The sequence below is a fragment of the Genypterus blacodes genome, unplaced genomic scaffold (genome assembly GCF_046128005.1).
Source record: "Genypterus blacodes isolate CSIRO-AG114 ecotype Tasmania unplaced genomic scaffold, CSIRO-AGI_Gbla_v1 ptg000040l_1, whole genome shotgun sequence".
NCBI lineage: Eukaryota > Metazoa > Chordata > Actinopteri > Ophidiiformes > Ophidiidae > Genypterus > Genypterus blacodes.
The window spans coordinates 122,501-224,366 of NW_027466853.1; the positions used below are offsets into that span (position 1 = coordinate 122,501).

Sequence of the window (101,866 nt, forward strand, 5' to 3'; positions counted from 1 at the left end):
TAACAAATGCTTTTGCGAAGAGATTTGGTCTCAAATCATCAACTTAAAGTAATGAAATTATTCTCTCTGCATGTATTATTAATCATGTTTCTGTTATTGTATCTCTATTCAGACTGTATGTAGTAAGTATGTATAAACTAGAACATACGGTAAATGAGTAAGCTGTTCAATCCATTTTAGGCTAAAATCAAAATTGCATCGATCACAGATAAAATACAAAACATTCGATCGTGTTAAGTTCTTATATTGACCGTCTCCTTTGTCAAAGCGTGCGTGTGCATTAGTCTTTATTATACAGAGAAACCAAAACAATACAACGAAACCTTCATCAAGACAAAACTCCAGAAAAGCAATAAAACTTTCATAAATGTTTCTCTGCGTCACAAAATTGGGAAAGTTGATAATTCACACTTTCAGTCTGAGACACAATCGCAAAAGGTCAAGTCAGTTACGTCATCACTTCAACGTACCAGGAGCGAGGTAATCCAGATACCAAACACACATTCATATTCACGCACACACACACACACACACACACACACACACTAATGTAACTGTTCATGATCTGAGGGAAGATAAAACTTTGCTTTGCCAGATCTCTTCACGCTGATCAGCACAGCAGGTTAAGTGAGATAATCCTCAACTAATCCAGCTATCGCTGTCCTTTATCTCTTAATCCAGTAGTTGTCAGGCTGCAGATTAGATCAGGTTTACCGACAGGTGTGAAACCCTCTTATTGTGGTTTTAAGAAGCACTCTGGGTTAGTAAATAAACAGATTAAACCTGATGAAAGGGATCAACGTTTGTAGCCTATGTGCCTCTTTCCATCCCATCGCGCCTTCTGTAGGCCAAAGTAAAGTACTACAATTCAAGTAACCCTCTGTCCTTACAGTACATGGATCTATAGAGAGCGTAGAAAGGATCAACAGCTCCATCTACAGGAGATAAAGTGTAAAGCTCGCCAACATTCTGTGGAAGATTTGTGGTATATGAAGCGATGGTTTGTTAGTAGCTCAGCATGCAACTTATTATTATTCATATTAGATGGTAGAGTTACAGGACACCCACCGCTCTCTTCTCCTCTAGTTGCTCTTGGTCATGCTCTTGGTCTTCAGGTCTGCCAACTTGCTGGTGACAAAGTTCCACTTGAAGGAGGTGTCGCTCTCCCCTCCCCCTCCCAGCGTGACGTATTTGGAGAAGCTGTGGTTGCCGCTCGGCCCCCCGCCTCCTTCGCTCTCTGCTCCCTCGTCGCTCTGCCCCTGCCCTATACCCGCCTCCATTGCGGCCTCGCTCGCCCCCTCCTCCTCCACCGTCTCGTTGGCGGCGGCGGCGGCTGCTGCTGCTTCCGCCTGCTTCTTGGCAAAGTTGTTTGCGAAGCTATCCCAGAATCCTGAGCGCCGGGAGGGTCGTGGAAACTCCTCAGGCTTTACTGCAAGTGGGCTGGGGGATTCAGAGAGATGAGTGGAATCGGATTAGCAACCTGATTGGTTTTGTGATCGATTAAGTCATCAACTGAGCAGAAAGCCCACTCACTGATCAGCCACAGGTGGGCTCTCGGTCTCCTCCAGAAGCTGGTGCTCATCCTCCTTGTTGAACAGAGCCGATAACCTGTTCCAGCTTTTAGTCCCGGCCCCTTGCATCTACACACACACACACACACACACACACACACACACACACACACACACACACACAGGCAGCCACAGACACACACAGGGGTCAAAGGTCAAAATAGGTATAGGTTTGGGGCTCTCTGAGGCTCATCCAACACACTTCTGTTTGATACTAGGTGTGATGATGAGTGTGTCACATACCTTCTTGGCCAGCTGGGACACCCCCGTTGGTCCCTCGTCCTCCTGCACCGGGCTCACATCGTTCTCCACCTCAGTGACCTGCAGCAGAAGAGGCGAAACCATGCGGATGTGCTTACTGCAGATAGTTTGATTTGATTATGTGATTTTGTGTGGATTCATCGCCACCTAGTGCATAACCTAGATACTGCATGAGCCAAAAAGCGTGTTGGATCCCAAATCTGTTTATTTTTCTGTATAATTTGATGCTCATGTGATGCAACAGCGGGAAGGAGCTGTTAGTGGTAAGTCCTGCCTGTGTCAGTGTGTGATATGACAGAAGCAAGGCGTGAGGAAAGGTTGTAGTAACACACTTGAGTTGTATCGAATTTCAAGGCGCAAGTATGCACTGAGCGACTCGGATAGCAGTGTTGACAACTTTGCACATTGGAAACTCTCTCTCTCTCTAGACACACAGTATTCCCTCGGTCCCCCGTCAAGTATTGCAAAGACCGCAGTTGGAAGCGGTTGCTGGTCTGAGTTGAGGCCCCGGGCCGTCTGTCTCATCCTCCTGTCACTCACTGGAATGCCAACTAATCCGTTTGCTCCGCTCGGGTGCGGGATCGAGTTTCTGGCCGCACAGATCTGGGTCAACGCGGCAACGTCCCCGTCGATGGTATCAAACCCCAGACTGAGCGCAGGTGTCACAAAGAGAACATTTGACAGAAGATCACAAAACATGACATGTAATATTATTTCCTTTACTGGTTCTGCATGGAAATACCACTACACACAGGTTAGATACTGGACACACAGATGTACACACACGGGTTCTACAGTATGTGCCCAGAAGAATGTTTGCAGCCTCAGCGCTCCACCGCACAGAGGAGGAACCACTGCACGGGGCCTAACTTCTGCCTTTAAGTTCCCTTTGTTTTGCTGGAAATGGAGCAAACTGCATCCACTCGCCTGATGAATAAGAAATGATCGACAAAGGCAACAACACAGATGACTTTGTACAGCCGACTGCATGAAGCCTCCAGCGATGCTTCATGTGTGTGAATTACTCAGCGGGTGGGAGAAGGTTGTGAGTAGCGTACCTCTTCAGCAGTATCTTCCTCATACTCGGGGTTCAGGGTCTTCAGCACTTTGCTCTTATACGTCTTCCACACGGGATTCATACTTGCACCAGCAGATAGTGGTTGCTCAGACCTGTGAGGACGTCTCTACGCTCTGTGCTCCACCCTCCACCAAGGCTCCACTTCCAGCTTCAGTTCTTCTCAGTTTGGTCCACCTTGATGATTTTCCATAGGTTATGTTCTGTGTAGAAGATCCGTGTCTGGGTGGGCGATCTGGTGGGTTTGGCGGGGCTCGTTCAGAAGCCGGGCCTGTGCTGTTTCATGCTGCGTCTCAGGCTCAGATTAGCTTCGTCTCCTCCAGCTAGCCTGGTGGACAGATGCGTTCGTCCCTGCAGGGTGTATGAGCAGGTAAAGCAAGGAAGCTGTGGTGTGTGCATGCGCCCACACAGACACACAGACGCACACACATTGAGCGTCACGGTCCAGAATCTCTACCTTGGTTACCTGGAGACAGGTGTGGATTTCCTCATGCATGTTTTAGAGGCTCTCTTTTCCAGAGCCAGAGGTCCATTGTCAGCCAGTGTTGGTAGACTGGTTCCTGTAACACACACACACACACACACACACACACACACACACACACACACACACACACACACACACACACACACACACACACACACACACACACACACACACACACACACACACACACACACACACACACACACACACACACACACACAGCTCTCCATTTAAATCTCCCAAAAACAAATAGTTTTTTTTCACTTTATTTAAATCCATCATAATTCAACTTCATGTTTGGCATAATTGAGAATAATTTGAAGATTTCAAAGGTTTATTCCAAACGTATTAGTTTTACATACATTCTCAAATCTGAACCACATATTTACCAACAGCTCTCTGGAGCCGCGCCCCCTTCAGTCATGCGCCAATCAGACGTCGGTAAACCACAAGGTGCACTGGGTTTTTTTCCTTTTTGTGACTGGTCGCCTGGCAACCTGAGAGGAGCAGCCAGTGCCGTGTTGATACAGACAGATGTATAAAGCTTTGATGACGGGTTTGGTTTCACTGGACACAAACAATTATACAAACAAACCAAACTATGTAATTAAATATACTATACTATACTATTTCTCACATTTAGTATTGATACATTCGGGAAATAAAAAACAGTATTGACTGGACGTGTTTGAATCGTCTATGTCCATAAAACCAGAAAGTTCTAAATCTGTTTCCAATAATAACAATAACAGAGATCGACCTCGTCTTCTGTTTATATTCACATTAATGTAAAGTTATCCACTGTGGCCTCGATGATACTCTTGATGATATACCTCAGACATGTAATCTGTCCTATGGCTCTCCTGTTTCAGGGTGTGATTAGCACACAGGGTTGGACAGTAATGAAGCTGTGGGGTCGGACAGATCCATAAGATCCAGCTGAATTATGAATGGACGTCTATGCACACAGACTGACGGCTGCTGGTCGGAGGAGCAGCCATTGTGCAGGTGACTGGTGTCAGACTGGGAGAGACACGCCAGAGGTTATACCGCACTAAATATACATCCAAAGCATTAGATCAATACAGAATATGAACTTTAAATTAATTTCAATGAGGACATGATGATTACCCAACTGAAACTAGTTTAAAGATGTTAAACTGACCTCTGAAAGTGTCAATGAGTTTTGGGGTCGTTCCTATCTGAGGCTGATGTGATGTGAGGTTCTATTCTCCTTAACTCAGGATTTAAAGTACATACTGTATGTGTGCTACATACACACACACAGGCTGTGATCTGTCTAAACAACATGCAACTTTTCAAGCATCATTTTAGACAATGCAACAATTCCTCACATGTCCCTTTGTCAGTATGTTATGTACATATTTACTCGTCTTTTAAAGTTTCCTTGCCCAACCAGCCTTCAGTCGTGTCGCAGCAACTGGAGCGGTGTTCCATTTCTGAACACGTTAAAGGCCACGTTGCATAATTCAGGAACTGTGGCAAGTACACAAGAGGAAGAAACAAACATTCCTCCTTCACTCTGGTGATTTTTAAAAAGTATTTCCCCTTCATGGTGATCAAGGTGAACACATCACATCAGGCCCATAGAGCGACAGCAACATGGGAGAAACCAGTTTGAATCTTTAAAATGAAGGTGTTTACTCTTCTCTTCTTCTTTTAACTGTCATTAACATTTCTGTTGTGTCTTTACTTATTGGCTATAGGACCTTGTTTGTATAGGAACTAGGAAAGGAAAGAATGGCATAGCAACGTAAATGAGACTGTGTTGTTGCTTCAAATCACCACCAGGTGACTCAACATTCCTTTACAAAGTTCAACATCTGTTTTGTTCATGGTGAAGAAGTCTCCTTGACTCAGTTCAAAGCAGAAGCTGAGGACAGAAGTACTTAGGGAACATTTTTATGATTTGAGTCATTAACGTTAAATATCATGATTTAAGAGCAAACTACGCTGTATGTGCACAAACACAGCTGTTCTTATGGACATTTTTAAGCCAAATAAGGACACTATGCTGTACTGCTTAGGTCATACAAGGTGTGGCCCTTGAGGGGGCGAGATTATGGAGTAGCAGCCACAAAACTGTCAGGATGGAGAGTGGCCTCCCTCCCCCTGATATCACCCTTACACACTGGGCACAGCTCGGACTCCTCTCAACTGACCTCCAGGTTTCCGATGATATCTGATCTCCACTGACATCAAATGAGACTTATCGTGCCTTTGCTCCTCTGCCAGTGCCTGAATCCATGTACAGGTCGTCTGTGCTGTAGGTGCCACATATGCACATAATGCATGTCTAATGTTTCCATTTTTGGCATTGTGTTATTTCACAGGTGGCCCCCTTTTTGAGCCACTAGAGGGCGACAAAACAATGTGCTCCATTCCCCTGCAATGAGAGATGGGACATTATGTACTGAACACAATGTACAACCCCCCTCCCCCGCCCCTTTCTTTTCTTACATCTCCACGTGTCACCGTGCCAACGTGCACGTCTATCCAAAGTCATCTCAGAGGTGGTGAACCTGAGTTAACACTCAAACACTGGTGAACCTGATGTGTTTGGGCTGAGACAACCTGCCTCACCCAAAACATACATGAGATCCTCCAAGAGCATAAACACACTGCGTTGTTTTCGATGGAGTCGCTGCAACAACTTAATATTTGATTTAACAAATTCAGCCTCTGTTAAACAAGCAGACGTCCCATCAAGAATCACATGATGTGTTCCTCTTTGTTGATCTATCACTGTGAGCTAAATGTAGAACCAGCAGAGGCTATAGGCAGAGGCATGTCATTAGATAAACCATGACATTATCACATGATAGCATGAACAGTTTATTATTCACTAAACACTGAACGAACTCGTGTTGGGGTAAAGAATCTCACTGATCCATCATCTGAATATATACAGGACAGGGACACCAGGACACCAAAGGTCAGTTCAAACTGGGTGATCCTCTGCCATAACTCATACTGCTATATTGGTGGAGAAGACCTTTGCAGCTCTGCTTGGCCTCTCCCACCTCCCCGTATATCTTGTCACTGCCTTCATGCTGGTGTTGGTGTCATCATGTCAGTTATGAGTCTGCTGGTCTCCCCCTGTCGCCATTTGGACCAGAGACTGAAATCCCACCTGAGCGTGTGGTCCTATTTTGATTGGAAAACTGGCTGAACCTCAAGCACAATGTGGGTCAAGGGTTAAGAATTTGGAATCTGACATTTACCCTCTTCGGTTTGTAATCGTGCTGGCAAGAAAATGTGACTGGAATGTTTTAGACTGAGGCAACTTTGACTTCCTTTTCTGTGACTTGCACACTGCAAGGAAAGGATTCAAAGTCCGTCACACAGCGTCTGACCTACATACTGTCTAACCTACATACTGTGTAGGTCATACATACTGTAGGTCAGACACTGTGTGACGGACTCTGAATCCTTTTCTTATGGATGTTCAAGTTGATCATTAATGAACTTAAATTGCTTTAAGTTCCACTTGACACCATATCATTGCAAACAAGGCTGTGGCTCAATGCTCCATTGACATAATTACTGTAGTTATCGCGCATTATCACACACACACACACACACACACACACACACACACACACACGCACGCACACACACACACCTAACGGACTTGGCGTCTATCCCTAATTGTATGTCAGAGTAATAATTTGTATGGTTGATCTAAAAATAGATCAGTTTAAATGAAAAGAAAAGAGGGGAATTGGTGGCAGGGGTGATAGGAGGAGGAATGTAAACTCAGCAGGGGGGCAACGGGTCCATAAACTGTGTAGACAAAACAGACGCCTCTGCATTTAAACAGGTTGGACAGAGTTTAGAGGGGTTTTACCAATCTGAGATGGTTTGGTCAAGGAGATCATTGGAGTTGATGAGAAGAAGCTTAGGGTTGAGACATGACCGCCTCAAAATACAATGGGAGGAGTTTTACCCATAATATAATTTCTTTCTGTATGCAAGTAAAAATGTAAATGTTGTGTGACATGTCTATTGTAATACTGTCATCAGTTCTGTCTGTGAACTCTCCTGCTCAAATACCAAACAAACAAACACACACTCTTGAAAACAGATTTAGAGGCATCGTGTGAAGATTTTGATTTGTTTGAATAATTCACAGGAACTAAACACAAGTGTGTTCAACTTAACAAAAGGGATTAGTGAAAAAAAAAGTGAATAACCTTTAGAGTCTGAAACAACCAGCAGCCTGTTTAGGAAGGAAACTGAATGCTGGGGGGTTGCTGTGCCAAAGCTGCACGTCTGCAGGGTCTCATGAAACATAGGAAGAACATGGGGGGGGGAGGGAGAGAGAGAGAGAGAAAGAGAGAGAGAGCAGTACAGTGTTATGCATACTAACTTGAGTGCATGTGTGCATGTATATGTGATCTCTCTCACGCTTACACCAGTATCCTGTTCTGACATTGCAGATAACTGATTATTGAAAAACTCAACCCACCTAACACACATGCACAAGCTGTGTGTGCATGCCACACAAAATACTCCAAATTCACCAGTTCCTTGCTAAACAAAGTCATGCTGCGGGGTTAAGCTTCAACAGGAGCTAATGAGTTCATGTTGCCTTAAGCAGACATAGAATCGTTACAGCAAAGCTCAAAACAGCAAAGATGTTACAGAACAGCTCCTACATGAGTAAACTTAACTAAATGAGAGACAAAGAGCTTCTTACTCTCTGTATCTTTGCTCTCTTTGGGCTTTGACACATTTCTACATTCATGTTGTCACATCAGCAACAGGTTGGCAGAGAAGCAGACGTGAAAGGTAAAGACTTGCCATTCTCCAAAGAATCCTGAAGCAAATGTATTGATCCTGCGCAGGTATGACACCATCGCCTGAGTCCAAATGAGTTGCAGCTGAAGCCTCTTTCATGTTTGTGATGAGGTGAAAGTCAAATCAGGTGAGCAGGGCGGGAACTGAACGCCTTGCAAGCAGCAATCACTCATAATTACACTTTATTGGCCTAGTTTGAGTCTGAGCACAAATTAAAGTGGTTGAAGTGAAGAACACTCCAGCGGTTATATTACTTCCACATCATTACAGCCGACGCTTAAAAGTGTTCTTAAAAGGGCTCAGAACTTATCAGTCAAACATTGTGATGTAATAATGTCACACTGCACATACATTAACTACTCTGTGTGTGTGTGTGTGTGTGTGTGTGTGTGTGTGTGTGTGTGTGTGTGTGTGTGTGTGTGTGTGTGTGTGTGCATGTGTGTGTGTGTGTAGGTCCCACAACAGTGCGGTAAAGGTGCAGCGGGCTCAGCCAGCATGTAGATGTGTGTTTGTGTATGCAAACACAGCCATGTCGCTGAGTTCATAACATTCTTTAGAAAGCAAATGTTGTGTGTCAAGTGACACACATGCCTGTTATATGAACTGACTGACTCAAAAGAATCCAACCCCTTTCAGGTGTTGACACAGAGCCATGGAAAACAATTAAAAGTGCTCAATACTAAAACACCTCATTTCCCTTAAAAGCTGGATATTTACTTCCAAATTCATCCGTGTAAATATATATAAATGTGAATAGAGAAGATAAAGTTCTGCAATCTTCATGCATCTTTGCGCCATCTGGCTCTGAGTCTTGCAGTGAAACCCTGACACATGAAATGTCTTCAATCTTACCGACACAATCTGTATATGTATATTTTCTCATGGTAATGGAGTTTACATTGCGAGCTTTAATGTGTTTCTGTAATGTGTGCATACAGAATCATAAGCATAAAACAAGACAAAAATACAGACGAGCCCCCACAACACTGCTCTATCAGGAGCAGTAAACAAACCTCGGTGTAAGACGGTGGGACGGTTCTGATGTTGTCTCAGCATGTTGGTTTATTTTCCTCAGGAGTATCTGGTTTATATGTAAGCAGAACATTTATGAACGTGTGTGTGTGCGCGCGTGTCAGAATGTTATGAAGTTATGAAATACCCTCAGGACTTCTTCCAAGGTGTCGCTTCGTTTTAGGAACCATTACATCGTACATGTGCACAGCTCAGTGCTCGCCTTTGGGCCTGTGTGTCGGTGTGTTAACCTGTTCAAACCGGCTGCAGAGCGGCTCAAACCAGACAGGGCTGGAGGAGGAGGAGGAGGAGGAGGCCCAATGCCTCCCTCAGAAGGAATTCATAGTAAGTTAAGTAAAAGTAATTTGATAGTTATCTGTGTGTGTGTGTGTGTGTGTGTGTGTGTGTGTGTGTGTGTGTGTGTGTGTGTATCACCTAACATACAGTATTAGCTGTCTATCTATGTTTGTCTACATTAACACTTGCACACAACACGCCCGGCCAATCACAGCTTTGCATCCGGCTTTATATCTTCCACTGGTGTTTTCACCTGAGCCAATCATAGAGCTTTGACCATAACATCTCAATTAAGTAACACCTCTTTTTGGGCCAATGGAAGGCCGTGTTGATCCAGCACAAACTTTACGAGCATGCCAGCAGCTATAGCACTAAATATTCTGGGCCTGATCCTCCCGCGCCTTTCCAGCTGGACGGGGCGCCGCATATTGATGACGACCACACTGCCAGAGGGATATGAGCTTTTGGATAAAGGTTGTAAAGAAGGAGGTTGTGTGTCTGAGTTAATGTTTTGTACTGGTCGACCTGATGGTGATGCTGTGATGCAGTAGCTCCTTTACTTCCTCCTTTACTTCCCCCTGACTCAGCACAGCCAGTCAGTCCATCCACATATGGAGAGAAAAAGCATTACGTGAGTCGGGAGCAATTTTAATTTAAAAAATGTGTGATGTCTCCACTTGTGTAAGATCGGCTCACTGCTCGGTCACTACTCAGCTCTGTCCCAAGGCCAGAATCCACGACCTCTGAGAGCCACAGTATGTCAGGACTTCACAATGACACGAGACCGGGAGAGGCAATGGGCTCTACTCATTCTCTCACGGCACAGTCATTATGGTGCACAGCTGTGGACTCACATAGATAAATAGCGTGAGGAGAGATGTTGAGTCTAATGGAAAGAGAAGAAAGACAAAAATGACTGAGAAAATCTGGATGGAGCCGGGAGAGATAAAACATTAAAACGACAGGAAATTAAACGAATAACTTGCCTGTGGGTGAGACGTTCTCAAACCCATCCCCCCCATCACCCGCCCCATAGTTTAGTCCAAGTAAAAACAAGCAAACTTCCTGAAGAGAACCAAGCGAATTTATGGCACAAAGTCTGAAACGGAACGTTGGTATGTAACTTGTTTGTTCGGAGAAATCGTTTCAGAAGGATCTTTGAATTCTCTCATGACAGAAATAAGTCAGAGGGCCACAATGACAGGACTGTTCAGCGCCTATCCAAGTTCAGACTGAGAAGTTTTCAAATCTGTAACTTCACAAACCACAACCTATCCCCGCCTCTGGCTTTGACCGCCACTGCTATTCTGATGAAGCATCGAAGCGTCCCCAGCTATGTGAGCTGGAAGTCTGTAGCTCAGCGTCCTTATTTCCTCTAAAGCAGTGAGCAAGATATGAGAAAACTAACATGAAAAATTTATGTGTTCCCTGTGTTCCCTCAAACCGTTTCTGGAACTCGATCCATTTCTATTTTGGTCTTTCTTCGAGCAGCGAGCTCATATCAAAATATCTTTCCCCACACAATTCAGGTCAATTGACCTCTCCTCTACTACCAAGGACAAACAACATTTTCCTACGAGGTGTAATAAACACTATCGTCTTTAGGTGCTCTGGGTTTTCCATCACTACCATTGCTGAGCCTTTACTTTGGCAATCTGACAGACACTGACACATGTGTGCCAAATAATGTGGCCCACTGAGTCCCTGGGTCCTCTATGTTTGGCCCCGCAGGTTTTGTTTCATGTCAGAACTCTGCCACAGCTGTGAAATGTCTAAGAGAGATAGACGAGGACATGAAAGCATTCACCTGCAGCTTAGTTTGTAAACAAAGGGTCGTTTTTAGGGTAAGGGTCAGGGTTAGGGTATTTTGAGTAGTTTGTGTGGCAGTAATGCTTGGAGGAGAAAAGACTCTTTTGTACACTAAAACTTTAACACAAATTTTGGATCTTCAATGTAGAAGGTCGTACGAACAATATCAGCATCAAAACTGAAACAATGATGATGTTCATTCACCAGTTTCACAGCTTTATCTATAACTATGGCATATATGCCCCACTTGACTTATCAGCAAGCAAAACGATCATAAACCTGATGGGAAAAAACCTTTGAAGCCATAACTAAATAACCCTAGAGTTCAGAGATAAGCAGCTTTTGAGTAAATCCTGATGAAAAGAGAGCAGATAGGGGACAAAAAACACAACGAGAGCGGGATTAGGAGGAAGAACATGACGGCCTTCATCACTGGCCTGACAGGCTGAAGGGCGGAGAGAGAAACAATGTCAAGTAAATCTGCTAGCCAATCACAGAAATATGTTCAGGATGAATGTTTTTGTTATGTTAATGAGCAAAGACATGCAACAGTCACAAACAGGAACCTCCCTGTGCTTTCAGATTTACCAGAGCAGCAGCAGCAAAGGACAGGCTGCTGTTGAAGCTTCAGGGTCAGTATGGGGGGATGGGCGTCACTGTGCTCTCTGTTGGCTGCACATTGGGTGCCAGTCACAACATCAGGCTAACCCACACTGAACCTCCATTGCAGAACATGCAGCCGGCACATGCACGCCTGTAACTGTTTCCATGCAGCTATTTTAATGGGAATGTTAACACATCGGATGGAAAATGCTTTAAGTGAAACGTGACAAATAAATTGTGAAGATGAAATAAAAATATCTACTGAATCTCACATGTAAGAAAAGCATTATTGTAATATTAGACAGAAAACAGCAGCAGAATGCATGAGTTTAAGACTTAAGTGCCGCTAAGTTGAGCAATACAACAAACTGTATTAACTATTTCAAGCACAATTGACAAGGGGTTTACGCAGCAAAAGCCACTCTCTTCATCAACATCATCTTTGACTCTCTGCTAATAATGCTGGATATGACACTGCACAGGTTCTGATTGTTGAAGACCTCAAAGATCATAATGTGCTATAAGTTAAGAGAAGAAAGATGATTCATAACAAATAATCACACAGCAAAGAATTTGGTTTAATGTCTTGTATTGAATATAAAGCAGCAACAAAACATTTTCACAAGGTGTACAAGGGGAATATCTTACATTTTTCATTCAAATAAGCTCATACAAAACACACAGAGTGCATACAAGCAACTACATCTCACATTGAAACACAGCATAGACCTGACAAGAGCAAACAGGTTTGATCTGAACAGCTTTTCTGGGAGAATGAGCAAAACAATTAGACACAACAGGCATCTCAGAATGGGCCTCATTCATTCAGCCTTATTTACACGTTTGCCTTTTTTGTCTTGTTCACACCTGCAGCCGAGTTCCTTCCATTACGACTTTTGCAACACAACCTCAAACACCTTCGGACATCCACAACTTTCTCATCTCTAAAACTCGTACATGTAAGTGTTAAGGCCACTTTTTTGAATATGTTATTCCGTGCCACCTCTTGAAATAGAAAAAGAAGACACCCCGCTCCGCCCCGCCCTGCCTGACACATCTACCACAAATGACCTGATCTCCATCCTTTCTTTCTACGGCTCAAAACTGGCCCGATTTGGGTGACGCGTCATGGGTCAGCCAATGGCTCTGCTTCGTTTAGGGTCGTGTCCTAGGCAGTTGGTTGCAACGTGACGAGTGAGGCAGAGTGAAGCGGAGGAGGGGGCGGCGCTTGCGCCGCAGGCATAAACTCACGTGGCAACAAACGAGGTCTGAGCCCGTCACATAGCATCACGTCAGCCAGAGAGCAGATGCGTTCAGCCTCCGCGCTGCACGGAATCACAAAGATGTGCAAAAAAACGCAGTCGTCCAGCCCGATGACCAACACATCAGGATCTGCCAACCTTACTCAGGTGCCTCACGTCTATAAAAATATGAATCCATACACCAAGTAGCATGTTTCCAATACATGCATTCCACCGCTATACATGAATCCATTTTCAAATCAAACATCTTATTCCTTTTTTACATTTTCAACACACAGACACACACACAGCTGTGCAAGTAACACCAACATGGTGCTTTACATGGTAGTTTCACTTTCTAGTCAAGACCGGTTGCCTGTGCCTGCTGTGCTCGCTCTCTTTGAACATTTTTATATATATATTTATATATATATTCTATACAACAATCGGCTCTCTGCGCCGTCTGTGCACACACAAGCTTCTCTCTCACACAAACACACAGTGTCCTGCAATCAGGAAGTTACGCATTCACACTTGGAAAGATTCTTTCCAGCTAATTCACTACAAATTCAGGGCCTCTAAGCGGCAAGAATACACAAAACTGACGCAGTAGCAGCAGGAGTGTGTAGTCTGCAAAAGGTGACGGTTGACTTGAGCAGATTGACACAAAGCTTCTGATGCAGGTCCCGGCTCCACCTTCCAGCGGTGACCAAGAGTCTTTCAAACAACTCTCGGCAAAGAAGCGTATTTGTAGATGTAGTGCTAAAACTATTATAGTTAGTTATCTTCGTCTGCCACTTCAGATGAGCGTTAAATAATTGTTTAATGTCCAATGTACATCTCATTGAAAAGATTCACAGCTTTATTAAATGATTACAAAACAAAGTAATACATTCATCGATAAAAACGAGACAGTTTCATGAATTTGTCCTCGGATTAAAAATCTGCACACCCATGCAATGTTCAGGAAAGTTAAAGGTTTGCATTGACAGGTTATGGAGGGCACTTATCAAGGTAGCAACAAGTCTATTAAGAGGACTTCATAGATTATGTTCAACAGTGTGAATGCACAGAAATAAGCCTATAAAAGAAAAAAAAAAGAAAAAAAATCATTCAACATCTCATCCCTCTGCAGATATATTGCCGTACATAAAATTGACTTTTGTGCAAATATGTCACCACATCCCTTGACATTTGAAAATGTCCATACAGTGTACGCTGTATATTGACAGTTCATGATACTTCATCTGTTCTCAAGGCTCTGCTGTGGTTCTTAAACAGAAAACAGATAAACAAACAAACCTAAAAACAGGAGGAGGATTGCGACTCTTTTCTGGGCCTGCCATCACTTCATTATAAAAGGTACATCTCAAATGCAGACCGCCTTCCCCTATATAGGCATTACTGTTCCTTATACCCGCCGTACTTGGACACACTTTAACGGCAAAATTCACAGTAGTTTCTGAGTTTTTCCCTTTTTCGTAGCGCAGAACAGTATTCAGGGCATCTTGCACGCATGTACCTTGCTAACGACTAATGGTCAGGCCCAGTTCCTACAGGAAAGCTGATTTTGTTCACACACCCCACCCCCCGCCCAGAACCAGTACATAAAACCAGCCTTATGACACCATGACCCCAAGTGAGGCATCCCCACAACCCTCAAGGTCCTGATAACAAATAGAGTAAGTAGTTAGCAGCCCCGAAACCTCTGCAGACGGTGGCTCGGGGGGGGAGGGTACCAAGAAGTTCAGTATCTGAATGTGAGAAGAGAAAAGTGTCAGTCAGTCCGAAGTCGCTGCATCTCCCGCCTCCGCTCTCCTCCCACTACCTCTTTCACTTCCCACTGACTCATCCATTTGTCTCCATGGTTAAAAGCTGACCGGAGGGACGGTTCTGTTCAGGGCTTAGGCTGGCCATGGACCTTCTCCGTCATCTGCTTGGCACTGTAGTAGGACAAACTTAGTCCCATGATGGCCAGCATCATGGCTATCTGGTTGACGGCACGGTCTTGTGGCTGGGTCTGCACCTCACCAGCCACTTGCCTCTGCAGAGAGAAAAAAGGTCAAACGTTTAGTTATTCAAAAGCTGCGACCAGAGGCTACAGCTGCAAAAAGCAAATATTTACAGGAAAGGACATCTAGGGGGAGAGATTTCAGCAAAGGAACATGCATCAGAACAGATCCACATCCTCCCTGCCCCGCCTGATTACTCTATGAGCCCTGTATGGTCCTGAGCAGTGAGGCATGCTGCCATGTTGTGCTCAGGCTTCTGAGATGGACCCTTCACCAAAATGCTCCACTACACTACAGACAACACCTAACTTTTGGCAGACACATCACATCCAAAGCCAAACTGCTCAATGTCATTTTGTGTTCAAGTGAAATTTGTTTGTTTTTTTTAGAATCCTCACGTTGCTATATTGCTGTCATGCCATTTTGCCAGAGCTTACATAACACCGTCACTTATCTCCGGTCTGTTGAGCTTTTGAGTCAACAGGAAGTTACGGGCAGAGAGCCTTTGTTTTCAAATTAGAGTACATATCTGAACATAAAAGCAGCAAAACGGACATGACATATGGACGCTTAAGAACAAAAGATTCTGAGGGGAAATCACCGCTATGATTAACGTCGGCCATACTCACATCACATCATAATCAAAAACCCCTACACACACCCCCAACTGAAAGCAGTTCAGATTAGAACTATTGTAGATGCTTAACTAAGCGAATGATGCCAATTACACAGACTGTTGCTGGGGAACATAAAAAATTCTAACTTTAGCGAGTGATTTTAAGAGAATATACTGTACGTCAAGTGAACAATGTCATATCGCTTTGTGGGTTGTGGAGGATAGATAAGTATGTGGTCATAATCCTAAAGCAGAAACACTTAGATTAACTAATTTCACACTTAATCAAGTTCTTGAGGAAGTAGTTAAAACAAATATTTCAGCTGCGTCAGAGACTGCACGTTCACGGCAGTCCCTTAACTGCGACACGCGGCTAACCAAGCTGCAGCGATACCAGTACAGTATGCAAAGATGCAACAGTGGTTAAAACAATGCGTCAACTGTATGTCACACATACCTGGAGGAGGCGGAAGTATCCTGGTGTCAGCCTGCCCAGTCTGATGATCATGTCTGCAAATGTGGTCCAAAGGCCAAGCAAAGGGACGATGGGGCGGCTCTATACACCTGGAAAGCAAAGGGGGGACATACGTTTAACTACTGCCTAGAAAGCTCGCAAAAACATTAAAGATGGTCTGAGGAACATTGAGGTCTTTACTTGAAGGCAAATCCAGACATGACGCCACATTAACGGAAACAACTCCTCAATTTATCCCAGTCAACCTTTGAAGCAGTCCTTTGAGATGGCTACAATAGACAAAACAGCCCAAACAGGGGGAGAATGTCACTTTTGAGCAAATAAACTAGAACCATCTGATCTCCACGCAAGCAGGGGAAAACCTCTTGCCTGAAGAGAGCAGAAAACTTGGCTGTGCAGCAGGTCAGACCCAAAATGATCTTGCAGACAAATATGGTACTAGTATGCCTATAGCAGGTGTTTCACATGTGGACAATATGACCTACTTGGCACCAGTTTCCTCCATTCTATAGTTTCTTCCTGGAATGCCCCCCAATGCGTCGTTATTAAATCATCATGTCTGAGCCACAGCAACAGTGGCTCCCATTCATATTGCATCAAGCGGGACATAAATGAAAACATTACAGGAATGTAGGGGAACAGAATGAGGTTCCCCAAAAAGCAGAACCCAACAGTCTTTCGGAGAAGATAAAGGGACAGATGAGCTCAACGCAGAAGGCATCTGATAACAAGGTGGAGCAAGAGAGCGTGGGAACTGCAATATTCACACCATCATAGTTAAGATCACGAACAAGGGAAGGGGAGGGAAATCATTCTGAAACATTGGAGGATTGAGGAGAAGTTAAGACAAATGTGAAGAATTAATCTGCCAACCTGGCTAGAATTTAAATCTGCTTGCTCAGGGAAAATGAAAAAAAATTACATGTGGTCCAACTTTCAAAGTTGCTCCAGGCTCGAGAGGTTCCTCGCTTCCCAGAAGCCCTCTGGTGGCAAAAAGCTTGAAAACACCCAGTTCATCCGTCCCATCAGAACCAGAACTACACAGCCAGACTGAAAATCCAAGACAAGATGCCCAGCGGAGTAATGAACTTCAACTTCTCTGAAAGCTTCTGTGCTGCCTCCGCCTTTTATACAGACCTGCTCTCACCCAACCAGATCCACAGGCTTACCCAAACCGCACACACCCCTCGCAAACACACACACACACACACACACACAGACACGCACGCACATCTGTCAAAATGCATTACTCTCAGTGGGTAGCGTTCCCAAACACACCCCCTCCATAACACGAAAACCCTTTGTGGACTGTCAAATACAATCGGCTCATCAGGTTCACACAAAGTAAAGAATAATACAAACAAGTGCAAACAGATTAACATCCGTAGAGGAACACACATGTCCGAGTGTATCATTACATAACCTGCATGTAGCGTGCAGTTAAGCTCACAATGCTGAAATTACATGTCAGACCTCATGACTGAATCGGACAAACGTCCTGTGTAGCAACACTGGATGACAAGTTCCCCTTTATTTTGCGTGTCTTGAGTTTCTCGCTGAATCAGCAGTTTTTCCTGTTACGCAACCCCTTTCTTGCCATGGATCGTTTGAGCGAGTGACATCACATTAAAATGTTGCATCATGCAGTCCGACTTTCTTAGCGTTGCTAAGTAGATCTTCAGCCCTTCTGAGTTCTATGATTTGATGTAGCGCATCACTCCACAACAGGTTTCTATTTTTTTCTCCCAAGAGAAGAGCAGCACACCTGAGGCAGGACACGCCTTAACCAAACATAGATTTGGCTCAAAGTCAAGAATTTTAGGGGTTGGCATTCAAAACACGCAACACCACATTATGGAAGGCTTCTACATTGAGCGGCAAGCACAAGATGAGCAACATCTACAAGAAGATCCAACTCAAACCCACAGCAGACTTTAACCTCATGCCAAGCAGCTTTCAACCGTTCAGACAATACTAATCAGTCTTTTAATGTGGTCAACTCAGGCACCGTCTTAACTGGTCAATGGAGAGTTGATCAAGCAGTGCATTTCCCAGAAGTCCCTTGGCAGATGGACCATGTCGTGCCATATTGTGAGAGACTGATCAGAGACAACTTCTCCGGTCCCGTTGTCCATTAGTTAACATGCGTCCACTGAATTCTTCGTCCTTGCCTTCAGGTTAGACCCAACACTGTGTGCGCTGGCTCAAGTATCCCCCACTGTGAATTTGTAATGGAAATAGTTCTTCCTGATTCCAAAACGCATGACTGTGTGGCAGGCAGTCGAACATCAGCCAAGCAGGTTTCCGTTGCTCCTACGCGTTTTTAGCTGCAATGACATCTCAAACTTGTTGAAAGACGCAAGAATCACCTTCAGACCATCAAATCCACTCAGACAGCTGAATCAGAGCCCTAGGAGTGGTTACCAGGTGAATCACCTATGAAATATGTGGGTTTATCTGAGGCAACATGCATAGAATCCACAGGGTGTGAACCTTTGTTTGCTTCAATAGTGACCATAATTCAAAATACCAGCTGCATACAGGCACAACACATGTGTGGGTTGGTCATGGTGAGACGGAATGAAATCCACCCTGTTCCACCTCCAACTTTTACTTCCCATATACTTCTCAAAACAGCTACAAAAACTACATTTCACTATTCAACAGACTCAACTCACATTTTTCTCTTTTTAAAATTGCATCACCACAATGCTTTGCCTTTAGATCATTTCAGGCTGAGCACAACGCCTGTGAAAACATGAGATTCAACTCAATCGCCTGCAGAGTTTCAAATAAAATAAACCAAGCACGTTGATCCACATGGGACAACATTTCTTCAGCAGAATGGCAACACCTATTGGGTACACAGTGTTCTTCTCTGTGAAAAGCCAATGAAAAAAATCATTCTCTCCTCCTCCTCATCCTCCTCCTCTTGGTCCCGCCTTCTTACGTCACTTTTACTCTTGGTGTAGTAGCGTGGGGGATCTCCTGTGGCTGAGCGCTCCGGTGGACAATCGCAGAGCCAAAAGGCACAGACATCAGCAGCAGAGCAGAGGGAGAACGACGTTACATTACATCATCCTCCTCACCATCTGTTTGATTGTACAATCCTGCCCCAGTGAGGGCATCCTTGAATCCCCGTGATATCCCTCTTGCATGACAGTAGCATGTAGCCATGACTGTTGCCATGGTTTCACTACTGATGCATTAAGCTGCATGCAGACATTTGCTGCGCTGCGGTTGCTGGAAACACTGGCGTGTCCATGCCCAGAGATTTACCCATTACTCCTAAAATCTATAATGCATTCCACAGTATAGAATGTAAAGCAATGCACAATACAGCAAATATTTTCCATATGAAGAAACATCAAGCATCAACATCAATCATGATAATGCATCAAGAATGGGTTGGAACAAGTAGAAACCGCAAAGTTCAAAAGGACTTTAAGGCTCCTTTAAGGGACCATTTATGGCACCGCTGAGAGTTCAGTGGGTTCAACAAGAAGCTGGGAAAGCAACATAATAGTATTATTCACTAAACAACCGACCTCAGTGGCCATTACTGTCTAAGAATAAGATTTCTGTGAGTGCATGCGTCTATTATAAACAATTGGGAATTCTATTTTGGACAAATGTACATAACGTGTACATGACAAGGAAATATGAGATATGGGCTCCATTTAGCGCTACAGCTGGGGAGAAGTCAACATGGCTCACACCAAATTCATCATCTGAACCACAATCTTACAAAACGACACCAAAGCTGTCATGCCAGAGAGTCTAATCAAAGGAACATCTAACAATGTTGCATTTCTGCATTATTTGAGGCACTTTTTGTGCATGTTCAAGCATAAAAATATTAAAAACAAAAGTACAGATTTGTGCTTCTTTTGAGCACTGGCCATACTGGTTTCATAATGAACGTTACAGAATAATAAGTGAGCTGTGTTCTGCTCTCCCAGCAGGTCTATGCTGCTGGGTACAGAATGTACAGATGACTCGACCCTGTGCACACAAGCACATACAGGGTCACAAAATACACAAACTGGCTACACAGACATAGAAATACAAACAGTAGGTTATATTTATGATTTACAAACATCTACCAAGTGTCTATATTGCCATTAAGGACACACAACCACAAGAAACAAAAGAAGTTCCATCAGGTTCAGTTCTCGTTTTCAATCACTACAAAACCCAACATTTACGATTTGAGGGTTACTTAGACGACATGAAGATGAATAACCATTTCAATATTATGTTAAATCAAGTTTTCTTCAGCCCTTATCAGAGGAGCCCCATCAGCACTCAGTGTTCCCTTACTGGCACAATCTCCCTACAGACTAGAAATGTACTCAAAATGCATCTCGATTTTAGATCAAATGTTCTTCTCAGGTGTGATTGGAAAGAAAAGAGGCACTAATCCAAAAAAAGGCGATAATTAACGATGCAATTATACTAAATTTCCCTTTTGCTGCAGCTGCTCCATTGTTGCGCTTAAATCCCTCCAGTTTCAACCCAAATGTGACTCCAGTTCCAACCCAAACGGGTTAAAACGCATTTTGTTTTAAGCTCAGGCCAACTGAACGCAACACTAAAGTCACATTTTGACCTCCAACACCAAAACGCCACATTTCTCTTACCTCAACAGCGACGCCTGAACGAATTCACAAAATGTTCTGTTTTGTTCCAACCCAGTGTAGCTTTCCCCACTTGGCAGAAAGTCTTCAACCAAAGAAAAAACGTAAATCTAAAGAGACAAAAGCTGCCAAATAAAAACCGCATTAGGACCCAAACTCCTACCAGCAGAACCAGCTGGCTCTTTTGATCCCAATGCTCCCAACCGTTGTAAGATCAGCTGTAGGCGCAGCTGAGCTTCTTCCTCACCGGCAAACTTGTTTAATTGTGCAAAAGTCTCATTAAAAGCGGAATTTGTCTTCTTACCTGCAACTGCGGTGGATGTGGGGTAAGTTTTGGGGTGATCAGTCTGTCGCGGTGTGGATGGACGGTACACAATGTTCACGTAAAGACCTTATAGCAAACCGGACCAGTCTATACGTTAGCATGTAAGGGGGTGGGACCGTCTGACGCGTGCGGCGCACCGCAGCCATGTGCGCGCTACGACCCCCGCATTTGTGGAGAAAGTGAGCTCGTCCACGTGGAATATTCGTGTTGTATGTGCCGCAACCATGTGTCTCATTTTGGTGCATTTTAGTTTATGTCAAATATAAACACCAACATGCGCCCAGGAATGTATAGAATAATTTGTGTGTGTGTGTTCTTTAAGGTGTGTCCATGTTTAAAATGAGGCCTGAAAAGATGGCCTGTCTGTCTGTCTGTCTGTCTGTCCGCCCATCCGTCTATCTATCTATCTATCCATCCATCCAGTCCAGTCAACATATAATTATAGTAGTTGCATCTTCACCAAGGTTCTACAAATAAAGTCTGAAACAAAAAGGTTCCCTTCCTCAAACAACTTCCTCAGAGCACAATCCATCATCCCGATGTAAACAAAAAAGTCACGCTACCTCCAAACCACTGATTTGGAACCTGCAGTTTTTCCAATATTACTTGACAGAATGATTAGAAATAAGCAGTCTTGCCAAGACAATCACATCAGATGTTTGAATGATTTCTGGCACTGTTTAAGCATGTACATCAGTATACATGCCTATACTTGGAGTTTAGGTCAGTTGAAGAAGTTCCCATACCGGGAGTTGAACCCGGGCCACCTGGGTGAAAACCAGGAATCCTGACCACTAGACCATATGGGATGATGCTATAGGTTTCATTATTTCTTTTTCTTAATGGATATTGTTCTACTGGAGTAGTAAGGCTTATCATTAAAGTGCAGTATTTCAGAACATCTCCCATCACTGTAGCAGTAACTTTTCCTTAATTCTTAACTGCTGAAGATGAAGATGGCCCCTTCACCTCTGCAGTTTATCTGACTTGACAGAATGAATGAATCTACTCAGTCACAACAACAAGCCTGTTGTTAAAGATTTGATTTCACGCGATTACATACAAACACACTTTCCCGTACACTCTGTAGCCTTTCCTAGCACAAAGCATTGCTTTCAGCTCAAAGTGACACCCCAGGGAAATATTTATAAAGACAGTAAAGCTACAAAGCAGCAAGAACACAAAACTGGTGACTAACTGAGCACACTGAGCAGCACTACAGCAAATCGTCCATTCTCCTGACTCTGACCTTTGTTAAGGGTTAATGCAAAAACCAACCTGACAGGAAACTGCAGACTGACAAAGGTGAAGGGAAGCTAAGCATTTTCTTCTTCTTCTTTCATTCTTCTTCTGATTGTTACCTGACGTTTGTGGAGATTTGTTCGCTGGAGCCAATCTCTGGCACTTTGCATTGCACTTGTTGACAGTGACAGTCGCTGCTTCTTCAGCATAATGCAAATGACTTATCAAATGCAAATGGTTTAGAGGAATGGGGCTTGTTTTTCACTTTAGAGACTAAGTTGACTGTGTACCAATGATGTTATTAACTTTGTCACCATTCATGATGTCATTAACAACTGATGTCATTCACTGAAACTAGATTAAGGCATCCCATACTGAAGAACTCTTACAATCCAAAAAACACAGGCATGAAATCAACGGTTTGGTACTCACTGGTAATTTTAGTCCAGATTTGGTCGTTCATGTTGCGAAATACAGAACTAAAAGAGAAGCTAAAGACGTGACGTAACCCCACCGCCAGCCAACTGGTCAAAACAGTCCGCATCATATTTGACCTACTTTCACACGCTGTAAAAATGGAGGGAGACACCTATCGGCTGAGCGGGATACTGCAACTTTCCGCTCGCCCTGTCGGATGTAATGGACACTTGCTGCCCTCTACTGGCGCTACTACGCAAAAACAGCCTTTCCTTAGAAGGTACCGTATAACAAACTAATAATCTCGACTTTTATTGAGCATTTATCTCCGACAATTACTTTCATGAAGCAAGTTTAAGTAACTTCTTACAGGAGCAAACCTCAACTACATGACCACTTACTGACAATAAAGTCACCCAGGTCAGTTCAATGCAACTGGACAATCGTGTTTCAAAGCACATTGAAGTACAATAACAGACATTTTAGAAAGAATTTTAATCAAGAACATTGAACATTTAGATTAAACCACTTAAGTCCAATAGGTTTCCTTTCACCTCTACAGAATATAACTTAAAAGATAAGTTTTCATAAGATGACCAAGTCCATTTCATACATGTTTTTGTGGTGTTTCAAACTTTTGATTTCATATCAGTTTTCTGAACAAAATATCTGCATTATTTTCTGTGGGGTTTCCACTGACTAGATTTTGATATACAGTGTTTCAAAACATTTGGTAAGCAATGACTTTATTAGTTAAACATTACAATACAAGGAGATACAGGCAAACCACCTGTTCTCCCTTCATTTTTTAAACAATATGCCTTAGCTGCCTTATGACATTTAAAATTAGACTCAAAATCTAACATGTTGGAAAATGTATGCATTACTCAGCAGTTAAAAAAAACCAAACAGGAATAGACGAGCAAAGAAATTCCAGGTCTATATGATATGAAGAATATTTGTTTTAAATGGATAGAAAATGGTTATGATCGTGAAAACAGCTTTTGTTACATCAAGTGCAAGCCCAAAACAAACCTATAAATGACATTTGTAATATAAAACTTGGTAAAAAATACTTATTTGAAACTGTACAATCACCAAGTACACAGAGTGAGCACATGAACCATTATTCATTTGGCTTCAGCGGCATCAACCTTTGAGTCCTGGGGAGACAAAGTCAAAAGAAAAGTAAAATCAGCAACTGGTAGCATGTATTTTATCCTACTGAGAAAACGTTCGGATGTAAAATGATGGTGTTCCCTATAAATTAAGGGCAGTCTGTTCAGAGGACAAATGGTTCAACACTCTAAACAGTTGTCATGTAATCGTAGTACCACAGGACACCTGGTTTTCTTCTGCAACCACATGACAAGTTTGTCTGTAAGTCTTCGGGTGGGAACATCTGCAAACCTACCTCAGTCTTGTTATTCCCGTTTTCAGCTAGAGCAGATTTCTTTCCTTTTGGTGGTGCCTTCTGCAAAATAAGATGACCATTGATTATGACACCATTAACAGTTTAGAATAAGTATACATGCGCTGGACCTCTGGAAATTTTCATTTCTCTTCTAATAAATTAAAGAGCAAATCAGTAAATATGACACAATGATGATGTCCTGTCGCAAAAGATCGTTCTCAAAATGTCCATCCTCTTACAGCATTTTTTTTGGGTTTAGCCTCCGGCGTTGCCTTTTTCAGTTTCTGCAAGACAAGAAAACATATTCCAAATTATTTTCCGCATCTTAAGTGACAATACTGCACAAAAAACACATGAGCACATTACACAGTAAAGGTGCACAAAGTAAAACATAAATTTATACAAAATATGGGACATCTCTCTACGAGGCACTTCTGATTATGAAAAAAAAAGTTAATATTACAAAGATTTCGAATAATTGTGCCATTTGTATGTTAATTAATCAAATTACATGGCTAGTCAGTGCTAAGGTTTAAGACATGTACAGAATGATGTACAGCATCCATAGAGCTCACCTGAGCCAGGCGGGGAGACCTTCTTGTTGACTATGGAGATAAAAAGGAGGAGACGCACCAGTGAAACACAGAAACAGAGGCTGAGCCTTTAAGACATAGGAGCATGGACTTAGTCTGTCAAAACAATACAGAACACATGAAATAAATAAATACATTTCAAATACATGAAATTATCTAGTATATTAGTCTAATATACACATACACACACACACACATATATACGTATATAGTAACAATACCACAGAATTAAATATCTGATGAAAAAGTAAGTATTATGGCAGAAGTGTGTTTTTAGAATACTTGTGAAGGATTCAACAATAACAGTATGGTGTTTTTGTAGTAATATGTGGAACATAAAGCACCTAATCTGAGTTAAATATAATATTTAATATAATTAACAAACCTCAGAGGCCCCGGTATTCTGTTTAAAACAGAGCAGAAAGACATGAGAACATGAGATTTCACTTTGGAATCAAATAGCAACAGACAAAAAACAAAAGAATATTTACTTAATATTTAAAAACTGTGAATAATTATGTGTACATCAGCAGTCGTATAGTGTAACAGTGGGCGGTAAGCACGCGCAGAATGCCGCTGCTTGTTTTCGAACAGAGAGAATCCGCGCGCATATTTGAATTCAAATCGGGACGCTCTGTCACGCGCTGTCACGATGACAGCGCCGCCTTGGCGCGCTGACGCTTCTCTTTGTTTGGTATCACTGCGCGCCGACACACAACTGTTCACAAGCAGATAAGATTACGCTCCACTAATCTGTACCGTCAGATCGCCAACGCAACGACACAAAACCTGCACAGGTGGCGGACCAATCACGATCACGTCAGAGTCCAGATTTAATCGATAAATTGCACATTTGTATATGTTATGTTAGTATCCTGACGTGTCAAACAGCGATTGTTTACTTACGCGACACCGTGCTATAGGAAAAGTGATATACGTCATAAAATAAACGTAACGTATAATCATAAACATGGTAGCAAATCTCTACATCCATTGAATGTATTTCCAGTTCTATAAACTGACACACACAAATGTGCAGGTTTGAACACGTTTGACGTTTTGTTTTCCAAAGCCAGGAGGATAAAAACATTACCATCCCCCCAAAAAACACTTCCTTAAATTTACAGAGATCTTATCAACTTTAATATCCAACTTTCCTTGATTATTTACATCCGCCGTAATCGGAACAAAATGACAGGGCGCGCATGTGAAGTTTTGTTGAATTTTTGCTGTCAAAATGTTTTCCCTCCCTCCCACCCAGGGACGTGACAGGCGCAGCCACGACGCCGCGCTGCACAATATGAAGGGCTGCACTTGTGACGCAGAAAAACAATCTGTAACATGGAATAATCATCGGATAACCAACGTTACTCCATTGCTTGTTTCTATGTATTGACCCATGGAGTCTGCACGGGCGGGTCTGGCTGCCTGACCGCGGTGGCAGTATCGTTTATGTGATGATGACGCTCCACTGATGCCGAAGTATCAAACGCAACCTAAGGTTACCCCTTGCGTTGACGACACAAAACTAACGCACTTGCTGCGATAAAATGAGAAATATATTCCTACCTTCTTTTTGGCCATGTTTGGGACAAGAATAAAGCAAAGGTTGTACAAGAATATAACCTTAAAGACAAGCTTTTCCGGCAAGGGTACACGCGAAGACCACAGGCTCAGTGTGTAAAATGGCGAATGTATAATGCTACCCAATGTTTTTATAGTTTATTCGCTGTAATATAAGTACGAAACTGGTTTGAACCAGTTTGTGTTTCGCAGACTCTGATTGGCTGTAAACGCGTCACATGGTTACAGGCACCTCCCACTTGTTAACGCGCCAGGAAGCAGCAGAGTTGTGAAAGTACAAGTCGGCTCCAGAGGGTGGCGCAGTATCGCACAATAGGCACTAGTTACTTCGTTGTACTGTACTTGGCTGCATTTCTGCTATATTTTGAAGTACTAAGTGGAATGAAAATGAGTTATTAACAATCTAAAATAGAATCTGTTCGCTTTTCATCTCAACAATCTGAACACATTACGCTATATTTACCACAGTAGACACTTTTATCCAAAGTGATGTTACTGTTACCAAACAAGATCTAAGAAATTTAAACATGCTGAAACATCAGATACATTAATAGAGAGCCTTTAGTCCAAAGCCCTTTAGTATCAGTTATAGGCCTCAAGAACTTTTCGGATTTTGTGAAGTTCTGTCGTTGCTCAATCACTATGGTTTCGATAGATTGGGAAAACAATTCTGATCTAAATTAACATGGATACCATATATCATCTTATCTTAAATCTCATTTTCTTATACTACTATGATTTGGAGAGCACATGTGCATCAATACAATTAGCCCCACTCCTCCAATCACCGCCAAACTTGCCTGAAACAATGGATGTTCAATGTTCCTTTTCATTTCAGTTTTATTTCTCCCACTTCTGTATCAATTACAGTAACGCTATTTCGGGGGGAGGAAGGATGTTCAGGGGAGGATGGGTTGACAGGTAACACAGCCTCGAAAACGTACGCAATCAATTTTTTAATTTGAAACTTAATGGTGTTATCTAGTAGCTCATTTTGTTCATTAGCCATTTAATCTGTTATTAGTATGTGAATCTGTTTGTCTGTTTATTGGTAGAACTCATCTTTCTGATTCATTAACAGTAAGGCCACCAAATGGTTATGACAAAGAACATTTTACTTTAACACAGGTTACTCTTCATCAACCAAAAGGCAGCAAGCGCAACATTGTATGGTTGAACTTTGACATGTGACATACAAAGGACTTATTTGCACATCTTTGAATGGCCTTTGACATACAGCCAATTGCTTCAGTCTGGCAAAGAATGCTGGTCAAAATATAGTTATGATAACATCAGTCAACAAACAACACTTTCTTTGGGCCTCAACAAACCACAAAACTGGACTAATTATATTTCCCCCTGGTAAGATACTGAAGACATTGGATCCATAGATTGCACCTCACAAATTCAACCATCCAATCAACGACATGCATTTGACACACAACCCTCGCAATTATTTAACTTCATCTTGACCAGAGATATCATTTAGTTTATTTTTCTATCTACAATTTTAAATATCAACACTATTGTACAGCCCCATAGGGGTAAAATTGCTCTCTAATCCTTGTACAATCAGTACGAACAAAAAAAATATCCATGATCATTTGTAATTTCTCTTCCCTGTTCTGCAGAAGCCTTTTTAGGAAGAGGGAAGGGGACATTACTTCCCCACTTCAACATGGGGTTTCCTCTCTGGAGCCTCTCTAGGCTGAGATGGCTTCGCTGCATAAGTCAGTAAAGAAAGAGTCTCTCTTGTGCTTCAATACTTCTATGAAATCTTGAACGCGTTCTTCCCGGCAGGCAGTGTAGTGCAGCAGCGCCTCCTGTCTTCTCTGAGCGTCGGCGGGCTTTCCATTCCCATGATGCTGCAGGAGCTCCGCAACACAGGTGCGGTCTTCCTCCAGCTGCTGCTGAGCCTCATGCTCTCGATGGAGATCTCTTGCTTTCTGAAACGCAAATGCAGACAAATGCAATCAAAAATCACTTAAATGAGCAATGACTGAAAATTTGTGTGTGTGTGGGGGGTCAAGCTGTTTTTGGTTGTGTTGTTTTGTTGTCGGTAGTTGTTGTTTTGCATCGGATGAAAGAAGTGGAGCCAGTATGCTTGAACATATGGCAGTGATAAATTGACCACAAAATACTTGCTTTACCAACTGATCTAAACATAGTGCTCAGGGCAGCGACACCTGCAGTCAAGTTTTATTTAGGATCTGGGACCCAACAACAAAAGCGTGACTCGCAATAAGCCAACACATTAACAACAACATCATGCAATACAGTCAAACTGTATTTGTGTCTATAGCCATTACACGAAAAGCTTGTAATCTCTGGTTATAATGTCCATTTAACTCTCCATATTAGAGATAAATGGTCTCAATATGCCTCACCTGAATGGATTTATGGTTTAACTGGTATTGTAGAATGGCGTCACACAAGTTCCAGAATGTATACTCTGGCCAGAGTACTGACTGGAACACCAGACACGAGTGAGAGGTCTGCAGGAAGGAAGGAAAAAAAATGTCTGAGGAGAAAGTGTCACGTATTTGACAAATACATACAGTATATAATTGGTGACATCACGAGCGGTAACAATGTGTCGTATGCATGGCATGCTTGGAAAAACAGAGGTCTGATTGCGTTGCTGTAGAAGAGACATCTGATGATTACTCTCTTGCAGATTACTCTCTCACAAAGATTCACCATGAAATCAAAGCCTTGTGTAAAATTAAGTTTGTGGGTGACGAATTTCAGCTGTACAACTCGAGTAAAATACAGTGCAGTTGCTATGGCTACAGCAAAGCAGAAGAAACAAACCGTTTCTCCTGATTTGCATTGAAAACCAACCGTGCAACCTTATGAGCTTCCAAATTCAAATCTTCTACAGCACCCTGCTTATCTGACAGCACAGAAAATGAGAAATAGTAGAGAAATAGCAGAGGACAGAAAATGCTGCTACTTCTCCTAGAATCAATAAGGACTTGTGTCACTTCCTCACCTGCCAAAGCAGGAAGTCGCTGAGGCGCACCTCCCCAGATGTGCGGATAAGGAGGTCCGGATTGGGAGAATTGTTACTGTAGAGACACTCGCTCAGTAGCACCTCAGACACATCGCTGAGCGCCGCCACAGGACACAAACACAAAAACACATTGCTGGTTAGAACAATGACTCCTCCAGCTTTCTTCTCATGTGGTACAGAACACACCGACAGGCTCAACTCATGTGGCCTTTACACTTGCTCACCTGGCTTTGATCAAACCTTGCTCCACTCCCCAGGCCATTTCCCTGACTGCATTGGTGATTTCATGTCTTGAGGTGTAGGCAAAGCACACGTTCAGAAAACATCTGCAGAAAAAGCAGCGAAAAGTCAGAGCGGAAGCAAACCACAGATGATGAAGCTAATTGTAGAACAAGCAGAAACTTTGGACGTGCATACTTATTGTGAGCCCGGGTTGTGACTACAGCTTTGGCAATAAGTTGCTGAATGTCCAACGGCAGCATATTCAAATCACCCAGTACCCGGATACACACACCGTGCTTCTCCAGATTTTCCCTATGGAAGGAGAGAAGTGGTGGTACTTAGACAAGGGGAGGAAACAAGGAATGACACGTGAAAGCAGGAGGGAGCAGAGGGACAACAAGAGCACTATTCTCCATCTGAAACATGTCCGACCGCATTTCACACACACACACACACAAAAGTCCTCCACAGTTAGTGGGCTGAAACCGGGTGCCTGAAGCTTTTTTGTAAGCGATCATACACAGTATCACCCCCCCCCCCCCCCCCCCCCCCCCCTTTTGTGCCGCTAGCTGGATGAGTAGGTTTGACTTTAGAAGTAAACAGATTCATAAAAGCTTCATAAAAATATCCTACTGGTTTTAAAACAGTCCAATGGGATGGTGCATGAGCCAACATCCAGTGGCCATTAAAAGGACTGAAACTTCAGGCACTTACATACTGTACATATAGTCAGTGTTATTTTACATGGATCACAGCTGTAATCAGGTAGAAGCCGCTGGTGGAAACTGGACACTGCGTTGACATGGAGAATATCAGCCAAAATACAAATATAATCTTACCATCGCTAAAAACTTGGAAAGGAAAACCATTAATACAATACAATGGCTCGATAATAAATCCTGCAATTGAGTCACAACTGAGGAGTCCACTTACAGAACAAACAACAGATCACATTTATCCACCTGACATGGCAGAGGAGTATTTGTTACCCTTGAGTTCCAAGTTAAGTTCTGCCTGTTTTAACTTTGAGGAAGCTGTGAATCACGTGAAATGCCACAGCAAAGCACAAACCTTAACAACTCCTCAGCTTAGACTCACCGCTCATCCAATAGCCTCTCGAATTTCTGCCTGGCCAGCTCCATCAGCCCATCCACCTCCTCTTTGGTGCGTTTGAAGTTCTCAATGCTGAAGGCGTAAACTGTCACCTCTGGGATGTTCAGATGTTTGCACCAGCGTAGTGTCTTGAGACGGGGCGGGTAAGAGGATGACAATTATCACAAATCACTGAAACAAGTCAGAGAACACAATCGTACGGAGAGAGACCAAGGGCACTACTCCAGAAGTTTACAGGGGAACCATGGAGGAAAATACGAGTCTTAAATTCACTCCTACATATTACTGGCACCCAAAATCCAATAAGTATCCAAAAGTATGCATGATAGATTTGAGGGATCAAAGGGAATCCGTCCCCCAAAGAAAGAACATTAGCAACCTCAGACATTTTTGAACAGGACCAACTGAGGGTAACAACAGGAGGCCTGATTTCCAATGCAGCCTCACCTCTGCCAACTTGTTGAATCCCTGCATGTGCCCCTCCTGGCGCTCCACGTTTTTCTTGCGTGCAAAGCGACGGTTGCCATCCATGATGAAGGCCACATGTTTAGGCATGGGACCTGCCTGGGGGGGCGAAACCAGATCAGGAAATTTAAAAAAAATAAATAAACGTGTACTTTGAAGGAAAAAATTAAGATGAACCAACCAAGCGCTAGCTTACACAGAGAGAGTGTAGTGTTAGACTTACCTTAAGGATATTGGCTGAAATCTTCTCAAGGAGGTTTAGTTCCCCTTCTCTTATCCACGACATGATCAGGTTGAGTGGTCAGAGAGGGGTTAATGACTGAGTTTAAAATAGACGTCGGGTCAATTCTCCAACCCAGGTTACGAGAGGTAGCGGAATGACTAAGTATGTTATCCGTTATTTAAAACGATAATAGAGTCTTATTCGTCATTTCATACTAATAATCTGACGTTCAGCCATCCAGTCACGGATCTCGCCGATTACAGTCAGCCTGCTTTACGAGACGTGCAGTGAAATCTGTGCTATGAGGCCAAAAGAAGCACAAACGCGGTCGCACAAGGTTCATAAAGCGCGTAAGTTTCACCGTAACTGCTTCATTCATTCAGACGATTCCGCCACACGGTGTCCATCTACAACATTACGAGTATTAGATCTAATTCTACGAACCTTCCAACTCACAGCTTTTATGATGACGACCTCTTCCGCATTCGAGTAAGTGACGTAATAGCACAGTTACTACTTCCTGTCATGTGATCGTAGATCTTTACAACATGTGGATGGACTAAATGCGGTGTAGTACGAAAGATTTGATACAATTATGGATAGACGACAGTATATAGTCTGTTATCATTAAACAGACGCACCCGGCTATTGCCGACACAAAAAAAGATTATTATTATAATAATTATTAAAGACTACAATCCGCGTTTTCCTCTCTTGATTTCTTATCTCAAATATAAAACACTAGATAAAATTCAATTTTCAACATAGATTATGTTGTTAATCAAGATATTGCGTACAAAGAAGTACAAAGATGGACTGAGAAACACGAAACATTCCCGAATCTAAAGAACGAATGCAAGATGTTTCGTCTCACATTTTTAGTTTCATTGACATTCCATACGTTACTTTAAAAGATATAACCATATATTCATCAGGAGACGTGTAGTTTATATTATCGTGGCAACATTTTAGTACAAAATGTTACAGAAGGTGCATCTTAATGGCGTTTTATGTATTTCGAATTACCCTAAAGTGGCTGTTTGTTGTGCATGCGCTGGCTTTTTGTGACGTTTTTGTGTCTGACGCTGTGATTCCCATGTGTGTCTCGACAGCACTCGCAGCGCTCCTGTCAGCGCTTTTGACCTGATAAGATAAACTCGGGTGAACCCAAATTTGCATATCTGCAGTGTAGTTCCACTATCAACCTCTGGGGTGTGACAGCAAGTTCAGCAACAGTTCCTCTGCAGTTTTATTGGTCCAGAAGAAATTTGGGTTTTTCGGGGGTGAGGGGCTGGCCCTTTTTGTTCCGCTGGAGGATCCTGCCTGTGCCTGAGCGCGGAGCAGAAGCGCAGCAGTCCGACGAGAAATCACATCACCGCGGACGATCGGCCAAATCAGGGCGCCACGGGGGACCACACGACCCGGCGACAGAAGACAGAACGGAGAGAAGACGGTATCGCCCTCCAGCTCTGCCGCTATAGCTCCGGGACCAATTGGACCAGACGGGCGACTGGCAGCTATCGCCGTTAGCCTTCAACTCCTCTGCGGGTCTGGGGGGTTCTGGAAGGGGCAGGGGGCGGGGGTACAGCCGAGCAGGGAGAAGACTGCACGCCGAGAGGAGGGGGCTGGAAGTCTGAGACGCTTCCAGCCTGAAGGGGCCGGCGGTTTGGCCACAGTACCCCGGACTAGCTAGCCTCTACCCGCGCGGCTAAGTGAATGGGATGGAGCCGGGACCGTCTGGCGCTGGTGGGTTCATTTTCTTCTTACTTTAGCGGTTAAACATGGATACCTGTGTTGTCTGGTTGCTGCTTAGATGAACTGGGTAACATGATGTTCACTGAGCTGGATGAGCCAAGCTGGGGGGGACAAACCCCGTGTGTTGCATTGCTGCATTCAGGGTAGAATGAGGCTCTCTGAGGTGCGCTACGCTTTGTATCAAGAGAGATAATTCATCTAGATTTATAGCGATAGACGGAGGCTTTCTGAGGGGCTGACAATGTCCTCGGCCCGGCGCAGGGCAGGGGCAGGGGCGGGGGGGTCGTGGGAATCTTGGTGAGGAGGGACGAGGTGAAGCCCGCCTTCAGCCTGCAGACCCTCACCCGCAGGAGAGCCGCTTTCCCTGACAGCTCATGGCTCCTCAGGTAGTCTAGACGGTATAACACAGATACTATACATGTAGACCTACATCTGGATGTATTACTCATGTAATTCCAAAGTCATGATAATGCTCAGATGTGAAAATGGCACATCTGGCCTTTCGGGGGTTGACAGGTGGTGGTCTTAGACTTGGAAAGACTGAGGGATCTGCATGTGACCATGTTAGAAGTTTCAAGTCTGCCAGTGATGATCTTGATTTGTCAGGTAACTTGGGTAGACATTTAGTCACACCTGCAACTAAGGAAACAAGTCCTAGATGGTGTTTGACTTTGACTGCACCCAAACGTTGAAGTCCACCAATTGTGGAAAATGTTGAACCTTTGCATTGAGAACCTTGACCCGGCCCAGGAGCGGCTGCTTTATATACAAAGAGTGTTGACAGCCTTTCTGTGGCAGAGGTACTTCTGACTTTCTGACTTATTCACAGACCATGTTAATTAGCTGCAAACTCTCTTTGTTACTCCTTCAGTCTTTCTGTATTTTACGCAAGACCTATAATTTGATATTAGTTGTCATCCTGGATACTGAACCTTGAGCTCCTCGTTCAATAGACCTATTTTTATTTCCTAGGAGGGGGAAGGGCTCCCGGGGGCCCCTCATCTCAACGTCTGCTTTTTGTGTTTGGAGTGTGACGATTCAATGCGCTACATTCAAAGATTGAGCCCGTTTTCATATTGTGTCACGGTCAACAGCCAATTATTTGGAGAGCCAATTAGTTAGTCTGAGACAATTGTGCATAATTGACGAGTCCTCATTCACTAATTGGGCTTATCTGTATTATAATGGATCATTTACGTGTGTCAGCATTGAGTTTGCATGTAAGTTCAGCAGCAGTCACTATTTGTCAACTACGTACACTGGAAATCTGCTGTCACTGCCAAATGTTAAGATCATTTACTAACGCTACACACAGACAAACAGATTCTTATAATTTCACCTTTCATTCAGGTCTCTGTTGAAAATATGCAGGTATGTACAAATAGGGCCAAATAAAATCTTTACATCTGGCCAAATAAGCCACTATACACAATAGTGCGTCAAAAAAAGCACCTTAGTATGTCTAAATAATCCTTCCTCTCTCAAAGGCATGGGACTTGCGATTGTCACTAGTTACGTCATTGTAAAAACAGTAGGTACTGAGTGTCCTCGTGTTGCGATGCGAGTGTCGGTCTGACTGGGCTCCCTCTGGTTTGAGTACCACTGCCAGGGAAAGACTGCTATTGTCTTGGGATATGCGAGAGCCCTGGCTTCACTTCTCACCATCTGCCTTTGCTGGCACAAGGTCGAAGCGTGCGTTATTGTGTGCGACGCGCTGTGTGTGTGTGCACGCGCATTTGTGTTTGTATGCGCAATTGCAGCGCCTTCAAGCTACATGCATGTTCACATGTATTGATGCACACATGTCTACATGTGGTCAACACATGGCAGACCTCTGTGTTTACCATGTCAGCTCAGGGGGCTGAAGTGGCTGAGCCGGGGGTCTTGCACATAGTATGATGAGAGTCTCAGTCTATTTTGTGGCTGATGCAACTCTTCCTGGCAGTTGTGCAGTTTATGAAGTCTGAAAATATGATAGAGGGGTGTGTTTGACCCCAGGAGTTCCATGGATGCTTTGTAGAGCGGGACTTTTCCTCTGTGGGATACATTGATAGCAGAAGCCTCAACCCAATGTGGGAACCCGGCCACTACAGAACCAAAAAGGCCAAGGTCTCTAGAGCAAGATCACAGTTACACCCTACCTCCTCCCCATCTCCTCCAAACCAACACACACAGGTCCCCTGATCTCCATGACAATGCTGTGTTGCCGTGGTGTCTCCATGGTGAGGCTGGGAATGTAAGAGGGGGGCCCCCTGTGTTTGTGTGTGTGTTCGGCGTAGCAAGGGCGCTCCCTCTGTCGTACACCCGTGTGTGTGTGTGTTTGTGTGTGTGAGAGATTGAGGAGCAGGGCAGCTGGGGTCTTTGTTGTGGTGGAGGGAGCTGTTCTCTGGGGACCCAGAGGTTAAGACACTGGGCCCCTCTCAGGCAGGAGTCACAGCCAGCCTCACATGGAGCACCCAGTCTAGGACCTCCTCTGTCTCAGGGCCCTTGACCGGCTCAGACTTGCTTTAACACACGATGCTGGTGTGGACAGCCGCTCATTAGGGAATGGAAGCTGCGTGCTGGTGGCTCCTTGTGTTTCTGTTGGATATTTAGTATTTCCACACTGTTGGTGTTGAGCATGTAGACAGACATTATATGAGGTTTCTTTAGATTCATTAAAGTATAAGAAATCGTCTGTGTTATGGCCAGAAGAATTATTCTAATATATTCTTTTTCTTCCCCCTCCCATTATCATTCAATGGTCCCCCTTCCCTCCCTCGTCCGTCTCCATTTGACCTCATCTCTTTGTTCCTCCTCTCCTTCTTTATGCCTTGTCAATATCCTCCTCTGTCACCCTCTCTCCCCACCTTTCACTCCCCCTATGACGCACCTCTCCCTTTCGGTGTCCCCACATCAACTTTTTCCCTCTCACCGATTCCCTCATTTCCTCTCTCTCTCTCTCTCTCTCTCTCTCTCTCTCTCTTCCTGTCTGCCGTTCCTGCCACTCGCCCTCGCGTCCGCCCACCGTGCCCCCTCGGCCCCTCTCCATGCTTCCTTCCCGACTTATGCCCACATTTTTGCCTTCTTCGCTCCGTCCTCTGCTGCTGCTTCCTCTGCTCTGCTCGCTCTGCCACCTCCCACTCTCAACTGAACCGTTTCATCTCTGCCGTGCCCGCTCTGTCACTGCCTCCCCTCCGCTTCCATTGGCTCTTTTCCCGCCCTCTCTGCTGCTGTGCAAATGTTTGTCCTTTTCTCTTCACATTTCTCCCCACCTTCCCTTGAACCCTTCCCCCCTTGTTACCCACCCCTGCCAATGCCTCCTCACACGCTGGCCCTCCAGTGCCCATGGGGGTCTTTCCCCCACCCCTGCAGCAGGTGTTCCATGCCCCCCGCCGGCCAGGCATGGGCACCGTGGGCAAGCCCATCAAGCTGCTGGCCAACTACTTTGAGGTGGAGATCCCAAAGATGGATGTGTACCACTATGAGGTGGACATCAAGCCTGACAAGTGCCCAAGACGAGTCAACAGGTAATGTAATGTGAAGATTATTGTGAATATTGTATTGTGTACTTGTCCTGAAAAGGGTGTTTGAAACATTTTTGGTATACTTCAAGCCACAAATTGACCGGAAACATCAGTTTTTGAGCCAATCAAGTATGAAACTTTACTGCATTTCAGCCGCCGTGTGTCATAAACATACACACTATTCGCTAACGTGACGAAGAAGCGTTAGCGAGTTAAGAAGTAAACTGCTAAAAATGTTTGAAACGTGTGAGGATTTTAAAAGGGAAAAAGGAAATGAAACAGCCCCTCGCAATCACTCAACTGTCCAAAACACGGCCAGGAAGAGACTTCTTCTGTTGGTTTTAGAGACACTTGGATGGCTGCACAGGAAGGCGTCGTCTCAGAGTGGAAAAAGTCGCCCGTTCAAATAAAGCTCATCTTGTTGGTTTATTATTTCCCACTTCTTCTTTTTTTTTCACTCCACTGCTTTTGATGAATCTTCAGCACTGACAGAATTTTTCCCCACGTGTCTATTTTTACCAGAACTCCAGAAAAACAATTATCTCTCTTAATGAGCGTCGTGCGATTACTGCACTGCACTTGCGCGGTGAAGGTGCCGGTATCCTAGAAACCGTCGGAGAGTAATCAACACCTCTTCCTTTTTCAAATGAAATTCTCAACTCGGATAGTGTTCCATGGATATTTACTTGATTAATGTGACTATTTTTGCTTTTCTTCCTCTTCTCAGACACAACATACAGGGTTCTTACTAATGTATTTGCCTGTACACAATCCACTTGATACATACATTGTATTAAACTTTTGCTTTCATCACAACCAGAACAATAAGGCACTACTTTTAAACAAGTTTAGACTATATTATGTTAAGGCTCATTGCTCAGTAGTAGCAGTGGTCTGGACAGAGGGTAGAGTGGCTACGCTGACCCGTTCACCTTGCCTGTCGTCGACCCTGCAGAGTGGGATTGGAGAGGCCTTATTCATCGAATTGGAACTTATGGCGAATTTGGTTGCGACCGGGTTTGCTGATGCGCTAATCGCGGGTAGGAACGCGGGCGAGGGAGGATGCAAAGCGTGTTATTGGACTGAAGTGGCTTCCCGGCTCATCTTGTGATAGAATGCAGCGCGGCTCAAAGGAGGAGAGACGGGACAGCTGACGCTTCAGGAGAGCGCGAGGTTCACCGGGTTCATCGCCTGTGACAGGTTTCTTCTGACTGGTGTCGGCTTATGAATCCTGCTGGAGGATTCACTGTGAACCTTTTCACCGCTCTTTGTTACATGTCTGTTTTATATGGGCTTCAGGGAAACCATGGTTATTGAACCTTGGTTTTTCTTCTCGTCAATGACTTATCAAACTTTTTGCCATTGTGAAAATAAAAGGCAATTTAAATTAATTTTTTAAGCATATCTCACTTGTAGAGAATAGTGTGTCAATCCTTTTCAACATCAAACACATCAATCACCGGGCGGACGCGTTCAGGGACAGGCTGGAAGAAGGAAACAGATAAGAGTGTGGTTTGATTTTGAAGATGTGAAACACAGCAATTCTTTTCATTTTACAAAACAGTATACAAGATACGAAACATGCACAACACCACAACGCAAGGAAGATATAACTGTCCAGCTACTGCCAGAAATCCATTTTGAATACTTGTTTGTTCTTCTTCCCTGCCTTCACAAATCGGTCTCTCAAATATTTCCACTTGTGCTGACACACACACACACACACACCTGTTTTCCTAAACTCTGGGCCATATCCCTCCATGAGTTATTACACATATGGATGCCTTTGTGCTGCTTTAATGAGGAATTATAAAGATGCAGGTAGCGCCAGACAACTTCACACAAACTTTCTTCAAAAATATCCTCCATGTTTGTTTTTCGGCGGCAGGCGGGCGGAGTCACGTGCACCCTGGCGGACGCGGAAAGTATAACACCGGGCTAATGAATCATGTCAGGTGTCTGGTGGTTTTAAAGCCTTATTGTTGACGAGCAAAGTGTCACACTCACAGTCAATCTATGTTGCTGTCCTGAAAAAGCGGGAGGAGTAACTCGATGTTTTCTGTCCTCAGCGTAAACAGCTCTGCCCCGTTATTATTGTCCTCAAATAGCACTCTTGCTTTTTATGAAGCAAACAAGCAGCCGTTCAGATCCTTGCAGCTCTCTTGAGACCAACAAGGTTTCCCAGAGTTGTCGAGCTTTGTTCTTTTCCTAATGAGCGGCAATGTGTTTAGAGAAGCCCAAAAGCTGCAAATGAGCAAACTTATCTGTTTGTAGTGTGAAGCGACTTTGCATTTTTCATCAAACCTGAAATTCTAAAAAGAGAATCCATGAAATCGCCGTCCTGTGTCACCATCAAAGGCGATCTGTCTCTCTCTCTCTGGACTCGGCTCGCTCCCTGTGAGGCAAACCTGGTGCCTTTTGAGGGGCTGAGACAAAAGAGTCCAAGCAGGCACGCAGAGGTCAAAGCCCCGGTGACCTCTCCCTTTCAAAATGACTCCTCATCCCCCCACACTTAGATGAAGGTCAAGGCACCCCGCATTAAAAGGAGCCCGCCCCTCCCTAGCTCTTTTTTGTTCTCGACACTCCCCCGTGAGATATTGTGTTCACCAGCTGTATCCTGCTTGATCGATACTCAGTCATCATGAGAATTGCTGAACCCCCCCTCCCTCCCCACAATCACAGTAGAGCATCCTGATTGGGCGGCACAGTGTCCTCCCCTTTGTCTAATTAGCAGCATATGTTAATTCCTAACGTGTGTTTCTGTGCGTGTTGCTTCCTGCAGGGAGGTGGTGGAATACATGGTGCAACACTTTAAGCCCCAGCTCTTTGGCGACAGGAAGCCAGTGTATGACGGCAAGAAGAACATCTACACGGTGCTAGCGCTTCCTATCGGCAGTGAGAAGGTAGATGTATGGAGTGTGTTTAACACAAAGTCAAGAAAAGTCACATTCAAACTACATTTATGTCACTTGAGGAGGTGTATTGATTTTTATAACAGCTAATAACTTGCCACTATTTAATGCTTCTAAACCTCTTACAACAAAGGCTTGCAATTGCTCACCCCTACCTCTGACACACCATTCACACACACTTCTTGTATTTTAAGGTGTGTGTGTATTTGAACAGAAAGAGCTATTTCAGTTTTGCACAGATTTAGACCTTTAAAAGGGTCTAATAGAGGTATTGGAAAGGTTTTTACAAGTTAATTGACAGAAGCTCATTTACTCTGATATTTTACTGCGCTGTAGTCGCACAAGAAACGAGGTTGGGATAGACAATGTGTGTTCATCACGCACGGAGGTAGTGCAGCTCTAGTTGGGCAGGATGTAAGCTGCCTTCCTTCAACTGATGTTTGTAATGAGCAGGGGAATGTGAAGTCTTACAAGCCACCATCTGTAATCTGGCATCAGCTGAAACACTGATGTGAAATGAATCTAGTTACACAGAACCTGGATTGTATTTTATCAACCACACACCCCTCTGGAGTAACAGTCCGGAGCGATCTGTGTTAACTCCGCCCCCTCTCACCCTTCTTACCTTTAACTCTCCTGGATGTCCTCTCCAGGTGGATTTTGAAGTAACCATCCCCGGTGAGGGTAAGGACCGAATATTCAAGGTGTCCATCCGTTGGCTGGCCAAGGTATCATGGCGCCTGCTGCAGGAGACTCTGGTCAGCGGTCGGCTGCAGGTCCCCCTGGACTCGGTCCAAGCCCTGGACGTGGCCATGCGCCACCTAGCCTCTATGAGGTTTGTACCCTACACACACACCCACACCCATATCATTACTCAGGTTCAGTGCACGCTCTCAAGAGACTGTCCTGCTAAAATAAGTTTCAGGTTAAGTAAAAGACAAATTCAAAAACAAAGCCCAATTCCCTCTTAATTACACCTACTCAATACTTAGAACAGTACCCACAGTTTGTACTTCACCCCTGTACAATCTAATGAAATCCAAGACAAAACAAGCATATAATGTTCAACTCAATGTGGTGAACAAAATATCACAGACACCTTAAATTGGTTAATAAACTGTTTAAATACATAAACTGCAGCACGCTCTCCCTGAAGTTGTAACACCCTGTACCATTGGATAACATTTTCAAACATCTATACAAAGCAGATATACTCACTTTTTGTTTATTTAATTAGGCAGGAAAAGCTTCACAAGGCTGCTCCCTTCGCTCTGGCATCAGGCTTTCATGGCTCCGGGGGGGTCAGAGTCACGAAACAAAACCATACTTGTTAGCTGAGACCTGTGTGAAAGTGTCCACTGAACAAAGCTAAGAGAGCGACTCATGATAACTGTATTGGAGGAGCTGACCTGGAAAGTGTCAAACAGGCCTCACGGCGCTGACATTTGACCAAAGGTCATTTCAGTGATTGCTTCTTTATTGTATCTGTATCAGAGGACGTTTCTAGGGAGCACAGTGGTTTGTTAGGTGTCAAATCTGCTTCTTTTTCACACCAACTCCCCTAAAAAACATTAAACTTGAAGGGTAAAACTCAAAATAAAATTCAACAGTCTTTATTCCCAATAGTTTAATACTTGGAACGTCAGCTTTTTGTCATTTACTGAATCTTCCCTGATGACTACAACTTTACTGGACATGAAGTCATGATGAGGTTATGCTTCAACTCAGTCAAGTCATTCTGCAGACTCATCATTTCCCTCCCCACACACACACACACATAGGTACACTCCCGTGGGCCGCTCGTTTTTCTCACCACCTGAAGGCTATTATCACCCCTTGGGTGGAGGGAGGGAAGTCTGGTTTGGCTTCCACCAGTCTGTGCGCCCCGCCATGTGGAAGATGATGCTCAACATTGATGGTGAGTCACTGGAGACCTGCTCACCAGAAGGCAAAGTGTGTGTCAGTCAGTAATCACAGTGTGTATGGCTATGCAGAGGCAGTTGCATAGTTACATAGAAAAGCAGCTTTACTGTAGGACAGGGATAATTACAACATAAGAAATCTAGAGTTTCTTTTGGTTGCTTGTAAGATTTAATAACTCCTTAAATGATGGTATTGCAAATGACCTTAGCCTGTAGATTTACTGTCTAATGGCGCTCTCAGCCTGTAGATGCTTCAGTTAAATGGGGCCCTCAACAGTCCATAAACTCCTTGCTTGCTGCTCTCTGTCGCCCTCTAGTGTCCGCCACGGCCTTCTACAAAGCCCAGCCTGTGATCGAGTTCATGTGTGAGGTATTGGACATCCGCAACATCGACGAGCAGCCGAAGACTCTCACCGACTCCCAGAGGGTCCGCTTCACCAAGGAGATTAAAGGTACCCGGGCCCATCTAGCCCCTGTGACGCAGCGTGGCTCAGGGAGTAGAGGGGTCGTCTAAGGATTGAAAGGTTCCCGGCTCTGTTCAGGGCTTTTCTAGAGAGCCTGCTGAAGTGTTGTAGAGCGTGACACTGAACCCCTAACTGCTCCTTAGGTTGCCCCACCCCCCCGCCATCAGATTTTAGATTTTGACGTGATTATCATTATCACAGCGTCAACAGTGTAAATATTCATGTGTAGATTATGCCTGCAGAACTTTATAAAAAAAGATGTTAATTGAAATGACTTTATTTGACTTTCTGTGCGAGTCTGTGTTTACGCTTGTATGACGTCACTGTCTTGTTGTGCGCTGCTAGGCCTGAAGGTGGAGGTGACCCACTGTGGCCAGATGAAGAGAAAGTACCGCGTATGCAATGTCACCCGACGTCCTGCCAGCCACCAGACGTAAGTGCTGCCGGCCCTAACCATGTGTATCACCCCCAAGTTTATCAGATCAAATACATCTTTCATATAGTAGACTTAATGTCTGCTAGTGTAAAGTTGTCCCCACTTCAGATATGTAGATTTTAGCACATAGGACCAGTTGGTTGATGCAATGTTATTCCCAATTCAAAAACTGCGACTGTTAAAGTGTGTGTTCACTGTTTCTCCTGTTTACTGCCAGGTTTCCCCTCCAGCTCGAGAGTGGGCAGACAGTAGAATGTACAGTGGCCCAGTACTTCAAGCAGAAGTACAACCTGCAGCTAAAATACCCCCACCTACCCTGCCTACAGGTGGGCCAGGAGCAGAAGCACACCTACCTGCCCCTGGAGGTAAGAACGGGATCATCCGTAGCCAAGAGTGAGGAAAGACGAAACAAATGACATCAGCCTAATGTCTGTTTGCCGTTTACTTCTTGCAGGTGTGCAATATTGTAGCAGGTCAACGGTGCATCAAGAAGCTGACAGATAATCAGACCTCCACGATGATCAAAGCCACAGCTCGCTCAGCCCCCGACAGGCAGGAGGAGATCAGCAGACTGGTGAGTTGTGGACGGACAGCGCAACATAGCGGCATCGGATAGCACGGTAAGACTCGGTGACAGTGAACGTCCCTCTCTTTCTGCAGATGAAGAATGCCAATTTCAACCTGGACCCATACATCCAAGAGTTTGGGATCAAGGTGAAAGATGACATGGCTGAGGTGACGGGGAGGGTCCTGCCAGCCCCCATCCTGCAGTATGGAGGACGGGTGAGAGGCGTTTTTGATTTATCACTCAGAGAAGACTTGAGATCACGTTGTCAAGCACGATGCTTTAAAGCCGAAAGGGTGACAATAAATGCCTCACCTTACATACCCGAGTCGTAGCGTAGACCCTTTATTGATTTCAAAACTTCTAAACGTCCTCCGACTCTCTCTTCCACAGAACCGTGCCATAGCCACCCCCAACCAGGGAGTGTGGGACATGAGGGGAAAACAGTTCTATAACGGCATTGAGATCAAAGTGTGGGCTATTGCCTGCTTTGCCCCCCAGAAACAGTGCAGAGAGGAGGTGCTGAAGTAAGTACTCACTTCCTCTTTCAGCACAATTCCGAGGCATTTCCTTTCCGAGGTATTTGATGTTGACGAGCATGCACGACAAATCTCCACTTAATTTTGCGTTAAATGAGTTGTACTGCAATAACACAGCCAGTGTTGCCAAACGCAGTATATCTGCAATGACCCGGTGTAATGATGTAGGTCATAGAACACGATTACACACATTATACAAGGACGCCAGTGCAAGAGAGGCAGTAAAAACCTCTTATTCTGCCAACTGTTTCGGTTTCCTCTCAGGAACTTTACAGATCAGCTGCGTAAGATCTCTAAGGACGCCGGGATGCCGATTCAGGGTCAGCCTTGCTTCTGTAAATACGCCCAGGGAGCTGACAGTGTAGAACCCATGTTCAGACACCTTAAAAACACCTACTCTGGACTGCAGCTCATCATCGTCATCCTGCCAGGAAAAACACCTGTGTACGGTAGGTCATGCTGTGTTTTCTGAAGAAAGACTTATTTTTAAAGCATTGTTGTCAACAACTTTGTCTCATTCCTTTAGCACTGTGCCTGATCTTCACGTCCCAATTGCAACTTTTCTCTTTTTTAGCGGAGGTGAAGCGTGTGGGAGACACCCTGCTGGGCATGGCCACGCAGTGTGTCCAGGTGAAGAATGTGGTGAAGACATCACCCCAGACACTGTCCAACCTCTGCCTCAAGATCAACGTGAAGCTGGGGGGCATCAACAACATCCTGGTCCCTCACCAGCGGTAAGCTTTCATCTGGGCCCGGGGCGATGCATCATATCGTTCGGTTACAGAGTCACGAAGCCGTTTCCTCTTGCAGGTCAGCGGTGTTTCAGCAGCCGGTTATCTTCCTGGGTGCTGATGTCACACACCCCCCTGCTGGAGATGGGAAGAAGCCCTCCATTACTGCTGTAAGTGTCAGAAATACGTCTTAAACTAAAGCACAAGTGAGCGCGAAAGGAATGAACGAGTGTGTGTCATACAAAGAACGCCTGTGTGAAGCTGAGGTGGCATAAGTAAGATGACACAACAGGACATCACTATTATAAGGTTCTATCTGGTATTTTGATCAAACTGAGTTAAAACACACAAGCTTAGCCAGTGAGATGCTTTAGGTTGTTGTGGGGCTATTCTTGTATTTTAAAAATGTTATGTCAAATTAAGTCAGAAGCTGTAAGATGGTGGCTATATGGAACCTTATAATGCTAAGGTCACCTTAGCAAACGCACCTTGAAAAAAATAGAACTAAAGACTTTTTACCTCAGTAGTGAAGGTGAGGTATGGCTTGGAGGTGACATCTAGTGGCCGTTACTGGAACAGCGTGAGGAACTGGCTCCGCCGCTGTAGATATACCTTCAGTGATAACACTATAAATGATAACGCTGCTCATTCAGAATCAGACAAAAAAATACATCACTTTCTGCAAAGCAAGGAACACAAATGAAGGAACCACACAGCACACTGACACCATCTTCACAAAATCCATCAACTTGTTTTTTCCTAAATACTACTACTGAATCATGCGAGGCGTATTAACATCATGACATTAACTGGAACACAATGTTCCTCCCTGTGCACATCTGAGTACTACGGCTCTTTTGACAGACTGCCATACTTTCAAGTCTTATTTGCTAATTAATCATCCTCTGGGTCAATGCAGCACCCGTGGCTGTACACCAGCACTCCAGATCATCCAGGTGCAAAGATAAAGACCTGTGTTGATCTAATTTTCACATCTCACATCTTCAGTCAGCACAAACAAAATGAAGCTATTAAATTAAGACATCACTCCAGTAAGTGGTTCAGTAATTTGAACTAAACATCTGTTGCAGGCCTGATTTATAGCTTTAATCATTTTTGTATACTTATAGTCGATCAAAGCACTCACCAAGCACTTTGGACTCTACAGCCTTGGCTTTTCTGGCTGTGAACCAAACATTTCAGAAAACCAACATTTTTTTCCGACGGCTAAAATGAGTAGTAATGGTCCAGACAGTTAAATGCGGTCAGGCGAAAGGACTCGGCCTGCCTTTAAGAAGCGGCTGCTGGGAGACGTCTGCAGTCAATTTGTTTTTGTTTTTTTTTCAGTTTTGGGCTGAGACGCACAATAAACGGGGCTGAACAAAACAAACAGAGTAGTAAGAGAGGCGGCGGCAGTGGAGAAAGAGCAACAAACAGCTGGGCACTGACTCATGTTCGGATGGGATGTGACATCCGCCCTTGAGCTCATCTCTGCTGTGGTTGGCTGCGTTGTTGCCTAGCAGTTATGACAAACGTTTGACTCACACACATAAAGGAAAAATGACAGAGGAGAGACAGCGTGTTTGCCCTCGCAGAGTAGCGATCTGGGGGGAAGGGAAATAGTAGGCCAGTGGTTAACTTTTCTCAAATATAGGTATCGGAACAAACAAACCATTCATGTGAGCAAACAAGAAGAGTTGCGTTGCCAGCTTTCTCTTATTCCTGCTCTATGATTCTCCGCAGCATTTTTTGTTTTGAGTCTTGCTTGTTTTGCATGTTGCTGCTTTTTTTTTGTCTGTGTAGGCAGTTTCTTCGGAAAATACTGACTCGGTATTATACAATAGAAACTTTATTCTGAGAATAGAACAAGATGATGAACAGATCATTTAGAGTCACGTGCTGCATTTTAGTGTAAACATCTCTTGAACATCAGTTTAGTTCCTTGCGTGCATTCACACTGCTTAGAATATTGTGATGGTGAGAATCTTACATCAAGTGATATCTAATGCAGCACGGCGCGTAGGACCTACACTGGTAAAAACAGTTCAGGAGATATAGTTAAGGTATCAAAATGGGTCCTGGTTGATTGGTTTGAAACAAAGGAGAGTTCCAGAAAGTTTCTTTGAGCCTCTGATAACGTTTATGTCGTGTAAAAGCCACATAGGTTCCTTTTTGTAGAGCGGAGATGTAGTAACATAGGCCACAGTTTCAAATACAGTATGTCACGTCCCAGTGAGGATCCATCGTGTTCAGCTCTGTTATTCGTGTCCTCCTCACCCCACCAGGTGGTTGGCAGTATGGACGCCCATCCCAGCAGATATTGTGCCACAGTGCGAGTCCAGAGGCCCAGGCAGGAGATCATTGAAGATTTGTCTTACATGGTGCGTGAACTGTTAATTCAGTTCTACAAGTCGACCCGCTTCAAGCCCACCAGGATCATCTTCTACAGAGATGGCGTTCCTGAGGGACAGCTGCCTCAGGTAACAAGGCAGTTTAACATCTAAACTTGTGCTCAAAATGTATTAAAAATGTGTGATTTCACAAGCATTTAAAGAGTTCACTGTGAATTAATGATTCCTCAACGATGTCTAGATCCTCCACTACGAGCTCCTGGCCATCAGAGACGCATGCATCAAGCTGGAGAAAGACTATCAGCCAGGCATCACCTACATCGTGGTGCAGAAACGCCACCACACACGCCTCTTCTGTGCTGACAAGTCTGAAAGAGTGAGCACGCCATGTTCTGTCTGTTTACTGACTGTGCTGTCACTGAAATGTTGCTGTGGCCCAGAATTGTGCTCATCTCAAATTTGCTTTAGACTTTATGTGTGTAATAATTCCCATCTTGTGTCTGTTGATAGATTGGGAAGAGTGGGAATATTCCAGCAGGGACAACAGTGGACACCAGCATCACTCATCCCTTTGAGTTTGACTTCTACCTGTGCAGCCATGCAGGCATACAGGTAGGAATGACTTAGAAATAGTTTCAGGGCACATTCTGATGTTGTTGTGGAAACTCAAGTTAGTGAATCGTCTGAAAACTACAGTAATTAAGACAGAATGCATTTCACCTCCAAATCCCAAGTGTGTAATTTGGCTCTTTTACCACAGTCACGTCATGTTTATTTATTTCATTGCCTCCTCTGCGTCTCCAGGGTACCAGTCGGCCCTCTCATTACTACGTCCTGTGGGACGACAATCGTTTCACTGCTGATGAGTTGCAGATTTTAACATACCAGTTGTGCCACACTTACGTGCGTTGTACCCGCTCCGTCTCCATCCCTGCACCAGCCTACTATGCTCGTCTTGTGGCCTTCCGTGCCCGCTATCACCTGGTGGACAAAGAACATGACAGGTTGGTGTACTTTTGGCAGAAACAAAGCGGCGTTTCAGGTTCATTTCATGGCTGTGACTCCTTTCGTGGACCTTTAAGTTGGAAATCTGACCACTCCTCTCCCCTTTGTGTCTCTGTGCAGTGGTGAAGGCAGCCATGTGTCTGGTCAGAGTAACGGTCGGGACCCCCAGGCGTTGGCCAAAGCTGTTCAGATTCACCACGACACCCTGAGGACCATGTACTTTGCCTGAGCGACACCAACCATCCTTCGTTCCCTCTCACCTCATTCCTACCTTAGTGGGCAGATGGCCCACAGTAAGCCACCTCCCACCACCACTACCACTACCACCACCTCATCCCCATCCCTTATTCCCAATGACTGCCCACTACACATATCCACAGACCTGCCAGTCAGTCATCCAAATCTAAGAACATATGTCCCCTTACCTGTACAACACGGGCAGACTCTACAGCCTCATGCACTCAACAGTTATGAATATTATTATTATTATTGTCTTTTTTTGGTGTTTTTTACATTACCAGGACTATTGCTCTTTTTATGTCGAATTTTTTAAATGTGGATATTATGTTATTGTATCATATGCTACCTTCACACTCCTACAGTATGTATGCCAGTATGCAATACGGATGGGAGGATAACAGGCGGTAAAAAAAAAGAGAAAGGAAAAAAAATCTGAAAACTTTTTGTAAGTGTCACCACAATGCTGCCTCTTTACCATCCGAATGTCGGATGCCAGTATTCCAAACCCCTTTGCATGGGGATCCTCCAGAGGGGCGGTACTGGGCACACACACACTTCCACTTATCGTTTTAAACATTGTCATGAACTGCATTTGTGTTTTAAAATATGTTTTTTTAAACTGCCTTGCGGAGTCTGAGGTATGGTACATTAGCACTTAGTGATAGCATGTAGATGCCGCCAGTCCTGCACATAAGAGTTTGTTAGTACATGTGAGGCTCGCCCTCCGGTCTTTCTGTGAGCAGAGACGGAGAGAGCAGGTGTAGCATATTGTAGACACAGCAGAGGAGTCCTGCCACACTCTCTGTGCTGGTTGGTCAGTCCCTTAGCGAATTAGCCTATAGAGGCAAACTTAGCATTACAATAGAGGGATCATTTGCATAGAGTGTATCAAATATACTTGCACCCCATGCACCTAAACCAGCATTAATAACCAGCCAAACATGATGCCAACCAATGGAAAAGAGTCACTTCAACAGGAAGATGATCTTTTATTTCTGTATGCATTGCTCTGTTAAGAATTACAAGGCACTTTTTATTTACTTTATGGTTTATTTTGCTTCAAAATGGGGAGATTTGTCTGCCTCAAGGCTCGACACAGATCATTTGAAGTTTCCACCCCCGCACTCATAGCTTTCTGAACAAAGAGTTCACTAAGGCAATGGGCAAGGTCAACACTCCTCGGTAGATTTGAATACAGGCAAATTTAAGTCTGTGAGCACTTAAGTGCTGCATCGCTGAACTTGGATTCAGCCTTTGACCTCGCTCTGATCATTCTGCACATTCCGACATGTATCAGTGGAGATGATGCCACATAGTGCACTCCTACTCCCATGCACTTCTTTGCAGCGTCCCCTTATTAAGCAAAGCATACTCACAGCCTGGAGAGCATAAGCACACTCACATCTCTGCCCTCATCCCTCAACACAAAGATCATTTTTACTCGTATGCACTTCCCTTCTTGTTTTCCTCTAGCCCAAACCATATGAACATTTGCCCGCCCACCCACCAACCATTTCAGCATCCCTTTCTCCATGCTGTCTGTTCCAACTTCTCACTTTTCAACGTATACCTGTAATCCCCCTAGTCTGTGTTAGCCAATACCCATTGGTGCTCTGTGTGCATGGGCTGCACAGATAGGGACTTGCTTCATTAGACAGGGTGGGCCGTTATTATTGCTACTTAATATGCCCCGAGTTTACATCTGGTCACTTAAGGATTTATTGGAAAGAAATGCATGTGATTACTTTCATGACTGGATATTCTGAGCCACCTTATTTGGTTTCCTTAGAGGTAGGAGCCTTGAGCTCACCACTGCCTGTCAGTCGACTTGCCTCGATTGTGTAATGGTCAAAGACTGCTTTCTTCCTGTATCATTATTATTATTGTGACTAGTGTCAGAGTGAATCCTCAAGAGGGCACTGTGGGGAAGGTCTTAAAATTCCACCTCAGTCGCCCCTTTAAGCGCCTCAAATCTTATCTGATGGTCGGAGCCCCTTTTGAGAAGAAAGGGATCAAAAGATGAAGATCAGATGAATTTGATTTTTAAAAATCATGTTTATGAACTTGCATAATCAAAATGCCTTTGTACACCGTTTTACTGATTCTTCATTGTGTCCAAGGTGATTTGTATATATAAATATATAATATTAACCTGTTATGTATTTCGGCTCACCAGTCGCCGGGCCTTTCACAGTTGGGGCCGGTGCTCCAGCCCACACTCTGTGTTCAAACAAATTCAGTCTGGGGGAATTTCCCAGCACCGCTGAATCCAGATGCAGTTCTTCACTCACTGAAGCCACAAAGCACCTTGCAAAGATGGGAGACGAATGGGCGTCACCCTGGAAATGCATCATGATGTGGACACTAGAGAGTCTGCTCCTCTCCACTCAGCCTCACTGACTAAGCAATATGAAGCCACTGATCAAGAACAGTCCTTATCATAGCACTTCCCAATAGATTTGAATGAAAGGACATGGAAGCAACTTATTTTGGCTCTGTGTATGTGATAGTATGGGAACTCTGTTGGGGAGGGTTATTTTTTAAAGAAAATAAATTTGTTTTTTATTACTCCTGTTGTCTTCTAATTTATTCCGGAGATGTTCGATGGAGCCAAACTCTGCAAATCATGCTTTACTGAATCCTGCTTTGTCATGATGACACAGAAAAGTGCCTTGACACAAAGTTGTAAGCACATCGTCTAAAATATTGTATGCCATACAACTGACACTGGACCTAAGCGCCCATGCTATACGCTCGTTAGCAATGGGAACCCACTGAGTAGAGACGGTGGCTCTGACAGGTTCTGTGTCACCAGGTGTAGAGTAATACTACACCTGCCGACACCCAACAGGCTAATGTCATTAGCATTAATAATGCTGCGGAGCTCACCTGGTGGTGGTTGGTAGCCTTCGGGAGCCAAGCTAACATTACAGCGAGGCCACAAGGGCAAACACGAGCAGATCTGGAGAAGATGATATAGTGCACCCTGGGAAATGTAGGACTTACAGCAGAAATACCCAATACTATAAATTGTAGTCAGACTATAACTATAAACGTATGTATCATCTATAAGCCGTTGATGTACGCCATTTCCCTGTATGGGATACATGAAGATCAAGGTTAGACTTTCGGAAATAGAGTAGCTGAGCTGGATTTGAACCTACCAGTCAAATGGGGACAGCCACCGCACTACATATCAGATTCTACTTGGTACATTCATTAAATCACATTATTATATAGTACATACTATATATGCACATATACTTACTTTATACACGTGTGTATATATATATATATATATATATATATATATATATATATATATATATGTATGATATGTAGGAATACAAAGAATATAACATATTCATAATGACATGTCATAAGATATATTAGATAAGATGTATATATGTATAACACATGATACATAATATGACCTATAGCAGTAGCAGAGTGCCTGGATAGAGGCCAAGGTTTGAATCCCTGTTCATCAATGGCATGCCCTCCAAGAATATGAGGATCAGCTCAGGTCAGCTGGAAAAGCTGGGGGTGCAAGATACTGGAGGAAGTTACAGGCAGTCTGAGTGACAGCTAAAGCTCAAATCCTTTGAAACTGTTGTTTGTTTATAACAACAGGTGCCACCAATTAAGCAGAGATCCAGCGCTGAGTCAGCCCTAAGGCAGAAGATCCCTGAAAACCACATGTGGAACAACTGACTCTCACGCACATGAGCACCAAAAGGTTCTGAGTAATCTTAACATTTTAATGTTGGAATGGTGTCTGTAGGTTCAAGTATGCTGGAAGCAATAATGGTGATTATATACATCAAAGGGGCGCTTCAAGCACGGATGTCACCGTTAGAGAACCCCTGCCTTACACAGTACAGAACAAACTTCCCCATATATTAAATATATATATCTATCTATAGATGCGTTCTCCAGTGAGCGGTGTGATGCACTTTGAGAGGCCGGGTTCCCTCCGGCTGAAGGCGGAGCTGCTCCCCCTGACGTCGCCCGCAGCTCCCACCTCTTCCTGTCGGTGTCAGAAAGAACTTCACCATATTTAGCTGCTCGCCGATGCCCCGTAGAGTTGATCTGTCAACCAGCCTGGAACCCTCTGACGCTCCTCGGCGGACACCATCCCGGGGTTGACAGCTGTATTTTCGGGCGTCGCGGCTGCAGCCACACAAGCCGCCGCCTTCGCCGCCACTGGGACGCGCTACCCGGGGAACAGGGCCGTGTCACCGTCCGGGTTTAACGAGATCAAAAGTAGTAGTCGTCTGTCAGAATTCCAACTATCCGACAGCGGAGCTAACCAGCGGAGCTATAACTGCAGCGGTAGTGGAAGCGGATCTGTGTTATCGTTAATGTTCAACAGTCGGTAGAGGTTGATCTGAACCCGGCGCCCCTGCCGTTATGACATCCTGACAGCTCCGGTCCGTCCGTTCGTTCGATCCCCTTTCCCGAGCCTGTTTAGCCAGCTAACGCGGCTAACTAGCAGGGTTTCGGGCACCACATCGTCGCATCGACCGACCCAGCAGCTCTCGCCGTGGCCGTGGGATCTGATTGGACACGTTGACAGCGTCGTGCGGACTCGAGCGGACACGGGGGACGCCGAGGACACCCCCGCCGGGGCGGCCGAGCAGTCGGATCAGAGTGGGGAAAGGGCCCCGCTTTGACAGACCGCGGGGAGGGGAGCTAGCAGTGGGGGGGGAGCGGCGCACTCGGCCACTCGGCGCCGCAGAGGCGGTGCACTGCCGGGAGACACCGGGCTGGACGGAGGGGAGAGTCCCACACGTTTGACAACTGTGATCCGGGAAGTGAACCGGACAGAGACCTCATGAATGGAAATCGGAACTACAGGTACATGATTCTGTGGGTCATCTTCTCCAAAATGCCGGTCTGTCTCACGTTACACGTTACAGTAGAAGTTACATTTACTCCAGTAGGCAACAGTGGAAATCTGAGCCGGCCTGGTGGACTCGAATCCCCGCCAGGTGATGGGTGGTTAATCTAGTTAGTGTTTCAGCTTTTTCCATTTAATTTAGCCGAATCGTGAGTCATGATTGAACCGGTGTCATTCTAATCCCAATGCAGTCTGATCATGTGTGACTGATTTCATGTCATTTCTATGCATCTGTTCTTGTGTGACTGTGTGAATCCGCGGGGGTCGTGACTCAGTGTGATCAGGTGTGTGAGGCCCGTCAGCCAGGTGTTGACTCCACTATGACTAACACTCCACACCACTGTTTCTTGGTGTTGGTTTCAGTCCTAATGGTGACCAATGAGATTTGACCGTTTTCGTTGTGTTAGGCGAGCACTTGTGATGGATTGATTGATCTTCAGTTCAAGGGCCGGAGGTCGTGGTCCCCCGCTGACCCTGCACTGACCTCAACATATATAGCCTTAGCTTTCTGCTGCAGACATTAGAGTGGGAATGCGAGTATGAACTATATACCATTATGTTATAAGCAAGCAGCCCTCAGGTAGGTGTTAATAATGTTGTTTATGGAATCCACTCATGTCACGCCACCCTTGGTTCAAACCAAACCGACTTATTTCACTTGTTTGCGTGCTGTAGTGACCTAAAGTAACCTTGCATGTCCCTGTCCATTCTTTGGTGATTATAAAACCCTGGACTGAGCTCACAGGCCCTGGCTCCTCTGGTCACAGTGGCAGTTAAACAGTCAGCGCTGCCTGGCTTTGTCTCGGCTGTAACGGAAGCTTCCCACCTGTGCAGCCATAAACTGAATGGCAGGTACTCCTGATCAGCCGCTGACACATGATACAGCAGTTGGTTCCTCACCCCAGTTCTCCTCTCTCTGTGTCATTGAACTCTCCTCTCTACTGGGACCCTTCCTGGTGGCGGCAGAATAAGGGACTAGTAGGTGTTTTCCATTAATGAGTAGTAACTTGATGTAAAGCCAAAGGGAAAAAAAGAAACGGTTGTGTGTGTTTAGCTGTGTGTAAGGCAGCAGGTGTGTAAGCCAGTAGTAACACAGTCAATCCTGCTGTGAACAGCCTTAGCTGGGCAACAAGCTGACTGCATTTTAAGACAATTGTGTTCCAGCTGATTGGACACTAAACAAGCAGATCTGGAGTTGCAATAAGTGCAACATCTGACAGTCTGAGACTACATCTACTGCTTTTACAGCTGGAGTGTCTTTGTCGTCCTTACATTGAAGTGTGTGGCTGATTGCTTTTGTCAAATTTTACTCGATTAATCCATCTGTTGTGCATGTAAGTCTCTGCAGGACCTTGATATTGGTGCACAATTGCCAACACATCTCCAACCGCCACAAGCCCGCCAGTGAGCCCTGTGCCTGGGTGAATGATTAAAAGGGGGCCCTCCATCAGTGAGCAGCTCAGAGCGGCGTGAGAAAATGCAAATCGATTGCACATTGCTTAGTAACTGACAGCCTCTCTTCACGGGCTGTAGTCTGAGCAGCAGCACATGCAGCACGGATACCACGGCTCTGCTGCGATTAGCACCGGGGATAAAAAAAGAGTGCAAGGCTTTGGAGCCTTAAGCAAATCAAATCCATTTAGATGTGCTAACTCAGTGGCATGAAGACATCATGCTGACAAGTAGCCTGATATCGATATTGAGAGGATTTTACCCCTCTTAATCGGTTCTTGAAGAGAACAACTTGCGAGAAATATACTTTGACAACCTCACTGTGCTCTAATAGGCAACCGTAACTTTAATGGAGGACATGTTGCTCCAGTGAGGTTGTTCATTTCCTCCAGGAGAGCAATATGCATAAATAACCCCGACACTCTGCCAGGCTGTAGAGGTTTCTTGTCATGGTAGTAGAAACCCTTTCTTGGAGTTGTTGTGTTAGAATTGTCGAGTTAGATGACTTGATAGCTTGATAGGCGATGTAGGAGAACAAGACGTCAAGAGAGATGCTTTTCATTTGAGTGAGAACTTGTTTGAAGATTTGAGATGAAGTCCCACATTTGCATAATTTGTGCTTGTTTGTCTCTCTTCATGTCTGACTCTCATTCTTCTGACTGTGTCTTTCTCACCCTCCCTCTTTCTCACACTGCTGTGCTTCCCGCTCTTTTTTTTCTGCTTCACAAACAGTCCCCCCCCACCCCCATGCCCATTCCTTAGTTACTACAAGTATTTCCCTCTCTGTGCCACAGTAGGAGACGTTGCCTTCCCTGTCATTCTCCTGATGGCCTCTGTGTAGATGTGGTCCAGGCGGCGGGTCTCAGGAATTGATTTGCAGTCTCTCCCCATAATAGTCACTTCATTCAAAAAGCCCACTGACAATAGACCTCCCCCCCGTCCACAACCCCTAGCCACCCATACGGCCGGCAACAGGCACATTGTGGCGGGTTTCTAAGGAGAATGCAGTTTGTTCTGTATGCTCATTGTGGCAGAAAGAGTTTGCTTTATAGTTCAGTTCTCAAACTTCTCTGACTAGAAAACTTTCCATCTTTCCTTTGCTAATATTGTCAAAAATATTTCACCAAGGACAAAATGGGAAGGAAAATTACAACAAATCACTATTTTTTTTCAGTTTGAATTTAGCTGTTTTGGGTGATATTTGGTGGTTTATTAACGCAAAAGCAAAGCAACAGGTTCCCTCATTTCTCCTTAAACCCCCTTTTTGTCATCAGCCAAACATGTCTGCGCGTCCACTTGTGTGGAATGTCGTTTATTCCCAACAGGTTTTTATTTGATGTGACTCACAGTTGATGTGGTTGAAACTCTGGTGGCTGACACATGCTGTCAGTGTGGGTCTGATGGCAAAACTGCTGCCAGTGGGTACGGCCAGAGCGAGGAAAAAGGCGTGTGTGTGGAAGAAAGGAAGGATACATAGGAGTGTGAGGAGGAGTGTGAGGAGGAGGAGGAGGAGGAGAAGAAGAAGAAGAAGAAAGGCTGGGGGTTGTGATGTATTGGAGAGATTAAAAAACAGACCAGGCTGCTGTGCGCCTCTTCTCCACCTCCACACTAAGCCCAGTTTACACGAGTCGTATGATCGCCACGTTTAATGGCCATGGGAACAAAATGACGGCACTGCAATGCTTTCTCTCCGCAACCACGAACACATCAGGTCAAGTAAACACGACAAACGATCACAGCGCTGTCTCCTCGTAAATGAAAGTCTTAAGTAATCTGCCCGTCAGCGTACTCTGCTCTGATTTATGGCAGCAGCAGTTCAATCATCTCAATGTAAAGTCTAAAAATCCTCCCCGCTTGGCCTCGCTCCCCTCTTTCACCGAGATTGGACTCGCAAAACTGAGCAGACAGAAGGCTCCATTTAAACTGGTCCAGCAGAACCTGCCAGCCAGTTTAACTTAAGACCCTCCATACTGCTGTTGACTCTCAGACTCTCTAAGTCTATAAGGTGAATTCCTGACCCCCGTCAAACCCCCCCCCCCCCCCCCCCACACCACCACCACCACCACCGCCGCTCCAGGGACCCGAGCAGAGCTACACTCTGTTCTCTGTTTCACACACATTCTTTCCCCGTCTTCATTCACACACTCGCACACGTTCTCACTGTGTGCCTCGGGTTTTCCCTGAGGGAGACTTAGACATTTTTGCATGTTGTTATGACTGACCGGCCTCCCTTGTCAGCGTGCGGCTGCCGGCTGGTGTTTATCTGTAGCGGCGAGAGTGGCAGTGGCTCCCTCGGGTGCCCAAGGCAACACTCTTGAGGCGAATGAGCCGAGTAGCAGGGAGGAGGTTGGCCGTATGTGCTGTGCATCAATCCCTCCTTGCCAGCCATCAGTATTTCTATGTGTGTGTGTGTGTGTGTGTGTGTGTGTGTGTGTGTGTGTGTGTGTGTGTGTGTGTGTGTGTGTGTGTGTGTGTGTGTGTTTAAATTCTGCATGCTGTGACTGACGCCATTGTGCCTCACCACCGAGCACTCGCCCTGTTCCCATAGCGCAGGCCTCACTGGATTAGAAGCACAACAGCTGTATTGTGTGTGTGTGTATGTGTGGACCCATTGGCAGTGTGGAGGTTTGTATATTAGGGGGTGTTGGCAGGGGGGTTTGCAGGGCCTGGATGTCAGCCTGGCTTCTTACTATCCAGTTATCCTGGCTTGCGGCCCAGTGTGTACAGTGTGGTTGTGTTGTGTTGCAAAGCTAAAAAAGTCAAACGAGTTCACATTGATGGAATACTTAGGCAGGCGAATCACACGCTACGAAAAGCAAAGCAGATTCTTGTGCGTTGTACAAAATTCCATTGTGACCTCGTATAAGTTGTTTACATGATGATTTGTTTTCTTTGATTGCGTAGATTCAGTTTGCTCTCCAATGACAGCACAGGTGCCAGCGTGTTTACCTGCATTCAAACCCCTCTGATATATGGGGTTTATGATGAATCGGCATATTGTGCAGCCTTTCATTATGTATTATGTAGGTATTTAATCTCATTCACCCTCTCGCTGTATGTCGGCTCTGGAAAGCAGCAGCAGCTCAGAGAGAAGAGAGACGCATTCTTCTCTCTTCTGTTTGCTGAAGCATATCCTTCCTGTAATCATCTGCACACACACACACACACACACACGTTTTGTACTTGGGTTTAGCTCAGCAAGGGGAGGTTTCCGTGAACCATAACACTTTCACTGATAGTCTTAAAGTCTTTGATGCGGCTCTGCAAAATTGCTGTTTGAGTTTTCATTATGTGTCATAAGCAGAAACCTGCCAACACCAGACGCGCCGTCTCCCTGATGAGACCGGCATCATACATACATACATACATACATTACAAGCCCTGCCGATGCCTTTTGAACATCATATACATACTATAGATTTAATCAGGCCACACATGCGCACTGATGGAGAAATTACATTGTAGACTGATCAGATCTAAGCAGTTGCCTCAGTATCTTTAAAGGGTTAAAAGCTGTGGGTTGGGCTGTCATGAGTAATCAACTCAAATCGATAAAACTTGCATGTAAACGATTGTTTGGCGATATGAGTCCAACCCACTTGGTGCTCATAAGGCGCTGTTAGACAACAAACAGGGATTGGTCCATTTTATTTTATTCTACTAAGAAACTAAGCGAGTGTGAAAGCTCGAGACTGGAGTGAGCTGTGAACTCTCCGAACTCCTCGTCCCTGTTCCTAAGGACAAGCACTTCTGTTATGTCTGCCTGCAGAGGGGACAGAGACAAACAGTTCCCAGGGAGGTGAGACGTACATGATGTGTTGCAGAATGATCAAGGACACGGTGGCTATATTCTGCTGCAAAAACATCTGTGTGCCGGGCTCGATACAGTTTCAAACATTACAACACGATGTCTGTTGGGTGCGTGATGAGAGCAGACAGCAGCCACTGTGGCTCCAAACTAAAGCCCAAGTGGAAGCGGCGGTAGTTGGAGTTTGCTCTAATGGCCACTTGATGCTTGATCAAAAAGATAGTGAACCCACAAACAAATAAATATGCTCCTTCTCAACCACCATTGCGGAGGAAATCTCAACTTAATAACTCCAACATTACAAAGGCCCAGAAGTCTCCCATCATGGCAGCAAGGTAAAGACCTCCAGGGGCCAATTTTAGTCAAGAGTCAAGTGCAATTTACCATATCACAAGAAGGTGCAATTTTATTAAAAAATATTGTAATAGCTTGAGGAACGCTCCTAAATGTTGTCATGGTAGCGTGCCTCTGGCCTGCCGGGGTAATTGGGATAATCTACGCAGGCGACCCAAGGGGGGTTTGCCAGGAAGTCGGTGTTTTGCTGGAAGAGATACGTAGATATGTTGTGCAGTGTAACCACAAGAAACACGCAGCTGTTTAAACCAGACGCACTGCAGCGAAGTTTGTTTCAGCTTGGACGGTCCCCGTATGCGATTAATCACTCTTGTTTTTCATCGTCTCTCCGCCGACATGCTACAATCCATCTTCACAGTTTTCTTTCATATATTTAAGAAGAACGCATAGTGAACTGGCATCACTGCAGCTTGGTAATCTGACCGTAGCAGTTAGGGACCGTGGTGAAAGTGCAGATCTTAACTCCTTAGGTATAATTCTGTTTTCAAAAAAAGTATAGCCGTGTGTACGTTTGCGTGCTCTTGAGCGCAACATGGCGGATAAATTGCAAACTATGCTTTCCTGTTTGATATAAGAAATGCAAATATGTGCTTGATGAGTGTGGTGGTCTAATACTGGAACTAAACCCACCGTCTGAGTCATACCAAAGTGTCTCTCCCCCCGCCTCTTCTGTCCCTGTTCGGCTATACGTTCACCACGGAAATGTCGCCTTTCCTGTGTAGCTGAGCCCAAAGGCAGGATGCTCTACTGTATTTCTCTGCCCGTAGTGGCTGTGTGACTCATGCCGACTCATGGACGCCAGCACTGAGAGGCAGATGAAAGCAAGGAAACACCAACCCTGCCCGCTCTCTTTCTGCCACTCCCTGCCATCTTCCCACTCCTCCCTCGCTGGCTACACCAGACCCTTGACCGTAGAGGAAAATTTCCCCTGAGTAGCGAGGACCCTCCACAGCCAGTTGGTCCGAATGACTTGTAGACTGTCATTTGTCTCAGACATAATAGAATCCCACATTTGGACACATTTCTGTCCATAGGAAGTAAGCCCGTCTCTGTAGCCTTAATAAAGGTTTACTGGGACTTAACATTATTAGGTCGCAGTTTACATTCTTCAGTGTGAGACTTTGGGGCTTACCGCACGAGTTTAACAGAGGGCCTCAAGGGAATTACCATTACAAAAGTCTGGGGGGGGGGGGTGCCCCGCATGGCACACCGCACCAAGAGAGACACACCAGGGGAAAAAAACAGAGCATGGCAGGAAGCACATACTTCCGTGGCTCAACCGTAAACAAACATGGTTGCTCATGGTGTCTGGCGTTACCGCACAGAAGGTTTCTGTTCAGTTACGGGGAGGCTTTTATTAACTTCCCCCCCTCTGCAGGGCCCTATGACCCAACGTCACCCACGCATGTGAACCAGTGAGTCAAGTCGGTGATGAATCATATTCGGCTTGGACTCATTCATCAATGACGCATTTTGGGTAGTTTTTGGTAAAGACATGGAGAGCGACTGCTTATGCGATGACAGAAAGAAGACGGTTGAATTGAGGAAAGGGGTTGTAGGGGAACACCAACAAAACAACACACACTGGACAGATGGCTTTGATTGGTTGTCGCATAGCGGTGCGATAAAATGTGACATCAGAAGTTGAATGGTAGTAGGTAGTATATTGTTACAACTATTTGTTTTCTCGATTGTGACATGAAAGGAAAGCAAAGGAAATAAATAACTGTGGTACTTAAAGAACAGAACTCTGATTCGAGAGACATCTCATGGTCTCTTCTAAGAACAATTGAGTTTCTTCTCATAACATGTAGCCTATCAAGCCCATTCACACGTTTCTCTTCCTCCTGGTAGGAGCCGTTGGGGCCCAGTCCCTGTTCGCCATGCCTCGGCGGCCTGGCTATGGCACCATGGGGAAGCCCATCAAGCTGCTGGCCAACTGCTTCCAGGTGGAGATCCCCAAGATGGATGTCTACCTCTACGAGGTGGACATCAAGCCTGACAAGTGCCCACGGCGAGTCAACAGGTAATATAATGTGAAGACCCAGTAATCTTCCTCTATTGTTTAAGATATTAACATTTAGCCAGCCAGAACTATGGAGGTTGGAGGTGATGGTGAGCACACAGGCTTTGTTGTCTTGCCAGGGGACATATTGCTTTTAAGGACGCTTGTTGTGGTGGTGATTTATTCCCTGACCTTCGAGTCGGACCGCATGCAATAAAAAATGTGTGTGTATTTTGTCTAGGGAGGTGGTGGACTCCATGGTGCAGCACTTCAAGGTGACAATCTTCGGGGATCGCAGGCCAGTGTACGATGGAAAGAGGAGCCTGTACACAGCCAACCCACTGCCTGTGGCGCCCGCAGGGGTGAGCCGGACAAATGCACAGATACTACTACATACTAGTTCTCCTCTGCAGACACACATGCATGCTGATGGTCATTAGATACCCAAATAATCCTTAGATGCATTCGCAAATGGACAAAAACCTCCTAACCATCCCTGAAAACATACATACTGCACTTGTCCCTAACGCAACCTTCTATGTCCTCCCCTCTTCATTTTCTCCCACAGGTTGACCTGGACGTCACTCTGCCGGGTGAGGGAGGGAAGGATCGTCCCTTTAAAGTTTCCATCAAGTTTGTGTCTCTGGTCAGCTGGCACATGCTGCACGAGGTGCTGACGGGCCGCAGCATGCCAGAGCCCCTGGAGCTGGACAAGCCCATCAGCACCAACCCTGTCCATGCAGTGGACGTGGTGCTGCGACACCTACCCTCCATGAAGTGAGTCTGTGGCCCAATTCTCTCATAAACACCTACGACTACAAACCATAATTATGTTCGGCATGATAGTTGACATCATCTTTTCTCTGAGGTTCATGCTGGGCAGGTTAAGAATGATGTGGGCTGGAGAGATCCTTAGAGATGCTGCGTTCAGTTGTACAAATAAGCCTTTAACATTACATGAGCTCATAAATGACCAGGGTAGAGAAAAGATTTGAAAAAGAGAACCAAATGCACATAATAGGCCTTCTGCTTTCCCTCTGTTTTTATCAGCTGCTACAATTCCCAATTAGGCAAGACGAAACAAGCCCTTCATCCAATTTTCCAAACTCCACGAACTCCAAAGCTTCACAATCAAACACCGTGAGAAATGATCCATCTGATCGCAGACTACATGTATTTGTTTTGTCACAGCGGCAGTAATATCAGCACTCTGATCCCACCCTAAATCAAATATGGTGTGTGTGTGTGTGTGTGTCAGATCTCTCTCGGTGCCAAACTTGACCTCATACCATCTTCCATTCCATATCAGTCAGATAATCCCCCAGCAAGAGCGCCGGTGAACACAATATCAGCGGTGCTTTGATGAAACTTCTCCTCCACAGCGTTATTAAAAAGCTTGTTTTGACACCTTTCATCTGGCTCCGTTCACATGCGCATTTCTACCACAGATTGTCAGATTCTCAGTGAAACACGTGTTCCATGTACAGTTAACACGCCTCCTATCGAGAGTAATACGAGTTTAATGGGGTCATGCCCTCTCCTTATATTGACGCATTCTAAGGCCACGTTGAAAAGCCGCCGAATGTGACACTGTATCAACGCATATTGACCTCCATTATCAGTTCAGGCTGTGTCAACTCATCCGTTTCCTGTCATCTCCTCCCTTTCCTGTCTCCATCTAGGTACACTCCAGTGGGCCGTTCCTTCTTCTCGGCGCCCGAGGGCTATGATCACCCCCTGGGTGGCGGGAGGGAGGTGTGGTTTGGCTTCCACCAATCTGTACGCCCTGCCATGTGGAAGATGATGCTCAACATTGATGGTGAGAATTATATTGCGATGTTTGTTTTGCGTCCCGTAAAACCGCCATCGCCCCCACAACTGCAACATTGTAGTAAAAAGATGTAAGAATCGAGGCAAAACAAACAGATATATCCAAACATTTAAACATGCACCAGTTTCAGTGTTCTTAATAGTTTTGAATCTGTGTGCTTTTCTGTGCAGACACATTGGAATTGTTTCCTCTTTCCCCTGGTTTAGAGGAGGGGGAATGAGATTTTGATAATTAAACAGATGGATTGGAATGCTGTGGATCCTCCATGAAAAACAACTTTTTACAGAATTGACTTTCTGTGATGCAAGCGTAATGTAAATGCAAATGTGATTCCTGAAATCAATGAGCATTGGCTGTGCATTGGAAGCGGAAAAGGTGACGTCTCTGCAGCACATTCCTGCTACGTTTCCATCAATATGAAAGCTGGAGTTAGTCATGTGCTGGAGACACGGCACACTTTTTTCTTCTTTAACAACACAGCCCACTTATCGGTAAACAATTACGTAACAACCAGATGTGCGAGCTCCCTAGCAACAGGCCCGTGACAACAACAACCGTAGCAGATCCTGTTGCGTCAAACACATAAGCAAGATGACAAAGTGAGACGACGGTGGAAGCTTTCTGAGCTTAAGCGCGATCACTCTGCTATGTCCAGATAGTATGATTTACTAGTAGGTCAAAGGTCGCGCCATTCTTTTCATTCTTCAACTCATTAAAAAGCCCGTTTACGATCTGCCCCGTTTCTCCTTTTTTCCATCTCCTATTTCAGCATTTACCTTAGCTCAACTTTGCGACCCTCTGGAAGTCGTCTTGTTTGAAAAGAACAGATGACAGAGTATCTTCCTCAAGTCAAAGCCCACGCCAGAGCTCTCCTCATTTCTCATGGCTCAGGGACGGGTTTAGGTTTACTCAGTGACGGTGTTGCGATTGTAGACCAGCAGATTTAATGAGCTGAAACAGTCACGTCTGCCAGGATCAAGATCTAACCTGGATATTGGCCCTGGCACTGGATCCCTGCTTCTGTAAAAGCCCTATTGGATGACACCAGTGTGCCACTTGTGCCGTCCGTTGTTCGTGGCTAAACGTGGCAGAGCGGGTGGCGGAGAATGTGTGTTGCCACATGCACACTGCAGGATGTTTTTGGATATCAACACTGCTTACGTGTGTGTGTGTGTGTGTGTGTGTGTGTGTGTGTGTGTGTGTGTTAGAGTGAGACAGAGAGGGAGAGTGTTTGTGTCTGAGGAACTCAGAGGAAGGTGGGTTCTTTGCTGTATGGGAACTGACTTGTCGGTTGCTGTGGAGACAGGGCAGCTTGTGTGTGTGTGTGTGTGTGTGTGTGTCTGTGCCTGCTTGAGAGAGACTGGTGGGTGTTGCTGGGGTCATGAGGGTAGGCTGTGTGGAGCATTTCCTTGAGCGAGCTTTTGTCTCGCTCTAAGTGCTTGAAGCCTCTTCCCCCCCGGCTTGAATTTCGATCTCCCTCTCTCCGTCCTTCGTTTTCCCGCCCTCAGACTTGGAAGTCATGTGACGCCACCCGCCCCCACCCCTTTCTCATGTTTGCTTACACTCATGTTTTGACATTTTCGTCTCTTTTGAAAACTCTACCTCCTCCATTTGCGGTCACAGGTGATGAAAATCATATATACCAAAAATAGCCACGATTACAGAGAAACGCAGCCTTTCAACTTGAGAGAAATGACTCACAGACTCTTCCAAACAGTACAAAGTCAAAAGAAAATGCAACGCGTGGGGACAAAATGATTTAAAATGACGCAATTTCTTCCCAGCGGTGAGCAGCTTTCATGACTCACGGGGCAAACCAGAGGTGTTGAGCTGTGGTGTGCTGGTACTTATCACTCGGGGACGTGTGGTTGCGGCGCTGGTGTCACCCACGCTGTTCTAATCACGTTTGAACAATTCCCCATCTGGTCAGCAATAACTTTCTATAATAACTAACCACTCAGAACCAGTAGATTGTAGATAATATAGGAAAGTTCCCAACTATAAAAGGTTCAAATGCTCAGTGCATAGGTCAAGTCCATGCAGATGTAGACATGTTTCAGTGCCGGTATTTATTTAGTTAGTCACTATATGGGATGCTGACCCAAGTGGAAAATGATCTCATCTTTATGCAGCCATTTATCAATTATTTAGAACCACAGAAGGCGATTTTGCTTTCGGCAGGTGTCGCATTAGACAAATCAGCTGTGTGCATGTGCAGTGCCCGAGGTTAGAATGTGTGTTTGCAGCCAGACATGTGCAGGTGGGGGGTTGGGTGGGGGGACTTAGCTCACACTCGTGACGGTTGAACAAGCGCTTTGTAGTCGCAGCCTTGCATCACGTTTGGCACCGGGAGCGATGTGCCAGTTTACTAAGTGAAAATGATGCAATTAAAAGCTTCTTGGCTGTTGCCTTTGAAGCATTTTGTGTCAGCCGTTACTGTGAATATATGGCCGCTTTATAATTCCTCCCCACAGATTCAGGTTTGCAAAATGACTTAACAAGTGCCCGATGTGTTTTTGATAACGGTTTTATGTTGCAGTGTCGGCCACTGCCTTCTACAAGGCCCAACCCGTCATCCAGTTCATGTGTGAAGTGTTGGACATCCACAACATAGACGAGCAGCCCCGCCCTCTCACAGACTCACACCGGGTCAAGTTCACCAAAGAAATAAAAGGTGAGGAGGTGGGAGGGGGGCAGGGTTAAGAATCGATATGTCAAAGAGAACAGCGAGGGCATGTCACGGCAACTTGCGCAGACTTATTAATGCCAATCCGAATTCACCAGGTCTGAAGGTGGAGGTGACGCACTGTGGAACCATGCGGAGGAAGTACCGCGTCTGCAACGTGACCCGCAGGCCTGCCAGCCATCAAACGTGAGTCAGCATCCGGGGCCAGGGAACGGGAGACTCTGGGGCGGAGTGCGTGGACGGACTGTAGGAGGGGTAGGGAGGAGGAGGGAAGACGGCCCACAGAGGATGCAATCACCAAATACACCACCTCACCAGATAATGGCTGACTCATCTGGCAGCCGCGCCGCCAACATGAGTCATCCAGTAGTAAAGTAGCCATTGTTATGTGGCTGCTGCTGATGTGCTAGAACAAGAACACCTTAGCTTTGGCGTCACAAATGTGCCACAACTATATCGGCAGGAAATGCTCAATATCCTAATGATACAGACTAAAGATACAAGAACTGAACTAACGGGTCCAAACTGTGAAACTGGGCTCCGATTCCCCCAAGTGGAGCCTGAGTCAGTCTGAGTCATTTAACATCTGCTGTTACAGTCCTACACTCGAGTTTGATTCATTAAATTATGCCCCGATCAGCACCGATACAGCATGTGGACCACCACTTACTGGTATCAGATCAGATTACAAAGGAAGCCGTTCTTAATCCAGTTGCCGTCAAGTTTGTGAATTTGTTTCTCCCCAGGTTCCCCCTGCAGCTGGAGAACGGTCAGACTGTAGAGCGCACCGTAGCCCAGTATTTCAGGGAGAAGTACAACTTGCAGCTGAAGTACCCACATTTACCCTGTCTACAGGTGGGCCAGGAGCAGAAGCACACCTACCTGCCCCTGGAGGTGAGTGACCAATATGATATGTGGGGAGAATCTCACATGCAGTAGTGTTTGTCATGCTGAACATCACGGAAACATAAACGGTTGAAGCATCTTTTGCTCACTGTTTTCTTGCAGGTGTGCAATATTGTAGCAGGTCAACGGTGCATCAAGAAGCTGACAGATAATCAGACCTCTACGATGATCAAAGCCACAGCTCGCTCAGCCCCCGACAGGCAGGAGGAGATCAGCAGACTGGTGAGTTGTGGAGAAGCTCGCTCTCAGACTTAAGAGTTCAGAATTTGTACTTAAGCCAAGGTGCCTGGAAATCTAAATTCAGGGCAGAAGGTCCACGTCTAGATCGTTAGTTCAGTTCTTAGAGTTTTTTATCCTGTAGAAGCTGACGATTAACAAGTCAGACATTGCAACCTTTGATTTGGGTCCCTAAAATTCTTGTTGTTAAGGTTCATATCACACAACCTCACGGCGTCGTAACAATTTGATTTGTTGTCGTCTCCCAGATTTTCATTTACATGGTTCCGCCGTGTGCCCGTCCCTCACGTTTGGCAATAACAAGTTAGGGTCATCCAGGGGGAACAACATGCCAGAGTCATAATGGCTGCAGCAGCGTGTCTGCAGTGTGTTGTTTGGGGAGCGGCTGCATTACCTCTGGCCGCCATCAGATTAGCGGTGCACATTTACTAGCCGTTCCCTAAAGCACGTCTCCCTATCTGCGCACTTAGGAGCGGAATGACTGGACCCGTTTACAGGAAATGACAGCAGACGACGCTGCGGTGTCGTTTTCATTTAGATGCCGAGCGTCTGCGAAAAAAAAAAAGACAGAGCAGCGTGGGTGGAATAAGCAGAGGTCGGGAGATTGAAAAGGAAGGAGAGAATCAGATAAGCATCGTCTGCTGGAACGACATCATATAAAAACATGTTTGGTGCTTTGTGCTAGCCGGCCTAGATTGTGCAGCTTTTGTTGTAATGTGTGCGGATTACGGTGACAAAAAGTTGCATGTCATCCAATTCCCTTCTAGCAAATCGGTCGGCGTCCTAAAAATGTAGGAAACTAGAAGAATTGTCAATATCGGAACTAAAAACGAGGCTGAAAAGACCAGGCAGGATGGCTTTAGTAGAACGCGATGCATTCTGTGACCGCGATCCTTTCTGTGCAGATCAACTCCCCTCACTTCATCCCCTTGCCTTCCCGTTTCAGGTGCGCAGTGCCAACTACGAGGCGGATCCCTTTGTGCAGGAATTCCAGTTCAGAGTGCGCGACGAGATGGCCCACGTGACGGGGCGTGTGCTACCCGCCCCCATGCTGCAATACGGCGGCAGGGTGAGCACAGAGCACTTTATGGTACCCTTCCTTTAAATCACACCCATTCTCTCTGTTTGTCTGCCACGCGTCCTCCCTCAGCCTGTGTTCCACCGTCTGAGGGGAACTAACTCACTGGCTTCTGTTCGTCCTTGATGTGTGTTTTGTTTTTGTCTTTTTTTTCTTTCTTCCCCCCCCCTCTGTGGTTGAGTCTCGATGCTGCATCCTTTGATTCCTGGTGCCCGTGTTATCCGATGCCTCTCAAGCAAATGCGCTGTTGAATCGTTCCTTTCAACGCGTTTCCATAGATGTCTTGCCAGTTTCACTCTTTTAATATTTGAGTCTTTGTAATGCCAATGTACTCAAATGATGATTGGACAATCGGCTTGTCTGGCACGCAAGAGGATTGAGAAGGATCCAGGAAATTGGGAGAAGCAGCTTATTGAGACTGAACCACTGTGTGGATTAACAATGTTGATCTCATCCGTCTTCAGATCCTTAAGTCATTAGTAGACACACCCATGCTATTGTACATTTGGGCGTGTGCGTCGTTGATAACCAAGAGGCCATTATGTACACTGCATGCCTGATACAACAGCTTTGCCTTTGCATCACACTGGCTCTGCAAAAATAATAATTTGGCTTTGATACCACTTCATACTGTTAGTGTATATAGTCTTAAGTGTTTCAGCTTATCAATGCATGCATACTTTCTGATTTTCGTCTTTTTTTCCCCCCCTGTCGTGTCAGTATGTGTGTTCATGTATTTTTGTGCGAATGAAGACGCTTCTTAGAACGTGTGTGTGTGTGTGTGTGTGTGTGTGTGTGTGTGTGTGTGTGTGTGTGTGTGTGTGTGTGTGTATAGAGCATGTTTTGCCAACATAATTTACGAGTACATGTGGTGAAACTGCGCTGTTGTTTCAGAACCGCACTGTGGCCACGCCCAGCCACGGTGTGTGGGACATGAGGGGGAAGCAGTTCCACACAGGGGTGGAGATCAAGATGTGGGCCATCGCATGCTTTGCCACGCAGCGGCAGTGTCGGGAAGAGATCCTCAAGTGAGACTGCTTTCATGTTTTTCGGTGTAACATTCTTTTTTGGTCAGATGGCATCAACTGACACCAAAATGCCGTAGCTGTGTCTCGGTTTTCTACAAATGTGGCCGTGTAGTTGCAAGTCCAGCCGTATTAACCCTAAACTTTAAGTGTTCGTAGGATTTCTTGGTCCTTCCGTGTTATTCCATTTTTGCTCCAGATTCCTGGACTGCCCGCCTTCTTGTCTGAACATAAGTGGGGAGGGGGGAATAACATGCATGCAGCAGTAATGTACAATAACAATGCCGGGGAAGCCCTTTCAGTTGTTGCAGTTCCGTGGGTTCCATGGATTGAAAGCTGTCATGACAGTATGGATGCAAACACTGACAATATTAAAACTGTAAAACACAACAACAATGCGCTTGATAAAGTTTGTGCTCCCTGTAAATGTGTAAACTCCACGGAGCTGCCCCTTGAAGTTCTTTTGACAGCAGCAGCATGTTTCCTTGTGTAGGGGTTTTACAGACCAGCTCCGTAAAATCTCCAAGGACGCTGGGATGCCCATCCAGGGCCAGCCATGTTTCTGTAAATACGCCCAGGGAGCAGACAGCGTGGAGCCCATGTTCAGACACCTGAAGAACACCTACGCCGGGCTGCAGCTCATCATCGTCATTTTGCCTGGAAAGACTCCCGTATATGGTTAGAATGACTCTTCATAGTTAAGAGTTAAATGATTTGTGGTTGTGGGGAAAACTGGAACCACAAGTGCTGGTGTGGTTTTCTCTTCATCTCAGCTTTACTGTATCGTCCATGAGCACCTGAATGAATCGCCACATGGTTGGCTGGATTTTCTTTGTCCCAGCTCACCTTTGCTCTCTCTTTCGCTTTCCACCCGTAGCGGAGGTGAAGCGTGTGGGAGACACCCTGCTGGGCATGGCAACACAGTGTGTTCAGGTGAAGAATGTGGTGAAGACGTCGCCGCAGACGCTCTCCAACCTCTGCCTCAAGATCAACGTGAAGCTGGGAGGCATCAACAACATCCTGGTCCCTCACCAACGGTCAGCTCCACTAAAATGCATCAGTGTTTTTTTAGTATAGCTGGTTTGATAATGAATTATTCATCAGTGATCAAGCTCTTATGAAGCCCTTGTGGTCAAAGCATTTTGTTTTGTCTTTGATCCAACAGACCATCAGTGTTTCAACAGCCGGTCATCTTCTTGGGGGCAGATGTCACGCATCCGCCTGCTGGAGATGGGAAGAAGCCCTCAATTGCAGCAGTGAGTCTGATTTTTACTAACGCAATTTGTTCTCTGGCCACCTCCTTGTCCGTCCTCATTAATCCTCCCTCCGTCTTGTTCCGCTCTCTTCTCTTAGGTGGTCGGCAGCATGGACGCCCACCCCAGCAGGTACTGTGCCACTGTGCGAGTGCAGAGGCCCAGGCAGGAGGTCATCCAGGACCTGGCCTCCATGGTGCGGGAGCTGCTCATCCAGTTCTACAAGTCCACCCGCTACAAGCCCACCAGGATCATCTTCTACAGGGATGGAGTTTCCGAAGGCCAGTTCAGACAGGTCAGCTCCAGCTCTCTTTTAATTCCTTCTCTCTTGTTTACCTGAACATGCATACAAGTGTCCTGTTCTCCCTCAGGTGCTGTATTATGAGCTGCTGGCCATCCGTGAGGCCTGTATCAGCCTGGAGAGAGAATACCAGCCAGGCATCACATACATCGTCGTGCAAAAACGCCACCATACTCGCCTCTTCTGTGCCGACCGCAACGAGAGAGTGAGTCCCCGCCACACACACACACACGCACGCATGCATCAACACTTATTAAACACGGCAGTACCCATTAAAGTCAGCGTGCTGCGTTATGCGTTAGTCCAGTTTCTTTTTTAACCCTCTGCCTGCACATTAAGTACAGGAAATGGGCCTTCCTTTAATTAACTTTGCTGTCAATTGGACTGTTCACTCACCTAACCCCTGTAATTACATTCGATTACAGCATTAGGCCCCCGTGCAAACCCAGAGCTCCGAAGTGGCACTCTAGGCCCCCAGAGTAAGACCGAGCCAGTAACAACCTTATTTGCAGTACAGCCACTTCCAATTAAAAACCTAATGCTGATTGCTGCTCTCCAATGTTGTATGGCTTCATTAGGAAATGCTCACTACGCCGCTGCCTGGGTCTGACGATCAACTCTTCTTTCTCTTCTTTGTAAAGTGAAAAGTGATTTGTTTCCATCCACAGAGGAGGGGGATGAAAAAACTGACATCCGCTCTGCTCTTTGCAGGTTGGACGTAGCGGAAACATTCCAGCTGGTACTACCGTAGATACGGACATCACACATCCCTACGAGTTTGATTTTTACCTCTGCAGTCACGCTGGAATACAGGTTGGACCAAACTCTTGTCTTCTATAACCTCCTGAGACCCTGGGTACTCATATGTGGACGTAATATTTTTCCTTCCCTACACCTTATACAGCATTGTGCTCAACATAAACCTGTTGTCCTCATATCTGGACATTTTCCATGTTTGCACCAGTTTGGGTCCCTAGAAAACATGTTATACCCTTTGTGTTCATATGTAGTACACATATGCTCACACTGTTTTATATGTTTCTTTATACTCAAATAGCAAGAAGAAATTTAAAATCCATGCAGATTTGTGTTATTTTCTACCTTGAACCCTTTGCAATGCTTTAATTCTACTCTCCTTCAAAAACAAAAGCTTGCTTGGTTCACTTGTTCACCAGCCTCTCGCGCTTCACAGGTATTTTCAACCACCAGTGTAAATTGCTGATGTGTTACAGAAATAACGGACTAATCAAAAATGAAACTTCTTTTTTTAGAGCAGCTTTGATTTACTGGATTCATTTCTTTTGGTGATGGGAAAACAAAAAGCATCATATGTAAGCTTCAAAGGCTCAGAGACTGCAGGCTGGGTTATTAATACTTTTTCATTTGTGTGTATTTTGCAGAAGAAGGGGGGGGGAGGAACATTCGTGCAATCTGGTAGCTTCTATGTTCTGTCAAACTTAACACGTCACTTCATTCCCCTCTCTCAGGGCACCAGTCGGCCCTCCCACTACCATGTGCTGTGGGACGACAATTGTTTCACCGCCGACGACTTCCAGCTGCTCACCTACCAGTTGTGCCACACGTACGTGCGCTGTACCCGCTCCGTCTCCATCCCCGCGCCAGCCTACTACGCCCACCTGGTGGCCTTCCGCGCCCGCTACCATCTCGTGGACAAAGAACATGACAGGTGAGCGGAAACTGGATTTCAACTCACAACTTGCAGTGCGTCACTAGTTTGCCTTGGCGTTGCCCGTCACACCCTCACCCTCCTCTTCCTCTTTCCTCTTCCTCTTTCCTCTCCACCCTGCAGTGCTGAGGGCAGCCATGTGTCTGGTCAGAGTAACGGTCGGGACCCCCAGGCGTTGGCCAAAGCTGTTCAGATTCACCACGACACCCTGAGGACCATGTACTTCGCCTGAGCTACACCAACCATTCCTAATCATTGCCACCCTTACACACACATACACACAGTCACAACCACGCACGCCTGGCTTGCCAGTCAAGTATCCACATAAGTGCGAGTCCTGTGCCGCCCCGCCCCGTCCTGTCGCCCCCCCCCCCCCCCCCCCGAGCCCCATACGCCTAGTCAATCCGGACCTGACACTGTGCAGAGGAAGGGAGGGAAGGAAGGAGGAGGCCCCCCCCCCCCCCCCCGAACCCCATAGTGGACTGAGGATGCAAACGCTTAAAAAAAAAACAGGAGGAGAAACTCAGCACTATTATGCAATATTAACCAGCCAACTCGTTTATTTTTGCCCTTATCAGACAGCTGTACTCAACGCCCCCTCCTCACCTTTGCTGTCAGTCTCATTTGCTTCTGGCTTATTGGATGTCTTTGTGTTTGTCCTCCCTCCCTCCATGTCAATGCTGCAGTTTCTTAAACGTCGACTGCCCCTTTGCTCTCACATCCTTGTCCAGTACCTCAAAGTCAGTTTGAGCAGCAGCACTTTTTACATTTTGTCAGTTTTACTGTTTTTTTTTGTTATTGTGGTGTTTGAGGAGGAGGAGGGGGGAGGGATGGGGGGGGGGGGTGCAGGCATATGGGGTGGGGCTCTGGAGTTGTTGTGGCGCTTGACTTATTTTGGAATGTAGGTTATGTCAGCGGACCACCGGGTCCTCCCAGTTGCCACTTTGTTCCAATTTCTTGTTCAGTCTCTTTTCCTGTGTGGTCACTTTTCACGAGTGTGTGATTCTGACAGCAGCCTGTTTGAGCACACTGCCACCTGTGGGCTACAAGCTATGACTTCCCCATTAAAGGCGCAACAAGGGACTTGTTGTCTTACAAGGTTTTCAGATCAATTTAGATTTACTTTTAGCGGTCAACTGACACATTTAAACAGGGGCACCATTTTTTTATTTTATCATTTTATCTTTTTTATTAATTCTTGCAAATATTTCTTAATTTAATCATGTGTATGCTATTTTAATATATTAATATCCATCCTGCATTCATTTTCCTCAGTGTTTTGTTTTATACTTCCTGTTCTTTAGTTTCAGATGGTGGCTAAATGATGGAACGTGTTGATGGTTTCCTCTAGTGCAATAATCAGTCAAACGAAGAGCAGAGAATTTTAGGGGACTTGAGCAGTGACAACTCAAATACAAACAGCTAAGCATTTCATGTAGAAATGAGTGTCCAGGGAAGAGAGGCACGTCTATGGCGCGCTCCTCTGAGAGGAGAGCGCTCAGTATGTAAGGAGTATTCCCCTGCTGTCAGGTAAAAACCTGGTAACTCCAGTTTTGGTGGCGTTTCATGTTTTTACTTGAAGGATCTGATAACACGGTTGTGGCAGATGACATTTCATTTCCTGCAAATGTCTCATCTGAGAGAAACAAGATTTTCACATGACAGCAGCAGAGTGTAAAGGCCATAAAGAGGTAGTATTTAAGTGCCTGGTGGGAAGAGTTTAGTGGTTAGGAGCTGCATGATTCATCCAATTTCAGTTGTGCAAAAAGATCGAAAAGCAAATTCCACCAAACAGACAGCATACGATGGCTCAAAGCAACAAACTTCACCCGATGCCTCTTATTCTTAAGAACCGTCTACTGACTTCTGTACATCTCATTTAAATCATCCCAAGATGAATATTTATCGTGTTTGCCTCTATGGCAGTTTAATTGTTTGCTTTGGTTTGGCAGCGGGAAATCTAGCAAAGCAGGCTGAGCCGTCTTCTGCTTGATCTTCAGACACAGATCCAGCTGCTATTTTACGTTTGTACTTGGCGGGCGAAGTTTGCGGGCATGAAGTCGGCCTCGCTGCGAATTAAAGCGTATAACAATAAATGTGTTGGTAGAGCCCGTCTAGCACCGGGCTCAACGCGTGTCCATGTGATCGGCCCAAAGTACAAAGAGAATAGCTTCAGAGCCGAGCCGGGGGAGTCGAGCGGTTGAAGTTCGTGTCAGACGTACGTCCAAGCGTTGATTATACTATGAAATGACAGCGAATGTGCTTGGATTGCAGTCGCCGCTTCCCTCCCCTGTGTTGTTCATGACCTGAAGCTCATCTGGGCGGGGCGGGGGGTGGTGGGGCGGGTTGTTTTTAAAATGTTATCTGCACTAAAAGTAAGCGTGTGTTTTGGGACTGAACACAGGCGTGGTGCTATTCTGTCTGAATCAGTGGAGACTCTGAATAGGTGGTTTGGGTAGAGAGATATGGTGAAGCCCACATACTGAGGGACACCAGAGGGTCCGACTGGCATTGTGTGTCCAGCGCTAGGATGTAGGACAGGTGTTCAGCAGTGAGAACTTGTATAACGGTACAATAGAGAAACGGTTTAAGGCAGGGACTCTATGGTGATTGAGGTAGAACGTAGGGTCCCGCGTCCGCTGTTGCATTTGACTGCCTTTCCCTTCCTATGAGGAAGCCAATGGGTTTGAGCCTTCATGAATTCACTCGTGTCTAACAGCCTTTTTAAAAGCCAGACGGAAAGTATATTTGTACATTTTAAATTATGTAATGCACACCACTTATTTTTGCTAACAGAAAAAAGTAGTCTAATTATTAATCGTAGTAATAATTGTATCATATGAGTAACGGTTAAAAAGGTATAATAACAAAGTTTTATTATTGCAATAGACTGTTGACTTGTTCCTGTGTCACTGTATAACGTATAGTGTGTGTGTGTGCAGTGGTGGGGTCGTTCAAACTAGTGACGTGTGTCTGGACTGTCATACTGTTATTGATGGAGATGAGGACTTGAACATCTCGCTTTGATTTGAAAACGTCGCAAGATGTTGAAAGCTTGTCTCTTTTTTTTTTTTTTTTTAATAAATCGGTGTTTATACAGAACGAGGTCGCGCACATTCACACACAGGAGCTAGACAAGTAGAATTCGAATGTTGTCGGGTTTTTCTTCTACTGGTGCTGACACCCGAAGAAGAGCGGGCGAGTGGGTTCTCAAAAGTGTTGCCGAGCCGTTTCAAAGACGTATTTCCGATCAAACGGCTGTGTTTAAGCCTTTGGGGGGCCGAGTCGCCTCAATACAAAGAGTCGGCCTCCTGGTAAGTCTGCGGCGTGACAAAGCCTGTAATCGTATTGTTGTTGCTCCCGACCGTTTACCTTCTGTGCCAGAGGACGACATTCCACGGCCTGTAGACTCCCATCCAATCCCCCAGGGGGGGCGCGAGAAAGATTAGGGAAGAAAGATGGTTTTTTTTAAAGAAGCAGGGGGTTTCGGTCAGTAAGTGTGACAATGTGCTGTCAAATTTTTTTGATTTGCCAGATCGTCGACGTGTATGTGTGCGTGTTGCTGGTAATGCGGTATGTGGAACAAGTCTGGTGCCAGAGCGTTTGAGGATCGATTGCAAGACACGGAATGTGTTCACATCCCAGCGTCCCTGCTGCTGCTGATGGATGTTGATGCGGTTGTGTATTAAACGACACTCTTGAGGGCAGTTGAACACATGTTTACATAGCAGATGTGTTTGCCTCGCTTACAACTGAAACGTCATCAGTGCTGCTTTGCAAATATTAGCTAGGAGGGACGCGGTCCAACAAGAGCAAGGTCATTTAGGGGGTCTGTCCAAGTGTTCGCTTGAAGGGAGGGATACCAAGACCCTTCGCAGTTTTCAATTGGCAGTTTTTCTTCAGCAGACACACACAGTTGTTTGTCCTCCAACCATAAAATCACTTGCTCCATTTTTAAACATTCCTAATGGAAACAGAAAGAAAGACACTGAGCTCACCAAGCTTGTGGCCTTTTAACACTCGATCAGTATTGAAAAAAAATGCAGACATTGCTTTTAGGTCAAGCTGAAGCACAAACATCTAAAGGCTTCACCGCAAAGTCACAGGTGTCAGCTGAAGAAAAAGAGCCAAATAAACCTCTAAAAAAAACAAGACAAAGGTCAATGTCTCTGTTTTGAGAAATCCACACACACCCCTGATTGCTAGCTATTTACAGTGGAAAGTAGCAATGGAGTAAGAAAAAAAAAAAAAAAGAAGTCCACAGAAAGTGCCTTTCCTTTTGATGGTGCTGTAAACTGAAAGATAAAACGTAAAAAATCAAAGAAAACAGAGTCTCCTTTATAAGAACATGTTGCAATGCAGCAATGGTTGCATTTTACACACCCACACATACACACACACACACACACTCTCACTGTACACGTTTGGGTTTGGTTTTTTGAAAGACGACAATGCAAACTTGTTACCCATGTATTAGAAATAGAATATATGCCAAGTATATGGTTGTGGTTGAGCTTTCGCTTACTAGTGCGTTTAGAGTCTTGGACCAATGGTGTTGTTGGTACAGTGGAATGTGCATATTTTGGCGGGGTTTGTTGGACGGGGGGGGTGGGGGGGGGGTCACAGTAGACACCGGCAGTGTGACACACAGCCCAGCCCACGAATGACAAACATAGCACAGCACTTTAGAGACTGCCACTCTCAGACACACAGCCAAGAGCGTTCCATTGTCTGTCCCTCCAAGATCAAAAACCTCACGTCTAAGTTGAGTCCCGGGGCTGTGTGTCGGCTCGCCACACGTGTGCCTCGTTGCCCTGGCGGCTTTGGTTCGGCGGTGGCTCGATGTCGGCCTGCTCGCAAAATTTAAACCCTACGGGTGACACATCACTGCTGCCGGGGCCAGCTGTCGAGAAGAGCCATCACCTGTCCGCACCTCAAGAGTTTTGGCTTCAAAAACCAGCAAGAAGATTGTTTTGAGTCGATTCTTTTTCTTGTTGAAGGGCATTTCTACTGAGAGGAAGCGACATCTGTGCAAGGAGACCGACAGAGCTGCTTGGTCTCCTAAATGAGCTTTTGCGTAATAAAACCGTGGGGAGAAAGCGCCGTTTGTGTTCCACTCGGTGTCGTTAACTGAGGGGTCGTCTGTGTTGTTTCTCGACGGCCTGCCCGTGGCGAGCAGCCCCGTGGCGTCCTTTCATCCTTGTGCGACGCGCTGCCATGTGTCCTGCGTGCCCACTAGTCTCCCTGTCTTGAGCCAGTAGGGTGTCGATTGAGAATCGAAGGGGTGGTCTGTAGTACTGCGGGTACCTTTTGAGTCCAGGGGGGTGAAACCTTTCTATTACATGAGATCTCAACGAAAAAAAACAAAAAACACTGCACCTCACTTACCTTGGTATGCTGCATATGTTATACTACATGAAAGAAAACTGCAAATTGCTTTTATTATGACATATAATGCTTGAGTAATGCCTGATTGCGATTATTCTTATACAGTAACTATTTTAGAGTCAAAATAAGTATAACTGTAAAATATTCTCTGTTTTGTCTTAACACTTATCCGATTTTGAAAGTTGTTCTTGAGCCGACTTTATTTTGTTGTCCTATTTAAATGTGTTGTTCTTTAAATATATATGAAAAATATATATATATGCCGAATATTTTATGGTGTATTTATTGAGAGTGCGTTTAAGCGGCTGGAGTCTCCGCATCGTATTTGCAGCATGGCAGGGGGTGGAGCCCGGCAGGATGAGGCCTTAGCCCCTCCCCTTCCATGTTGACGCCTTATTCTAGACACGCAAGCACAACAATATGGAGGGGAGTGCGAGGTGGAGGAGACAGAGGGAGAGAGAGAGAGAGGGAGGGCGGGACGCGCTGGGAGGTCTCGCTCACTATGTTATGGATGATTTCTTCATATTCTTTCCACCTCCGCTCTTTGCTGTCCCCGAGGAGGCCAAACGCCAACAGCCCCCACATTAAACAGCTCATCTCTTTACAAAAGGGAACCATTTCGGAACCACGCCGACTATTTCATCCCAAGCTGCTAGTTTGTATGTTAGCCATGTCGATTCCCTGGGCCAATGACAGGAGGGTGGGGGGAGCATAAAAGAATACAGCGGTGCGGGAAATGGAAGGAAAGGCAGATTTCTATGGTTGATGGTGGAACGTTGGTGTAAGCATTGCTTCTTTCCTGTTCAGTTGTCTTGTCCGGTTGTTGTTGTTTTTTTCCCTTGTGCCAGAACTTTTTACAGCAGGAACAGGTCTCATTCCACAAGAAAATACAGTACATGCCTCAGCCTTAAGTGCGTTCTTGCATAATTGTCAGATTTCTATGTGACTTTGCAATGCCTGTGTTGGGTAACTTACCAATAAAACAAGCCTACCTACTTGATCGCACCTGAATCCCTAACTGGCATCCTTCATCTCTTCTCATCTCTCACGTGACCACTAACTTTGCTACAGGACTTCCTGAACTCTGACGTACGAACAAGTGCAAACTTTGGAAAATTGTTGTATTCCGTTTGTGCAACTGTCCGAACAAGAACCAGGTCTGGATCAAATGGAACCTGGAAACATTTGTCGGCCTTTGTTTGAACCGTCATGGCAGACCAGATGAGCAGTGCTAACTGCCTCAGGACAATTCAGATATCAGTTACTCGCTTAATAAGTCAAGCATGTTCATTTTTGATACATTTTCTGTTTGTATAAACTTGCTTATTATTAGTTGGCTTTCATGGTAATTTCAGAGAAACCATTTGACCCAGACCTGATAGGAACCAGGAGATTCCCCCCGAGTGCTGGATTACAGAGACCCGTGCCTGTAAAGTGAAGCGAGGATGAACTGAATTGCTGTTCTTTTCTTTTATTTCTGTTGATTATCCCTCAGCCCATCTGAGGATCAGAGACATGGAGCTTCTAAGCGTTTGAAATCCTGCTCTAACGCAAACAGAGCCTCCATACATTAAGCCAAATAATCTTTGTTTACTGTTTATTCCCCAGGCGACCAGATGGTTTAGCCCCTTATCATTCCAATAAAAAACCAAATATTGCAAAAGAGATTAGGCCAGCTGATACAGTTTCCCTGCGAGTTCATGATGGGTTTAAAGACAATGGCCAAGAATTAGAAGCGTGCATGCTGATTTTTCAAACTGATTTTCCAGCACAGTATCACTCTTATGTCATTCGCATTTCAAAATGTTTCAAAGTTTTTTTGGACACTGTTACCACCAAGTGAGGCACCAGCACCATGGACACGCACATAGAACAGTGACTTTTCATTAGCAGAGGCTCCATGTCTATATAAGTTTCAAAGGCTCTGTTGTACCAACAGTTATATTCCTTTCAGTTTCAATGTCTTTTTTTGTAACTCTCTTATAAGTTGTTGGCCTTTTAGTGTTGCTTTGCTTCAGTTTGAAGTGTATCTTTGACTAATACTTGCAATAAAATGCTTTGCTTTACCTTGACATGTTGTGATATATATGTTCTTTTGCCATACACAAGAAACTATTGTGAATAAAACTAAAAATGCATTCTCTGAAGAAAATACGCTGTGGTTGCAATTGCTGAACGGTTGTGACGAATGCTGAAGTGCCTGAAAGATATAACCCTGAATGCCTGAAAAATGTCTTCATATGGTTTCTCTACCTGAAAGAATGAAATCACAAGCAGTTTGAGTGACAGCTAAAGCTAAAATCCTTCGAAGCTGTCGATTGTTTATAATCAACAGATGCAGCCAAAAGACAGAGCTTAGTCAGCCTGAAGGCAGAAGATGACTGAAAACCACATGTGGAACAACTGGCTCTCACAAAAAAACTAACTGCTATCTGAAAATGGGTTGGACCGTGAGAAGCAGGAGAACTTCCTGAACTTAGGGATATATTATGGTCCAAAAAGGCCAGAAAATAAAGAACCAGCGAGTGAAAATATGTAAAGGATATTTCTCAGCTTCAACATTGGGTGAGATGAGGAAAATTGAGGACTTGCTGGAAACAATCACAGCAACAGAATTTTCTGTATCAGCAGAAACAAGTTGGCTTGTATCGATTATTACTACAAAGCTCAGGACACCCACACTGCTGTTTTCACTTAACCGGGTTAAAGTTTGCGTGAAGCTGTAACTCCATATGGTTCAAACAATCTAACTGGTCAAATCTGAAAAGTCAGATGTTAAATCAAGCAAAACATGCACACACCCACACTGTGCTGGAGAGGGGAACCAGTACAGTAACATGATACCGTTTGCTACACACTGCTTATTTTCTTCAAGTACAAACATCACACAGCACAATCAATGTTGGGGAAGCTACTTTGAATTGGTAACTATTCATTATTCAAGCTACTCCTCTTAATAAACTACTACAGGAGATAAAGTAGCTGACTATGCTGGAGCATCTTCAAGGGGCAGTATGTGCTCTCAAAGCAAAGAACCAGAAACACGTGGAAAACTATGTGTAAAATAATACGAACATCTGCAATGCATTCCATAACAATTACGGTACAGTAACACTGTACAGCACACTGATGCTTTGTTACATGTGGCTATGTAATCCCCCAATATGTGAATTTCCTAAATAAGACTGATAATAATGTATTGCTATAGCAAATTTAGCAAAGTAGACAAAACACTGTCAAGCTGTACTTGAGTGAAAATAGAGATATCACAGTCAAAAATTACTTGATAACAAGTAAAATTCATCAATTACAAAAAATAGTTGGCTGAATAATTTCTTCTTGGTGACCTTCACGTGACATTTGGAGTTTTCTTTCAAATTATTAGGAAATCTGAGTTGTTTTTCAATAGTGGCACCAATACTCTGGTATGTTTGCCAAAAGTGTTGGAGTAAAAGTAGAACAATGTTTTTGATACGTTGTGACAAATATATTTGTTTTGCAAAATCAAATTCTCCCAAAACGTACTTATGTAGTGCAAAGATGTACTTCTACTTTGTTATATTACACCTGTGCAGAACAATAACCAGATCAAAAATACCTCCATCACCACCACAAACCAGTTGTGCGCTCAGTGAGGAACCAGCGATGTGGGACACAACACTCATTATGTGCTCATCTTGTCTGTGACAAACAGCTCGTGTCCCCCGAGTTTGGTCCAGCTGACAAACCTGATGGTGTGAATTTCTGTCATTTAAATAAGTGAGAGCTGCTCATACTAACAGGTTCCCTCTTGGGGCCAAAGTGCAGCTGCCACAGCTTCTCCACACCTGAATGCAACACAACATTCATCATCCATGATGTCACAGCAACACTGACCACCAGGCTCTTTTGATTTATTGATTCATGTGGTTTAACACAAACCTTGCTGCTACACAACATGAGCTGCTGAGCCTGACAGACTGAACCAGAACGAAAAAAGGTTGCAGGAACTGGGGAAGTTACCATCCTTCTACCGTTATGCTTGCAACAAGCTGGTGGAAAGACATTTCGGTTCACCAGATAGCAGCTTTGTAAGACATTTTCAGGTGGAAACCAGCAACATTAGGACCTCACATCATTGGCTCTAGACGTAGCCCAAGCTTTCTAAGATGACAAAGAAAATGCCTTAAACCATTTATTTAAAGGGCAGAGGCAAATTAAGATCTCCCCAACAGCCAGGTTTCTAACAGGTGGAGAAGCTGAGTTGTTTTCCCACTTGAAAAAGCAATTTAGATTTTTTTCTAGTTTGCCTCTAATCCCAGTGGATGTCTGGTGTCGTTTACCTTTGCGTGTCTGTCCGCACAACAAGTGTGATGATAAATGCTAGATCCTGGGAGAGCGGGAGATGATCCCCAAGCCCAGACACAATAAACAAGAGTGGATATCAGTTAGTGGAAACTAGAGGCTTTGACACTCTGCATTAATGTCTATAGCTGTGATTTAGTGACTCTATTTCTCATAACATCTGGGCTCCCAAACAAGTAATCTCATGCAAAAAAAAGATTGCCTGTTTGTTTTGGGGACACAATCAAGTTCAGCACATAAAGATACATTATCCACACTAAGAATCTCTGGAATGTTCTGATGATACAAACCAACACGAAATGACAAGGTGTATCTGGACAAGGGCACTTCAACAAGCATGGCAGCTCACAGGAGAAAGGGCAGAGCTGCACAGAACCACAGCAGACACCATGACATCATCAAAAAGAAGCCAAACAGCCTAAAATTACCCCAAGAAAACTGTGTAGCTACAAAAGCAGTCTGATAGTAACACACAAAAACAGCATTGCAGCTAGAGAAGGAAATTACAAGACACACAGCTCAATAATTCCAGCAGACAGAGGAAGTAAAATAAAACACAAATTTACCTTAGTGGGGTGAATCTGCTCGACGTTCTTCCTCCTGTCATTGACAAATGTTTTCTGTTTTAATTCCATCCGTAACACATCTGCATCCAAAAAGATGCATAACTCAGCTGAAGTCTTATTGTCTGCAAATTCTTGATATTAAGGATTTAGCAAATAAATAAAGCACTTGTGAATCTACCGGGACTTTAATGTACAAAACTACAGGCTGCTGATGAAGCCAACGTATCATTTGCTTGTTCTGTGTTCCAAAAATAACATTGTTTTGGAGTGAAACCTTGTGTCTTTGGGCTCTGTGTCTTTGTTTGCTGCTGTCTTCTGTCTGCAGGATCCTTGATGAGCTAATTGGTTCCATGTGTGACACTTGCTCCTTGACCTGGTGGCTACAAAGGGAATGACTGCAGAGATGAATAGCAGAGGAGCAGCTTAATTATTTCACACAAGGGGTCACAGCGTCAACAAACACAAAGCAAAAAACACTGAACAGGACAAAAACACTCAGTATATTAAAAATATGTCATGAGGAGAATATGTATGAATGTGTTAAAGTGTTAATTTTTATACATTTTCAAGCAGACAAACAAACATCATTGCTGTTGAGCTGAATTATAGTTACATCTCAAGTGATTGAGATCTTTAACACTTTATCCACATGACACACACTGGACTGTACGGTTTCCCTGCAGTCCTGCGGCCTGAACGACAACATTTCCTGCACTCCCTCCTTTTACCAGAAGAGGGAGCAGTTAACCATAACAAAGACTAGCCTGCTGAGGAGAGAATGAAGTTTTCCCTCCATCGTTATCAGCTGTGAAGCCTCCACTGGGGCTCACATGCAGCGTTTACAATAGGGTGTTAAGGGTGTGTGTTAGGAGATGACGTGTGTGTTGTTAACCCTGCAAGAAACCCGGACGAGGACAAGGATGTATGGACACCAGACACAATAAAGCTAAATGGGATCATTCCCCAATGCACGTTTTTGTTTCAGTCACATGGTATTGACGTGTGTGTTTCAGGCCAGAGTGTGACATCTTTATTTCATCTTTAACCCCCGTTGTTGTTTTTCTGTCAGGTCAGATGCTGAGGTGAGGGGAAACAGTGTGACACAGAGGCTGCACACCAGCATCTCCTCTGTCCCGATGAAAAATGACCAGGTAGCTCAGGGAATCATCACAGACGTCAACCTGCAGGAAGAGAGCGGAGCAGAAGGCCTGCAGTGAGTTACGCCTCCCAGCACAGCGCCTGGCTTCCGCCGGACCCAGTCAGCAACTAATGTTGATTTAATATTTCCACAGCGTTTGTATATGTAAGCATACTTTCTGATTGACTCTACGCGTTCTGCTGAGTCTTCCTCTGTTTCTCCACAGGCTGCCGGCCAACATACTTGGTCAGTTTGCAGCCTGTGACTAAAAATAGCCGGTCACGTTTTCTCCACCCATGGCTCTAATCAGTTCAGACCAGCCATTCGCCTTTTGTTAGGCCTCCTCTTGTCTCTATCTCTGTGAACATGAATACGTGTGGCCCTGGCAAGGAAGTCCAACTGTGATAACAACAACTCTGCGGCAATGCACAAAGAGACACTGAATAATTTGAGGTCAACAGAGGCAAAACTGGCCGCTGATGTTTCTCATGAGATGTGTCAGATTCAGTATATTGTTCTTTACAACAACACGCTGCAAAAACAAGAATTCAACCACAGGCTATAGATTATTAGACTTGTTAGATGCCTGGAATTCATCCAAGTGTCTTATTTTGTGAGTTTCTCCGCCCGGGTTGGAGGATTTACACGTTAATATCCCAAACATCTGTTATGAGGAAATTAGATCAATTTGTTTATTTCTAGACAAATTCTAAGATTTCAAACCTTCAGTTCTATTCTATTAAACCAAAATAGTCCGAATGAGAGTCAGTGTGAGGAAACATGACAAATGAAAGCAGATGACGTGTTTATCAGTAACCATTTGGTGTCTTAAATGAGATGGATTTGAGGACAATCACGTCTCAAGCTTCTTAATTTGTTGGAATTAAGTGAAAATATGACCCCTATTTATATTCTGGCTTCAACAAATCTCAATTTATTTCTTACTTGATATGAAAAACTTCCCTGGAACGCAGAACATTTTGGTTTTGTATGTTTTTGCATTTCACACAGAGGCTAAACCTATGAATCAGCTATTGTTTGTGTGTGTGCAGAGATGCTGATGAGATAATACTCACGTGTCAAGGATCAGTAGTCGACATGTTTTCTGCCTTGTTGATTGCTCTAATCAGAGACCAGACAACCCTGCAAACAGTCTGTTTGTGAACCAGGCTGAGTAATATCGCTATATTATCGTACAGCACTGGCTTTTGGGGATAATTAGAGTAAAAGCATGTTTAATATCATTGACCTATTTCTGAAGGCCAGCGGGTTCTGTGCTCTCATACAGTCTAAAGATAACTCAGCTATGTTTGGGCTTTACTGACAAAACCCAGAGTAGAAGCTATCGGATCATAAATCCTCTCTCTCTCTCTCTCTCTCTCCCCCCCCCTCTCTCTCTCCCTCCCTCGCTCTCTCTCTTTTTATTAGCTGATTTCCTTTCCTTCCATCGCTCCTTTTTTTGACTCGTGCACTTTGGAAATAGATTTGCAGCGACGTTTGAAGGGCACCGGGGTCGTGTTCTTGGATTACCTTCAATCTCCAAAATGTCAACTTTTGAAAAAGCTCAGAAGAAGAAGCCTCTCAAAAGATTTAGACAGGGTTTATAAGCCCAAGAGTTTGGAGAATCACCCACAGAGAAGATGATGGATTTTAGGCCGAGAAATGTGACTCTGTGTATCACCAGTTAAACAGATAAATCAACAGAGAGAATAATGCAAATGAATGAGTCGGTTTGCAGATGAGGGAAGGGTGCAACTCTCTCTGGACACTGAGAGGGAATGGACTCAGTGTCTTCCTGCTTGTAGGAGCGTATAGAGGTTAACTGTTAAATTATGAGCCAAACACAGAGAGATCTAACTCATAGGTGTTGTGATTCAATATTCTTTCTTGTCCTTCACATTTCTGCAAACAACGCTGGAGAAACTTTATCTCTGCTTGATCAAAGTATGTTGAGGATGTTTGTACGTGAAAGTACAAACATCCTCCGCTTCCTCGTCGTCATCTGAGCCAAGATGGACTCCAGGATAGAAACTGCTTCACACATTATGTTATTGCTGGAGTCTGGGGGCATTAAAACAGGTAAGAAAGTGAGACGGAACAGCCAGTGTTATGAATTGCATCCAGTAAGGACATAAACACTGCATGTTGGCGTAATTTGTCTTGTTCAATTTACAGACCCTCATAATGCTTTACCTCAAATGAATTATGTTTTTGTGCACAAACACATTAGGAATGACATTACCTCCACAAACTATATTACGGCCCTTTGCTCACTCCCATATGTGTCAGGCCGGGAATTTGTGTACAGACGGCTGCTACACATTATTTACCTCCATCCCTGTGTGGGTCTCAATTCAGAGGAGGCACTGCGGCTTACAGGTTTTGCTTCACATGATGGATGTGCCTCTCGGGCACCTCCATCTTCTATTTGGTCGAATGGGAGGCACATAAACACAGGAAAGCACAGGGCAGATTAACAATACAATAGGATAAGTGCTAATGGAGGAGAGTCAAAGGGGATTGTGCCACAAATCTGTGTGAGGGTCCAATGTCCTGCTCTCTCTCAATGTCCAGATCGTCACAGAGGGGCCAGCCGGGTGGTGCTGACTCTATATCGCCTGAATGCTTGTGCAGACGTACACGGAGCCAAACTTTTACCTCAAGACTTTGTTTGGTAGATGACAGGTGCATTTTAATCTACTGGATTAAAGCAAGAGCCACCGGAGACTGTGGAGAAACTCTGAGCGACGTTCTGATGATCTGTCTTCCATCTGTATTCCAACTCAGCCGCTCATAAACTTTAAATTCCTCTTCATAATGTTTCATCATTGAGACCTCAGCATACAGCCTCAGGCACAGATGTGGGAGCTATATGCTGGATGTATCGCTCTTGTATCAGTTTTAAGGTCCTGCGGTGTTAAGGAGCTTCTGTGGTAACCAATTGTGCCTCTTCCCTTTGATTCTGGAATATTGGAACACAAAGCAGATATAAACTTTGGATCAAACTCCCAGAGGAACAGCTAAATGTTCGAGGCAGATGCTCACTTATCTTTTCCACCTATCTGGAACAAGTCCTGCATTTGACCTCTGATTTAACAGACTGGTGCTGTTTCCTTCCTGTGAACCAGCAGCTCAATGCAGCAAGAGATGCACTTCATTTTATATTATCAATAGAAAATACATCTGCAAACATTCTTACAAGTGTGTTTTGTGTTTTTGTGCATGAGGCAAGTTTTTGTCTGTGACTTTGAGAGCTGCCTTTTTTATTGTCAAACTGTATAATTTAAACAGTGACACACTGGTGACACATTTTCTTATGTAGTCTTTAATCTGCATTAATCAGAAAGATGACTTGTATTATTTACAAGTGAATAACTTGACAGGAGGAATAAACTGACTGGAATACAAATGAAATGTCCTCGCTTTTTTCTTTTTGTTTTATTGACGTGATTCAGTGTTGACTGTGTTTCAGATTCTGTGCCGGGACGACGATATGAAACCAAAACATTTGAATACATTACAGTTCATTCTAATACATGGTCATAGGGAGCTTACAAAATATTTCCTTTATTAAATACGATGTGTCAGGAGCAGCCCAGCAGGAGTCAGTGTGGAGTCAAAGCGGTGATCCCATTAGTCCATATTTTCTGTTTGTCAGCACGGACTTCCCCCTCCTCATTGTCCCGAGGCGCTGTAAGGTCAACTATCTTACAGCACAGGAAGTTCCTCCCTTGCTTCACTTCCTGTTCTCAAAAAAAACAGTGGTGGACTTAGTTGACCTTGTGCCTCCTCCTCAGATGTTATCATCCAGATGTCCGTGCAGCCTCTGCCCTCTGTTACTGTATCTGTGTCTCCTGGAAAGAAATTGGTGCAACTGTAGTTTCTCCAAGTGTGTATATTACATCATCTGTATATTATGTCCTGTATATCCTGTATATCCTTAGAGGATGGCACTACTTTCTTTCCTTTTAATTTCTGGCCTTATTTCTTCAGGATAGTTATAGTTCCTTTATACCAGACAACACAAGCTGAATTTATCCCCCATCTTGGTTATTTAATAAAATCATTTTGTTCCCATTTAACAAATATGACACTTTATGAACTGTAATATTCAGATTCAGATTAGATTTTCCCCTCTTTATTCTATTACCAGATGTAATAGATCTTAGCTGGCCTCGACACTAGGGGACTTTGTTTCCAATAAACTCTACTATACACAGACATTTTTCAAAACAATATCACGTCTGCTTTGCAGTGTAAAGCTTGGATACTGCTGCTGACGGTGTACCATGATCACTACGTGTTACAGTACCTCCACAGCAGTAGGAACACCAGTGTTCCTCCGACCAGCAGCAGGAGGACCAGGCACACTAAGGCGGCTGTTGTCCCTCTGCCCTCTACCTCACACGGAGCTGTCAGGCAGGAAAGAAACAACAAACAAAGCCAAACAAACAAAGTCACTGAAATGGCCTGAAGAGGATGCAACCGAAAAACGTCTCGCCTGTCTTCAGTACCTGGATCCTCGCAGCACAACAGAAGATTCACCTCTGTTTCACCTGTTTAGTTGCGGCGGTGATTCACTGATTGCACAATCTTTTATTACTGAAACGCCAACAGTGATGAAATGCACAGAACAGAGAACAGTCACAGTGGATTCCGGGAACCCCACCGCTGCTCTGAACATCCATAAAACAACACAAAGGCGTGACAGTGAACGCGGCAGCAAATACTGCAATACTGAGGTAAACTAACTAAGAACATCAACTTTTGAAACAAAAACTCTTGTCAATCATCTTCAACTCGCCCTTGCGGTACACACTGAGTGAAAACAGTCTATTTTAGGTCCTGAACCCCCTCTTATACTCCTGTTATGTTTGAGCTGACAGATGAATACCAACTCAAACTAAGTGGATCTCCAAAGCACGTATCCTTATCTCATAATTGAGTACATTTTACTGTCAAAATCATTCATTTGTATTTGAAGAGTTTGTCTTGTGATGAAAAAACTGCATTTCATGTCTTTGTCAGCTAATCACAATAGGAAGCATCAGCATGTTTACCTGCCACCTTTACAAACAGTCCCGTTGTAAACATTAATCACTTACCTAAGCTGCATATTAAGAAGAACTATCAATCAATTTGAGAGTGTCTGAAGTGATTTTTGTGTCAGTATAGGATCCTTTGGTTTAAATTTCGATTGACTGAACTTTAGCAGCACTTTAATGGCAGTTTAACTTTGTATTGCAGCATTTTCCCTCCTCCTCTTCCACCTCTGACCTTACCTGCAGTGTAGGTGGCAGTGCTGTATCCCAGTTTGTTGCTGACCCTGCATGTGAAGTCTCCACAGATGGGCGTCAAGGAGACAAACAGCACCGTCCCGTCACTGGAAACGCTCCCCACTATCTTGGTGATGGAGGCTCTCTCGTGGAGCCAGTTGAAGTGAGGGTCTGTCCCCCAGGCCTCGCCGCAAACCAGCGTGGAGTGGGAGACGTTGATGCTGACGGAGACGTGGTGCACGGCCTCTGGAAGGGAGACGGGAGACAGGAAGTGAGAGGAAGAGCGACAGGAGGAGATTAGTATCGAAGTGGAGAGGATGCAGCCAAGCTGCTTGAAAATGCAGGGTCAGATAGCAATGTGCAGAGATGATGGCTGAAGGGCTCCAGCTTCAGCATTTTCCTCGTATGAAATAATAATGGCACTGGGCTGTCGGTGAGAGTCAAAGACAAAGAATCATGGGAGCAGTTTAAAAATGTCAGGAGAAGCCGGCTCCATTTCTGAGACAATAATGAGCCTGGTGAGTGAGGCACACTGTCAGAGGGAGATATGATGGAAAACTCCAGAAAGTGAGATAGCAGATGTAGGAACAGTGGAACTGACAAATTGATCCAGTTAGTGTCGACAGACGAGAGCGAAGAAATGAAGCTTTGACAGAACAACTGAGAGAAAAGGCACGGCTGGGAGGGAAGGCAACAAAAGGGAAAGCCAGGAAGCAAAAGCCTATAGGCAGCATTTCAAGTGTGTCATTATTAAGTGAAACATCCACAGAGAGGAAGAAACAATGCCTGCTGGCGTGAAATTAAATCACATTCATTATGATTAATTGTTAAAGTTAACAGCAGAAAGGCCAAGCTGGAGCCGGCTAATGGCTGTAATTTCAGAACTTGAATATTTCAGCTTAAAGACCAAGTTTCTGCATAGAACGACACACAAAAGACAGCATGAAATGAAAATGCAGTTTTGTTGGTATCGCCTCACTTCAGCTGTTTGCAGCTCAACAAAGTCAGCAATGAAAGCTTATTAACCAAGTACCGAATCTGAGCAAACCCAAACATTGACTTTCCACCTCAACAACGGGCCAGATTGGGCCATTTAACAAATGTAACTGTTAATGAGAAAAGAGCGGAATAAACTTGAATGCAACATGTCTCTGTTATTCCACAATAACTTGCAACAATGACATAATTCTAATGGAGTTCAGTTGTTTTGGTGCCCTGGTGCTCTTCGTGTGCCACTAATGCCACAAGTACCGCAGTTAAAGAAACACTGTTCTATGCTTGGATCGCACCATATTCCCTGACGATGCAGTGTGCGGTGGTCTTCACTCCTCTTTGATCGGTGACGGTCACAGCATAAACCCCGCCGTCCGCTCCGCCGTATCCATACATGGTTAGTGTCGTCCCCTGCTGGTCCACGCTCACACGGACGTTTGGCCTTGTATTTGCACAATCCCGGTTTTTGACAGGGCACGTGGCCAGCGTCACCTTCCCGGGAGTAATTCCAGTCTCGGCCTCCCGTTCCCACGTTACCATGGAGACCTCTTCTAGGGGTCCATGCTCAATCTGGGCTTGGAGAACCAAACTGGAGCCAGGGATTTGATGAACAGGCTCCACGTTCAGTATGCGCACTGACATACACAGGAACCCGCATGGCACTGAGAACAGAAATTGGGCGATTTGTTATGGTACACTGTTGTACATCGCTGCTACATGGTCTCCACTCTGTGCTCTGCTACATAAAGTCTGTGTGCGGCACTTCATATTCATTAGTTTTGACCTTTTGGGGCTTGGACATTGCACAATCTGGGCAGAATGAGGACAAAACACAACAAACAACTTCCTCCTCGGCAGCTACTTTATAAATATGTAGAGCTGCTTCCCGTCAAACAATGTCAACCAGTGATTTATAGTGCGTGACAGCTACGCCTAATGTTATATCCATCAAACTACATCAAAATCCTAAAATCTGTGTCAAAAGTGCAGTGGACCTGTGAGCCTCTGTGCATTTACAGCAGGGAGGATTAATCATCACAACTGTGCTGCAGCTCCACTGGCAAATGATGACAGAGATTTAAATAATAACTCACAACAACGTTACTCTTTCCCTTACACACACACATACACACCTGGCAAATTACAGTGTGCAATGTCCAAACAAGGATGTGATCTTTATGTGTGTGTGTTTTTACTGCAGAAAAGGGAAATTGAGAGGTTGCCGAGGTGTTGTTTTGAAGCGATTCAATCTTTTCGACCTTCTGCCACATTCAAATGGCAATCGACCTCAAGATTGTTTTGTCTGTTTGCAGCACCGAAATGCAGAAAATGACACGTAATTCTCTCTAAATTTCTAGCCTTTGCTTTCCAACAGACCTAACCGGAAACGCAATCTATTTCCCACCATCTACGTTTAGTTTTTGGACCACATTGAAGGTAAAATGTTGCTGTGTTTTTACTCGATTATTGTGGTGCAACAGCAGATTCTTGAAATGGTGGAAAGTTCCCACCACATCACAGAATAGTTTGCCTAATACTCGCCGGCTTTTGTCTCTCCAGTTTTCCAGCCTTAAAAGCGTGTAGCCGTCATACCTAGCACAGACTGCTTTAGGATTTCTGCCTGTTGTTTTGGAGCAAAACTCTCCAAGGTGCTGGTATTTAAAAAAGGTAGAAGTCTTACTGAAGAGAAGCAGCAGGGAAACTCTCTGGCTGAGGAAACGGTGTCGGTCCATAACACCTGCTGATGCAGAGAGAGAACAGAGACCTCAGCACAGTTCTTCCTCTGTGCTCGTGCAGCAGGGTGGCACTACAGCGGGAATAACACCACCACCTCCACAGAAAATGACATTAAATGGAGGGCAAAAAAAACCCAAACAATGAAACCAGCATGTCAATGTATTAAAGATACAAAACAAAGGTTTGGAGTTTTCCTTTTTCTTAATTTATAGTCAAGGATCCAAAGACTTCTGTGAGTTGGCTTGGGTGCCAAAACACAGCAGGCACACACCCCGTCCTACACCGTGGGTGAAACATAACCTGGAATTCCCCTTGAAGTCGATCCAGCAGTGGGATTCACTTACCTTCACACACAGTCGGCCCTCCTCTTTGCACTTTCCACTTTCCTAAAGGTTAAAGTGCGGCTCAACGACTCTGCCAGCAGGTTTATGGCCTGAAATAAAGCAAAACCTTGCGTGCCCTCACTGCAGCACCGCCACAGAAACTAATTACCAAAGCTAAATGTTCCAGAACCCTCCGTCGTTCCTCTCCCTCCTGCGGTCCAGTGAGTGAGCAACACAAAGGCGTCACCTTGTTTTAAAGTGGGTCTGATTTCCTCCCTGCCACCCCTCTTTCCTGTACAGTAAATGCTTTGGGCTTTAAATAAGGTGACTTTCTATTGTGAAATCAGCACTCCTTTGTGTCAACTCCTCCCCCGTGAAATGTGTCCAAGCAAACTCCCACAATACAACATCTTTTATATGACCACATGTACATTTTCACTCTCACAGAGATAACATCGAATTCTTTTGAAGAAAAACTGATGACGATGTAGCAATTCTGTCTGAGGAAACAGGCTTTGTGCTACAGGATTCTTATCCAGCGGAAACGTTTTCCCACGTAGCCGATGTTTTGGTCTGTTCCACTATTATTTACATTTCTTAAGATGCACGTAAAGAATACATTCTCATGGTTTTTGCGTTTAAAAGAGTTGTTGTTAGTCTGTTGTTGTCCATTACTGCTGGTACATTTTGTCATTCACCTGCAGCTGAAAAACTGTTTAAGGGGAATTCCAACGCTTTACAATCCAAATGATACTCGTGCCCCAGGACAGTTGAACACACATCACAGTTTATTAAAGCTACAAATCAGTAGTAGTGTAGAAAAGTAAAACCAGCCTGGATGATTTCTGCTGAAGTAAAAATAAGTATTAGCAGTAAATTGTAAGGATGCATTCACAATTTGAAATTGAAGGGAACAGCCTAATGTTTTTGGACTTTGAAGTATTTGAGTTAAATGATAAAACCTTTTGAATTCTGATTTGTGCTCAAAATTGGACAAAGCATGAAAATCTCCAAATTGGAGCAACATTGCATTAGTGAAAGTTCTCTGACACGTTTTCCCCTCTAAGACTCTAAGAAAATGTGTCAGAGCTAAAAAAGAAGGCTGAGATACAAGAATCTATTTTAATCTCATCTTCAATTTAAAGCCCTAATCCGCTTTACATTTACATTTCCTCTAAAAATGCCATCGGTTAGAAGTACAAAGTAGCAAAAATGAAAATACTGAAGCAAAGAACCAATACCTCAAAGTTATACTTGCATAGATAACTAGGTAACACTGTATGACGTCGGGTAGTCACGGTGTAATTTCCCATTTTTGCATGTATGAATCAGAATAAAAACCAAAGGCAGAAAAATCTTATGGGTCACCAAACTGCACACGCTGCTGCCTGCCTGCCTGTAGATGAATGAAAGATGTTTTGTTCCAGCGACATCACTTAGTGAGGGATTATCTCTCTCTCTCCATTTCCCCCCTTCAGGACACCAAATGCATTTCAGTGAACGTTCCTGAGTCTCTGGGATAATGAGTGAACCAAAAGTGAGGAAAACTGATTATGAAGCCATTTATGTTTCCATAAATGATGTGAATTATCACAGGGTTAACAGCTGTGCCTCCTATTGTGCTTTGTCTACAAGGGCATGTTGTTAGCTGGAATGATCCAGTGGGTGGCACTAATACATCAGCTGAAAATTTAAACAGTGTGTCCTTAAATCACCCTCTGTCCTGATTTCATCAAACACCATCAAATCATTGTGGGGAGTAATTCTGGTTCCATAAGTGAATTCCTAAGTGTCTTTTTGTGTTTGATATAAATCCATGTAATTAAAAACGGAATAAGTGATGGTAGGAATAAAGATATCACTGCCAAAATAAATAAACACTGTAATCACATCAGCCACATATTATTGTGGCCATGCGAAATGAAAAAGTATGAAGATTACCTCCTCCAGTCTTGATTATTAAAAGGAAAACAATTAACATTTAGAAAAAGAATGATTATTCTCCAATTTTTTACATTATGTAAAATACCCAATTTGCATAGCAAAAAAATTAAAGCCACTTTATCTATATTTGTAGCTGCTGATCTTTTATTTGTACGAAAGTGAGATCTTCATTTTTGTCTTTTATTTGCACTTCTTAGGGGAAGCAATGATAAACTTGAACCCCCTGGCTTTTATTTGCCATATAAAAAGCAGCAAAAACATTCAATGTAATAAATTATAGTTGACAAAGGGCATTGTTGTTTGCAGAGTGAGTGTGTAGATTCAGTCAATCAAGCATCAAATCACAAAAATGGGGAGGAATTTTCTGCATGAAGTGAAGAATGTGGAATCATTTTCCATTTTCCAGGAATTTCCTTAAACTTTCTAGAACTGTTTTAAGATTAATCTATTTAAAAGGGACAGTTCATATTAATGAACATTTAAAATCAATGTATAGAAAATATAACAAAAATTCCACGAATGCCATAAATCCTCCCCTCCCATTTGTCTTCCTATCATGCAAATGTTTAACAAATTCTATAAATAAAAACTCTACATTTGAAACCTTCATTTATTACAAACAAACTAGTATTAGTATGAATGAATCACATGAACATTTACCCCATGATACTTTCCACTTCATACGACCAACCAAAGCAGCAGCAGCAGCACAGACTGGCAGGTGTGTGCGGAAACAGTGCTGCTGGCCCTTTAAGAGAGCAGGTGGGTCTGACAGGTAAGAGAAAGGAAACAGGAAGTCATTTTTGAACAAACAGACACATTCGCTCTTTCTGTTTGGTAAAACTTGAACATGAGGTCAGAAGGAAACCACTTTGGTGAGTCTCTCATATAAATCTGCTTTCTTATCACTGATGAGTCATGTCATTGACATTAGTCAAGTAGTCAAATGTATGTTTGTCTTGGTGTGGTGGTGGTGAACTGATCTGAATTGAATGCCTGACAACAACAAAGGCTAAGACACATCTGCAGGTGCAACGTTTCCTCTCTGTCATGTCTCTGAAAATACAGTTTTAATAATAATTGTGTTGAATAGTCTTTCTATCTTTCCACAGACCGGCCTGACTGAAGAGATGAAACTACATTCGTTCCTTATCGGTCTGTCACTGGAAGGTAAACAATTTCCACTGACCGCTTCTATTCTAGGAGTGGCGGTAATATTGTTCTGGTTTCAGACTGCTCTGAGTGTGTCTGGTCCACTGTGGGAATGAAAAACAGGAAAGTCTGCCACATTCCAGGCACGTTCCTAAAACAATCACATTTAGAGCGAAGCACTACGAACTGCTCTTAAACCTGCACGGCTGCATTCCCGTCTGTGCACCGACTGCTGAGTGATGCCTTCAAGGTCTCCTCCCAAACTCCAACATATCAGCCCTCGGGTTGTTTCTACTCAAGTATGCCATTCCTTATTCTAGAGAAGGACGGGTGATACTACACGCTCTGAATGCGGTATCGACACAACAATGAAGTATGTGGTTGTAACAATACAGACGCTTAGGAGCTTTGTGTGAGAAATATGAAAAGTGATTTCATATGATAGCCTGGCCCATGAGACTGCTGTGTTACAAAATGAGCACAATGATATAGTAATGTATATAATAATACCTTTAGCTTGAGTGAGACCAATATGTAGGCCTAAGCACAAAATTGGCTGATCGATCATATTGTGACATTTATCGCGCTCAAATCCAGCATCGTTAAACTTTGCTGCTACTACAACAACAAGTAATCTATTCATGAATAATAATTGAAAGATCGTTTATAAAAATCTACGCACTACATACTATCTGTGTTATAGTGTTGAGTATGATACATTCCACACTAACACGTTGTAGCATAATGCAGTGTTGGGTCTATGAAAAGAGGAACAATTCAAGTTTTACTCTGCGGGAAACTTAATTAATTAGTTTTAATTCAAATTCTTTCACATTTGAATAAAAATGCAAACTAATGGCCAAAAGTGTGTGTGTGTGCGTGTGAGTGAGTTCAAGCAACACTTATCTAGGTACGAGTGCTGCAGTCAGATGGAGTAAAGAAAATGTAAATGGTATTTTAATTTGTGCGTTAGCTAAGGCTTGTTGTTCATGCATGAAAGATAATAATTAGTAGTAATAATCTGCAACACTTAATTCACAATATGTAATATTCATTTAACCTCTTTCCATTGCCAGCTGAAATAACACAACTGTAATTCAACCTAAAGAGATCATGAAACTTTGAACCTTTTCGATTTTAAGGTTGGATAAACAAATATACATAGAGATCAATGATGCCTGTCAGAGGACAAGCAGTCTGAGAATATTTTATATATGTTGTGTAAAGAAAATGATAAAAAGAAAAGAAGAAATGTTCACAGTGCTGCAAGTGCTATTTATGCGTAAATAAATTCTTGGATCAACTTTTCCACGACCCAATTCCCACCTGTATCCAAACTTTCATTGAAATCAATCTGTCACATTCTTAAGCCACCTTGCAGACAAACAGTTAGAGCTGAACAAGGAACATTTGTCTTTTTCTCATAATGTAATAGCCTGAAGAGTAAGAAGCTTTATTTGTTCTAGGTGTAGTTTTTTTTAAATGTGTCTAAAGCTGAACCAAATTACACTTAGTGAGAGTTCTTCGATAACTTTTCAAGAAACTCCCAAAGAACTCCCTTCCTGGATCCTCCTCTGGATCCTGATCAGCATCAGAAATCAATGGGTTTTATTCTGAGACAAACAAACAAACAAAACAGATGCCAGATGATTCATGATATGCATTTAAAAGAACAGACAAAAGCAAAGAGAGCAGCATTGTTAAAGACACTAACATCTAAAGTTTAGCCACAGCACGTGACCGCCCGCTGACCTCTGCGCTCTTATTTGATCACTGTCACCACAAGCTGTTGATGCGTCTGGACCATCAGCTGCTAACAAACTTCTCATAACGCTGTTAATCGATTTTATAGTATTAAATCAACGGTAACGAAGAAAAATCTGACTGTTTAAATCATATTTACAACATGTTTGGAGTCCTTTGCTGTGCTGACCTCCTAATAGCATCATATCCAACTGCACCTGAAGGCACCATGATTGTGCTGTCTCACCCAAGGGTGTTACTCGTGACTCATGATTCTCTTTATCATTCTATCTCTGTTCAAAAGCAACAGGGCTATTCGTGTGTTTAAACATGAATCAGTGCAGTGCCTGAGTGAAATCCATCTCTTGTCATTTTATACTCGACTCCACTGTGACAATCCTGTAAAGGCAGTCCAGTGAGACTGATCAGGTCCATTTTGATCTGATTTCACTATAATTCATTGGCTGCTGTTCTCTTGTGCGCTGGCTTTATATGCCTGTAAAGGACCTCAAACTATTCCTCTGTGGTTTCCCTGCACAAATCAGTGGAACACAAACACAAGGCTGGCAACCAAATGCCAAACTAGAACAGCAGTGGAGCACAAACCTCTGCCAAGCATGAGTAAACTTTACTATTTTACTTATATACTGCTCTAAAAAGAAAAAGGGACACAATGAACAACAGTTTTGGCTCAATCTTACTAACTATTAAAAATGTGTGAAACCTGTTTGCATGTTACTGTAACAGCAACATCTCAGTGGCTGATGTTTCTCAGCCTACCTGGAACAAATGACACACATAGGTTGTCTCTTATAGGATACAGATGTCCGATTGTTGCCTTACATTTGGCAACAATCAAGTTGACAAAAATATAGAAGAATTATTTAAAAAAAATCATTTTATCAATTGGATTCACATTTGCACTAAAATGTAGTAATAGATCATTGAATTCTTCCCTGATCCATACTCCATGCTTAAATCTTGGCTTGCTAGTAGAGCAGCAATGGACCGACAGGTGGCAACAGCTTAATATCTAAAAGTATAGCATAGTTGTTTCCATCAGTTGTGTTTGTGGGGAAAGATTGTCAGCCAACCACTGGGCCTAGAAAACAATGACTGCAAATATAATTTCAACAAGGCTTAACAAAAACAGAAAACGTGTGTTTACTTTGGGATTATTTCTAAGATGAGTGTGTACCTTCCAAACAGGTTTTTACCCCTTGAGTTCAGCCTGCGTGCATTTTTCTCTGACTTTCTGCTTTGTCTCTCCTTCAGTCCTCCTCTTTGCTGATGTGATGGCACAGGACCCAGTCCAGATCCAGTTCCTGACAGACCCGGTGCTGGTGCAGACTGGTTCAGCGGCAGTGTTCACTGCACAGACTGTGTCAGAGGTGTTTACCATGACATGGTTGTATCAAGGGGTAAACACGCTGGGTGTGTGGACCGGAGGATCTCAATCTCTCAATGCCGTGCCCCAGTTTCAAGGCAGGGTCACCATCACTGCCACCACGCTGCAAATCAGAGGGGCCGAACTCAGAGACGCAGGGAACTACACTGTGGAGGTGACCCCCACAGCTGCCACAGGCCTGCGAGTTAACTCCAGATCAATACAACTGAGGGTGTTTGGTAAGAGATGAAGTGTGCCAGTGAAGACAGAAGAGGGGATGGAGGAGAAGGAGGAGAAGGAGGGGAAGGCAATCAGGGAGAGAAGTACGAGGGGTGGGAGTGGGAGGATTCGAGGGAAGCAGTAATGTTAAGGAGGAACAGGAGGGAGTAAAGAGAGAGGTGGGAGGATTTGGGGAGTGAGAGAATGAGTCTGGGAGGTAATGAAATTAGTGACCCATAGTTGGCAACGCTAAATTAATGAAAGAGGAGGAGGGAATTAAGCTTGTGGCTCAGGGCTTTATACTAATTAAAACTCATTTTACATTCAGCTTTCAAGCTCTCAGATGTTATGATATTGTAGCCGCTCAAATGTAACATCACATTAACATACAGTATTTACATACATTTACATATAGACCTGTAATGGAGCCTGCACAGCAGAGTGTTTCACACAGGAGCAACGTGATGCAGCCTTTCCCATCCCTATTAGCATGATGAAACTGAGATGGAGTGGCAGGGTGACGTCGCTGTCAAGAGCTGAACACGTGCTGGCAAGTGATCAGATTGGACGAGTTGCAAATGAGAAGCTTCGGTTACGTTACCAGGTTGAGGCTTTGTGCTTCAATTTATCAGAGGCGGTGGGGATAATGGTATATACAGTTAGATACAGAATTCATCGACTAGTCCTCATCTTTGAAGCTTTGAAGTGAAAAACAATGTTCAAATGTATACTTCCAAAAGGCATACATCCTGCAGACTATTCTTGTTATTTCAGACGCTGGTATGAGATCATTTGAGATCAGTCAATCAGTCAGAACAAATTAAACCAGCGCATGATGTATGACCAGTATATTAAAGCTGTGTTATGAATCTCAGACTGACTCATTAGTATGGCAAAAGGTGACACAATTAACTATCGAAAAATGATTTAAAGTTTGCAGCTTCATGCTTCCCAGGAGAGGAAGAGGAAGGGAGAAAGCTACATGTGTCCTCTGCTCTCATTGGCCCATCCCATATGTCTGTATTCAGATGAGCATCCCCGATCCTCTCCCTGTAGATGCAGTAGCTGGGGTGAGTCTGTCCGGCCCCTCAGTGGCTGTGGAGGGGACAAATGTGTCTCTGAGATGTACAGGGACGGCTGGGACAGACACTACAGTCCGGTGGGGTAAGGACGGAGCGGCCATCAGTGCCGGCTCCAGGATCACCATCTCGGCAGGCTGGCTGGTCATCAACCCGATCAGGCTAGGTGACACTGGGGAATACACCTGCACGGTCAGCAACCTAGTCAGTGCCCGCAATGCCACGCAGAACCTCACTGTTTACTGTGAGTCAAAACAAAACCAGCACCACAACATTGGCTGTAGCTACTTCACAGGTTGTGGTGGTGATGGGGGGAGTGTGATGGGAGTTGGGTGGTGTTTGGTGTGTCTTAAAACTCATTAGTTTTGTTCTACTAGTTCAAAACGACGAGTTCAAGCTTGATTGTGACCATCAAATGGCTAAAGTTTAAGAACAGAGACACAAGAGTCCGTTTTTCCTTATGACATCCACATAAGGTAATACGACTTCAAATTCCTCTGTCCCTATAGAAAATCTAGTTAGAGACAGTCAAACAGTCTTATCAAGATTTGGCACACATTTACAGTTAGCATCGTGCAGGATTTCTTGGGTGCTGCTCATTGCTGCCCCCAATGGCCGATAGAGGTAAACAAACTTTGGTAACAGAGGAGTTATTTTTTTCCCACTTACGGTCCGACAGCAAGGCAGGCAGTCCAGAAGTCTGTAGCTAATAAGGGAGAACAAGGAAGGACAATGTGGGAAACAATGTTACACTCAAAGTTGATAAATTTTTTGGGGTTGGGGTTACGTACCTTGAATTTACAGAAAAAGACAAGAAGTCAAGAATGTCTCATCACAGAGGTTGACCAGTCACCTCCTTATTGTTGGACCATGGGTGTAGAAAAACTGATGCGTAACGTATCGTGATGCTTTACTTTGTCCTGGCTCCTGGGCTGGGTTTCCAAATGAGAGCAGAGTAAAACCTGGAGTACCGCCCACCACCATAGTCACTGCCTGGACATATTAACCGAGCAATGGTTACATAATGGGTGGGTTAGGATTGGGACTGAGGTAGGATTGAGCAACTCGTGTTACTCTGCCTCATGTGTAACCTCACCCCAAATGCTAGTTAGTTTTTAAAGCTACATGTGTCCTGTGATCTCATGCAATAGTATCTGTAAGCTGTGGAGCTTTGGATACATTCTGGGTTCAGCAGTAGAATATTTAGCCTTTTTATCTTGGCCAAAACATGAAAAGTATTGCAATATATCTCTCAACATATAGGCCTATCCCATATGTCTGTATTCAGATGAGCGCGCCTTACCCTCTCCCTGTAGCTGCAGTAGCTGGGGTGAGTCTGTCTGTCCCCTCAGTGGCTGTGGAGGGGACAAATGTGTCTCTGAGATGTACATGGACGGCTGGGACAGACACTACAGTCCGGTGGGGTAAGGACGGAGCGGTCATCAGTGCCGGCTCCAGGATCACCATCTCTGCTGGCTGGCTGGTCATCAACCCGTTAAGGCAAGGTGACGCTGGGGAATACACCTGCACGGTCAGCAACGTAGTCAGCGCCCGCAATGCCACGCAGAACCTCAATGTTTACTGTGAGTCAAAACAAAACCAGCGGCTGGAATACTGGAAGTGTTTTCAAAAAAGTCATTTCATTTCTTTCACTTCAAGAAAAAAAGGCTTCAAAGTTGAGGATTAGGTTTGATGTTTCTGGTATGTTATGTATGTTGCATTCATTTCTTCCGTCCTAAGAAAGAGCAGCACAAAGCCACTAACTCTGCCACATTAAGCATCCAGCACCGACACCCAACATGTCAGTCCTGAATGAGTCTAAAAGGTCAAAAACTCCATTCTGCAGCAGCAGTGTCCTTGAGGAGGACACTTGGCCTCCACTTACTCACTGTGGATATGAGAGCTTGTTAAATCCCTAAAATGTAAAATGTCATGATTGAGTAATAGATACGCGCAGGAGGAAAGACCCCAAGAATAGAGCAGGACGTGAATGAAGGTGTGTGGCGAAAGCTCAGATGTTATGTTTGTTGTTCTTACTCTCTCTTAGTCACAGCCTCCTCCATTCAAACGCCTCCTCTTCTCCAATCTCCCAATTATTTAAGTTCGGCTGCTGGCCAAGAGGCATCTCGGCTACCACTCATACCGTCTGCCCTCTCGTTCACCATCTGTGCTTCTGATCTGAATACTGTCCGTCTCCCAGCTCTCACTTGCTTTGATTACAACAAATTAGTCTCAGAAGAAACATACAACTGCCCTCTATTGCTCCATCTCTACAAATATTGTGTGTGCTCTCCTGTGCTTGATAATGTGCACACAATGGCACCTTGAGGAAGCTTTTCTCAATATGTTTGCCTTTGCAGCTCTCTAGACAATTTCTTTCTTTCTCCCTGTAGATAGAGTGGCTGGTGTGAGTCTGTTTGTCCCCTCTGTGGCTGTGGAGGGGAAGAATGTGTCTCTCAGCTGTACACAGACAGCTGGGACAGACACTTCAGTCCTTTGGAGTAAAGATGGTTCGACGATTGTTGCTGACTCCAGGATCACTATCTCCGCTGGTTCGCTGGTCATCAACCCAGCCCGTCGAGCAGACACTGGGGAATACACCTGTACTGTCACTAACCTTGTCAGTGCCGGCAGCGCCACACAGAGCCTCACTGTCAACTGTGAGTTTAAACACATCCACACAATTTCCAGTTGTTGACAGAATAAGAGGGTGGACACATTATTGGGCTGGCAGGGGCCCAGAATTTTCATGGGCCCTAAAATCTCTGATAGCTTCCCTGGCTGCACCAAGGTCAATAAGTTAACATGCCTGACTAATCTAGGTCTGCTACCCGGAGTGAGCATACATACATACATATAGATTTGTGCTGAAAGTTGATGAAAAGCTTGACAATCTATGGTTGAAGAATTCTGTGTTTCTGGCTGATTTGCATTATTGTCTCAATTCCAGATACTGACTTTTACTCATTTTTAAGAAAATTCCCAGATCGAGTTGATCTGAAGTAGAGAAACTAAAAGCAGGGTCAGACTTGCTTTCTTGCTTTCACTTGTAATCAGCAGCAATTGCCTTAAAAGAAGCCCAATACTCC

At 44.5% G+C, this 101,866-nt stretch overlaps 6 protein-coding genes, 2 long non-coding RNA genes and 1 other non-coding gene across 16 annotated transcripts in view; 3 read left to right on the forward strand and 6 right to left on the reverse strand.

The window, feature by feature from the left end:
• Positions 1 to 309: 309 nt before the first annotated feature.
• Positions 310 to 3,264, reverse strand: LOC142999115 (uncharacterized protein C1orf232). The gene is made up of 5 exons (XM_076148542.1): positions 2,891 to 3,264; positions 1,815 to 1,892; positions 1,534 to 1,640; positions 1,296 to 1,440; positions 310 to 1,259 (listed from the first exon to the last, which is right to left on the reverse strand). The coding sequence occupies exons 1-5, from the start codon at positions 2,969 to 2,971 to the stop codon at positions 1,083 to 1,085; spliced, it is 588 nt and encodes a 195-aa protein (XP_076004657.1). The 5' UTR covers positions 2,972 to 3,264; the 3' UTR covers positions 310 to 1,082.
• Positions 3,265 to 14,023: 10,759 nt separating this feature from the next.
• On the reverse strand, positions 14,024 to 17,943 carry LOC142999026 (uncharacterized). Of its 2 annotated transcripts, none has more exons than XR_012963248.1 (3): positions 17,156 to 17,943; positions 16,265 to 16,371; positions 14,024 to 15,223 (listed from the first exon to the last, which is right to left on the reverse strand). It is a non-coding gene; the product is annotated as an uncharacterized LOC142999026 (long non-coding RNA). The 2 variants fall into 2 exon arrangements; XR_012963247.1 differs by having other exon boundaries at positions 17,205 to 17,931.
• A 4,041-nt stretch (positions 17,944 to 21,984) lies between these two features.
• trnae-uuc (transfer RNA glutamic acid (anticodon UUC)) lies at positions 21,985 to 22,056 on the reverse strand. The gene has a single exon. It is a non-coding gene; the product is annotated as a tRNA-Glu (tRNA).
• A 1,326-nt stretch (positions 22,057 to 23,382) lies between these two features.
• On the reverse strand, positions 23,383 to 26,666 carry LOC142999127 (uncharacterized). Its single transcript, XR_012963267.1, has 6 exons — positions 26,483 to 26,666; positions 25,299 to 25,316; positions 24,896 to 24,925; positions 24,560 to 24,604; positions 24,321 to 24,380; positions 23,383 to 24,069 (listed from the first exon to the last, which is right to left on the reverse strand). It is a non-coding gene; the product is annotated as an uncharacterized LOC142999127 (long non-coding RNA).
• A 1,482-nt stretch (positions 26,667 to 28,148) lies between these two features.
• On the reverse strand, positions 28,149 to 32,045 carry dhdds (dehydrodolichyl diphosphate synthase). Its single transcript, XM_076148572.1, has 8 exons — positions 31,537 to 32,045; positions 31,296 to 31,412; positions 30,834 to 30,976; positions 29,931 to 30,047; positions 29,738 to 29,839; positions 29,493 to 29,607; positions 28,885 to 28,992; positions 28,149 to 28,443 (listed from the first exon to the last, which is right to left on the reverse strand). The coding sequence occupies exons 1-8, from the start codon at positions 31,597 to 31,599 to the stop codon at positions 28,201 to 28,203; spliced, it is 1,008 nt and encodes a 335-aa protein (XP_076004687.1). The 5' UTR covers positions 31,600 to 32,045; the 3' UTR covers positions 28,149 to 28,200.
• Positions 32,046 to 32,854: 809 nt separating this feature from the next.
• On the forward strand, positions 32,855 to 50,489 carry ago1 (argonaute RISC component 1). The gene is made up of 19 exons (XM_076148543.1): positions 32,855 to 33,282; positions 36,614 to 36,800; positions 39,580 to 39,700; positions 40,363 to 40,544; positions 41,491 to 41,627; positions 41,949 to 42,083; positions 42,441 to 42,528; positions 42,749 to 42,896; positions 42,986 to 43,105; positions 43,192 to 43,314; positions 43,490 to 43,623; positions 43,900 to 44,084; positions 44,210 to 44,369; positions 44,446 to 44,536; positions 46,652 to 46,846; positions 46,959 to 47,093; positions 47,228 to 47,329; positions 47,522 to 47,721; positions 47,843 to 50,489. Exons 1-19 carry the CDS (start codon positions 33,258 to 33,260, stop codon positions 47,949 to 47,951), a joined length of 2,577 nt encoding a protein of 858 aa, XP_076004658.1. The 5' UTR covers positions 32,855 to 33,257; the 3' UTR covers positions 47,952 to 50,489.
• A 2,195-nt stretch (positions 50,490 to 52,684) lies between these two features.
• ago3a (argonaute RISC catalytic component 3a) lies at positions 52,685 to 78,948 on the forward strand. Of its 2 annotated transcripts, none has more exons than XM_076148414.1 (19): positions 52,685 to 52,822; positions 60,334 to 60,505; positions 60,726 to 60,846; positions 61,053 to 61,261; positions 62,167 to 62,303; positions 64,855 to 64,989; positions 65,100 to 65,187; positions 65,748 to 65,895; positions 66,010 to 66,129; positions 67,091 to 67,234; positions 68,117 to 68,250; positions 68,741 to 68,925; positions 69,125 to 69,284; positions 69,413 to 69,503; positions 69,601 to 69,795; positions 69,872 to 70,006; positions 70,513 to 70,614; positions 71,289 to 71,488; positions 71,612 to 78,948. In XM_076148414.1, exons 1-19 carry the CDS (start codon positions 52,804 to 52,806, stop codon positions 71,718 to 71,720), a joined length of 2,604 nt encoding a protein of 867 aa, XP_076004529.1. In that variant the 5' UTR covers positions 52,685 to 52,803; the 3' UTR covers positions 71,721 to 78,948. The 2 variants fall into 2 exon arrangements, with proteins under 2 accessions (XP_076004529.1, XP_076004530.1); XM_076148415.1 differs by having other exon boundaries at positions 67,091 to 67,213.
• Positions 78,949 to 86,229: 7,281 nt separating this feature from the next.
• LOC142999148 (uncharacterized) lies at positions 86,230 to 91,602 on the reverse strand. Of its 4 annotated transcripts, none has more exons than XM_076148590.1 (6): positions 91,275 to 91,602; positions 90,875 to 90,931; positions 89,490 to 89,855; positions 88,207 to 88,446; positions 87,237 to 87,336; positions 86,230 to 86,775 (listed from the first exon to the last, which is right to left on the reverse strand). In XM_076148590.1, the coding sequence occupies exons 2-6, from the start codon at positions 90,924 to 90,926 to the stop codon at positions 86,718 to 86,720; spliced, it is 816 nt and encodes a 271-aa protein (XP_076004705.1). In that variant the 5' UTR covers positions 90,927 to 90,931; positions 91,275 to 91,602; the 3' UTR covers positions 86,230 to 86,717. The 4 variants fall into 4 exon arrangements, with proteins under 4 accessions (XP_076004705.1, XP_076004704.1, XP_076004702.1 ...); XM_076148589.1 differs by having other exon boundaries at positions 86,230 to 86,778; positions 90,875 to 91,024; positions 91,275 to 91,599; XM_076148587.1 differs by having other exon boundaries at positions 86,230 to 86,778; positions 91,275 to 91,598.
• Positions 91,603 to 93,970: 2,368 nt separating this feature from the next.
• LOC142999088 (uncharacterized) overlaps positions 93,971 to 101,866 on the forward strand; it is a 14,567-nt gene continuing 6,671 nt past the window's right edge. Inside the window, exons 1-6 of one of the 3 annotated variants that reach the window (XM_076148504.1) lie at positions 93,971 to 94,072; positions 94,310 to 94,367; positions 97,368 to 97,718; positions 98,755 to 99,021; positions 100,094 to 100,360; positions 101,171 to 101,437. In XM_076148504.1, coding sequence (XP_076004619.1) covers positions 94,328 to 94,367; positions 97,368 to 97,718; positions 98,755 to 99,021; positions 100,094 to 100,360; positions 101,171 to 101,437 — 1,192 coding nt within the window. In that variant the 5' untranslated portion in view covers positions 93,971 to 94,072; positions 94,310 to 94,327. The remainder of the gene's footprint in view (positions 94,073 to 94,309; positions 94,368 to 97,367; positions 97,719 to 98,754; positions 99,022 to 100,093; positions 100,361 to 101,170; positions 101,438 to 101,866) is intronic. The other 2 variants (XM_076148505.1, XM_076148506.1) reach the window with 2 other exon arrangements.

What these genes read in the sequence shown, in the direction of transcription:
- LOC142999115 (XM_076148542.1), bottom strand. Translation starts at nt 2,971, where the DNA reads ATGAATCCCGTGTGGAAGACGTATAAGAGCAAAGTGCTGAAGACCCTG. An exon ending in TGTCCCAGCTGGCCAAGAAG is followed by an intron (nt 1,641 to 1,814) that starts GTATGTGACACA and finishes GTGTGTGTGTAG; the next exon opens with ATGCAAGGGGCCGGGACTAA. An exon ending in AGCCCACCTGTGGCTGATCA is followed by an intron (nt 1,441 to 1,533) that starts GTGAGTGGGCTT and finishes TGAATCCCCCAG; the next exon opens with CCCACTTGCAGTAAAGCCTG.
- dhdds (XM_076148572.1), bottom strand. Translation starts at nt 31,599, where the DNA reads ATGTCGTGGATAAGAGAAGGGGAACTAAACCTCCTTGAGAAGATTTCA. An exon ending in GATTCAACAAGTTGGCAGAG is followed by an intron (nt 30,977 to 31,295) that starts GTGAGGCTGCAT and finishes CCCCGTCTCAAG; the next exon opens with ACACTACGCTGGTGCAAACA. An exon ending in CAAGGTTTGATCAAAGCCAG is followed by an intron (nt 29,608 to 29,737) that starts GTGAGCAAGTGT and finishes GGCGGCGCTCAG; the next exon opens with CGATGTGTCTGAGGTGCTAC.
- ago1 (XM_076148543.1), top strand. Translation starts at nt 33,258, where the DNA reads ATGGAGCCGGGACCGTCTGGCGCTG. An exon ending in AGGAGGAGATCAGCAGACTG is followed by an intron (nt 43,106 to 43,191) that starts GTGAGTTGTGGA and finishes CTCTTTCTGCAG; the next exon opens with ATGAAGAATGCCAATTTCAA. An exon ending in CTGAGGGACAGCTGCCTCAG is followed by an intron (nt 46,847 to 46,958) that starts GTAACAAGGCAG and finishes AACGATGTCTAG; the next exon opens with ATCCTCCACTACGAGCTCCT.
- ago3a (XM_076148414.1), top strand. An exon ending in TGCCCACGGCGAGTCAACAG is followed by an intron (nt 60,506 to 60,725) that starts GTAATATAATGT and finishes TATTTTGTCTAG; the next exon opens with GGAGGTGGTGGACTCCATGG. An exon ending in AGAAGCCCTCAATTGCAGCA is followed by an intron (nt 69,504 to 69,600) that starts GTGAGTCTGATT and finishes CTCTTCTCTTAG; the next exon opens with GTGGTCGGCAGCATGGACGC.
- LOC142999148 (XM_076148589.1), bottom strand. Translation starts at nt 90,926, where the DNA reads ATGGACCGACACCGTTTCCTCAGCCAGAGAGTTTCCCTGCTGCTTCTC. An exon ending in CTGCATCGTCAGGGAATATG is followed by an intron (nt 88,447 to 89,489) that starts GTGCGATCCAAG and finishes TCTCCCTTCCAG; the next exon opens with AGGCCGTGCACCACGTCTCC. An exon ending in CACTGCCACCTACACTGCAG is followed by an intron (nt 87,337 to 88,206) that starts GTAAGGTCAGAG and finishes CCTGCCTGACAG; the next exon opens with CTCCGTGTGAGGTAGAGGGC.